The sequence below is a fragment of the Pelophylax lessonae genome (assembly GCF_965119305.1).
Source record: "Pelophylax lessonae genome assembly, chromosome: 11".
NCBI lineage: Eukaryota > Metazoa > Chordata > Amphibia > Anura > Ranidae > Pelophylax > Pelophylax lessonae.
Genome location: NC_138778.1, coordinates 183,868,205 through 183,990,100, shown reverse-complemented (window position 1 = coordinate 183,990,100; position 121,896 = coordinate 183,868,205). Strand labels below are relative to the sequence as shown.

Here is a 121,896-nt window from a genome sequence, read left to right as displayed (position 1 = left end):
CTTGCGCAGATCGCGCCATTGATCCTTAACAGCGCGCTGAAAATCAGCATTGCAGGGAAAAACCTGCGGCGTCCTGCGTTTCCTCTGCGTCCCATAAGCCGCCAAGGCAGCGGGGGGACACACTTCGTCCTGCAAACGCAGCGTCTGCTTAATGGAAGCAATCAACTCATCCATGATTGCAAGCTCTTCAGGCGAGCCAGGGGGAGAATTATCAACCCCCTCAACTTCAGCCTCTACCTCAGACCCCACTAGATCAAGAGAGGAGCGGGACCCCGATAGGGGGGTCCCTGCCAGAACAGCCCCATCACCTTCACCCTCAGAATCAGAGGACAGAGCAACTCTGGGCCGTTTAGTAGATTGAGCAGCCACCAGCATTTGCACCTGGGCAGCAAGGACAGCCACAATAGTGGCTAAATCCCCCCCTGGGGGGGAAACAGCGGTCCCCTGGCTTTCCACCAATACTGTGGGAAACTTGCCCTCCTGAGAATCCATTGCCCCTGTAATGCCAGACAACCAAGGGTTAACTGCCCCCTTTTAGCAAGCGCGGCAAGCGCAGCCCACCGCACCACACTCAGGCACAATGAGACCCCCACAGGGAATATACACACTGAATACAGGCAATGGATAGCAAGGATAGAAGGATAAAACCTGAGGAGACCCCGCTGCTGCTGCCGCCTCGATCGGTGTTCCAGGAGAGAGGAAGTGATGCTGCCAGGGCGCTCTATGCAAGCCTATGGAGGCTACAAGAAAATGGCCGCCGTGCATGTAAACCATGCGGCCGGAGCGGGCGCCGGTAAAATGGCGTCGTTTGGCGCCGAAAACGCCGCTCCACAGTGCATAAAAACACACACATTTTCATCCCAATATATGGATACATGTTAGATCGCCGCAGCGATCGCTGTATATGCCCAAACATGCCAATAAAAAACATGCCCCACAGCACACAGCTTCCCACACTGCCCAGCCTGACACACACAGTGTCATACAGCTCCCCCCCCCCCTTGCAGCCCACAGCATGCAGCCGAGAGATAGGGAGACAAGCAGTGTGATTAAAGGCAGGTTACACAGTCCCAGACTGAGACCCCCCCCAGACAGACAGGTCCCCACATAAATACACTTACCTCACATGGCGTGGGGAACCCGCACAGGCGAACAAGCCGCTGCACATGAGGCAGGGAGAGTCGCAATTCAAGACGCACACAATGGCGGTTAAGAAACCGCACAGCGTCCGGTGAGGTAGCCACCTCACCAATCATCCCTGCACCGAACAGGGATGGGTCGTTCACTGTGCCAGGAGCGTTACCTGGCTGAACGCTCGATGGCAGACTGGGAAGCCACTGACCCACGACCCGCGATCAGCCCGAGACCCAGTCCGCATGATCCTCTTCGTCCGAAGAACTAACTAATGCTGACAAAAATAACAGCTAAGTAAAGGTAGAGAGAAAACTCAAACAAAATATTAAAAAGAAGAAAGAGTCTGGGACAAAAAGTCCCAGCACAGAGAGAGCCAGCCACTCCTGACAAGCTAGACATTAAAACTGAGATATGGTTGCAGGAAGTAGGAGGGTATTGACTGAGGGGACCACCCCTTGAGGGTGGGATATGTTAAAGCTTTATTGTTAACATATTCTGTTGCCTAGCTACTCCTTCGGAGCAAAGTCTAATACCCCATATGTGACGAATATGAAGAGGCGGCGACTGTCGGAGGACGTAAGAGAAATATAGTTTGCTCTGTCTGCTTATCACGGGAGCCCGCTTGTTAGTTTTGCCTATTGCATGTGTCCATGTGTGATTCATCTGGTCTGAGGGAGTGTCCTCAATGTGTCCAATAGAGAGGCCTGTTGGACAGTGGAGGAAACCCAGCCAGTGACACAGGCTTTTGTAGCTGTCCCAGTGGGTTGGCACAGACCGTGGTGGATCCTGGGATAGGCTATAAAAGTCAAGGGCACATGTGGCAGGGCATCTATGGGCGGGAAGCCAAGTCCCAGAAGGGGGGTATGGCTGTTTCTCCTTCTGCAGATGTGAAAGGTGGTCACAGGTGTGGCTGAAGCCAGAGGTCCAGTGGATGCTGACAAGTGGAGTTTGGAGGCAACGGTTACTCTGGAAAAACAGTGTCCGTGAGTACAGAGGAACTTGCCCAGGGGTCTGCCAGGAAGGGACCACTCCAGCAGCTAGGGTCAGCGGACGGGTGTCAGCACACAGGCATTGAGAGAAAGGGGGTGCCAGTTTCAGAACCCTGAAGAGAATACTTACACAGGAACATTTACAGTACCTTCATTTAGTGGCACAGTAAAGCAGCGGCCTTGCCGCATTCTACAGTAAGCTGTCCCTCAGATTGTGAATGAGTAATAGATGGAGTATCCCACTCATCCCTTCTCCTATCCAAGTTCTCAATAAAACCGTAAAAACCAACATCCCCTGGATTGATTATTGACTGAGCCAAGAACTTTTAATGCGGTTATCTGCTGTTCGTTGCTAAGGGTAACCCAGGGGAATCCAGAAGGTGAAATTCTCAGCAGTCCTCTAGGGGGGCAGTGCTACCATAATAATAAGAGTTAGGGACCAATATGAATGTACAATATATTTGTAAAGTGCTAAGTAAATTGTCAGCGTTATACCAATACCAGTAAAAATAATACTCTATCAATACCTGAACGTGCATAAAAAAAAAGGACCCTTTTTATATCACTTTAACCAATTTGCCTCTCTGGACATACTACACATGTGAAGGGTCTGAAGGTCTAAAGCTCACAGCTGCAGAATCTGCCATAAGCTTGTTAGAGTTTTGTTCAGCTGGCAACTGGCTGTAATGTAAAAGTGATCCAGCGGCAGCGACACCGCGTTTGCAGTGTGATGCAATATAGATTTGATAAACAGTTGTGCATATACCGTGCAACATAAAAAGTTGCAACTACCATCTTTTTATCCTATAGGACCTCTGCATTCAGAAAATATATACTGTATATATTTAATATAATGTTCTGGTGGGTGTTAAGTAAATTTTATAGCCAAGAATGCAGAAAATGAAAAAAATGCTCTAGAGGGGAACTGGTTAAAGTTAGCCCCAGTTCACACTTATGCGATGCGGGAAGGCTGCGAATCCGCAGCCTGTTCCCGCATCGCAAACGCACCCCCGGCAGTTCACACTGCCATATGCGATACGCTGGGGGTGTCAATGTAATCTTAACGACACCCCCAGTTTGATCGCATATCGCAGTGAGATCTTGCAGTTCGCACAGAATCGGATCGCACAAGTGTGAACCGCTGTGCGATCCGATCCTGATGCGGCTGCCAAAAAGGGTCCTGTGCGAATTTAGCAATACAAAGTGTATGGCTAAACTCGCACCGCACAGCCGATCGCATGTAATCAAGGAGCAGTGCGCTCCGACATTACATGCGAACGCCGCAGCCGCAGTAATGTGAACCGAGGCTTAAACTCTAAAAAAAACAAATAAAGGAACACATAAAATAAAGGGAGCGGTTTTACCAGCCAAAGAAATTCTACTTCTCTTCATCCCATTCTGATATTCACACAGCTCTGCTGCTCGACACAGCCTCGTGTCTGACAGGGCAGGAGACCTGATTTTTTTTCTTTTTCCTGCTACAGTTATTATACAGGATTTATATAGCACCAAAAGTTTGCACAGCACTTTACAATATAAAGGAGAGTACAATTACAATACAGAAGGAAAAGGAGGGCACTTCTTATGGAGCTTACAATTTAAAGGGAGGGGGAAATGGTACAAAAAGGTAACAGCTTCAGGGGATGATCTGATGGAGGAGACTCAAGTACAGTTTTTAGGTGGAGGTGGGGTAGGACTCCCTGAATAAATGAGTTTTCAAGGATGGCCTAAAGGCAGATAGAGTAGGAGCTGACTGGACATACTGGGGTAGGTAGTTCCAAAGGATGAGAGAGGTTTTCGAAAAAAAGTCCTGGAGGCCGTCTTTTGTCCAGTGCTGTCGTGTTGGTTGAAAAGTGCTCAAGACTGCACCCGAATTTTGTCGGCCAACAACAACCAACTTCAGAAGTGATGTCATGTGATGGTTAACTTTCCGTGTGTTTTTTCTTCTCTGAGCATGCCCAGTCTTGCTCATCTGGCTTTTGTCGGCCGAAATCTGTACTGACTGACGAACAATCGGCCGTTCTGGTGTTGGCCTACAAAAATTTTATAGCATGCAGACCAGATTTTGTTCGGCCGAAAAGTCGCAGTCGGTTGTCGGAAGCATCATACTAACAAGCCGACAATCGGCCGATTGGACGTTGGCCGAATATTTATGGCCGACAATCGGTACGTGTGTACGGGGCTTTAGGATGTCAGTTCAGTAACATTTGCAGGTCTTGTCCATCTCCCAGTCTATGACTGGACAGTGAGAGGAGAAGCTGCATGCCGATGTGCTAATCTCTAATGTCAAAGAAACCCATTAGATGCTATGTCAGGTACGATTTGTACATCAGATGTCGTACCTTGTGAAAGGCTCCTTTCACATTGATCAGTTTTTGGAGCAACATGTCCTTTTTTACCATGTTTTTTTCAAGGCAATGTGAAAGCAGCATGGGTCTCCGGAACTTTGCAAATTTGTCACAAGGGTTGCAGATACACAAGACTTTTATACAGAATAATAATTGAGGAAGCCTGATTTGTATCCAATTGTGAGGCTAAATTATATTGCTAATTTTCTGAAATTTCTGTAAAACAACAATACTTGAAAAAATAAATAACATAACATTTTATATAGTTTTTTTTTTTTTTTACAGCACAGAAATGATTTAACATAAATCAGCCAAATTCTCTAAACCTATAAAAAAATGTCCACTTATTCTCCATCTGCCAAGGTATCTTCATAGAAGCTGAGATTTGCTAGCATCTCCTCATCATCTTCGTCTCCCAAATCCTCTGGTGCCCAGGTAAAATCATTGACCTGTTAGGGAAATACAGCAGTTTATAATTTAAATCTGACACAAATGTACAATGTAGGAGTTTTACATCATGTTTTACTTTAACAGTGTTTTTGTTTTTCCTTTTGTGAAAAAACATAGCGAATCAATACTAAAACTAAAGTATAACATAGTCCACAAATGCTCACTCACCCACTGTATTTGAATTTCCCAACAACCCCCCCCCCCCCCCCAAAAAAAAGAAGAAGAGATTGCGTATAGATATATCTTTGCATTTAGAACAAAAAAAGTTCAAGTTAAAAGTAAAAGATAAACATCATGTGACAATCCCCTCTGAAAAACATATATCATCAAATATATAAATGAATAAATGAAATATAATTGAACCTCATATGTGAAAGTTAATAAATTATATATACAGCTGCAAGAAAAAGTATGTGAACCCTTTGGAATGACATGGATTTCTGCACAAATTGGTCATAAAATGTGATCTAATCATCATCTAAGTCACAACAATAGACAATCACAGTCTACTTAAACTAATAACACACAAAGAATGAAATGTTGCCATGTTTTTACTGAACACACCATGTAAACATTCACAGTACAGGTGGAAAAAGTATGTGAACCCTTGGATTTAATAACTGGTTGAACCTCCTTTGGCAGCAATAACTTCAACCAAATGTTTCCTGTAGTTGCAGATCAGACATGCACAACGGTCAGGAGTAATTCTTGACCATTCCTCTTTACAGAACTGTTTCAGTTCAGCAATATTCTTGGGATATCTGGTGTGAATCGCTTTCTTGAGGTCATGCCACAGCATCTCAATCGGGTTGAGGTCAGGACTCTGACTGGGCCACTTCAGAAGGCGTATTTTCTTGTGTTTAAGCCATTCTGTTGTTGATTTACTTCTATGCTTTGGGTCATTGTCCTGTTGCAACACCCATCTTCTTTTGAGCTTCAGCTGGTAGACCGATGGCCTTAAGTTCTCCTGCAAAATGTTTTGATAAACTTGGAAATTCATTTTTCCTTTGATGATAGCAATCTGTCCAGGCCTTGACGCAGCAAAGCAACCCCAAACCATGATGCCCCCACCACAATACTTCACAGTTGGGATGAGGTTTTGATGTTGGTGTGCTGTGCCTCTTTTTTTCCCACACATAGTGTTGTGTGTTTCTTCCAAACAACTCAACTTTGGTTTCATCTGTCCACAGAATATTTTGCCAGTACTGCTGTGGAACATCCAGGTGCTCTTGTGCAAACTGTAAACGTGCAGCAATGTTTTGTTTGGACAGCAGTGGCTTCCTCTGTGGTATCCTCCCATGAAATCCATTCTTGTTTAGTGTTTTACGTATTGTAGATTCGCTAACAGGGATGTTAGCATTTGCCAGTGACTTTTGTAAGTCTTTAGCTGACACTCTGGGATTCTTCTTCACTTCATTGAGCAGTCTGTGCTGTGCTCTTGCAGTCATCTTTACAGGACGGCCACTCCTAGGGAGAGTAGCAGCAGTGCTGAACTTTCTCCATTTATAGACAATTTGTCTTACCGTGGACTGATGAACAGCAAGGCTTTCGGAGATACTTTTATAACCCTTTCCAGCTTTATGCAAATCAACAATTCTTAATCATAGGTCTTCTGAGAGCTCTTTTGTGCGAGGCATCATTCACATCAGGCAATGCTTCTTGTGAAAAGCAAACCCAGAACTGGTGTGTGTTTTATTATAGGGCAGGGCAGCTGTAACCAACACCTCCAATCTCATCTCATTGAATGGACTCCAGTTGGCTGACATCTCACTCCAATTGGCTCTTAGAGATGTCATTAGTCTAGGGGTTCACATACTTTTTCCATCTGCACTGTGAATGTTTACATGGTGTGTTCAATAAAAACATGGCAACATTTCATTCTTTGTGTGTTATTTGTTTAAGCAGACTGTGATTGTCTATTGTTGTGACTTAGATGATGATCAGATCACATTTTATGACCAATTTGTGCAGAAAGCCATATCATTCCAAAGGGTTCACATACTTTTTCTTGCAGCTGTATATGTAAAAAGCGTTTAAATATAATATATATGAAAAACACAATGGTGCGAATAAAAAATATTATATTTTAAAATATTGTCCATGCTTCCAAGATGCAGAAATAATTCCATTCAGCAGTGCTCATATATTATATAGAACCTTAGCAATCCGTGAACTGTGATTTCTAAAATGGTTATCCAAGGTGTCAACTCCACTCTTGTGACCCCCCTCAAAGTGAGTTCTCACTTTAAGGAGTATGACCTCGCAGCTAAGCTTGGTCAATAGAAAGCATCAACAGATCCCTGCAGATGAAGGGTGGATGGTCTCCTCCGGTGTGCTGGCTCTTAGCCTAATTAGATGGGCTCAACGGATATGTCAGGTGCATGAAGCGCACCAGACTATCTAAGGGGGATGTGTTAGATCGATACAGTGACAGAGAAACCCGATGGTTTGCTCACTGTTTGTATTTGGCAATCCTCTCACTGCCGAACAGCCTGTTTCACCGACGTGGACTTGGCCCCTCCCCTACGTGTGATGACACAGTGACTACGTGTCTTCCTCAGGGGGATGTGATTGGTCGGTAAATTGGCCGGCTTTTAAATAGATGGATAAGCGCGCCATAACTGAGGTGATTAGCGGGCGCCTACAATTTGTTTAATGTTGCCTGGGGAATCTGATGTTTGTGTATATATCTATAAGCACAGCCACGTCGGTAATATATGCAAACCAGTAAGGAACCTGAGCTACTCGTCTTACAACATGATAGATTAACAGAGAGATACATATTAACAAAAAGATAACAAAAAGATAAAAGGCTTATTCTTTAACTATATTGCTGAACTTACATGGAATAGCAAAAACTAAATGGAATGAAGTTCAGATATTTATACAAAATATATATTAAAATGTAATGTAACAAAAAAACGTTATAAAACCTATGTAAAAATATCAGTACCATAAGATGAATGGAGTGCCCTCCATTTATATGATAATTTGATAATTAAATATTATACCTAGAATACGGTGCCAGTAATATAAAAATGTGTATATTTAATAGATTCTATCTATATCCCTATGGATTATCAAAGGGTTAAAACCTGAATAAATTACTAAACATGACAGAGACAAAGAAACACCTTATTAAATATACTCACGTTACTATAAAACCTAATATAAAAGTGTGGGCCTATTTAGAACAAAAAAGTTAGTTTTTGGCAATTTCCATCTGCAATGCCTACCTAGCAAAGGCTTAAAGGAAATTATATATATATATATATATATATATATATATATATATATATATACACACACACACACACACACACACACACCACTGATTTTAGACCCAACATAAAATCAACCACCAAAATTTGTATTGATAAAGTTGCACGCTTATTGCATTTCTGTCTGTTGTACCTGAATGAGCCCCTTCAACTCTTCTTCTGTAAGGCAATCTACAGCATCATCTTCATCAGGAACATACTCCACAGCAACTTTCCCATTCTCTACAAGTCAAGTACAAAGATTTGCGTTGATACAAATTTCTGTTCTAGATTAAGGGGGCAAAACTGACCAACAAGTCTAAAAAGAGTTGAGTTCAAGGTGTGACTGTGTAGGATTTAGAATCTGGCCAAAAAGTAACTATGTTGTTACAATAATACAGATGACAGTGGGCACACATTCGTATATATTGTAAGAATTTAAATTCCTACCTGCTTCTACTCTAGATGCTAACATTGTTCAATAAATAGGAGAATGTGGGCATTAGCCAATGGTCTGCATCATGCTGTTGCAGAGCTTACTGATCAGTACTGTCCATCCATAACCTTAGTCTTAGATTTCTGAGTGAACTTATCCTTCATAAATAAAGGTTATCAGCGGTGCAGTCAGTGCAAAGGTGAAGGGATCTTTCACACGGGAAGAATAAGAAATACAATTAACCAGTCTTACCAAAAACTAACAATAAAATCTTCTTAAAAGCATTAGAAAGAGCTTTTTGAAAAGCAAATTTCTGAACTTTTCCATTCTTAGAAAGTAATTCGACTGGGTCTAAAAAATAACACAAAAAGGGAAAAAAAAAATGTTTATTTCATCAAATGTACTATACTAGCTAGGTGTCAAAAACTAACATTACCTGAAGTGCAACTCTTACTATAACATGGCAAAGGTTCACATTTTTGTGGATTAAGTGATTAGCGAACTTCAAATCTCTTTACAGGAAGCCTAATAACTATATAGCAATACCCAATTCAAGTAATTTAAATTGGACCTAAACTCTAATTTTATTTTAAGTTTGATCGACCAGCTGTGTGCCAGGAAGGCAGGCTAGGAGCATAATCACCCTGCAAAAGTAGGTCACCACTTCTGGATCATGTGACCTGCAACACCTCTGCATTGGGGGTGCAGACACTGTTGCTTAGGGTCACAAAACAAATCCAGAGAACCACAAAGTCTGATATTTATATTTTACACTTTTTTTATTGGTCCCCATTGTAACTGACTAATCTATTAACTTGTCAATATACACAACATAAATTGTGCATGCAGTCAAAGAACTGCCTATTTTTCACAAAAAAACATCAATGATCACTGGCAAGAGATTTTTCAGTATAATATAAAGAGGCCTATTAATATTTTCACAAAACTTTCACCTAGGATTCACACTTTTTTTTCCAATTGAACCAAGTTAAGAAAAATGCATGGGAAAAAAAAAAAAAAAACAGTGTATGTGGTGTGCCCACAGTTAACAGTTAGGCTTAAGATACGTGGAAAATAATAATAAATAAATTAGGACCTGTGTTGCCACATGGTGACCCCCTCACCGGCATGCCAATAGTGAGCACTTCTGCTCATAAAGCCAATGTTTTTTCTTTTTCATAATATGTTTTATTACAACATAGCATTCATAAAATGTATTTTTTAAAATAGCATGATAAACTAATTATTATTATTTTTATATTACAAAGAAAGCTACGTGCTTGAATTTGATTCATTTTCAGACCTTCAAGAACTATTCAAGAAATAGACCCATCATTCTCCTCTTTGCTTCATGACTTATAGAGCCACTGACCTGAAACAAGTAGGTAGATCAGGAGTTCTGACCTCAGCAGCTGCATACTTGTTTTGGATCAGCGACTTACTATGATGGAGAGAGGAGGAGGGTAGCTCTTTCAAGCAATGACAGCTGCCACACTTTCATTGGTTCAGAGATTTTTTTCTTAAGTTATGTTAGACAGAACAGAAATAGAAAAGAATAGAATAAAACGTATTAAGCCAGGTTTACTGTATTTGAAAACATTGCGATCTGTGTGTGATTCGTTTATCGAATATCAGCTGTCCAGGAAATGGGAGTTGAGAACTACTAAGATAGAATAGAAGTCTAAAGATTGGTGCTCTATCTCCATTCACAGAGAAGTACCGTTCTGCTTCTCAAAAGCTTCCTCAGCCACACCGACTCCCCTGCTGCGAATTTTATTGTCGTGAATGATCACCTCGACTACACACAGGTATCTTAACTTTGCCTGTTCCTTGGGACTCCCTTCCTCATCTGCATCATCATCCAGGCCAGAGATATTCTGAAGCTGAGAGAAAAAACAAGGACTGAATTTGTCACATGATTGTGTTAAAAACTTAGATCAGATATTGAGGCTCTGTTTACACATAGAAATTTTGAATCCTGGGTAAAATAGCTGTGATTCCAAAATGCGCTGTTAAATGTCAAATCGCACCTCCGCATGTTCAGGTGCCATTCATTTCTTTATTTAAAGATGTGACACAGATACAATACAAAGACAACTTTGCATAGCATATAAACGGTAATAAGCACAATCAATACTCTGCGTTCCATTGCAATATACTAAGGCAAATACAAAATGCAATAAGAAAATTGGAACAATCTCATGTAAGTGAAGGGAACCCAACAATCAGGTTGTGCAGAAGGAAAACTTGTTTGAGGGGTGATATCCTCCAATTTCCAGGAGGATCTTCTATGTCACTAATGAAAGTCTAACACAGGGTAAATATATGGGTCTGTGCACATCACTTTATAGTTTAAAAAAAGAAGTGGAGCAGAAACAGATAGGAGGCAAAGGCGAGGAGGGGTGGCGGGTATGTGAGGGAAGTACTAAAGTACTAGGGTAAGGAAAAATGGGGGAGGGGGACAGGGAGCCAAGATCAACAGCACCATACAAGCAATAGAAACCCCCAGCGATGTATCCTAATCATGTGTATTTGAGAAACTCGTCCGAGAAGCAGAAAAGGTCCCAATCTGGACTTTTGTTTCTCTGACGTATCCCATAAAGCAGGGGTCAGATCTTCCATTTGCTCAATGTCCTTCACTCTTCTGAGCCATTGGCACAGACTGTTGTTTTCATAGGGGTGGGATACTGGCCCGTGCAGCATTAAAGAGCTGTTCGAGGAGAGATTTAAGAGAACATTTCCTTGATAAAGGCTTACCCAGTCTCACTGACCCATCTTTTCTTTCGCAAGCCCCAGAGATTTCTGAGGGTCTCTCGGTTTTTAAGATCCTCCGGTGGGATAACTACGGAGAACTTGCTCTCTGGATGGGCTCCTCTCACATTAGAAAGCTGGAGGGTTTATCAACTATCGCACTTTCTTGGCTCGTTGCCCAAACCAGCCCTTTTTGCCCGAAAGCTCCACTCTTTTGAGGAACTTTGCTTGGGTGAGGGATCGATCAAGAGGTCCTTATCAACCTCTTAAATATCTCTGCTGGATATCCATGCCATGGAGGACCCTCATTCTTGGAAAAATGGGAGAGAGATTTGCAAGTCACCTTCACCGAACCCCAAAATAACACATTTTTTTTCGCGCTGAAATCCTCTCTATGTAGTAAATATCAGGAGACCACATATAAAATAGTGACGCGTTGGCTAAACTATTTCCTCAACAAACTGATCACTGCTGGCGCTGTGGCCTACACTTGGGCACCCTCTTACATATTTTCTGGGAATGCCCTTAGCTCAACCTTTTGGCAACTGGTGCTCAAGCTCATGCAGAAATTCGCAGATGTCCCCTTACAAGATAACCCAGCCGCAGTCCTAGGTGTCATTCATTTTAATGGCACCTAAAAATGTGCTGCCATTCTGCTGTGATTGTCACACGATGGGGACATGAATCGATCCCGCCTGCGATTCAAAGTGCTTATGTGGTTCTATAGGCTGAAGGTTTTTTTTGCCTTCATGCATTCTTTGCATGAAGGTTAAAAGAAAAAAACTTTAGTGTGCAGCTCCACCCTCAGCCTTTCCATTATTTATCGGAGCCCCATCTCGATCCAGTGATGAGCACAAAAGCATCGGCTCTCCCCCTTCCCATTGGCTGAGACGCAGCAGCAAGATCCATTGTGCTGTCAATCACAGTCAGTGAGAAGGGAACTGGGGGCGGGGCCCAGCCACGCTCTGAGTGTCTTGTAAGCACACAGAGGTGACTCGGGAGCAAACACGCACGAGTGCCCCCAGAGCAAGCATCTAGCTATGGGGGCACTTAGCAAGGGGGAGGGCCAGAAACGCTGGTGAGGGACCACAGCAGAGGTGGATCTGGGCTGCTCTGTGCAAAACCTTTACACAGAGCAGGTAATTATTGCATGTTTGTTATCTAGAAAAAAAATAAAAACTGAACCATTAGTAACACACTTTAATACATTTTTTGTCAAGCTATTTCATTCTTGTAGCATTAAAAAATTTATTTGCTTTTGGAAGCATTTATAGGTCAAAATGTTAAAAGTACTAAAATATATGTACAGTGCATCCGGAAAGTATTCACAGTGCTTCACTTTTTCCACATTTTGTTATCTTACAGCCTTATTCCAAAATGGATTAAATTCATTATTTTCCTCATAATTCTACAAATAATATCCCATAATGACAACGTGAAAGAAGTTTGTTTGAAATCTTTGCAAATTTATTAAAAATAAAAAAAACGAAAAAAAATCCCATGTACATAAGTATTCACAGTCTTTGATCAATACTTTGTTGAAGCACCTTTGGCACGAATTACAGCCTCAAGTCTTTTTGAGTATGATGCTAGAAGCTTGGCACACCTATTTTTGGACAGTTTATCCCATTCTTCTTTGCAGGACCTCTCGAGCTCCATCAGGTTGGATGGGGAGCATTGATGCACAGCCATTTTCAGATCTCTCCAGAGATGCTTAATTGGGTTTTGGTCTGGGCTCTGGATGGGCCACTCAAGGACATTCATAGAGTTGTCACGTAGCCACTCCTTTGTTATCTTGGCTGTGTACTTAGGGTCATTGTCCTGTTGGAAGATGAACCTTCGCCCCAGTCCAAGGTTCAGAGCGCTCTGTAGCAGATTTTCATCAAGGATGTCTCTGTACTTTGCTGCATTTATCATTCCCTCGATCTTGACTAGTCTCCTAGTTCCGGTCGCTGAAAATCACCCCAAAGCATGATGCTGCTACCACCATGCTTTACTGTAGGGGTAGTATTGGCCAGGTGATGAGGGGTACCTAGTTTTCTCCAGACATGAGGTTTGCCATTCAGGCCAAAGGGTTCAGTCTTTGTTTCATCAGACCAGAGAATTTTGTTTCTCATGGCGTGAGAGTCCTTCAGGTGCCTTTTGGCAAACTCCAGACAGGCTGTCCTGTGCGGTTTACTGAGGAGTGGCTTCCGTCTGGCCACTCTACCATACAGGCCTGATTGGTGGGGTGCTGCAGAGATGGTGGTTCATCTGGAAGGTTCTGCTCTCTCCACAGAGAAATGCTGGATCTCTGTCAAAGTGACCATCCTGTTATTGGTAACCTCCCTGACTAAAGCACGTCTCTTCCGATCGCTTAGTTTGGCCAGGCAGCCCGCTCTAGAAAGAGTTCTAGTGGTTCCAAACCTCCATTTACGGATGATGAAGGCCACTGTGTTCATTGGGACCTTCAATGCTGCAGAAATGTTTCTGTACCCTTCCCCCAAATCTGGACCTCTGAGACAGGATAGTATGGAGACACAAACAATTCCTTGGGCTCCATGGTTTGGTTTGTGCTCTGACATGCACGGTTAACTGTGGGACCTTATATAGACAGGTGTGTGCTTTTTTAAATGTCCAATCAACTGAGTTCACAACAAGTGGACTCCAATCAAGGCTTAGAAACGTCTCAAGGATGATCAGTGGAAACAGGATGCACCTGAGCTCAATTTTGAGAGTTATGGCAAAGGCTGTGAATACTTACGTACATGTGATTTTTTTTTTCTTTTTATTAAATTTGCAAAGATTTCAAATAAAGTTTTTTTTTACGTTGTCATTATGGGGTATGGCTTGTAGAATTTTGAGGAAAATAATGAATTTAATTCATTTTGGAATAAGGCTGTAACATGACAAAATATGGGAAAAGTGAAACGACGTGAATACTTTCCGGATGCACTGTATATTTATAAAAACAACAGTAAAGAAAAATGCCAGTAACTCACTGCAATCACTCTTTGGCTCCAACCATTGAACCCCAAGTAATAGTTAGCCAGCTCTTGGCATTTGTAGCCATAAAGCTCCAGTGATTTGAACTGCAGACTTCGCTTTTTATTGCACATCTGCACCTGTAAAATAGAAGAAAACATACTCATGTGTTTGCTATGGAAACAGGGAGGTCAGCAGACCATAGCAATATGCAAAAACCTGTAAACTTTTGTGACCCAAGGTCATAAATATCTACTGTACATATCCAAAATACATTTAGCAGTGTTCACTTGCATTGGTAAACTTGAGACTTGCCTACATAAATCAATTTATATTGTTTTTATAGACATAAGATTTTTATATGGTGCAATGAATTAGCCCCGGTTAACATTAGTGCGAACACGGAGATCGCATGTAATTCGGAGCGCACTGCTCCTAAATAACATGCGATCTCATGTGCGGTGCAAATTTCAGCCATACACTTTGTATGGCTGAATTCGCACCGCATCCGCACTAAACTCGCACATGAGGCTTTTTTTTATCCGCAGCAGAATTGGATCGCATAGTGGTTCACACTAGTGCGATCCGATTCTGTGCGAACTTGCAGATCGCACTGCGATATGCGATCGCAACTGGGGGTGTCATTAACTTTTAATTGACACCCCCTGCGTATCGCATATGGAAGTTGTGAACTGCCAGAGGTGCAGATGCGATGCGGGATCACGCTGCATATTCGCAGCGTTCCCGCATCGCACTAATGTGAACCGGCACTTAAAGTGGAACTATAGTCAAAACTTTATTTTTCATTTTGGATAGAGCAAGGGAGGGTTATAACCCCTGGCAGATTGTTTTTGGCATCCATGTCCCATGAGATTTCCATTTCACTTCCTGTCCCATAGCCAAACAGGAAGGGGGAGGAAATCCCTGCAAATTAAGAGAATTCCTTGGGGACCCCCAGGTCGCCAAACTAGTGTCCCCATTGGAAGATTTCCTCTCTCTTACTTTTCTGGGGACAACCCAAAATTTTGGATTTTATTTTACTTTCACCCTTAATGATAATGGTAAACAGGACAAAATAGAGAGGGTGAATCTCCTTAACGGGGACACAGTGATAAAAGCTTACAGGGGTTTCTCTCCACTCTATCCAAAGCTAAAAAAAGTTTTGCCTTTAGTTACACTTTAAGTTGACCAATATCTAAAGGGCCGTTGATATCAGAACTCCAGTCAAAAAGAAGTATAAAATGTATAGCCCATGTATAGCCGTCAATGAATAGAGAAAATGGGATTTTTGTCTTACCATAAAATCCATTTCTCTGATGTTCATTGACGGACACAGCTCCTGATCTTCTTAACCATTGGGTCATACTGCCCCCTACAGGGGTAGGACACTAGGCAGGAAAAAGCTTGAATATGCCTATGGGCAGTCCCAGGGGGGTATACACCCACTCTCCGCTATAGGCACTAAGTTTTGTTACAAGCAGTGTCAGAAGAAATCAAACTCCACAGGGGGGGTGGGCGCTGTGTCCGTCAATGAACATTAGAGAAATAGATTTCATGGTAAGACAAAAATCCCATTTACGCTATCGTTCATTGACGGACACAGCTCCTGATCTTAACCATCGGGACGCCCAAAGCAGTGTTAAACATTAAGGGTGGAAACAGCAGAAAAAAATTCCACAAGGCTAAACCATAGCCAACCAGGTAACATGGAGCTCAACCAAGAACAACTGGACCTCAACTGAAAAAAAAAAAAAAAACAATACACCCTCAAAGAGGACCAGGTCCTCTAAACAGCAGCCTGCAAAACCTTGTGGCCAAAAGAAACATCCGCAGATGCCAACACATCCACTATATAAAATTTTGTAAAGGTGTGCACTAACGACCAGGTGGCCGCTTTGCAAACCTGCATCACTGACGCCGGAAGACAGAAGGCCCAGGAGGCACAAAGCGCCCTAATAGAGTGTGCCATAACAGGGAAAGGAGGAACCTTACCCTTAATTGAATAGGCTTGAAGCACAGTCTCTCTGATCCATCTGTAAATGGTCGCAGCAGAAACGGACAACCCCTTTCGAGGTCAATCCATGAGCACAAATAGGGAGTCTGACTTCCTAAGAGACTCCGTAGCTGCCAGGTACACCAGGCAATTGCCCGAACCACATCCAAGAAATGCAAGGAAATTTCCTTAGGATGTTTCGGCCTGGGACACAGGGAAGGCAACAATGTCTTCATTCAAATGAAAATCAGAGACAACCTTTGGAAGGAACGACGGATAAGGGAGAAGAACCACCTTATTTATCTCTGTGAACCACCAAGTAAGAAAAACGACAAGACAACGCCGCCAGCTCCGACACCCTGCACGCAGAAGTGATTGCCACCAAAAGGCCACCTTCTAGGATAACGTAAGAAGGTGAACCTCCCTATGATTTTCAAAAGGAGGTTTCTAAAGGACTGAAAGCCCCAAATTTAGGTCCCAAGGAGGCAATGTTGACTGCACCGGAGGAGCCAAGTGTCTAACTCCCTGGATAAAAAAAAGTACACACCAAGGAAAGTGTGGCCAATGGTCGTTGAAAGAAGACCGCCAAGGCCAAGACCTGGCACTTGATAGTACTCAGGGCCAGGCACTGTTCAACCCCCCCGTTGGAGGAAGGTCAAGATCCAAGCCACGGAAAAGGAGCAAGGATAAACCCCAAGAGACTCACCCAACGCAATGTACGACTTCCATGTACAATGGTAGACCTTCCTAGAAGTAGATTTTCTAGCTTTTAACAGCGTAAGAATTACTGAATCAGAAAAAAAAAACCTATCCTTCAGCACCTGGCTTTCAACGGCCAAGCCGTTAAAGCCAGCAACTGTAAAGTAGGATGGAAGATTGGCCCTTGGGACAGCAGATCTTCCCTGAGAGGAAGTCTCCAAGGAACATCGGCGACAAGCCATACCAGATCGGCGTACCAAGGCCAGCGAGGCCAGTCTGGAGCCACTAAGATGACCGGAATCCCTTCTGCCTCAATCCTGCCCGGATGTCTTGGCAGAAGCTTGAGAGGGGGAAAGGCATAAATCCGATGATACTGACCCCCCGGGGCCACCAGCGCATCTGTGGCGTCTGCCAGAGGGTCCCGAGACTGTGCCACAGACCTCGTAACCTTCCTGTTGAGACAAGAGGCTAACAGGTTTGCCTCGGGAGTATGGCACGGGAGGCACGACTGATGAAACACCTTCGGATGAAGTAACCATTTGCCCTGGTCCAACGCCTGTCGATTGAGGTAATCCGCCTGCCAATTTCCACCCCTGGAATGTGTACAGCAGAGATGGCTGGAACAAAACGTTCTGCCCCCCCCCTTAGAATGCCGGCTACTTCCTGAGCCACGAGGTCACTTCTTGTGCCTCCTTAGTGATTGACATAGGCCACAGCCGTGGCATTGTCCAATTGAATTCGCACCGGACACCCCTGAAGACGATCCGTCCAATGATCCAGACAAAGTCTGATCGCCAGGGCTGTAGTACATTGATTGGCAGTCTGGGCTTACACTGCTGTGCATTTTGCACTCGTGCCATTCATTCCTTATAGGACCCCAGCACACCCTGCAATGGGCATGTATTGGAGCTCACTGCAACGCAGAGTAACGCACCATGCACTGCAGTACACTATTACAAAAAATAAGACATGTGCACCTGTCTCGATGCCTTAGACATCTGTTTCAAATGACCTGGACTGCCTTAGTGCAACACACTTCAACTTGAGATGTCAATGCGGTACTGCAGATGTGTGAACCCAGCTTTAGAAACCATGAACACTAGGAGCAGAAAAAGCAGCACAAAAAATGCTCATAACGGCTCATATTGCACGAGTTTATGTGCATTTGCTTTTACAAGCATTTTTCCTCCAAAAACATTCCCCTCTACCCATTTGTCAATGCAAACTTGAAAACTCAAAACGCACCTTAATCCTGCATTTAGGAGCCTTAAGAATTTTTTCTGTCAGAAAAGCTCCTTTCAAAAACGCAATCCAGAAGGAGTTTTTTTCTTCTGCCTCCAAACATTTACCTGAACCACTTGTGGACCACAATATGTATATATATATATATATACACATTAAAAAAATGGGGTATATATTGTGTTTTTTTTTTAATTAAAGTGTATTTTTTCCCAAAAAGTGCGTTTGAAAAACCGCTGCGCCAATACCGTGTGACAAAAAAACGATCGCCATTTTAATCCCCAGGGTCTCTGCTGAAAAAAAAAATATATATATATTGGTTGGGGGGTTATAAGTAATTTTCTAGCAAAAAAATACTTTTTTAATATATGCCAGAAAATTAGGGCTCAATAGATTTTTTTGAGACAGTTTTCTTCTAGTGGTGTTCACCACTGGGTTTTTATTTTCTACTAAATACATGAAAAATGGAAAAAAAAAAAAACGTAATTTCTGTTCAAATTTTGCAAATAAGTAATTTTTTCATGTCACCATGGCGACTTGAAAATGCAGGCTGGCGCCTGGGCTGTTGTCACCCCCAGTGGCAACTATGGTGGGGGGAGGGGGGAAGGGGGAACAGCCACGTGGCCAACAAGTGTCACGCGTGTTTTCTGATGCCAGGGGTGGGGCAGTGCTGTGAGGGCAGGTTAAAGGAGAGGGGCAGGGCGGGACTGCGAAGGGTGGGTTAGGGCACATATGAGGCTATAGGGTAGTAGGAGGGGCAGAGGAGGAGCTCAGATGACAGGGGCAGAGCTCCTGGCAGGAAGTGTGCCCTTTGAGGCTCTCTCCTCCCTCTTGCTGGGTGCAGGTGGGCTCCAGTTCTCCCCCTGGACAGGCTTTAACTGCAGCTTCGTGTCAGGTGTGGACAGCCCAAGAGCCCGCTACCCCTGGACAGCGGGTGTGGCCACCTATTAGTGCCTATCAATGCTGCCCCATGAGTGCAGCCCCATCAGTGCAGCCTTATTATTGCCCATCAGTGCCACTTCATCAGTGCAGCCTCATGAATGCACATTAGTGAAGAAAAATTACTTATTTGCAAAATTTTATAACAGAAATTAAGTTTTTTTTTTCCTTTTTTCATGTATTTAGTAGAAAATAAAAACCCAGTGGTGAATACCACTAGAAGAAAACTATCTGTCTCAAAAAAATGTTATATGAGTTCATTGTTGCATTTCTGCACAATCATTCAAAGTGCAACAACACTGAAAGGAAAAAATTGGCCTTGGCAGGAAGGGGGTGAAAGTAACCAGCAGGCAAACAGGCAAAAGGTTAAAAAAAAAAAAAAAAAAAACACCTTGCTCCTAACTTAGCTGGCTCTTATATTCAGAGCAAATTTGTCAAGCCCTGGACTAAAAGTACTAATGTGCATGGACACATAAGAGGAGATTGAGCTGCAACTAAAATGCAAAACTCCTGTAAAAAGAGCATTTCTTTTAAACCCAGGACCATTAAAGTGATATTAAAGGCTTGGTTTAAAAGAAAAAAAAATGTCATACTTACCTGCACCATGCAGTGGTTTTGCATACAGCAGCCCCGATCCTCCTCTTCTCAGGTCCCCCGCTGGCCCTCCTTCCAGCCAAGTGCCCTCAGAGCAAGCAGCTTCCTGTGGGGGCACCCAAGCAGGCTCGCTCCTGAGCCTCTGCTCTAGATGTCCATTCACACACAGAGCCACGACTATGCTTCACCTCCCACCCTCATTGGCTCACTGGCTGTGCTTGACAGCAGTAGGAGCCAATAGCTCCCGTTGCTGCCTCAGCTACTGAGGAGGGAGAGTCCCCAGAGAGCAGAGGCTCTCGTAAAAACATCTCTGGATCGAAATGGAGTACAGGTGCATTAGGAGGGCTGCTGCACAGAGAACGTTTTTAACCTTCATGCATTTTGGTAAAAAACCTTGAGCCTTTACAACCACTTTAATGATGCATTAATTTGTAACTTTTATACCTGCCTAAAAGGTCAGCTTTATTATGAGACTAACTATATATATATATATATATATATATATATATATATATATATATATATATATACACACACACACACACACACAGATATGAATGTATGACCCACCTAAGGTCGAACTATAAGTAGACTTAGCCACACACACATGCATTGCCAAACCTGTACATTTGACACTGTTGCCAAACTTTCACACCAAAAAGAAAAATCTTCTCAAAGACTACACATTCAAACACTTAGGCCCCTTTCACACTGTCCGGCCGTCGAACGGACTCCGTTTATCTCAGCGGGGGATTGATCCGCCGATCCTCCGCCAAGCAGGAGGATGACAGCTGTGTCTCCGCACTATGTGACACAGCTGTCAGTTCCCTATGCATCTCTATGCGGGAATCGGATGGGAAGGGACCGACGGTCCGTTCCCATCCGATCCGCTGGACGGATGGAAAATAGGGTTTCCACCTGTCCAGATCTGACGGATCGGATGTCAGCGGACATGTCTCCGCTGACATCCGATGCCCCATAGGGATGCATGAGGGGACCGTTCAGATCTGCCAAAAAAATGGACAGGCAGATCAGAACGGTCCGCCTGTGTGAAAGGGGCCTTATTCATCTTGCAACCAGATTGTTAATTTGATGATCAGGTGATCAGAAGGGTCTCAACAACTGGCAAATCTAAATCAATTTAGCATGGCATATAATCAGATTGGGTACAAACACAATTAAAAATCAGACAAAAAAATGAAATTCACATACGCATAGCACATAATTTTCTCAGTAGGGGACTACCATGATCTTCAATAAATTTATCAAATATTTACCTTTAGAGGAGTGTCCTGAAACAAAGACTTCCTGTCACACGCTACTTGAGCTTTCTTGGCACTCTGTGATGAGAAATATCGAACAACTGCATAATAACCAGGGTCAGCAACACCAGCGTTTGGGAAAAGCTTCAGAGAGTACAGAGGTCCAAACTGAGAAAACACCTTTGTCAAGGAGCACTGCAGATGGATAGATAGATGAGAACACATCACAGCCATAACAGGAATTTATAGGATAAAAAAATACAAAAACAGTATTTCATGCATACTTGACAACCGTAAAAGATGCCCTTTAAATGACTTCCCTTTCCTCCTCAAGATCTTATACTCCCCTGTCTAAGGCCTGGAGACCTATGCTGTCTTGTTTACCAGAACTGTTGTGGAGATTCTCCTGGTCTGTCCCAACGTTTTCTGTGTACGACTACCAATCCCACACATTGCTATGGAAAGACCGTTTATCTAGGGGTTGCATATTAGTCAGCCTCAATGAATGAGAATTAGTCCACACATATGTAGAACATTTTGAAACAGCAGGAGAGTTTCTAGCAGCAGCTCTGGTGTTCCCTTTGGGCCAAAGTTAACTGACAAGGATCATGGACAAGGGGGAGGCTGGGGAGGGGTTAAAGGTAATTTAAGACACTTGCACAAACGTATGGTTATGCCATGAAACCTGTTTGATTGGCTATTAGTCAAGGCTCCCAATGATTGATGCCGACTACTGTGGATTGATTCCAATGCTAGGTACTTCCTTGGGATACTTTAGTAAACTGGATTGGACAACATTGTTCGTCTTGGCAACAGCCTGATTTGTAAGGTAGAGACTATGGTCTTTATTCCAAAATATAACCATCTATATAGATTTCTTTGCAGACTCTGATTTGTTTTTTAGTTTACACAGACTTCTAGGCCAAATGTGGACAAAGAGTAAACATTAACTGGTTTTTATTATACCAAAATGTACATTGTTGCATACACAGACTGCACAAAAATAATGGGCTAGGCATAGAAAACATTGTACAAGAATCATATTGTTACATAGTACTGTAGTTCGATTTTGAAAGTAGTAGAGATGTGAGAACCAGCAGATGCAAGTACAATAGGTACAGATAAGTAAATCCCTAAGCTTGGAGCATACAATTTGGGAATAATTGGACAGAGGAAAAGGAAACAAGTTTTCCCCCAGCACATTTTTGGGTGCATGAATGAAACCCCACAGTGCAAAAGCACCATACGATTTCATTGCAGCTGTGAGATTGAGAAGGTGCAGGGACCTTTTTCCTGGGCTTCATGCGGGTACAGCAGCCCATTCAAATGAAAAGGATGCTGTGCATGCGCAAACGTTACACACAGGAAGTAGCTAGATGTGAAAACAGATGCGTTTTTTTTTTCTCAGAATAATACTCACCTAGGTGAATGCATCATCGGTCCCGATGCTGCCTCTGTCCCCCGCTGGCTCTAAGACTGAGAACTGATCGATCAAACAAAGTAGATCGCTTGGTTCTTAGGGCTTCCTAAGCAGAGAGCTGGTGACTGTCGTTTGCTGCTGTCTGCTCTGCCACCCCTGCTCACTGGTGTGCTCAGGTTTGGAGGGGGCGGGAACGGCAGGCTCAGGCTCTCAGCGACTCACTGAACGACCGAGCCGCGTGCCTGTCCAGGCATGTGGACAGACTCCAACCCCATTGTCGCGACCTTTCCCCAGCCAGGGCTGGCTTTGTGACTTTAGCCCCAATCACTGCTGAAAACGGGTCACAGGAATGCAGAACAAACTGTGACCCACAAGAGAAGTACAGCCAGATGAGCTTTGGATGTGCTTCTCCCTTAACCCAGCCTCAAAGTGCCAGCCACATGCTGCATGGAGGTATCCAATGAGTCCTGGGAGTGATATTTAGTATGGAAACTGGAAGAGGAAAAAGGAAGCTTGATTTTCCATTGCTTGAAATGTGTAAAATAAACTCCAAATTCAGGATTATTGGGGATGCTGAAAAAAGAAAGGAGGGAGGAAAGAAAAGAGAGAAAGAAAAAAAGGAGGGAGGGTTGAAAAAGGAGAGAAGAGAAGGGACATATGGCCAGGGGTCGGGGTGAGGGTAAAGAGGGGGACCGTGGAAGCCATCCACAGGAGTCTGTAGGCAGATGACAGAACAGGGAGACCATCCCTTCGGTTAAAGCTGCAGGAGACGTGGTGCATTGAGAAAGGGGAGTTTTCAAGCCAAGGTTACCAGATTGAGAAAAATGTATTGTGGCTATCCTCCAAGATGGCACTCAGATTTTCATTGACAAGTGTCCCATTCAATTTGTGATTTAACCTCCTCAAAGTTAGGGGACAGAGAATTTCATGTGTGAGCAAATGTTCATTAGGTTGCTGTAAATGTCTAATAAGGTATGTAGACTAGAGCGTCCGGCAACATCCAGGATTGGGTTATGAAGAAGAGCCTCCCATGGGTCTTTGCAAAGATTCACCTATAGGACTGGGTTAATCATCAAGTAGACTCTAATCCAGTGTTTCTCAACCTTTTTTCCGTTAGGCATCCTTTAAAATTATGGACAATCTCGAGGACCCCCATTCTAAAATGTAAAATACTATTCGAATAGGTTTTACATAATACAGCAACATTCACACATGTAGAACACCCAACGTTAGAGGTGATTTTTTCTTCCAAAGTAAATACACGATCTCCTACTCAAAGCAGACAGAAGAAAACTTCCTTTTGGATCTCACATTTGGACAATGATAACGATTTCTTAGGGTGCTAGAGATCCCAAGTGCTGAAAAACTCCCAGAGCTATTATTACATCCTGCCTAGTTGCTAGGATGTTGCCAAGAGCCTCCCAACTCTAAAGCCTCGTACACACGATCAGATTATCGAACGATCTTTCGTTTGTTTTTTGTTGCATGCTAACCTCATATGGAAAGTGAAGAGGTTATTTTCATACAAAAATTCCCATACAACAGAATTCAACTTCAGAAGTCATGTGTTGAATTGTTTTGTATGTGTTCTTTCGTTTCTGAGCATGCCTAGTCTTGCTCTTAAGAAAACTATACTAATTAAAACGAAAATCGGACGTTGTGTTGACATACGATAAAAATGTTATAGCCTGCACATCCAGTTTTTGTCGTCGGAAAATTCAGAATCTGCTGTCCAAAGCACTGTACTAACAATCCGAAAATCGTCAGACGAAATTTTACTTCCGATTTTCATATCGCGTGTACGGGCCTTAACTGTTCACCTCCAACATCAGAGGAGTGAGCTCTATCTCTGACTCAAATCTCCTCAGCATTTCAGAGATTGCTCCTGTGATGATGATGTAGCCGCTGGGAGATTCTTAGCAACATCCAAGCAACAAGGCAGGACAGGAGGAGGATATCTCTGGGAGTTTTCCCAGTCAGGCTTCAGGAGGTAGATAAAAGGCCTGTACCTGAAGCATAGGCATTATTCACATTTGGTCAAAGCTGCAGTTAGACTTTGATCTACAGGTGCCCCTTAACCCTTTCCCTGCCAGGTCCATACGTCATATGGATCTGACAGCGGAGGGTTTCACACACACAATCTGCTGACTGCAGCCACTGGGACTATATGTAAAACTGACAGGCAGACTCCTGCCAGCCAGGTGAAAGAATTTGGGTGGCTGTGCTGCCGCCGGATTGCTTACACACACACACACTCACTCCTAGTATCAGCACGTACAGTGGGTACGGAAAGTATTCAGACCCCCTTAAATTTTTCACTCTTTGTTATATTGCAGCCATTTGCTAAAATCATTTAGGTTCATTCTTCTTCCTCATGAATGTACACATAGCACCCCATACTGACAGAAAAACACAGAATTGTTGACATTGTTACAGATTTATTAAAAAAGAAAAACTGAAATATCACATGGTCCTAAGTATTCAGACCCTTTGCTGTGACACTCATATATTTAACTCAGGTGCTTTCCATTTCTTCTGATCATCCTTGAGATGGTTCTACACCTTCATTTGAGTCCAGCTGTGTTTGATTATACTGATTGGACTTGATTAGGAAAGCCACACACCCGTCTATATAAGACCTTCCAGATCACAATGCATGTCAGAGCAAATGAGAATCATGAGGTCAAAGGAACTGCCTGAAGAGCTCAGAGACAGAATTGTGGCAAGGCACCGATCTGGCCAAGGTTACAAAAAGATTTCTGCTGCACTTAAGGTTCCTAAGAGCACAGTGGCCTCCATAATCCTCAAATGGAAGACGTTTGGGACGACCAGAACCCTTCCTAGAGCTGGCCGTCCGGCCAAACTGAGCTATCGGGGGAGAAGAGCCTTGGTGAGAGAGGTAAAGAAGAACCCAAAGATCACTGTGGCTGAGCTCCAGAGATGCAGTCAGGAGATGGGAGAAAGTTGTAGAAAGTCAACCATCACTGCAGCCCTCCACTAGTCGGGGCTTTATGGCAGAGTGGCCCGACGGAAGCCTCTCCTCAGTGTAAGACACATGAAAGCCCGCATGGAGTTTGCTAAAAAACACCTGAAGGACTCCAAGATGGTGAGAAATAAGATTCTCTGGTCTGATGAGACCAAAATAGAACTTTTTGGCCTTAATTCTAAGCGGTATGTGTGGAGAAAACCAGGCACTGCTCATCACCTGTCCAATACAGTCTCAACAGTGGTGGCAGGCATGGTGGTGGCAGCATCATGCTGTGGGGGTGTTTTTCAGCTGCAGGGACAGGACGACTGGTTGCAATCGAGGGAAAGATGAATGCGGCCAAGTACAGGGATATCCTGGACAAAAACCTTCTCCAGAGTGCTCTGGACCTCAGACTGGGCCGAAGGTTTACCTTCCAACAAGACAATGACCCTAAGCACACAGCTAAAATAACGAAGGAGTGGCTTCACAACAACTCCGTGACTGTTCTTGAATGGCCCAGCCAGAGCCCTGACTTAAACCCAATTGAGCATCTCTGGAGAGACCTAAAAATGGCTGTCCACCAACGTTTACCATCCAACCTGACAGAACTGGAGAGGATCTGCAAGGAGGAATGGCAGAGGATCCCCAAATCCAGGTGTGAAAGACTTGTTGCATCTTTCCCCAAAAGACTCCTGGCTGTATTAGATCAAAAGGGGGCTTCTACTAAATACTGAGCAAAGGGTCTGAATACTTAGGACCATGTGATATTTCAGTTTTTCTTTTTTAATAAATCTGCAACAATGTCAACAATTCTGTGTTTTTCTGTCAGTATGGGGTGCTATGTGTACATTCATGAGGAAGAAGAATGAACTTAAATGATTTTAGCAAATGGCTGCAATATAACAAAGAGTGAAAAATTTAAGGGGGTCCGTACCCACTGTATGTATTCCAGACTTCGCTTGCCCATTCTTGGGCCCGGGACCGACACAGCGGTTGCTGGTGGTAAGGGAGACACACATATATGCTCTCCTACCCTTCTTGCTGTGACCCAGAAACCGATGTCTATGACGTCACGTCCGGGTCAGCCTTTCACTAGCTTAGCCGGGAAGCAATGTTCTGCAACGCGCTCTGCATTGCATCAGTGAAGCACAGGTGAGACATGCAGGGTGTTTTAGGGTCAACGTTTGATCATTTTCCCATGGCCCGCTGGGGGGGGGGGGGGGGGGGGACGTCAATGCAGAGTGACCAGCGTGCCCCCAATCAATGCAGAGTGCCACAGCGTGCCCCCAATCAATGCAGAGTGCCACAGCGTGCCCCCAATCAATGCAGAGTGCCAGAGCATGCCCCCAATCAATGCAGAGTGCCAGAGCGTGCCCCCAATCAAAGCAGAGTGCCAGAGCATGCCCCCAATCAATGCAGAGTGCCACAACGTGCCCCCAATCAATGCAGAGTGCCACAGAGTGCCCCCAATCAATGCAGAGTGCCACAGTGTGCCCCCATCAATGCAGAGAGACCAGCGTGCCCCCAATCAATGCACAGTGACCAGCGTGCCCCCAATCAATGCACAGTGACCAGCGTGCCCCCAATCAATGCACAGTGACCAGCGTGCCCCCAATCAATGCACAGTGACCAGCGTGCCCCCAATCAATGCACAGTGACCAGTGCACTTACCTGATTTGCAGCGGCGGCTTCTCCTCAGTCTCCCCGCGTCTCCCCGCGTCTCCTCGAGTCCTCCCTCCTCCTCCTTGGCCAATGGCATGGGTTCGCCTTTCGGCCAATCGGGAAATGGGTCTCGGACCCGCTTCCTGATTGGCCAGGAGGAGGATCCGTGTGACAATAGTGAATATTCATTCGCTATTGTCACACAAATGGGTGGGCTCAGGGCGCACTGACTGCGCCCCGGGTCCACATTTTTCTGAATTTTTTTTTTCTAAAATGGAAATAATGTAATGTTCTTTGGGCGGACCGGTACCGGTCCGCGGCCTGGGGATCACTGACATAGGGGACTTTTTGCCCTATGATGAAAAAAAAAAAAAAGGTTTTTGCAAAAAAACTAAAGTTACACCCAAGCACATAAAATTCCGAGTCCCCTAACCACACATGTACACACATGTGAACAAAAACGCATGCGTCAGGGGCGCCTTAGTGTGAAAGCGTTGATTGCGATACGGTACATATTACCGCGCACACTGGAATAAGAGCAATAATTCTAGCACCAGACCTCCTCCGTAACACTAAACTGATGACCTATAGGAGGGCTTTGGAAGCGTTGCCTTTAGAAAACATAGGGTACTGAAGTTTGAAGCAATTTCAAGAGTGCACACAAATGTAAGGTTTGACATGCTAGGTATCTATTTACTTGGTGCAACCTCATCTTTTATATTTTACCAAAAAAGGGGGTCATTTATCGCGTTTGTTTTTTTCTACAATTGACTTTTTTTTTTTTACCTTTGCAGTAATATCGTGTGACATAAAAATTGGAACTACCACCATTTTCTTTTCTAGGGTGTGCATACAGAAAATATATCGCGTTTGGAGGGTTTTGTGTAATCCTTAGGCCTAAAATTATTTTTTTAAACATGTGTGCAAAAAACACAAAAATGGCTCTGACAGGGAAAGGGTTAAAGGGCTGGCATTAATTTGTAATGGCACCTCAAACGTGGTGTGGTTTTGCCGTGCGGTAAACGGAATTGAGTGAATTTTGACGCCCAAAAAAGGGACAGGAGCATCTTTTGGGCGACAAGCTACACGAGAAAAAAAAAATCTTATTGCGTTTGAGGTGTTAGTAAAAATGAATAGCACACAAACTCGCATGGCGCGATTTGCCACAATTTCAGTGAGATTTGGAAATATTGCGGCGATTCTGCTCAAAATCCCAGATCACCAGATGTGGCCCAAGAATTTACTGATTTTTATCCTACAGGATTTCATTGACAAAACAATCCTGAGGAAAATGTTTCTAAAAACCTTGCGAAAACGCACATAAAAATATTCTTCACTGCCAGTATCGCAAAACATGCATATATTCGCACGTAAATGACTGCATTCTAATGTAAAATGTTTTTGTTTTACTGCTCTGTATCCACTTGACCTCCGGAAGATGCACCCCCGTGTACCCCCTCTTCTTGATCAGGCCATTGTTTTGCAATACGGCACTGAGTTACTTTAACTGACCTGATGAATGGCTCCCGCTGTGTCCAATCACAGTGGGGAGAGGTTTGCCAAAGGCGCATGTGCGCGCCCCAAACCCAGAAGTGCAGGATCACGTACAGGTATATGATCCTGCACAGAGGAGCAGTATATGTACAGTATACGGTTGGCAAGTGGGTATATTCACCACTCCATTACTCATCTCTACACAACTGTGTGTACGGTTCCATTGACAGCAATGGATCTATATCCAGATCCACACCTCCCATCTATTTGAGATGGGAACGAGGGATACCTATTAGCAAAAGTATGGAGGCACAGGACGCATCCCCTGCAAGGAGAAATATACAAAAACAGATTAAACCCACAAGTACTTTTTTTTTTTTTTTTACCGCTACTGTTCTTTTACTGACTTTTGAAATTTGCAAATGAAGCAATTTAGAAATTGGATGAAAGGTTTGGCACTGGGAAACACTGAAAGATAAAAATGGTGCATACAATTATATAGACCAGACCAAAATGAGGGACAAGTGGAGGAAAGAGGGACTTGGTTCCAAATCAGGGACAGTTGGCAGCTATGCAGATTGGTAAAAAAAAAAAAAAAATGTGGCGTTTTTTTTTTACTCCCAAGGCCTTACATTATGGCCCAGTGACGGCGAACCTTGGCACCCCAGATGTTTTGGAACTACATTTCCCATGATGTTCAACTACACTTCAGAGTTAATGAGCATCATGGGAAATGTAGTTCCAAAACATCTGGGGTGCCAAGGTTTGCCGTCACTCCACTAGGCCAATGCTATTGCGGATCCAGGAATGCCTGTAAATCGCATGCACTCCCTGACTCGCAGATAAAGGGCTCGTCTTTAGCAACACACGTGGGAGGGCCATTAACCACTTACCGACTGCCCGCTGCAGTTGTACGTCGGTACTTTGAGCAGATAGCTGCCATAACCCCGATATTTTTTAAAACGGCGGGCGAACGGCTTTCAGGTAAGGGTGGTCCCAGCGGCGGATTTGCCACAGGATCACCCTTACGGTGCGGCGGAAGAGGTGCCCCCCTCCCGCTGCATCCCGGTAGTTTTCCCCGCTTATCGGACCCGCCGGCAGCGGGGAAAACGATCCGGTCCTCTCTCCACACAGGCAGGATGTCGAGTGAGGGCAAGATGGCCCTCACTCGACTCTATGGTCTTGGAGGACCGGAGCTACGTCAAACATCGATGCCTAGCATATGGCTTAAAGAGACAATTTTTTTTAAACCCTTTTTTTTTTTTTTTTTAGTGTCCCTGTGGTGAGATCTGAGGACTTTTTGGCCCCAGATCTCACAATAAAGAGGACCTGTCATGGCTATTTCTATTACAAGGAATGTTTATATTCCTTGTAATAGGAATAAAAATGATCAAATTTTTATTTATTTTTTTTAAACTGTAAAAATATAAAATAATAAATAAAATAGGGGAAAAAAAATGAAAGCGCCGTCCCCGTTAGCTCGCACACAGAAGCGAACGCATACGCAAGTCCCGCCCACATATGTAAACGGTGTTCAAACCACACATGTGAGGTATCGCCGGGATCGTTAGAGTGAGAGCAATAATTCCAGCCCTGGACCTCCTCTGTAACTCTAAACTGGTAACCTGTAGATATTTTTAAAGTGTCGCCTATGGGATTTTCAAGTACCAAAGTTTGTCGCCATTCCGCGAGCATGCGCAATTTTGAAGCATGACATGTTAGGTATCTATTTACTCGGCGTAACATTATCTTTCACATTATGGAAAGAAATTGGGCTAACTTCACTGTTTTCTTATTTTTTAATTTAAAAAAAAGTTAATTTTTTTCCAAAAGAATTGCGTTTGGAAGACTGCTGCGCAAATACGGTTTGATAAAAAAATATTGCAACAATTTTATTCTATAGGGTCTCTGAAAAAAAAAAAAAAAATCTAATGTTTGGGGGTTCCAAGTAGTTTTCTAGCAAAAAAAAAAAAAAAATCAGATTTTAGCTTGTAAACACCAAGTGTCAAAAATAGGCCTGGTGGTTAAGTGGTTAATTGCGAACGGCACCCCCATGCATCGGAAAACATGATTCGAGTTAATGAAACCTCATGGTGCCAAATTCCGTGGGGCCCCTTCTAAGGCCCCTTTCACACTTGTGCAGCCTAATGCCTCGTTTCCACTGAGTGGTACGGTTCGGTTCGGTATGGTTCAGTTCAGTACGGTTCGGTTCAGTACGGTATGGTACGGTTCAGTACGGTACGGTTCAGTTCAGTGCGGCACGATTCAGTATGGTATGGTACAATTCAGTACGGTACGGTTCAGTGCGGTACGGTTCAGTTCAGTACGGTACAATTCAGTATGGTACGGTTCGGTACAGTACGATTCAATTCAGTACGGTACGGTTCAGTTCAGTACGATTCAGTACGGTGCGGTTTGGTACGATTCAGTGCGGTACGGTTCAGTGCGGTACGGTACAATTCAGTATGGTACGGTTCGGTACGGTTCAGTTCAGTACGGTTCAGTACGGTACAATTCAGTATGGTGCGGTTCAGTTCAGTACGGTTCGGTTCAGTTCAGTACGGTACAATTCAGTACGGTGCGGTTCAGTTCAGTACGATTCAGTACGGTGCGGTTTGGTACGGTACGATTCAGTACGGTACGGTTCAGTTCAGTACGGTACGGTTCAGTTCAGTACGGTTCAGTTCAGTACGGTACGGTTCAGTACGGTACGATTCAGTACGGTTCGGAACGGTACACCTTGCGTTTCCACTGCCAATAGTACCCTTTCATGATAGGCGTGGTGTAGCAGGAAAGCTGTGATAGACGATTCTCTGTCAACCAATCAAAGTTCTGCAGAGTGTAGCTCCACCCTGTTGGTACGGTACTAATGTGCTTGGTACCCCAACGAAAGGCTCCCATAAAAGTGGTACGGTTCGGAATTAGGGTACCATTCATAATGGAAACGGCATAAATAGCGTACCGTACCGTACCAGAAAGCTCAGTGGAAACGAGCCATAAAACTCACACCATTTTGCCGCGATTGTGACTGGACTTGAGGCAATGCCGGTGTAGTCTTGAGGGCTATGGACCTCAAAACGCGTCAGTCACACCAAAGTGGTGCAGGGAAACTCTGAAGTCGCACAGATATGAACAGTACTCATAGGAAATCATGAAATAGGACTTGTCATGCGGCTCTGCAGTCCCAAGTCGCAGGAGAAGGTCGCACAAGGGTGAAAGGGGCCTTAGGAAAGGCTCTGGGACTTGTACCCGGTACAGCGGACTGTGGGGAGGAGCACGGCACTGTGCGGGTGACACAAACACTGAACCATGCCCACCATAGTATGGGGGGGGCTGCTCACCACAGATAACAATGGCCTGGCAGTGTGCAGTTTCTGCTATGAGGACACAGGTGTAGGGTGTGTATGACTGGGAGGCTCTCTATGTATACAAGGTAGAGCTCCTTCACATGAACGCGCATACACACTCAGCGCGCGCTTCCTTCCTCCCCCGGGAACGCGCATACACACTCAGCGCGCGCTTTCTTCCTCCCTGCGGGAACGCGCATACATAGCTACAATCTAGCCGGAGTCGGCTACGTGACCGAAAGCCGCCAAAACCCCCCCCCCGCCGTGACTCACATAGATCTCCCCCTCGGAGAGCCGGGCTGTAATGTTCCACACAAACACCACTTTATTACTCTCTGCGGGGACGGTGAAGCTCAAAACTTCCGGATCCATTTCTCCATCACACACGTACGGACCGCCAAAACCCTGGCACCGCCCCCACTTTCCTTCTTTAGCCAATGAAAGCGCGCGAGGCTGGGTCAGGTGACACCCAGGACGGGCTGGCAGAGCGCTGCGTGATGCGGGGGCGGGGTTATAGAAGTGAATCAGAATGGGAGGTGAATTAAAGGGAGCTTGTGTCATATGAGTTGATGGGAGGCTGCCATAGTCAACACTGCATGTGAGAATGCTAAATTCCTGGCTGTCAGGCTTCATTTCTGTTTCAGCTGCTGACCCAGAACTGGTATAGAGACCAGGAATTCTGACTCTTGCTTGTTGACCGCTCTATAGCAGCTTTACTACTACAGGGTGGTGTCTGTGCGCAGGATCATGTATATACAGTACAGTATCTCACAAAAGTGAGTACACCCCTAGACATTAATGGCTGTGTGTTGTTATTTTGAGGGGACAGCAAATTTACACTGTTATACAAGCTGTACACTCACTACTTTACATTGTAGCAAAGTGTAATTTCTTCAGTGTTGTCACATGAAAAGATATAATAAAATATTTACAAAAATGTGAGGGGTGTACTCTGTACTGTGTGTGTATATACATATATATATATATATATACACAGTGCCTTGCGAAAGTATTCAGCCCCCTTGAACTTTTCAACCTTTTGCCACATTTCAGGCTTCAAACATAAAGATATAAAACTGTAATTTAAGTGGGACACAATCATGAAGTGGAACAAAATTTATTGGATATTTCAAACTTTTTTAACAAATAAAAAACTGAAAAATTGGGCGTGCAAAATTATTCAGCCCCCTTAAGTTAATACTTTGTAGCGCCACCTTTTGCTGCGATTACAGCTGTAAGTCGCTTGGGGTATGTCTCTATCAGTTTTGTACATCGAGAGACTGAAATTTTTCCCCATTCCTCCTTGCAAAACAGCTCGAGCTCAGTGAGGTTGGATGGAGAGCGTTTGTGAACAGCAGTTTTCAGTTCTTTCCACAGATTCTCGATTGGATTCAGGTCTGGACTTTGACTTGGCCATTCTAACACCTGGATATGTTTATTTGTGAATCATTCCATTGTAGATTTTGCTTTATGTTTTGGATCATTGTCTTGTTGGAAGACAAATCTCCGTCCCAGTCTCAGGTCTTTTGCAGACTCCATCAGGTTTTCTTCCATAATGGTCCTGTATTTGGCTCCATCCATCTTCCCATCAATTTTAACCATCTTCCCTGTCCCTGCTGAAGAAAAGCAGGCCCAAACCACGATGCTGCCACCACCATGTTTGACAATGGGGATGGTGTGTTCAGGGTGATGAGCTGTGTTGCTTTTACTCCAAACATAACGTTTTGCATTGTTGCCAAAAAGTTTGATTTTGGTTTCATCTGACCAGAGCACCTTCTTCCACATGTTTGGTGTGTCTCCCAGGTGGCTTGTGGCAAACTTTAAACGACACTTTTTATGGATATCTTTGAGAAATGGCTTTCTTCTTGCCACTCTTCCATAAAGGCCAGATTTGTGCAGTATACGACTGATTGTTGTCCTATGGACAGAGTCTCCCACCTCAGCTGTAGATCTCTGCAGTTCATCCAGAGTGATTATGGGCCTCTTGGCTGCATCTCTGATCAGTCTTCTCCTTGTATGAGCTGAAAGTTTAGAGGGACGGCCAGGTCTTCGTAGATTTGCAGTGGTCTGATACTCCTTCCATTTCAATATTATCGCTTTCACAGTGCTCCTTGGGATGTTTAAAGCTTGGGAAATCTTTTTGTATCCAGATCCGGCTTTAAACTTCTCCACAACAGTATCTCGGACCTGCCTGGTGTGTTCCTTGTTCTTCATGATGCTCTCTGCGCTTTAAACGGACCTCTGAGTCTATCACAATGCAGGTGCATTTATACAGAGACTTGATTACACACAGGTGGATTCTATTTATCATCATTAGTCATTTAGGTCAACATTGGATCATTCAGAGATCCTCACTGAACTTCTGGAGAGAGTTTGCTGCACTGAAAGTAGAGGGGCTGAATAATTTTGCACGCCCAATTTTTCTGTTTTTTATTTGTTAACAAAGTTTGAAATATCCAATAAATTTCGTTCCACTTCATGATTATGTCCCACTTGTTGATTCTTCACAAAAAATTACAGTTTTATATCTTTATGTTTGAAGCCTAAAATTTGGCAAAAGGTTGAAAAGTTCAAGGGGACTGAATAGTTTCGCAAGGCACTGTATATATATATATATATATATATATATATATATATATGATCCCGCACTTCCGGGCACACATATGCACTGCCAGCAGCTCCCTCCCACTGTGATTGTGCACAGCGGGAGTCAATCAGCGGGTACAGTGGACTCACTATCCACCACCACCCTCTGAACGTTTGTTACACGGGTAGAACAGCAGTCTATGTAAACAAAACAGATTGCCATTCTGGCAGTACAGAAGACATGGATCCTGTGCTCCTGTAAAGCAGGAACACCAATCCATGCCTTCCACTAATCAAAGCACCTCCCTCACAGTGCACAAACACTTACTAGGCACACATTTAACCCTTTGGTCGCCCCTACCGTTAACCCCTTCCCAGCCAGTCTCATTAGTACAGTGACAGTGCATATTTTTAGCACACTGATCACTGTATTGGTGTCACTGGGCTGCAGGAAACACAGCAAATCCTCTGCGTTTCCCACACCACTTTGAATTTGCACACTGTTCATGCGAACCGCAGGGGGTGTCAATGTTAAATTAACGACACCCCAAAATAGTTCGCAAAACGTAGTGTGATTTACAGAATCGGATCGCATTGGTGTGAACACCCATGCAATGAAATTCCAGTAATGAAAAAAATTCATTTTTATGTGCGAATTTGGTGCGATTTGAGCTATACAAATGAGTGGCTCAAATCACACCGCACAGGCATCACATGAGATTTGAATAGGAAGGCAGTGCGATTCCTATCTGACTCACATGCAGTGTCCCACGCCGCATTACCTGTATATGTGACCCCAGCCTAAAAAAGATTGCTTATAACACTGTTATCCTGAACGCTAATACCTTCCCCAGAGTAGTACAGTGTCACTATGGCGACACTACACTGCTCTGGTCACAGTATTTTAAAGTAAACTAATTAAATAAAGAGGAAAAAAGTTTTTAAAAATTGAAAAAAAAAGATTTTATGTTTTCAACATACTGTTACTAGTCAGTGTCCCTCTGCCGAGATTTGATCCATCTATGGCCGGCTTAAGTCAAGAGTGGTTGATCTGCATTTCTGTAACTTAGATGGGGCTCAGAACACGTTTTATGGCAAATTACTGGAGAAAACCAGTTAAATCCAAGGGGTTCACATACTTTTTCTTGACACTGTATGCAACAGCAAAGAGGGTGGGCTTTAATGCCCACAAACCACACATATGCATCCAAAGCTCTCTGTGCTGAGAGCACACTCCCAACACAATGACCAAGCTGTAGAGAAATCACTTTCAACCCCTTCCTCAGCACTTCTAGCCATAGCCATCTTGAGTATGGGCAGATGATTCATGTAGCCTTTACTTCCTGGAATCCTGCCCTTAGCCCAGGCAAGCAAGCGGGAGGGTGTGCTTAGACGAGAAAACCCCTACTCCCCTCCTGAAGACTCCTGGGATGTATGACATCATTTTGGCCTAGGCCAGAAACCAGGAAGCAAATTAAGAAATGTAAAAAAGTTTAAACCAAGTAAATTTGATATACCTTCCTATCAATTTACTAATGCTAGTAGCATAAAAATAGTAAATGCTGATTGAAAGTGAAGTTCAGTTTTTAAGTGACTTCACCATGTAGGGCAAAGCAACATCTCCAACCACCTTTCTTTTCACTCTCCTGTCGCTCCATTCCACTGCTGTGAATGAACGTCCTGTGTAACCTAAGAGTTGCACCTCATCTGATCAATTTATTACTAGCTACAATATGGGATGCAGCGGTTTATTCTGGAGCATTGTTTTCAATTGGATGGGCTGCCAACACACCAGAAAAGACAAAAAAACAGTCACTAGTTTTACTTTAAAGCAAACCTGTGTCTTCATTACCAATTTTTGCAAATTATCAGCAATCTCTAACAGTCTCTTCAAACACATCAGTAGACTCTGATACTGGCCATACAGTATACGAAAAATCGGCCAAAATTCGGTCATTTGGACAGTTCTTTCGTTTTTCGACCAGTTAATGGGCACTAATCAGTTGTGACATTTTTGAGCTGAAAAAACGAAGTACAAGTTTGGAAATTTTCTGCCAAACGAACGATAAATTTAAAGGTTAATGTGTTTCTCGTCCAAACTGTTTGCACTAGGTATATGTGACAAAGTAACAAAAAACTGATTTATTTATGTTTATTGAACGATTTATCGGTCATTACATGATGGTACGATCGTTTGCTCTCACATGCGAGTGTTCGTTTTTCGAAAATGGGTTTGAATGATTATTCGTATAGTGTCTGGCCAGCATAACACTACCTTTCTCAACCAGGGTTCTGCAGGATGCTAGGGTTCCTCAACAAGTTAAATATTCTTATAGTGCAGCGCAACCAAAAATCACCATAAAAAGTCATAGAAAAAAAATATATAATAAGAAATTGTGTGTCTTCAATCAAAGTCCTTTTAAATCAACAATTTATAAATCTACCCCCCCCCCCCCCAAAAAAAAATTGGATTTTTGACTTACCGTAAAATCAATTTCTCTGAGGTTCATTGACTGACACAGCTCCTGATTCTTCTTAACAATTGGGTTATACTGCCCCCTACAGGAGTAGGACACTAGGCAGAAAAAAGCTTGACTACGCCTATGGGCAGTCCCAGGGGGGTATACACCCACTCTCAGCTATAGGCACTCAGTTTTGTTACAAGCAGTGTCAGAAGAAAGCCAACTCCACAGAGGGGTGGGTGCTGTGTCCGTCAATGAACATCAGAGAAATGGATTTTACGGTAAGTCAAAAATCCCATTTTCTCTTTCATTCATTGATGGATACAGCTCCTGATTCTTCTTAACCATCGGGACATCCCAAAGCAGTGTTAAACATAAGGGGTGGGAAAAACATCAGAAAAAAATTCCCACGGCTAACCATAGCCAATCAGGTAATATAGAGCTCTACCATAAAAAACTGGAGCTCACTTGAAAAACAATACACTCTCAAAGAGGACCAGGACCAGGTCCTCTAAACAGCAGCCTGCAAAACCTTGCCGCCAAAAGAAGCATCTGCAGATGGCAACACATCCACTTTATATAAACTTTGTAAAAGTGTGCACCGAGGATCAGGTGGCCGCCTTGCAACCTGCATCACTGACGCCTGATGACGGAAAGCCCAGGAGGCACTAGGCGCCCTAATAGAGTGTGCCTTGACAGCGAAAGGAGGAACCTGACCCTTGATGGAATAGGCCTGAACCACCGTCTGTCTGATCCATCTAGAAATGGTCAAAGAGGAAGCGGACAACCATTTGTGAGGTTCGTCCATGAGCACAATAGAAAGTCTGACTTCCTAAAAGACTCAGTAGCTGTCAAGTACACCCTAATTGCCCAGACCACATCAAAGGTATGCAAGGCAATTTCCTTTGGGTGTTTTGCCCTGGGACACAGGGAAGACAACAGAATGTCTTCAGTCAAATGAAAGTCAAAGACCACCTTAGGAAGGAATGATGGACAGGAGCGAAGCACCACCTTATCCTTGTGAATGACCATAGGGTGAATGACAGGATAACGCCGCCAGTGCCAACACCCTACGCGCAGAGGTGAAAGCTACCAAAAAAAATTCCAGGGCAGCAACGGAGCCTGCGCTGAAGGAACCAAATGTTGGACACCCTGAAGAAAGTTACACACCAGAAAGTGTGTGGCCAAAGGTCGTGAAAAAAAAACGCCAAAGCCGATACCTGGCCCTTGATGGTACTCAAGGCCAATTGCTGTTCAAACCCCCATTGAAGGAATGTTAAGATCTGATCCATAGAGAAGGAGCAAGGATGAACCCCAAGATACTCACACCATGCAATATACGTCTTCCACGTACAACAGTAGATCTTCCTAGAAGTAGATTTCCTAGCTTTCTACAGCGTATGTATCATCGACTCACACAAACCTCTATCCTTCAGCACCTGGCAATCAACAACCAAGCTGTCAAAGCCAGCGACTGTAAAACAGGATGGAAGATCGGTCCTTGCGACAGCAGATCCTCTCTGAGAGGAAGTCCCCAAGGAGGCCAGTCTGGAGCCACCAGAATAACTGGAATCCTTTCTGCCTCGATCCCGCACCGGAGTTGTGCCAGGAGTTTGAGAGGACTGGAAAGGATTGGCTGCCTACCTTAGAATTCCGGCTACTTACCGAGCCACCAGGACAATTCTTGTGCCCTGTTGGTGACTGACACAGACCACGGCCGTGGCCTTGTCCGAATGAATTCGTACCGGACACCCCTGAAGACGAATTGTTCAATGAGTCAGACAAGTCTGATCGCTCAGAGTTCTAGTACATTAATCGGCAGTCTGGACTCTGCCAGAGTCCAGACCCCATGAGCACATCAGTGCTAAGGACGCCTCCCCATCCGGTCAGACTGGCATCTGTGGCAACAACCGTCCAGTACAGGGGGGAGAATGATTTTCCCTGTAGAAGTGCTGAAGAACGAAGCCACCTCTAGAGACTGTGGATCCTTGTCCCATTTCACCAGAATCTCTTTTGCAGAGATCTTGTGTGGAACTGTGCAAAAAGCCCGGAGGGGTGACCATCTGCTGAAAAACAGAAGTTGAATTGTCTTCTGTAATGTCTGGAGTTCTTCCAGAGGAAGAAACACTCTGGCTGAGCCCGAGTCCAGAGTCAGACCCAGATAATCCTGGTTTTGAGGACAGAACCAAAGCAGACTTCTGTGGGTTCAGAATCCAATCGAACTCCCTCAGAGTTTGCAGAGTAATCTCCAGATGTCCATCAGAGCGGTCGGAGTCTCTGCTTGCAGAAGAAGATCGCCCAGGTACTCCAGTACCGCTATCCCCCGATGACTCAAACAATGCCAGCACCGGGCCAACACTTTGTGGAGACCCGAGGAACGGAGGAGAGACCAAAGGTCAACGCCACAAACAAATACTGCTCCTCGCCATGGAGAAAGCGCTGGTGACCGGCATATAAAAGAATGTGCGGGTAGGCGTCCTTGATGTCGATAGAAGCGAGAAAAAAACCGTCTGATGTAGGGATGCCACTACATGGACTTCATGCGGGACTTCTGTAACCACACAAAGCAGTATAGCACCATGAGGTCCAGAATTGAACGTACCTTGCCTTCCTTCCTGGGAACTGGAAAGAGGTTTGAGTAAAAACCCCTAAAAAAGTTCCCGAAGTCAGGAGCGGAACAATCACCCCTTAATGTAACAAGTCTTGCACTACCCCAAAGAGACCCTGTAAGCGATCTGTTGACAAGTACAGGTTTTAAGGGAAGAACCTTCTCAGAGGATAAGACCAAACTCGATCTTGTAGCCTGACCGAATACCTTCATGGACCCACTCGTCCTGTACCAGGGAGGTCCATGGATCCTGAAACCAGCAAAGACATCCCCCCACCCCAGATACAGATGAGGGCATCCCTTCATGCAGAGGCAGCCTTGTCCGCAGGTCTGAAAGAGTCTGCACGTGGCTTGCCAGACCAGGTCTTCTTGGAACCTCCGGTGGAGGCCCTGACTTTTGCTCTCCTACCTGAGGGACGAAAAACCCTCTCATGAGCCGAGGAGAATGGCCCACGTCTACAACAGGGCTCCTTGCCCTTGGTAGCCGGCGGAAGAAAAGTACACCCCACTGTAAGACCCTTAACAATGTCATCCAAGGAAGCCTCAAACAGGCCATCCCCTAAAAGGGGAAGATCAGATAAGGCCGTCTTAGAAGTCTGGTCAGCATTTCAGACAAATAATACGCAGAAGGACCACTGCTGATACAGACAACCTAGAAATCAAAGGAGCCACATCCAAATAATCATCACAGATAAACTGTAGCCCCTGGATCAACTGATCCGCCAGCTCTGCAAGACAGGAAGCTGTTTCCCCACCAGGTCCCAGCGTAAAAGTTTAGCCCACTTGGTCAGAGTTTGCAACACCAGGGCAATAGTAAATACCGGCCTAAGTGCCGAACCAGCCACAGCGAACATATGGCTAGCCAGAGCCTCCGCCCTCCTATCAGCTAGATCTGTAAAGGCCATGGACTCCTCAGCCGGAATGAAGGTAGCTTTATTCAACCTGTAAACCGATGAGTCTGCTATAGGTGGGACCATCCACCTTTTAAGCAGTTAATCCTCATAAGGATACAGCAAGGCAAAAACGCTTTGGACAACACCACTGTTTTTAAATATGTATATGCATTAACCCTTAATAAGACTCTATCTCAAAAGCGGACGATCTCTCTATCGCTCCACTACATAATTGTAAACACCTACTACTAAATACCCTATTGCACTTTTATATATCCAACTTTATGAGACCCACTCTATCGCAAAAAAACTGGTGCTAATATCTTACTACTCCTATCTAAAATAAGACCATTCCCTATATCTATACTGTGGAAGATGCAACTATGTTATTTGTAGTGTGGTTGAATCACTAGGAGTGTACAGCAGCAATTTTATATAATTAATGAATATATTGAAATACTGACACAGTATTTGGATAGTGAAAGGTAGCGCTGATTGTATCTCACATACTCACATCCTGTTTGCTATCTGTAAGGACAGCATTCTTCCCACTGAGAACCAATTTTAAGAGCATTCTTCCCACTGACCACCAAGGTAAGGGCATTCTTCCCACTGACCACCAAAGTAAGGGCATTCTTCCCACTGACTACCAACGTCAGGAGAATTCTTCCCACTAACAACCAGTATAAGCAGTTTTCTTCCCACTGGCCACCAATGTAAGTAGCACTTGTTCTACTGACCCCCAATGTAAGAGACACTATTTCTACTAACCCTCAATGTAAGGGACATTCTTTCCAGTGATCACCAATGTAAGGACTGTCATTCCTAATGACCACCAATGTAAGGAGCATTCTTCCCAATGACCACAAATGTCAGGAGAAGTCTTCCCACTAACAACCAGTATAAGCAGTATTCTTCTCGTTGGCCACCAATTTCAGGAGCACTTTTTCCACTGACCCCCAATGTAAGGGACGTTCTACTGACCACCAATGTAAGCAACATTATTCCCATTGATCACCAATGTAAGGAATGTCCTTCCTAATGACCACCAATGTAAAGAGCATTCTTCCCACTGAGCACCAATGTAAGGAGCATTTGTATCATGTTTTTTTTTTTTAAGATATATTTATTTAATTTTTAAGCAAGAAATGTGCAAAAAGAGGAGAAAAAAAAAAAGAAAATAAAACACCAGACTGTTACAGAAAAAAACCCAAATTTACAAAAATTGGATTTTTGTACTTACCGTAAAAAAGCAATTACTCTGAGTTCATCGACAGACACATCGCTCCATAAATCATAACTAGTTGGTTAAATTGCCTCCTCCAGGAGCAGGTCTAGGCAGAACAAAAAACAACACTTTGCTCTAGGTAACCAGTTTAGTAGTAAGCAGTATTAGAAGTATCAGAACTCCATATAGGGGTGGGTGCTGTGTCCGTCCATGAACTAAGAGTTCATCGACAGACACATCGCTCTAGGTCATAGGTCGGCAATCTGCGGCTCCGTTGCCACATGCGGCTCTTTTGAACCTTTGCTGCGGCTCCGGGGCCGATGCTAGCGAGGGGAGGAGGCGCACTGTGTGCCCCGACACTCCCCACTGTGGCGCTGTACTGGCTGTGACGTCGCGTGGGGGGCGGTGCGTGCATTATTCACGCACTGTCCCTACGTCACCTTCCCGCCCGCTGTCAGAGAGGAGGGCAGCGGCGAGCATGCAGGTCTAGTCGAGGAGGAAGAAGACATCCGTCCAGACTCCCGTCAGCAGCAGCATGCCAGGCACCAGTGTGAGGTAAGTGAAGAGATGCCTCGGGGGGGGGGGGGGGGGGGCACACACTGCATTGAAGGGGGCACGCACGCACGCTGGTCTCTGCATTGAAAGGGGCATGTATGCTGGTCACTACATTGAAAGGGGCATGTATGCTGGTCACTACATTAAAAGGGGCATGTATGCTGGTCACTACATTGTAAGGGGCATGTATGCTGGTCACTACATTGTAAGGGGCATGTATGCTGGTCACTACATTGAAAGGGGGCATATATGCAGTGTTATATTTGTTTTAAATGTCGCAATGGTTTTGCGGCACCCAGTTTTTTTTCCCCTTCGGAAACGGGTCCAAGTGGCTCTTTTTGTCTTAAAGGTTGCAGACCCCTGCTCTAGGTAACCAGTTTAGTAGTAAGCAGTATTAGAAGTATCAGAACTCCATAGAGGGGTGGGTGCTGTGTCTGTCCATTAACTCAGAGAAATGGATTTTACGGTAAGTACAAAAATCCCTTTTTCTCTATCTTTCATTGACGGACACAGCTCTACATAAATCAACTAGTGGGATGTCCAAAAGCAGTGCCAAAAGGAATATGAGGGGTGGGGAAAATAACCCAAGGCTAAACATAAGAGCCCTTAACCAGGACACAGGAGCCTTAACCGGGTCACAGGAGCCAAGTCTGAAAAATAAAGGTTTAAAGAAAAGACATCCCCCACAAAAGCGAACAGCCCCTCTTAAACAGCAGCTTGCAAATCTTTGCGGCCAAAAGAAGCATCCGCAGATGCCAAAGTATCTACCTTATGGAATTTTGTAAAGGTATGCACGGACGACCAAGTGGCTGCCTTGCAAACTTTCGATATTGAAGCCTGATGATGGGAGGCCCAAGAAGCACTCAGCGCCCAAGTATAATGCGCCCTGAAAGGGAGAGATGGAACCTGATCTTTAATGGAATAGGCCTGAGTCACCGTCTGTCTGATCCATCTGGAGATCTTAGCCGAAGAAGCAGCCAGCCCTTTTCTTGGTCCATCCGTAACCAAAAAAAGCAAGTCTGACTCCAAAAAGACTTAGTAGCTGCCAGATACACCCGAATCGCATGAACCACATCCAAGGTAAAGAAGGCAAATTCAGTGGGATGAGCCGGCTTGGGACACAAGGAAGGCAACACAATGTCCTCATTCAAATGGAAGTCAGAGACAACTTTGGGCAGGAATGATGGACAGGGACGAAGAACCACTTTATCCCTATGGACCACTAAATAGGGACTGCGACAGGATAATGCCACCAATTCCGATACCCTGTGGGCCCGAGGTAATAGCCACCAAGAATGTCACCTTCTGTGATAACGTAGGCAAGGGAATCCCCCGAATATTCTCAAAAGGAGATTTCTGGAGAACGGAAAGTACTAAATTTAAATCCCATGGTGGCAAAAGAGTCAGTACAGGTGGAGACAGATGTCGAACCCCGAATGAAGGTACGAACTAAAGAGTGCTTAGCTATGGGTCGCTAGAAAAAGAGTGCCAGGGCAGACACCTGGCCCTTGATGGTACTCAAGGCAAACTTCTGATCAACACCCTGTTGAAGAAAGGTTAAGATCCGAGCCATAGAAAAGGATTGAGGATGAGCGCCAATCGACTCACACCAAGAAATGTATGCTTTCCACGTATGATGGTATATCTTGCTGGAAGAGGACTTTCTCGTCTTCACCATAGTAGGAATCACTGATCCAGACAGACCTCTATCCCCCAGTACCTGGCTTTCAATAGCTAAGCTATTAAAACAAGCGACTGTAAAGCAGGATGGTAGATCAGCCCTTGGGACAACTAGTCTTCTCTGAGAGGAAGCCCCCAAGGGACGTTTACAGCCACCACGATGATTCCTCGCAGGAACTGCGGAAGAAGTTGTAGCCGAGGATGATACTGGCCTTACCATGGCCCGTGGACGCCTGCGGCGTCTGTCAGGGGACCCCGTGACCTCGTCATGAACTTTGGTATCCTCCTGTGGAGCCAAACCTGCTTAAGGAGCTGTATGTAAGACTGTGCAAACAGAACTGTCTTGAAGGTAGATACCACCAGACTCAGAACCTGTATACAAAATGGGAACGAGAACTATCTGTGTGACAGCAGCCAGTGAATCATGGCCTGTGGTTCCTGAAGTTTGTCTAGAGGAAGGACCACCCTGCTCAAAAATAGAATCAGGCCTAAGAAAAATCAATTCCCTGGGCAGGGATAGGGGGGACCTTAGGTAGTTCAGACATCACCTGAACCTTTGCAGAAATTATATCCGCACAATGAGATGGAAAATATTTAGCTGTATAATCCTGTCTCTAGATGAAATGACTGATTTTTGATACATTTCACTAAATTCAGTTCAATCTACTTCCGTGGATGATATATCCAGGGAAGTCCATTTCACCTGCGCAGCATTAAAGGTAACGCCACTTTTGTTGAGAAAAAACATTCTTCTGTACATTGTAAGGATTTTAACAAATTTTGTTTCAGATTCCTACCTTTTGTTATTCAGAATAAATGATTGTTTGTTCCCCTGTGCTGAGTGGTTTAAATGGCAGTGGTTTCATAATTATCTATTAGCTGTGGCAGCTGCAGGGCTCGAATGAGGGAAGCTGCTGGGCCTGCATCCCTTTAGACCTGTTCCTATTGGAAGTATCTCACCAAAAATGAAATTTTTATTGCAGGGGATGCCAGAAATCTGACTTGTATCTTAGGCAGGCTTTTGGGAAAACCGGTGAGCCAATCACACAAGCAGGAAATTATGTTTTTGGGGTATGGTCAGTACACATTTTGTGTACAGAACACTTCCAGGTTGCCAAATTACAACAGCTGCAGATTGAAAAGGAAAGGTCATTTTTAAAAACATTCAATAACAATATTATTTGTGTCGCAATTGTATACACTATATTGTTTTTTTCTTTATTTGCTAATTTTTTCCCCCACAAAAGTGGAGTTACCCATTAAATCTATGGTTAGAATCCATTATAAGAGCAGAGTAGTACATAGAGATAAGTTTAGTAGGATCAGGTCATCTTAACATTTTCTCTAAAGGTGGGACTTGAAGAGGGTTTGCTAGGGACCCAAACTGTGCACATATAAGCATGGCAAAGTTGACAGTAATAAAGTATGTAGTAAGGGGGTAAGTTGAAATCCATTCATAATTGGTGGAATGACTTAAAGCCTTGTGCTGTGTACAGGTGACAAATATTTAAACCCTGTAGAGGACCATCTTTGGGGGTCTGGTAGGGAATACAGTTCAGTAAGAGTGGGATTAAACCATAGGGGGTTGTTAGGAGATGCCGACCATGACTCTATAGAAATGTGGGTCATTTGAAGAGTGAAGTACATAGCATTGATGTGCCGGGGGGGGGGGGGGGCTAAGTACACAACATCTGCAAATGAAGAGTCTCAATGGAAGAGGCCATAGCCGCCTCCGTGGTAGTACAGGTGTTAGCGAAGAAGGGGTGTAGCCAATCATGAATGTGTACCAGCTGAGAAGCCAAATAGTACAAATAGAAGTTAAGGAACGCCAATCTCACTAGTTGAGTTGGGAGTCCTAAAATCTCAAGCACCATTATAGGGGGGTGGCGCTGCCACAAAAATGCCATGCAAATAGTTTAAAAATTGATTTAGATATTTTACATGGAGAATAAGCCAAAACATACAATTTAGGGAGATATATCATTTTAAGAGCATTCTTATAATCAATGGCCACCATTGTAAGGTGCATTCTTAACACTGACCAGCGGAGTAATGGGGCCCTTCTCCCAAATACCACCAATGTAAAGGGGTCCTTCTCCCAAAGCCTGCCAGTCTAAGGAAGCCTGGTACTACTGACCATCTATATAAAAGGGAGTTCTATGGAGGGAGCAAGTCTTGTATGACCAACTGTTTACGCCAATAAGCCATGAACTGTAGACATAATTATTAGCAGGGGGTTCCTGAGACTTGAAAGCTATTTCAAGAGTTCAACTACCTATGATCAGTCAGTTCTCTTCTCTAACATGGCTGTCTCCATTACATTTGGAAGCAACAAGACTAGGTTCTGAGTAGTGTGGTGGGAAAAAAAACGCTATGACTTTAGGCCACGTGTACTGCCTGCCACGTGTAAAAAAAAAAAAAAAAAAATCTATGGGTTTTGCTGACCTGCATTTGACTTCCTTTCTAAATGCCCATCAAATGCAAGAGAACACCACCCATTGAATCCCTGGTGCCCAACCTATTGCCCGGGGGCTGCATGGGACCCTTTCCCAGCTTTTGTGCGGCCCTTGGGGCCCCGACAGACACTTATCTGTGCTTCTCTATTGCCCTGTTATAGCTGTAGGACTGTCTTCTGAAGCATGTCCCCATTCTCCAACAACTCCTATGGTATGTTCCCAGTTTCTAACAGTCTTCTGCAGCATATCTACAGTCTCTGACCATCTCTTGTATCCCTCAGTTTTTGATCATCTCTTGTATCCTTTCCAATGTGTCTAACCATCTCTTGTATCATGTCCGCAGTCTCTGACCATATTTTGTATTGTGTCCATAGACTGTGACTATCTTTTGTGTCATGTCTGCGTAGTCTCTAACAATCTCTTGTATCATGACCATAGTCTTTGATTATATCCATTTGTGGGTCTGTCTCTGACACTAAATATTCACTCAATTTTATGTGCGACCCTTTGGTGAGGTTGGGGGCCGCACTCGAGGCTTCTATATCAAGAAAGATGACCCCCACTATGTTATATGAGGATGTTCCCTTTAACTACTGTATATATACAAAAGATAAAATATGTCAAGCAATTGCCCTGTTTTAACTGTAGGACTGTGATTTAGGGTGACGCCGACTTTGTGGCACCGCACCGATCCCAAAAGTAGTTACTGCACTACTTTTAGTAACTTTAGGGGCCATTTCAATAGAAATCTGTGCTTGAAAGTGCACGTTATGTCTTTAAAGCCCCCCCCCCCCAAATTGGACTGAAATGCGGCTTTGAAATTTCAAAGCTGCGTTCAGTGAACAAGGGCTTAGTGTAATTTCGGTCTACTGTTTTGTTAATCTGCTATCAGAAGGAATCACTTCGGACAAAGTTACCCGACATCAAGAGAAAAATGGCTCACTTCGCCTCACTTATCTCTTGTGTGAAGAGGGAGAGGCATGACAGAATTTTCATATTGTAATGTAGACACTCTTTATTAATTCTCCTGGTAATAGGTCACTTCCCTATTAAAAAGCCTGCCCGTTTACAATTTTTTTGTTACTGTAAGAGCTCATGCACATGGATAGTTAACTCTATACAGTGTAAAATCTCAGCAAGGGAGGAAGAGGTGCAATGTACACCCCCTGCCAGAAGCCTGTCAAAATCAACAGGTTAAAATACATGGCGGCCGGTTTTGGCCCACATGTGTTCAGGGACATATGTTTGGAACGCTGGAATTCCACACTTGGTGCATACAGCCTTTAACACAAGCACCACTATCAAATATTTGGACAGGCTGCGGACAGCTGGCTTCACCAATACCGCTTTTCGGTCTCAAAAATCCTGAGATTTTACAGCGTACATAATTAATGGTTCATATGATGAGCTCTAAAGCTCTGCAGTATGTTAACACTTTAAATTAGAATTTACAGGTGTAGCCAGTGACATGCTGACTTGGTGGTAAGTCAGTGAAGTAGGATTATCTGAAAGAAGGGGATGAAAAATCCATTGAACTTGGAGAGGATAAGAAAAAAAAAAAAAACAAACTGGAATCGCCAGATATTTATCCTTTACATGAGACAGGGGAGCTTGATTGATGAAGCTGCAAACTTATGTTGTGCCACTTTCTTTCCCCTACTCTCCGCATGGTATGTTAACTTTTTCCTTTCCCATTTACACCTGAGATTATTCCCTTTTGCCCTGCTTTTTGCCTTAATCACACTTTTTGCCCCTTTTTTGGATTGGCTTTTACTAGGTTGGATCGCTTTTAGAGCTTGTGTCCAAGGCATCCGTTTGAGATGCTTCCAAGATATGAATTGATGGGTGCATTTGACCTGCTTCAGACAGGTTTTTTTTTTTTTTTTACATTTCCATAGACTTGTGTGGGAATACAAAACCCATTTGAAGCAAACCGAAGCCCATCAACATGAGCACTTACTCCTCTCCCACTCCGTTAGTCCTGAGGTTGTACCAATTTCACCTCTATCTAGAGCCATAAGTTAGGCCATTTTGGCCTCTATCGCTTGTCCCTATTAGCACTTAGGTAGTGCTACTTCTGTGGTGGCCATTGGTGCTCACACTGACCAACCATAACATTATGATCATTGACAGGTAAAATGAATAACCTGTATTAACTTGTTAGTGTCACTTGAAAGTGATATATTAGGTAGCAAGTGAACATGTCCCTGAAGTTGATGTGTTGAAAAAAATAGGCAAGTGTAAGCATTGAGCGACTGACAAGGGCCAAACTAATGGGCAGACAACTGGGTCAGAGCAGCTCCAAAAAGTGCAGCTGTGGGATGTTCCCAGTCCGCAGTGGTCTGGACCGACCAAACATTGTCCAAGGAAGGAAAATTGGCAAACTAGCGAAGGTCAAGAGCAGGCAAAGCTCTTTGATGCACAGGGGGGAGCGAAAGTTGGCGTGGGTATTCTGATCCAATAGAAGGTTTATCTCAGATTTCTTAAAAAAAGTTAATGCTGGTTCCAATAAAAAGGTGTCGGAACACAGTGCATCGCAGTTTGTTGTGTATAGGGGGGCTGCATAGCTGCAGACCGGTCAGGGCGTCCATGTTAACTCATGGCCACAGCCAAAAACACTTAAAATGGCAAGTAAAAAGATTTTATGTTGGGTGGGACTTCAGGCACCAAGTTTATAACAAAATAGTATTACCATTAGTAGGGATGTAAAAAGGAAAAAACGCCCATGGGACTTTAAATGAGGTGGGTACCGTAGGCCATAAATACTGCATTTTATTTTGTCATACAATACACAGTAGACAGGATCCTATACCCCGTGGAACGCACGCCGGCAGCGTTCCCGGAAGTGGGTACATTCGATGTTACTACTGTGGTTATCCAACGCCGTTTTACCTTATGCTTTTGTGAGTAGTTTTAATTTCTGATAATATAATAAATATTTTGGGGGCTTCACTATTTCTGGCTCCTTTCCCTTCCTTTCTGAGTGCCTGACCGAGAGGGGACTGTAACTAAAGGCTGGAGGTTTGCTGGCCCATCCATCCCTATGGGCTGTATTTGGGAAAACCACTGCTCATTTGAGGCTTGATTATCTTTAAAGTCTGGTGAGTGGATCCCCAAAAGGGTCTTTTGAAGAACCTGTCACCGTGTGGAGCACTTCTAGCACTTTTTGTCCAGCATTTTATTGAAATTTGAGTGGACTATCTTTGGACTGCACTTTATTTAGCACTTTTGCACTATTAGCACTGCAAATCATTTTTGATATTATTGCACCTTCATATGTATAATTTTTTTTACCACTATAGTAATTGGATGATTTTGTATTATTCCTTTATCATTATTGGATGATTGTATTATTTATTCACATTCCTGGTAGCGCTTGTTTTTATAACATCCCATTCTGGAAAAAAAATTGTTGTCTACATAGAAGTCTTCAACACCTAATTGTCTACATATAAGTCTTCAACACCCACTTCTATTTCTGGTCATGGCCAGGCAGCAAGTATTTTCAGAACAAACTTTTACCTATTTTATTTCATTTTTTTTTCTGTTAGGCGTATTATAAGTAATTGTCCAACGCAGGGAATGATCTAAATGAAAAAAAAAAAAATGAGGATTGGTGTACAAATAATGGAAAACACAAACTGCTTCAATACAGAACTTTTTTTTAATATAGAGCATTTCAGACAAATTACAACATGGTTAGAAAACAAACAAAAAAAGAAAAGTAACTCAATATAGGTCCAATTGTACATCACGTATTTCACTTTCATATGAGTTTTATACAAGAAAAAAAAAAAAAAAAGTTTTGCTTTAAAGCTCAAATGCTCTTTATGCATGAAGATATGAAAACTGTCTCATGTACAGACTCAAGTATATATATTTTTTTGTATTTTAATTTATAAGAGCTACATCCCCATTCCCCAGTGAAAACAGTTCTAGAGATTCAAACCATGGTTTAAAATAATAAAACCCTTGTTTAAAACAGTGATAACCACACTGCTGCAAAAGCAAAATATGTAATAAGTTAACTGGCTCCCAGCAACTAAAGGAAGGTCTGTTTGTGGGATATTAAGGGATGACAATTTAATAATCATTATTAAAGGTCGAGGTCTGACAGGTCCATCTAGATTTTCTTTAGGAGCCACACTGTCCTAAAATGAAGCTAAACTCTGATTGAGGTGTTTAAAATAAATCCGTGCTTTGCAATGAAGAGCAAAGTACCAGGTATGCCTAAACTCTTCCTTCCCCAGTAGCACATACTCGCCTTTCCCTCCCTGCCTGCTCCACTCACCAGCAGGAAGAGGAGAGGAAAAAAGGAGCCCAGTGTAAGCTCCAAGTCCCTCTAGTCAGAACTTACATGGGGCCAAGAACTGCCATCGCATGGCCAATCACCAGGGCTGTCACACCAAAGAAATGTGAGAAGCAAAACGCTCCTCCATAACCAGAAGTATCAGGTACTGTTGGAGAAGTGAAGGAGCCCTGTGTATGTTTTGAGCTGCTCTAGTCAGAGTTCACCAAGGGCTGAGTACTACCTACCCACCCAAAAAGTGACAGAGCTTGGCCAATCACCAGTGCCATCATAGAAAGGGAATTTAAACAGGGCACATACTTCTAAATACCCAGGACAATCATGTATTTTCTTTGCACCAACTGGGGTAGTGAAGGGAATGTGTGCATGCACTGCTGGAGAGGGGAGCATTATAGTGGAAGTTTAGGCTTGTCCTATGGTTAAACCTGCTCCCACCCTCATTCTAAATACATTGTGAAAGGAAGAGGTGTATACTTATCCATTCTGAAGGTGCTCCGGTCTGGTTACATGATCGTCTCCCAGCAGTGGCTTCAGAGGAGAAGAGGGACAGCAGACAATGAATGCTCATAGTAAATTCTATGGGTGTCATCACCACACAGGCATTTCAGCCGTTGTCATCGACAACTCCCCTCAAGCCGGCCGCTGGAGAGATCATGACTGGACGTGAGAGCTCTCAGAATAAAGCAAATAAGCATCTTCCTTCTACAGAGTAGCTAGAATAAGAGTTAGAATGCGGGTGGGAGCAAGTTTAAGCTTTGTTAGGAATAGCCTGGACTTCCATTTTAAAACCTGTTGCTTGGTTAAGGGTGTGCTTAAAGGAATGCATACTAGTCTAAAATATTACCATGCTTCAAACCTAGTGCAGGGCAGCAGTTACCCTATGAAATTATCTGTCTGTTCACAATCATGAGTTATGAGCATATCCTCTTACTCTGCTTTCCTCAAACTTCCATGGTCAACTGGACCAAAATGTCAATTTATCTAACCGCAGCCACTAATGACTATAGGTCCCAGGCCACTGATGTATTTAGACAACCTACTGTACTGTAAGCATTTCTGTATCTCAAAAAGGCACCATGAAAAAAAAAAAAAAAGACCAAGAAGCAGCAGAACTGCACATAAACTAAAAGACACACATCAAACAAAAATAAATGATTACACCAAGGATTATTTAGATTAACTTCAATCCCTGACTCAGCACTGATTTCAGTACACTGCGGCTACAGGGAGGCTTTCACAAAGCAAACACCTGTGTGTTTAGGCTCTGAAGGGGACTGTCATTCTCTGACTCATCTGCCACACCACATCCATTGACTGAATATTAAAGTATACCTGCCCTGGAAACTAGAATGTGACACAGTTAGGAACAGCTGCTTCCATCACAGCCTAATCAACTGGGTGTTCTGCTTCCCGACACACCTCTTTAAAGAAAACACCAAAAGCACCCATCAACTTTCACCTTTGTGTTGCTGGTGATCAGACCTTGTTACACAGGGTACAGAGAGCTGCAAAAAGATAGGAATTTATTAACTGTTTACAGCCTGCAGTTGAGTCTTTCCACACAAAAACACTGGACTACACCCCCCTCCCACTTTTGGGAATTGAAATCACTATTACCCTGATTAAATAGATTTAAATTTTTGTTTCCAACAAAGCCATTTCATTTTAATACTTCAGTGAACTGTCAAAAGATTTACAAAATTATATATTTATATATTTAATGAATTCGCCTACATTCGTAATACACCCAGACTATGCAGTGTTTAATGTCCTTGAGACCTGAGCGCTTTGTACAGCAGGACACACCAAGGTCCACAAGCACAGCTAATGGACTTGGCCCCAGGCCACGCGTTTTGCCAGTTTGAACCAAAATTACCTGCAGTGTCTGCAAACTAGACCGCCTTCTGTAAGAAGTGTTCCCTTTTACCTGTACACCCCTCCCACTGTTTTATTATTACATGACCAAACATCTGATGAGAAAAGACAAAGGGGGGCCGGGGAACGTAATACATGAGTTGGGTTTAATATATGGATGAAGTTAGTAAATTAGAATAAGTATGGTTACAGTACAGACTTCCTTCCAGGTATGGAATAAGCCATACCAAAATAATATATGCTTCAGAGTGGGAGCAGACATCTCAAAGGCCTCTGTAAGCCAGACTGGCGATGTCACATGCATGTATGAGGGGGGCACATTCTACGCAGATATCTGCCAATAAATTAAAATTGCAATGGCTGCAACAGGTGTGCATGTAAATGCAGTGCTGAAAATAGGTCGAGGTATTCAGGGAAGGAAAAAAAAATGATAGATATTGAACCTGCGGTGCATGTAATCTCACAGGGAACTGTTCGTTGGTTTGTCTATTACTCAAGCATCCCCTCTGCATGTCATATGACTCCAGTGTGGCTTTTTACAGTTCACAGATATACAGCAGAATTAATCACTAGACCCGATCAAAAGGTGGCCACATATTAAAGCTGAAATCTTGGCTGAACAAATATTAAATTACAATAGACGTGTGCATTTGTACTTGAATTGTGATGTGCTTTGTGTACTTCCTTGAAATCTGTGCAGTAATCCAGCATGAAACAACTCCTGGACTTTCCCTCTCTGCAGGAGTTTCCTGTATTGCAGACCAGTCACTGCCGCTCTCTCTCCTTGTGCAGGGTGACTTGTCTTGTATCCACCCCCTGCTGTAGTTTTCTGCAGGCATCCTGTAGTGAGTGGGCCTTCTGGGCCCCTCCCACAGCGCCACTCTCTGCACAGGTAATGTGCATAACAGGGATGAAGTCACAGCTGCTTTTATAAGGTAAATAGGTATGCAAAAGCATTTGGTGCTCACAAAGTGGATTTAAACTCTTTGAGAAATATATCTGAGCGAAAAATTTTTTTGCCGAGGTCAGCTTTATTGTGCATGGAAATTCAGAACACATAAAAATGCAGCTCTGTCCAGGCAATATTAAACTAAAACATGTGAACACCACAGTCTAATTAGACAATCATGGTAACAGTTTTCAAATCACATGCTTATATGAATCCATCTAATTTTACCTGCAGTACATATACCAGTCCAGGGAGTGCAAATAAGTTATGGAATCGAATTAATGACTACATATGTTTCAATATACATTATACCCAATCCACAGTTATGCCAACACATGCTATTAAGCCCCTTTTGCTTAAAATTAGACCCAGAGCCCCTGCTGATTAGCAATACAAAGTAGAACATTCATAGCTACTGTCCTTTCGTTTTACTTGCAGGTGTCCTATTATGAGAAACTACAATGATTTATATTCACGAAGTAACCCTAAACGCCTACTATCTTATTTCTGCATGCAGTATTATCTTATGAACTACCGTCACTGTTTAGCTACTAGACAACACGTTTTAAATGGCAAGGTAGGGCATATATGGATAACTTTCATTTTTGAATCAGATTAAAAAGGTCTAATTCCAATACAAATTTCCCATTATGGGAAAGTACACTAGAAGGCCTCACTTCTGGGAGGGTCTGAACCAACTGTCTGTATCCCCCCCCCCCCCCCCAAATCCTTACTTCATACCAATAATGCATGAGGTCCAAAGTTCTTTCTAAGGCCAGAAACTTAACGTTTTAAAGAACTCCACAAGGTTCCATTATGGGAAGGAGGATGAAGCGAGTTTAGTTTAAAGCGTACTAACCACTGCTTCCCTGATGCATAGATCAGCAGCTTCAAAATTTAAATCAGAAACACATTCTAATGTAATCTTACTCTACTAGACCCAAAGATGCTAGACTTTTTTTTCCCATCTGACTCAATGCAAGTGAACATCTATAGATCAGTAAACACAGACTTATGTGCATCCATATTGGATCTTTCTGGAGTTCTTTAAACAGTTTTATTACAATGATAACGGCGACTTGGCCCACACCAGTATATGATGTTGCCCAGTAGCCCATTTACAGTCACTACTTATTGAGTGGTTGGAGAATGGAGTTAGGGGTAAGCTGTACACAGGCTGTTGGAAGTGGTGGGTAGTGTTGTGTTCAGAAGGGGTTAATACTGCGAAGCACGTATAAGGCACAGTGTGAGATTGCTGCTCCCACTCGCACAGGCGTGCACACACACATTTATAAACACGGATGTGCGTAGAAATGACATGCCTGCCTGCGAGGCAGCAGAGGCGCTGGCCAGCTCTGCCAAGATGTTGAACAGGATGGGAGTTGGGTGGAAGAGGGGCGGAGAGAGGGTAAGGTTTCACTGTAAAAGGGATCAGTTCTTGTTCTTCAGCTGGTTGGACAGCCAGTCCAAGCCTTCGTACAGACCATCACCGCTGGTCGCGCAGGTTGCCTGAATGTACCAATTCCTCTGACGCAGGGAATGCAGGCCCAATTTGTCTGTGATTTCTGCAGCATTCATTGCATTTGGGAGATCCTAGATTAAACAAAAAAGCATGTCAAATATATGCAGTACATCCAAGCTATTGATTTCATTTGCTCCCAAGAAAACTCATGATATATCATAAGTAAAATTTTATTTACACAAAATACAGGATCGGATCATGCCTGACTGATACATCTTACTCTGAGGTAAAGTCATGCAGTGCAGACTATAAGTAGAATCACCTAAAGCAGTGCAGCTGCCTTCACTACTGTGGCTACTGTGACTCTACTAATGTATTTCAGGCAGCAAATCATTAGACATTGCTGGAGACCACAGCAGAAAGAAAGTAAAAACAAAAAGTTATGAACATACAAGACATACACTGCTATCCATAAGTACTGACTTCAGTGGTCTGTAGAGAGAAGTAAAGATATAAAGTGGAACAATACTCACCTAAGCTCCAGCGATGCGGCATCCTCAATCTCCCCGCCCAGCCACTGACATCTTCAGGTGTCCGGCTTCCAGGTCCCGATTACTGGCCGCTGTCATTGCTTGGGCGGGGTTGACATTCAGGATTCATGGGAGTTAATTCAGATTCAGCACTTCCAAATTTGTAAAGCGAGCTGTGCGCGTGCGGCTCATTGTACAAGGGCGGAGAGGCAGGTAAGTAGTTTTATTGCAGAAAAGACAAAGCATGGGTCTTCTGCTAAAAATTCCTGCCTGTGAGCCTATTTTAACAGCTTGCCGACCAGCCGCTGTACTTATTTCGCGGGACAGAGCCAACCTGCCACAGTAGGACATGCCTGTACGTTGTTTCACGGGACCGCTAGTGGGGGCCCACACCGATTGGCCACAGGGGGAACCAATCAGCGGGTCTGGCAGCCGCGATGTCTGCCGGGCACCTGCGATCGCTCCCTGTGGAGACAGAACGGCGGTCTGCCGTTGTAAACACATCAGACTGCTGTTCTGTCAGTAATGAACACAGGTCTCTGTGCTCATTCAGCAAGCTCATCCTCCCACACAGTTAGAAAGCGCCCCCCCAGGGACACATTTAAACCTTTGATCGCCTCTGGTGTTAACCCCTTCCCTGCCAGTTGTCAGTTAAAGTAACGCAGTGCCATTTTGCAAAAAATGGCCTGGTCATTAAGAGGGTAAAACCTTCCGGTCCAAAAAATGGTTAAAAGGCAAGCCTAAAGTTCCACAGTGATTCCGGAGGTCAAAAGGGAAACATTTCTGCAAATAACCTGGCTATAGACTGAAAGAGAAAAGCCACTCAGTTCAGACACTGGAAGATAAAGGGACCTCAATCACATGACATTTCTATGCAGACATAATATAACACTATAAGAATGAATAAGGATTAAACTTACCTGCTTGTTTGCAAACACTAGAAGTACAGCGTCCCGCAACTCATCTTCTGCCAACATCCTTGTTAACTCCTCCCTGGCTTCATTAACTCTCTCTCGGTCATTGCTATCAACCACAAAGATGAGACCTGCATAGAAGAAATAAGAATTAACAATGACTTCTTACTAACCAAGCTCAAAACACCATTTGTAAACTAACACGACAAGGAATTCTGTCTCCATTGGGCCTATATCCCACTAACAATCCTGTAGCTGGCGCCAACACACCAGTGACAGAATCATTAAAAAAGCAAAAATAATACTTGCTGTTTATATAACATATCTCCCTCAATAGAGAATCTGCTTTGGTAACAGGTGACCCGTCACTATTAGGTTGCTGCCAGCAATAGGATGGCTAATGTAACATAGGCACTAGCATTTTAAATTCGTTACACAGCTGTTATCAGGTAACCTAGTCTACATTCATTAAAGCAGACCATAAATTTCATAAGTTGCAAGTCCAAGATTACCAGAAGGCTGCACCAATCTTGCCATTAGTGCGGTGTGCTCATTGAAAAGTATCCTTTTAGGGCACCGTGGGCATTTATTGGACCCGTTCGCCACAGAAGCAGAGAAAGCACAGTATTTGTATACATCTACAAGTACAAAATACTTAAGGGCCCGTTCACATCAAAGTGCGGTGCAGGAAACCAGGGTTGATGCGCTTTTTCCATGCCGCACTCAAGACGCACTGGGCATGCAATCTGCAGAGGGTGTCAATGTACTTCAAAACGACACCCCCAAAGCAGATTTTAAATGCAGTGCATCTGCCTGCACCAGATCGCATGGTACTGCAGTACTATCCAATCTGGTTGTAGTTTGCTGTTAAAATAATCCATGCACTACTTTTGGCTGAATGGGATGAAAAACGGAGCAGAGTAAATTGAGCTCCGAGTGTCCGTTCACTACGGAATCTCACGGGAACACCCTTTGCATTCCTGTGCCATGCAATTTTCAGCCCATACATTCAAATGAGTCGAAATCGCAGTAAAAGTCATACATGCACTACTTTTATAAACATGTGACTATTTGATTGAATGTTACTGCGGTACCATGTGATCAGGGGCAAGCAAATGCATTATTGTTAGGAATATACAGACAGCCTCAGTAGATTGCATGCCCAGTAGGTGAATTTTCAAACATTTGGGATTCTGCAATTAAATCCCAACACAGATGTATGGACATTACGGACTTCTCATTGTTGTGGCCTTACCAGGGAAAGAAAAACGTTTTGCGGCTGGCGGTCAAAACTTTCCTATCCTGAAGGAACTTCAGAGTTCAGAAGAGGGAGGTTGAAGTTCCCCTAACCTTAGCAGCTTTTATAACTCTGGTAAAAGCCTACGTGCACACTGACACACAGGCTTTTATGGAGTTCAGTTTAGGAGCTTTCGCAAAACAAAAAAAAGACTTCTGCCTTTACAACCACTTTAAAGGGATTGCGTAGCACAGGTTAAAAGCTGAACTCCGGGCAAACCTATTGGGGGAGATTTACCAAATCTGGTGCAGCTCTGCATAGTAACCAATCAGCTTCCAGGTTTTATTGTCAAAGCTTAATTGAACAAGCTGAAGTTAGAAGCCGATTAGTTACTATGCCCAACCACATCAGATTGTAAAGCCCCGTACACATGCACAGATCGTCGTCATACAAATGTTCGTCTTTTCTCCCCGGGATGTCGGTGTCTGTTGAAAAGTGCAAGGACAGCACAAGAATTTTGTCCGCAGACTTCAGCTGACTGCAGAAGTGATGTCATGTAATGGTTAACTTTCCCTGTGTTTTTTATTTTCTGAGCATGCCCAGTCTTGCAAATCTGCAGTCTGTCGGCTGATTTCTGTACTGACAGGCGAACAATCGTCCGTTCTGGTGTCTGCAGACAAAAATTTTCATGTTTGCAAGAAAGACTCTTGTCCGCGGATTGTGTGCAGACATCTGTCGGAGGCACCATACTAACACGCGTACAATCGGCAGATCTTTCGTCCGCCGACGTTTGTATGACGACGATTGTGCGTGTGTACGGGGCTTTAGGCATTCAATGCTACTGATTAACCAATTGAACTCCGTAAGATTTACCCCCTTCATGACCATGCCATTTTTTGCGATACGGCACTGCATTACTTTATTTCTTCAGTTTTTGTTCATTTATATTTTTTACTAGTAATGGCAGCGATCAGCAACTTATAAATATAGAAAAACTGGGATATTGAGGCAGATATTCGGACACTTTTTGAGGACCAGTGACACTAATAGAGTGATAAGTGTTCGAAAATATATGCTGTCACTGTACTGACACTGGCTGGGAAGGGGTTAACATCAGGGGCGATCAAAGGGTTAACTGCCTAGCCAGTGTTTTACTATACTGTTTGAGGTGCTTTTACTAGAGGGAGAGTTGGAATTTATTCCCTGCTGCGCAGAGACACAAATTTCATCCCCTCCCTCCTGTCAGAAAGGCGATCTGCCTTGTTTACATTGGCAGATCGCAATTCTGGCTCTCTGCCCAACGATCGGCAAGTGCCGGCGGACATTGGGTACCATGGACCCGCTGACCAGCTTCAACAGAAGTGAGCCGCAGGTGGCAGGCGTGTGTCCCCCCCCCCCTGCCCAGAAGTGTCGGATTACGTATATATACACACATGATCCGGTGCACAGGTGCTGCCCTGTAGCAGTAAAACTGATTGGGTCACCAAAACGTAGGGGCAAGGGGCAGAAGTGTTCCATACATAACTGCACAATGGAAAACAAGCGAGCACAGACAAATCAGCAGCTGAATTATCTCCACTGTAAGATATATCATTAACAAAAATAATTGTCTCATACTGTTGCTCTGGTTGAAGCTGGCTTTAAATTGACTGACATTATATATATATATATATATAGACAGGGCACATACACTGAAGACAAATCTAGTTAAGGTTTGTGGAAGGGATCTAGGGCACCTGGAGGATCTCTGCTAAAGGATAGGAAAATCAATGCAGATCTAAGCCTGGTGGGATTTAACCCAGTACTACCCCAAAGATACTCACCCTGAGTGTTCTGGAAATAGTGACGCCACAGAGGCCGGATTTTGTCCTGACCGCCAACATCCCAGACAGTAAAGCTGATGTTCTTGTATTCTACGGTCTCAACATTAAAACCTGAAAAGTACCAAAAGTCATATCAGAACGAATAATTGTTTTAGACAGGTCAGTAAATTCCAAAAATGATAGATCACATGGCTTACCTATGGTGGGAATAGTGGTCACTATCTCACCCAACTTCAGCTTATACAGGATGGTGGTCTTTCCGGCAGCATCCAAGCCCACCATGAGTATTCTCATTTCTTTCTTGCCAAAGAGGCCTTTAAACAGACTTGCAAACATGTTCCCCATTGTAGTGTCTTTTTATCTGATAAAAAAAAAAAAAAAAAAGGAGCAGGTAAGAGAATGGAAATGGATGCAAAATGTAATACAGCTTCATATGAAAGCTCAATCCACAGTCATTCCAGACCACGAGGGAATCCCTTGATATTGCTGTGTATACACACACACGATATATGAATGTATGTTGCATATTAAAGCGGTTGTATCCTCAAAGAAAAAAAAAAACCTGCAGGACAAAGGCAGAATAAGCTAGTATGCATCGCATAGCTTAGAACGAAGCCCGGACACGGTCGCCCGGACATTGCTAAGGCAGCTGACATCTTCCCTCTGCGTCACTGGCGCTGTGAGTGGCCGGAGCCGCAATGACGTCACTCCCGCGCAGTTCAGTTTCCAGCAGGGAGCCTGGTGTCAGCAGCTGCATACAGGTCAAATAGCTCCTAAACCGTGCAGATTTAGGAGATATTAATTTTACCTACAGGTTAGGTGTCATAGGCTTACCTGTAGGTAAAAAGTTAAAAGCAGAGTATACAACCGTTTTAATGCCAGATCATAAAAAAAGGCCTATAAGACAAGAGCAGCATGAATAATCATAAAAAAAAAAAAAAAAAAAAACTTTCGAGGGTTTACAACTTCTTTAACCGGTTGCCGACTGCGCACAGTATATTTACTGCGGCAGTCGGCCCCGGCCAGGCAGAGTGACGTAGGTCTACGTCGCTCGCCTGTCACTCCTTCTAGAGCCAATAGCGGGCGGGCGCGCGACCGCCTCGGCTCGTTCGCGGAGGAGTGCGGGAGTGTGACTGGCGGACCCGATGTCCGCCGGTCACACTATGATCGCCGGTACAGCGGGAGAAAGACAGAGCGGCTTATGTAAACAAGCCGCCTGTCAGTTCTCCCTGTGTAAAAGTGAAGATCAGACAGTTCTACTATGTAGAACTGTTGATCTTTGTTTTTACACTAGTAGACCTGTCCCTGCACAGTTAGAATCACGCCCCTAGGACACACTTAACCCCTCCCTGTCCAATACTGTTAACCCCTTCCCTGCCAGTGTAATTTTTGCAGTAACAGTGCATATATATATATAGCACTGATTACTGCAGTAATGTCACTGGTACCCCCAAAAGTGTCAAAAATCTCAGTCAAGGGTCCGATCTGTCTGCCGCAATGTCGCAGTACCGCAAAAAAAAAAAATCATAGATCGCCACCATTACTCGTTTAAAAAAAAAACACCAAAAATGACAAAAATCTTTCCCTTTGTTAGTAAACGCGATAACTTTTGCGCAAACCAATCAAAATACGCTTTTTGCAATTTTTTTTTACCAAACATAGGTAGCGTAAAACAAATTGGCCGAAAATGTTAAAAAATTTTGATTTTTACATTTTTTTTGGGGGAATTTCATATAAAAAAAAGTGAAAAATATTGTTGTTTTTGCAAAAATTACGCTCTTTTTTTGTTTATACCGCGTGATCAAAAAAAAAAAACGCACAGGTGATCAAATACCACCAAAAGAAAGCTCTATTTGTGGGAAAAATAGGACGTGAAATTCGTTTAGGTACAGTGTCGCACGACCGCGCAATTGTCCGTTAAAGTCACGCAGTAAAAAAAAAAAAAAAAAAAAAAAAAAAAAAAAAAAAAAAAAAAAAAAAAATCGCAAAAAAACCCCTGGTCTTTTAGCAGGAAAATCCTCCGGTGGTAAAGTGGTTAAAGGAGAAGTAGAGTAGAGAGCCAGTGACAGTCACAAGCTCTCCGATCAGGGAGCCCTGAGAACTGGGCGATCAGCAGTGTTCAATCGTTGGTTCTCTGTGTTACACCTGGCAGGAGACAGATGCAGTGTTTCCTGTGTGCCCTTGGTACAGATCGGCATTTTTTCAGTTCAGGAAACCGCCGATCTCTGAACAAGTGTGAATGAGCCCCAAGCTGTTTATGGACTCCCTTTGGCAAGTCCACCAAGTCATAATGATAACAAGTCTCCATGCAATGCATTATTTTCCTTGTTATATAGATATAAGCCCTTTATGAAGTAATGATTGTAAAAATTGTGATTACAAAGAAAACAAGATCCTCTTATGGCACCAAGCACAATAAAACCCCATCCTATGCTTCCTTTATTTTGGTCAGTGAACAAATGTCCTTTTACTGTCCATTACAACAGAGGAAGATTTCGTGTAAGAAGGAAAGGAACGGTTGTCATGGCAACTTCAGACATTTGACAGTCAGCGCACCAATGTACTGTGCTAACAGGAACAAGGGGGTGGGTGTAACAAAGCTTGTATGCAGAAGAGAAGCTACATAGCTAGAGCGTAATGTTACATCAGCACAAAGGGTCAGGGACAGGGAGGGTGGATAGAATGTGTACATCTCTGCACCAAGATATATGGCGTGCTAAATAAAAGGGACAGTAAATAAAAATGGGTCACAATATCTAAATGGCTGTCGCAGAGTCACAGGAACACCAACCAGCTACAGAGAAAAAGATCTCCTACAAGCACAAGGCAAGAAATACTCCACATAGAAACGAAAAAAAATTGGAGATCTTCTGCTTGTTTAGGACCCCCCAGCATACAAACATGGAGGGATTCTCCTAACCGCACATGTCGGGGCAGACAGATGAAAATACAGGTTCCAACTGCACCGCCCCGTTGGCCAAATCAGGTTTTGCGACAAAGCCATTAAAAGTAACCGAACATTATTTCTGGATATGCGACTCAAACTGAGCGTTCTAATTTTCGATCTCATTTTTGACTTGCTTTGCTCAGCTTTGTTTTGTGTTTTATTTTAAATTTTCAAAAATTTTTTTATTTAATGGCTGGTTGCAACTGTGTTATTGTGCCTTGTGTGCAGGGAGTTCAGCATAATGTTCGCAATATGCAAAGTCAAAGAACTGAAAAAAACAAAAAAAACAAAACGAAATCCCATTAAAAAGCAAAATTCTATCCCCCCCCCTTTTTTTTTTATTATGTTTAAATTGTGGAAAACTAACCAAATCATATCAGAAGCAGACAGGTTCCGTGGTTATCTGAAGCCCTCTTCTCTTCATTTCTGGGATTCAGTGCAGCTGGGTACCCAGCATGCACCTCCCGATCTTGCGCCTGCGCAGTAATGCCACTGAGCAGCGCTCTCTTCCTGACAGGTTGCCTAAAGATGGATACACACTACAACTTTTGTTGGTAGATTTCCATTAGATTTACCTTCAACTACGGTGTGCAAGGGCCTGCCTGATTGTATACAAATTGAAAGTGTTTAGGTCTGACCTCATATGGTCTTGGTAAGTCTAAAGGGGGGGGGGGGGTGCGGGGGAATCTAAAGAAAAAATTGTATAGTGCTTCAAGGTTCGATGTGTTGTTCGTTCAGAGATGGTATTCTGCATACCCTGATTGTAACAAGTGGTTATTAGAGTTACTGTTCCCCATCTCCGTGCTCCGCCCCGCCTCCTCTCAGTGAGCGCGAACTGAAAGCATTACATCCCGTAGCGCTCACTGAGAGGAGGCGGGGCAGAGAACGGACTCAAAGCAATACATCTCTGAGTACAGCTGGTGCCGGTGCAAGATTTCGTCACTAGGCAATTCACAAGGGCTGCTGGGATACACAACGTATTTGCCTATAGGCGGCCGGACTCGGTAGTGCGGATGAATAAAGAAGAAAAAAAAGGTATTTCCTTGCAGAAAATAATAGTTTACATTGGTAAAAGCATTTTTAAAGGGGATTACATACATCTAAACTTATTAAAATGGGTGGAACTCCACTTTAAATCCCCTTTCGTCCTCATTCTGATGCTCAAAATGAACTTCAGCAAGTGGTCTTCACCACATCTAGATGCCTAAATACATTGAGTTGCTGCCATGTAATTGGATGATTAGCAATTTGTGTTACCAAGCAATTGAACAGGTGTACCCAATAACGTGGCCGGTGGGTGTTTCGCTAAAAAAGAATCATCCAGTCCCAAAGTCTTCAAGGGACTCCTCATGTATCCCTACACAGATCTTCACTCTGCTTCCTCACTTGCACTATAATATACATTGTTCTATCAAACAGTGCCAAACAGAAAATACTGAACCCGATACCATGTACTTAGCAATTATTGATGATTCATACAGAGCAAAGAATGCAATGTAGGCGGATGTCTATCACAAACCTCTCATACTGTCACAATTCAGTGTGTGCTGGCAGAACAACAAAAACCCACATATGTGGGTACAGCACCTCCCAGTGACACACAGCCTAATCCCTCATACGGTGGATTATTACACAAAATTACCTTTATAAGATTACGTGCCACCACAACTTTTCTTTCTGATGCCATTTCCTATTCCTGGAATAGGTCTATATGCCGGGAAAATATTTCCAACAGTGATCAAAATTAGGGCTGCACGATATTTGGGAAAAAAATAAATAAATCACATTGCGATATTTCTCCCCCCCCCCCCCCCCCCCAACGATATATATTGCAATATTTCTACCCGCCTCTTCCTGGTGTACATGGTACAGTCCTCTCCCCTCCGTATTTGGTACCTTCTTGGCGGCCTCGGCCCACGTGCGCTCCCTCAGCCTCTTCTGTTTGTCCCTCATGATCGGGCAGTGAAGTCGGTTCTCCCGGAGGGAGGGGGAATCTCTCTGGCTGGGGGCAGACGGAAAGGTGGGAAGTTGGAGGTAACGCTGGGAGTTGTAGTCCTCTCCACCAGGCAGCTCCTTCGCACCGGAAGCGCACTCCCCACGCACCAGTCCCCACAATACACTTCCGCCCCACAGCACAGCGAACCAATCACGTCGTGAGTAGCAGCACAGCGAACAAATCAGGTGTGCAGGCACGCGTGATTGGTTCGCTGTGCCGCTGCTCAGTCAGGAGAACTAGCTGCAGGGCTGCCTTACATGTTCGGCGATGTGACTATCGCCCACGCTCGCAGCACGATAGTCGATATCACATCGACTATCGTTCAGCCCTAATCAAAATGTACAGTATGTATTCAGAAAAATTCTAGGTGCCTTTCCAGAATCCTTTACACTCTTTAGATGGATACACTCTATACAACTTTTGTTGGTAGATTTCCTTTAGATTTACCTTCAACTATGTAGTGTAAGGGCCTGCCTGATTGCATACAAATTGAAAGTGTTTAGGTTTGACCTCATATTATATGGGCTTTGGTAAGTCAAAGGGCCCTTTCACACTTGGAGTCCGTCAGATGGACTCCGTTTTTCTCAGCGGGGGATCAATCCGCAGGTCCCCTGCTGAGCTGGAGGATGACCGCTTTTCTGTGTGCGGAGACACAGCTGTCAGTTCCCCATGCATCTCTATGGAACCGTCTGTCCGTTCTCATCCGATCCGATGGAAAATAGGGTTTCCATCCGTCCAGATTTGACGGATCGGACATGTCTCCACTGATATCCGATGCCCCATAGAGATGCATGGGGGGACCGTTCAGATCCGCCAAAAAAACGGACAGGCGGATCTGAACGGTCCATCTGTGTGAAAGGGGCCTAAAGGAAAAAAAATCTAAAGAAAATTGTATAGTGTGTATCCAGCCTTACTAGGAACCTGAGCTAAATACATCCATCTTATGTTGGGGGTTGGCCTACAAAGCCCTCATACTGCACAGGGGATAGCAGTTGGTGGAACCTAGTCCATAAAAGCAGGAATCCGCTACAAACTCAGCCAGAAGTTCAAAGCTCACCATCTTCCCGGGCCATTCACAAGGCGTGCATGCGCAATAGGGAACCAGCTGTGAAGTCACAAGGCTTCACTGCTGGGTTCCCTTAACCAAGATTGCAGCGGCAGAACCTGGGTGGAGTGACAACTAAAAAAATTGGCTCGGGTGAAGACACCACTGGATTTCTGGACAGGCAAGTCTCTATTGCGCCTGTCTGCAGCTACAGTATAATGATATAGCGATCCCAGGTCTATCCACTGATTTCTTATTTGCTTCAATTGGCCAACTGAACCAAATGGGAAATCAGTGGATAGATCTGGGATCTCTAGATCATACCAGAATTGTACCAGTGGAATGTCGTGGCATATATCTGAGAGATGTTTATATTGATCAGGCACATATTATACTGCCATCCATCTGGTGAGTGTGAAGTTTGGAAGGAGGTGGATAACAGCACGCATTGGATGGGTGTATCACCGTAGGAGCAACTTCACACACTTAGCACAGAATAAATTAAAGGGACAATTTTAAAGCTTAATATTTTTAATATACACAATTTTATTTCATCACAACTTGTTGGTGAACAGTGTTGGAACGGGGTTATTGTATAACTTATTTGTGGATTTTTATTTGGTACAAGATTTTCACAGACCGGTTAGAGCAGCTACTATAAAATTCTGTTCATTTGTACACGCTCCTTAAAAAGGAGTCATTTTGGCAGCAGCAAACCACACACTGGTTATCAACTATAGGTTTAGCCTGCACCAGTGACACACATACACAAATAATGTGCTAGTATGCATTGCATACTAGCACATGTGACACTTGCCTCCAAACTAAACCCTCATCGCCCCTACCCATCTCCATCCTTCCGGGTCTGCGGACTCTGGCTGTGCCATTGGCCAGAGCCACATGATGTCACTCCCACACATGCGTGCGGGAGCCGCCGGTCACGGCACTGGGCTCTCAAGAAACGGCACGGGTGGTCGTTCCTTCAGAGCGCATATGCACGGACGACGTCATTGGCTGCATGCAAAGTAAATATCTCCTAAACGCTGCAAGTATAGGAGATATTCGCAGTACCTGTAGGTAGGCCTCGTTATAGACTTACCTATAGGTACAAACAGTACAGGGAGGTTTACAACCACTTTAATACAGTGCAGTGCTACTGACCTTAATCATATCTACATACAGTGATATTTACAATTAGTTATATCTTTAACATACAACATGTAAAATAGAATAGAACAAAAAAAAAAAAAAAAAAAAAGTTTCAGTATGTGTGATCAACCACAACCACTAGTCAACTATGTATTCTTAACTCAAGGATGCAGCTAAAAATGTTTTTTTTAAAAAACGATACAATTACATTTATATTACCTTTAACGACTTGCAGACAAATGACGCAGCAATATGCCATACCCCGGTATGGTTTCTATTTAGCCGACGATTCTCTAACCAACAGCAGTGGTCCCAGCAGCAGATTCACAGCTGGATCACCTTTAGAAGCAGTGGGAGGTGTCCCCCCCTCACCGTTTTCCGGTGGTCAACGAGCATACCTGGCGGATCATGAAGCCTGAGAAACAATCCAACGGTTGCGGCGGAAAGAATGTCTATGGTCTAGATCAGGGTTTCTCAACCAGGGTTCCTCCAGAGGTTGCTAGGAGCTCCTTGAGCAATGGGCAGTTTGAGACTCAGATAAGTTCCCCCTGATACCATTCATCTTTTATAGCCATCTGTCAGAAGGTAATTCTTCTCAGTGCCCACAAGCGTAAGGAGCATTCATCCCACTGACCTTCACACTAATGTATCATGGGTTGTAAATATAGTCATATTTAGCAGGGGTTCCCCAAAACCTGAAAATTATTTCAAGGGTTCCTCTGTGTTGAAAAGGTTGAGAAAGGCTGCTCTACATCGACTGGAGAGACGTAATTTCCGGTTCAATGTAAACAAGGCTTTCTTTTTTTAATCTAATGTTTTACATTGTAGAGGAGAGATGTGGGCTCTTATTTTAACCCCAGATCTCTTCATAAAGAGGACCTGTCACTGCCCATTTCTATTCTTGTGATAGGGAATAAAAGCCATTTAAAAAAAAAAAAAAAATGTGTAAAAATAAAAATGTAAAAACTAAAAATATATTTTTATTAAAGTACCCCCATCCCCTTGTGCAGCGGTGAACGCAATAGGAGATCTAGTGCTCACGTCCACATATGTAAACGGTGTTCAAACCACACCAACCATTGTCGTGAACATCCAAGCGAGAGCAATAATTCTAGCACTACATCTCCTATTTTTAAAGTATCGCCTATGAAGATTTTCAAGTATCTTAGTTCGCTGCCATTCAACAAACGTGCGCAATTTTAAAGCATGACATGTTGGGTATCCATTTACTCAGCATAACCTCTTTCATATATTTTACAAAACAGTTGGGTTGTATACTGGTGTTTTTTTTCCCCAAAAATTTAAGTGTATCCCCCCCCCCCCCAAAGCGTGCAAATGCTGGCATTTTATTCTCTAGGGTCTCCACTAAAAAAAAAAAAAAAAAAAATTATTGTTTGGGGGACTCCATGAAGTTTTCTAACAAAAAAACAAAAGCAGATTTTTACATATGAGAGAAGGGTCAGAAATGGCCCAGGTGGCAAATGGTTAAGTAGCGGATGTATACTGATTATTTTCAAGGAATATCATTTAGGGTCAGCCTAAAAATCTACAGCAAATATATATATATATATATATATATATATATATATATATATATATATACACACACACACACACACACACATATACATACACACTGCACGATTCTGGCCAAAATGAGAATCACGATTTTTTTTTGCTTGGAATAAAGATCACAATTCTCTCACGGTTCTCTGTGTAACATCTTTTACATTATAAAAAAAAATTGGGATAACTTTACGGTTTTGTTTTATTTTTTTATTCATTAAAGTGTATTAATTGCGTTTGAAAGACTGCTGCGCAAATACAGTGTACAACAATCACCATTTTATTCTGCAGGGTCTCTGCTAAAAAAAAAAAATATATATAAATGTTTGGGGGTTCTAACTACTTTTCTAGGAAAAATAAACTGATTTAACTTGCAAGCAACAAGTGTAGGAAAAAGGTTTAGTCTTTAAGAGGTTAAAACTTTCTTCCTCCGGCAGAGGGAAAGAGAAGATACAATGTAATCATTTGTGTTTACAGTTCAGTGGGAGACTAAGGCTGCATTCACATGTCAGCGTTTGGATCGCGGGCAGAACCGCCGCGGTTCCGCCCGCGATCCGGAGATTATTGCAAATCGCGGGACGCCTAGCGTTGCCCGTTGATTTGCAATAGCCCCCCAAATGCCGAGCGATGTTGCCGCGATTTCCGCCTGCTGAATCGCGGCAACATCGCGCAAACAAAATCGCGGGACTCAATACGCTCCAAAGAAGCTCTTGTACTTCTTTGGAGCGTATTGCGTCCCGCGATTTTGTTTGCGCGATGTTGCCGCGATTCGGCAGGCGGAAATCGCGGCAACATCGCTCGGCATTCGGGGGGCTATTGCAAATCAACGGGCAACGCTAGGCGTCCCGCGATTTGCAATAAATCTCCGGACCGCGGGCGGAACCGCGGCGGTTCTGCCCGCGATCCATACGCTCACATGTGAACGGAGCTAAGGCTCCGTTCACATGTAGGCGTTTTTGGAGAGTTTTTCTGCTCTAGGATCAGCTCTCAAAACGCCCAACAAGACAAATCCTATTCATTTCAATGGCCCCTGTTCACATCTGAGCGTTTTGACGCTGTATACAAAACGCCCAACGCTCAAAAAAGTACATGAGCTTCTTTTTGGGCAGATTACAGGCGTTTTCCATTGATCTCTATTCAATCTAAAAACGCCTGCACAAAAAAAAAAATCGCTGTAAAAAAATCGCCGCAAAAACGCTACGCTCAGGTGTGAATGTAGCCTAATGCGGATAGGCTTTTTTTTTTTTGACAGCTGCTCCCTCCTCACAGCAATGTAAAGAATCGAGCAAGTGTCATGTTAAGATCGGTTAAGATCGTCAGGGGGAGTGAATCGCGATCTCGATTCTGTTACGATTAATCGTGTAGCTCTAAATTATATATATATATATATATATATATATATATATATATATATATATATATATATATATATATATATATATATATATATATATATATATATATATATATATATACACACTTTTTTTTTTTTTAAGGGAAAAAGCCATGTCACCAAGGACCTAAAGTATCACGCCTGACCACCCTTGCAATCACACACCTTATCCCTTCCCTGCTCCTAGGACAGGCCAGAACCCAAAGGCAGAAGTTACTACGGCAAAAGGGAAAGGAACGGTTTAGTCAGGCCTTTCATACATGAGGCATTAAAGTTCCTCATTTGTCTGGTAAGGATGCAGACATTACAGCTAGGAACGTAATAGCAGCAGCATTTCCTGAGCGGCATTTCCTGGAATGTCCTGCACATGACTAACTGCCAGGGAGCACATGACACTGACATCAGCTGTGCAAACACGTAGAGTTCACTGGACACCATAGAGCTGCATGGCTTCCAGCTACCAATCCGGTACAACGTTCTAATTAGTGGTGGGCTGCAGTCCCCTTTCATTCTGCTTCATCAATTTGGAAAAAAAGCAGCCAAGGAGGCGTACACGACTCTAGCTGGAAAGGTTCCCTGATGTCATACAGGAGCAAAAAAATGCTGGCACTGATTATATCACCCTGGGTGCAGCTCTCAGACCTACCCAACAAGTCTCCAGTGAAACCATTTCAGATCTGAACCAAGAAAGACTTTTGTGCTGCAACAGAAGCTGCCAAGATTTACTCAAATAACACTGGGATGTATTGGTGAAGGTTAACTCACATTGTGCAAGAAGCTAGAAACAGACATCTATGAATAGGCCATCAGATATACAGAATTACCTTCATCTGGAAAGTTTGGGCTCTGTTCTAAAGTAAACACCTGGCTGGCCCATAATGTCGAGCAAAGCATCAGGTTCCTTCAATCCACCCACTCTTATACACACCTTTAATGAACTTGCTGAAGTGAAAATAAAAGCCCTGTATAAGCATAAAGTGGTTCTGAGCCTCTTTCTTCATAAAAGAAGAAATTGTTTTGCGTAGAACAGCCCTGATCCTCTTCTGGGGTCCCAGGTTGGTGCTCCAGGTCCCTCCTCTTCACTGGGTGCCCCCAGGGAAAGCTGCACCCTACGTGCTCGCTCCCGAGTCCTGCTGCTGCGTCCATTGACAGACAGCAGAACTCAGCTCCGCCCCCTTCACAGGGTTTCACTGACAATTATCCAATTTGTCCAATGAGAAGAGAGACTGCGATGGAAGCTGCTGCGCTCATGCACATCGCTGGATCAGATAGGTTCACCTGCCCTGTATTCATTAGAATGCATGTGCTTCTACTATGAAGGCTCTCATAAATTTACAAGAGTTAGCATTGCACACAATAATGGGATGCCTTGAAGCAGCTTACGTGTGTATTTGCAAATGTGTGCGAACGAAAACCAGTTTTAAAGCAAACTGTTGGACAGGATAATTTGGTTGGTTGAACACTGGCTGGCAAATTGAGCCGGGTAGGTTTTTTGGTTTGCTTTAACAGAATCACTTTTTTTAACCCCTTTTTGGAACTTACCCTCCCCCTACTTCCATATTACTTGCCTAGACAAGGATGATGTAGCCCCTACTGCTAGTGTTGCCACCTCATCCTTTTAAACCAGGACACATTAATTACACAGGTTCTGTGGCTGATTTAAGGTGGTAATTAAACTCACTTAGGGCCTTATGTGCATTATATTAGCCTCAGAACCTGTGTAATTAATAGGTGTCCTGGATTAAAGGGATGAGGTGGTAACCCTACCTACTGCCCACTGGCTCCAGATTCCTCGGACATGAATGTCCAAGAAGTCTTCAGAGCACTGGAAGCATATGTGCACCCACATTACATATTGCCATAGTATCAGCAAACAAAATGATTCCCTGCTAGAGTGCTGGGTGGAAATACACAGGTTGTTGCAGTGCATTATCACAGGAGTCATGAGCACAAAGATTCAGAAACTTAAAAGAATACACTGCCCTAAGGGAAGATGGCGACAAGGCAGTCGGAAAGTCAAATAATTTAGCTTCCATATATATGTATTTCATTTGTGTATTAAGCCATTCACCTGGAGTACAGCTTAAAAATTGCTGCTTTTGAACCAGTCTGCTAATAGAACTGAGTTGGGTCTCAGACGTTCCTTCCTGTTTCCAGTCATCAGAAAGTTCTAAAAGTATATAATTTTCATTAATTTATACCTTCCTATTTATCCTTTTCCTTCCTGCTCTAGAAATTGGGTAGAAAAATGTGAAGCAGCCATGGTCTATTGGTTTGCCTAACATAGGCCTGCATCTTCTTCCTGTAACCCAATACCAGCCTACTGATGCGTTTAGTCTGATTTCCAATCCAGGATCACACACTCGGCCATCAGTAGACGTTTTCTGTGAGCCATTCTATGTTCAGCACCATAAGATATAGTGGAAGACAGGGGGGCTGCCTGAAGCTAAACTGGAACCACTCTTTGCAGAATGTTCTAGGTCATGGGTGTCCAACCTTTTGGCCTCTCTGGGCCACATTGAGTATAGAGAAATTTCCTCGGGCCACATATAAAATATATACTATAGTTAAGGCATGTAATAAAATGCCGCCGCGCTCCCCGCACTAAATTAACACAACTAGAGGATGATCAAATGAAATGTAATCAGTATATGGAGGTTTACTTCTTCTGAGAGATCATAAAGGAACACTAACCACCATCATCACTTCAGTAATTTGAAGTGGTCATGGTGAGTCAAACACTGCACATGCTCGTCTCCCCCCCTCCCCTCCCCTCAGCCTACCGTTAGTTGGAAGCTGCTGTGGCCGTGCCCCCAACCCGACTTCCTTCCTCCCCAGCAACAAAAGTTTGTCAAGGGGCAGTGGTTCTGGGCCGCAGGTTGGACATGCCTGTTCTAGGTAATCAGCCATGTGATCTACGGACCAGTGAAGGTTACCTAAACATGAGTGCCGCTGTAGGAACCTTGCAGCCAAAACTTGCATCCACAAAAGATAGGACATCCACTTGGTATAAAAGTGTGGAAAAGTACACAGCTGGGTTACAGAGACCTTTTCTCGAAAAGCCTACAGATCTGACGGAATGGGCACATGCAAGCACAAGAGAAGATATGTCCTTGAAAGTATAAAGCTCTAACAATCAGATTTCTTATCCAACTCATGATGGTGAACTTAGAAGCGAAGAGTGACTTCCCCAACAAACGTGGAGGAGGTCCATCAACTTGGGATGCTAGAAAAAACCAGAGGACTCGGGAGTGTAGTAGGGTTACAAGTGAAGTGCCTAAGGGGCATGTCCTCAAAAGCTTGCCAGGTGTCCAATCATCTGAAAGTATAAGCCTACAACCCAGGACTATGAATACTTTGTGTCCTGTACCACAGTGTTTCAGTCGCGGCACCCTTTAAAATTCTGCATAATCTTGAGGCACCCCATTCTAAAATGTAAAAAAAAAAAAAAAAAAAAAAAAAAAAAAAAAAAAAAAAACACACACATTATTTATTTATATATATATATATTTATATATATATATATATATATATATATATATATATATATATATAAAAATTACATATAGCAACATCCATACCACATGGGCCATCCAACCTTAGAAGTGATTTATTCCTCCACTATTGCAAACTGGTACTGACTAGTATTCTAGCATTTCTTTTCTCCCTTAGTTTCTCTTCTTCTACTTGCTAAAGTGACCACAATGCTGATGGCGAGGGGAAGAGGAGGAGTAAACAAGGATTCTATGCAAGCACCGGTTATTCTCCTTATCAACCAGTGGTGTCATCGGTTGCCAGTGGCTGCCTTGACCTGCATGGTGCTCAGGATTGTAATGTAAAACCCCCTTTCAAATTTGTCACAATTTTTAGGCATTTTGCCAAGGCACCCCTGAAGAACCCAGGAGGCACCATGATTGAAAAAGGCTGCTGTAGCATACGATTAGGATATACAGTACGCATACATGTACATGAAGTGAAGCAAACTGTCATCTAACAGTTAATGCTGGTAAAGTATTCCTTTCTAAGAATAATAGAAACGAGGACATTCATCACAGGCTGATCAATATGTGCTAAACGGTCATTACTCATTAACCAACATGCAACAATCACTCAACTTAGTCTAGAAGTTCACCAAATTCCTAAGGCCAAAACTGCAGATTTATTAACAGTTCAGTCATTTAAACACCCCATTCAATCACTGTGCTGCAAAGATGACAGATATGAGCAAGAGGCCATCCAAGCAGCAGTGTGAATAAAACTCACCTGTGTAGCTGAGGCCCACAAACACCGACAGCATGAAATCAGATGAAGTAGGGTCAAAGCTCTGAACTAAGTGCACTCCTGTGACCTAGATTTAGCCAACGGTGGTTAAAGTTCGCTGTCAGCTGACGTCACTCAGCCGGTTCAGACTCTGAAGGAATCCCAACTTCCATGTCAGGATCCACCCAGAACCCTGCCTGGCAGCTGGCTCAGCCTCTCAGCGCATCAGACCAATGCTGCATCCACCTAGGGGAGTATGTAGGTTTCATATTTGAAAACATGCACTTCCCTTTTTAAGAAAAGCTGCATTGAGAAAGATGGATGAATGGCCACTGGCCACTTTCCAAACGGCCACTGGCCACTTTCCGAACTTGCTAGCTGCTTTGTGGTCTATGGATTCAATATTTTAGGAGTCACTGGCCTACACCGAGCATGCAAAGTGAAGGTCAAGCTCCTAATCGTTCCCATCATACACAGAATTTTCAGAAGCCATTTGGGCCAGAATGGCAAAACTAGTCAACTAACATTTCCAAAGTAAGAAGTTAACCTACAGCAGTCTTCAATTTTCTCTCTTTGTAGTCTAAAGAAAGCTGAAAATGTTGCCAACTGATTCAGAAAAAAAAAGAGTCAGCTAGACGGCCCCTTGTGTAACAGCACCCGGGCCTGGCCAGGCACCAAGCAAAACAATATGGAAGGGCAGCGGAGGTACCACTTGTTCCCCCAGACCTGCTTACACCGGATTTTTAAACCGCTGGCAGTGAGGATTAAGGTTGCAAGCAGAAGCCCTAAGGGCTTTGTTCACATATGGGCCGACACAGGTAAGGCATAAGCAACCTATGGGCCCATACCCGACACAGGTAAGGCATAAGCAACCTATGAGTCCATCATACCCGACACAGGTAAGGCATAAGCAACCTATGGATCCATCATACCCGACACAGGTAAGGCATAAGCAACCTATGGGTCCATCATACCCGACACAGGTAAGGCATAAGCAACCTAGGAGTCCATCATACCCAACACAGGTAAGGAATAAACAACCTATGAGTCCATACCCCCCCACACAGGTAAGGTAAAGGCACCAATGGGTCCATACCCCCCCACACAGGTAAGGTAAAGGCACCAATGGGTCCATACCCCACCCAGGTAAGGTAAAGGCACCAATGGGTCCATACCCTAAACAGGTAAAATATAGGCACTTATGGGTCCATACACGACACAGGTAAGGTATAAACATCTATGTATCCATAACCTTATTAAACGTGCTTACAGAGCAAAGTGGCATGACTAATATTGTAAAGGAAAGACAATAACTCCTGGTACTTGTATGTACATTTCACAGATTTGTACCTTTGTTACTGAAGAGACTTTGCACAATTCTTTCTCAAACTGCCAGCAAAGCAGGAAGGACTGACTTCATGGTCACCACAACACAAATAGCCCCGCATTGCTTTAGTAGTAGACATATGATAGTATCAGACCAAAAACGAAACTCTTATCACAGGGGATACCTGAAATTATACTTCACGCTCTGTGCAGACTAAAAAGCAGCAGTAAGCAGAACATGGAAAATTACTTGGGGTATTTTGTACACAAATATGGTACAGAGTTCCCCCTCAGTGTTGCTATAGCAACAGGGAAGCAACATTTAAATAGATGGCCTTAATACAAAAGCATAGCGGGTTGCAATTGCCCCATACTTTTTAAACCGTGTCATTAGCAAAAGTGACATGTCCCTTCTTCCTAAAAAGACTTCTACATTCAATCTCAGATATGCACACAAAAAAAGCACAGAGCTTCTGATTTGGCTGATATACTGTGCAGTGTAGAGGAAAGTATCGTCCTCTACAGTCAGGTTGAGCACCAGGAAACCCAAAATCTTGCCTTAGAATAAAAACATTGGGCCTAATGACCACGACTGTATGCAGAAAGAATGGATCTCATCTCCCACTGCAATTCATTTCTGCTTCATTTTTCTTCAGTGATGACCAGTGACCCCCCTTTCATAATGCAAGTACTGCCTTAGCACAACTACATGATGTGCGGTACAAATAGGCAAACCACTTACCTCAGGACCCTACAAGTTTAGCGCCATTACCAATGAAAGGAAAAACCTGCATGGAGTAGGAGAACCGCGAGCATGTGACCTGTTAAAGTCATGTGGCCATGGGACACTATAGAACTCAGCGGGACACTGCAGGCTCCACATAGCAACCTTTACTTTATGAATGGGATGTAAAGAGCGGGTGGAAGTGTGCAGTATATGGAGGCTCAGTAACCGTTCTCCCTTCAATACCTTCCATCACAAGTGCTTTATGTAGGGCATACCAGGGTAACCTTCAGGAAACTTCAATCAGCAATTGAATGCAAGGACAGCAAAATGGTTAATAGCCCATTCAGACTGGCGCGACACGACTTTGTGGGGCGACCTGTGCTGTGCACCGCGACTTCGGCACAACTTGCACGGACTTCATATAATTGAAGTCAATGCAAGTCGCCTCCAGGTCGCCCCAAAGTAGTACAGGACCCTTTTTCTAAGTTGGAGCGACTTGTGTCGCTCCTATTAGAACGGGTCCAGTACTACTCAATGGCGAGCGAACGACTCGAAAGTGTGAATGGACTCTTAAGGTAACCTTTCTGGGCAGCATTTATTACTTCTTTTACAGTTTACCCTTTGGTGGTAGGTTGTCTTATTTCATCAGATCAAAAAAGCAAGGGGATTTCCAGTCACTACTTAACAATCAGCCAGCGACCAATCGAATTAACCTGTCCCACATATGCGTTAAAAACAGGGGTTTAGTTGCAAATGCATGCATAAGCTGCAGGCCACTGCAGGGTGCCTTTCCGAGGCCTGCAGCTTACGCATGTATTTACAAATGTGTGCACACAAACCCGTTTTTAACGCCTTCTGTTAGACAGGTTATTTTGGTTGGTTGCTGGCTGGTTGGCAAGTAGTGACTGGAAATCCCTTTGCTTTTTTGATCCGCGTTTGCCCTTCCAGTGCTCCTTCCTATCAAGACCAGTTATAGGTGGGGGAGGTGACCACTTTGTGTATTGTCTTATTGCATCAGCTTGACAATTGGAAGACAGATTAAAAGTCCCTCAAAGCACCTTCATGTACTAATTCTTGGTTCGTCCATTCCAATGCTATTCATTTATCATGTTTAAAATTACCATTCTTGTTTTTTTGTCATTCTAATGTGTGTCATTTATACCCCCTCACCATAGCACTGACGGAGAGATTTTCAGTCCCCCGAATTGCGTTGGCTATATTTGGCTTTCTTGCTGTTGCCAGTTTAATTATTAAAGACAGTGGACTCTAAAGACATTGTTCTGACACTTTTATTGAGCCGATTACATATAAAATTCACAATTCGGATGACTCCACTTCAAAAGGTTTAACCATTCTGTGGAGAGTCACCAAACCCAAGTCATCAGACTCCCGTAATGACCGTGTTCACCTTCTAAAAACGTGTGTCCAGCGGCTCACACTACATAGCTGTCCATGACAGGAAACCTAGAAGATTGTACAGCAATTGCACTGTGTAATCTGGTTGGCTCTAGTAAGGAGAATCTAGGAACACAGTTACATGAGGAACTTGTTTTCCCGGGATGCGTTTCCAGTTTATGTAAGCTCAATAACATATGCAATGACAATAGAGTTGATAAGGAGGCGTTGGACCCTATACTCTCCCCACGTAGACAGTCCCTCCTCTATACTAGTAACCATTATCATAAAGATAAAGTAAGGGGAAATTCATCATTTTAGATTTAGAAGAGGGAAATCCTCCAAGGAGGGACAAAGGTCCAAGTGACAACCAAGACCTAATACACACAGATGCCACTGAGCACCTGTCAAATTGCAGTAGGCATTTCCATGCCTGAGAGAGAGAACTGTAGGGTACAGCCGGTGTAACGTGAGGATTACCTACCCCGTGAGAAAAACCTACCCTCGTCACTTCCTGCCAGGAACAGCTGAGCAGCGCAGGAGTGCGCATGCTCACAGCACCGGATACCTAATGGAAGAGCTAAGGATCAGACTAGTGCGCATGCGCACTAGTAGGAAACGATCACGGTGTCCGTGAAAAAAAACCTACCCACGCGGGGGTTACATTAAAACAGTTGTGCTGCAATATGAGTCATCTCCGCTCCTGTCCCTGTCACTACCCTGATCTTGCCTAGTAAATATAAAAGCGGCTCTGGGCTCCATGATTTATGTTTTCATACACCCGCCGCCGCTTTAATATTTACTAGCCGAGATCAGGGAAGTGACAGGGACAGGAGCGGAGATGATTCATAGTGCATCACAGCTGTTTTAATGTAACCGCTCGTGTTACACTGCCGTGAACCGGAAGTGACGAGGGTAGGTTTTTCTCACGGGTAGGTAATTCTCACGGAACACCGGCCCTAGTAATGAATGGTTGCACCCACGCGGTCATTGTGTAAACTTTTGCATTTGTGAAAGTCCCTAAATTAGGCTTTTTTGCATCCAGGGATTTACACACTACAAGAGAATAACCACCCATCACCACGAATCTGGAGAGATTTTCCCCCCACTTCCTGTTACACCTTTAAACCTGGAATAAGGGAAAATCTTCCCAGCAGGACACTGCTTGAGATGATTGCTGCACTGCGACAGTCAATTGAGTAATGTCCGTGATAATTTGCACTAACATGCAATTTTATTAGGATAAGCTTTCGGGGTATGTCCCCTTCATCAAGATCCAATCTATACTGCTTGATCTTGATGAAGAGGACATACCCCGAAAGCTTATCCTAAAAAATTGTATGCTAGTGCAAATAAAAAAAGTATCACGGACAGGACTCAGCAGGACACTGTCAAAATATTCTAGCAGGAGTTTTAACCTTTTACGCCAAAAAAAAAAAAACAACATTTAAATGCACAAACCGGAACACGGAACAATTCCTGGTGAAGGACACAGGCTATTCTTTAAGCCTATAAATCCAACAAGACTACAAGGTCTCCAGGTACCGAACTGCATTTCCAAACCCCTGAAACAGTCCTACTAATTCCTGGATACTACAAACTGTCTTGGTTCCCTGCTCAGTCATAATACAATTTCCTTTTCAAATACACAGTATATAGTATATAGGACAGAGGAGTCAGCACCCATTTCCTCATCAGGTGGACACCTGGCACCCCAATGATCAACCCTAACTTCTGCACCGTTACACCTCAGATCAATCCCAGGTCCCACGCTTTACCCCTCGGGCCCACGAACCGCCTCCAGGCCCGGGCCCACGAACCGCCTCCAGGCCCACGAACCGCCTCCAGGCCCACGAACCGCCTCCAGGCCCACGCCCACGAACCGCCTCCAGGCCCACGCCCACGAACCGCCTCCAGGCCCCCGGCCCACGAACCGCCTCCAGGCCCCCGGCCCACGAACCGCCTCCAGGCCCCCGGCCCACAAACCGCCTCCAGGCCCCCGGCCCACAAACCGCCTCCAGGCCCCCGGCCCACAAACCGCCTCCAGGCCCCCGGCCCACAAACCGCCTCCAGGCCCCCGGCCCACAAACCGCCTCCAGGCCCCCGGCCCACAAACCGCCTCCAGGCCCCCGGCCCACAAACCGCCTCCAGGCCCCCGGCCCACAAACCGCCTCCAGGCCCCCGGCCCACAAACCGCCTCCAGGCCCCCGGCCCACAAACCGCCTCCAGGCCCCCGGCCCACAAACCGCCTCCAGGCCCCCGGCCCACAAACCGCCTCCAGGCCCCCGGCCCACAAACCGCCTCCAGGCCCCCGGCCCACAAACCGCCTCCAGGCCCCCGGCCCACAAACCGCCTCCAGGCCCCCGGCCCACAAACCGCCTCCAGGCCCCCGGCCCACAAACCGCCTCCAGGCCCCCGGCCCACAAACCGCCTCCAGGCCCCCGGCCCACAAACCGCCTCCAGGCCCCCGGCCCACAAACCGCCTCCAGGCCCCCGGCCCACAAACCGCCTCCAGGCCCCCGGCCCACAAACCGCCTCCAGGCCCCCGGCCCACAAACCGCCTCCAGGCCCCCGGCCCACAAACCGCCTCCAGGCCCCCGGCCCACAAACCGCCTCCAGGCCCCCGGCCCACAAACCGCCTCCAGGCCCCCGGCCCACAAACCGCCTCCAGGCCCCCGGCCCACAAACCGCCTCCAGGCCCCCGGCCCACAAACCGCCTCCAGGCCCCCGGCCCACAAACCGCCTCCAGGCCCCCGGCCCACAAACCGCCTCCAGGCCCCCGGCCCACAAACCGCCTCCAGGCCCCCGGCCCACAAACCGCCTCCAGGCCCCCGGCCCACAAACCGCCTCCAGGCCCCCGGCCCACAAACCGCCTCCAGGCCCCCGGCCCACAAACCGCCTCCAGGCCCCCGGCCCACAAACCGCCTCCAGGCCCCCGGCCCACAAACCGCCTCCAGGCCCCCGGCCCACAAACCGCCTCCAGGCCCCCGGCCCACAAACCGCCTCCAGGCCCCCGGCCCACAAACCGCCTCCAGGCCCCCGGCCCACATACCGCCTCCAGGCCCCCGGCCCACAAACCGCCTCCAGGCCCCCGGCCCACAAACCGCCTCCAGGCCCCCGGCCCACAAACCGCCTCCAGGCCCCGGCCAACGAACCGCCTCCAGGCCCCGGCCAACGAACCGCCTCCAGGCCCCGGGATGGGCGCCACTCCTTCACACCTCGGACCAGGCCTGGCACCTTCAGACCTCCCTTAATTCCTACACCAGCACAATCGGGGGGGGGGGGGGGATTGGTTCATTCGATCAGACTGTATCAATAGGAGGATAAAGAGGAATTTCTGACATCGGGAGCCAGAAGGGTGGCCTGCCCAGGTACAGGTAGCAGAACATCAGACGGCCTCTCTGAAATATCCTGCAGATGGCGGGGGTCTGGGGGGCTCAGGAAAGGCCCACCTAGTAATCTGCCAATTAAAGCAAGGGCCCCCCGAGGATCCCCGGGCAGTCCAGGTTAACCCCGCCTTTATGCCACATGACCACCATCCGAGTTACACCGAAGACAACCTGGTTTGCCCGCCCCCCTAGGTGTGCCCCCGCCCCCCTAGGTGTGCCCCCGCCTCACTACCTGCGCCTTAGGTAACCAAGTCCCATAAATCCAATGTAACATCCACACAATACAATGTACAGCAGAACTCACCCCCATACATACAAACACTGGTCACCTGCTGAGAAGGAGTCTCATGGAAGGATTACACAGACAGAGGCCCAGGTGACATCGCCGGACTCAGACCAGCGACCCTCCCACCATAATTAAAGGATGTTCCCTGCGCCCTCTGACCTCCCCCGAACCCCCCCCTATAACAACCAATATTATCTACAATACAATCCTTTCCTATTGCACCGTCTCTTACCAACGTCTGCCCTTCACCAGCTTCCTTCTTCCGCCGCCTCTTCCCGGCTCCTCTGTCACACGAAATGGCGGCCGCGGCTCACGTCACCCAGAGAAGAGAGGCGAGGGACCGCCCTCCTGCGCACGCTCAGCCCCCAGCCAATCGCAGCCGCCGGTCTGCCACGATCAGTGGGCGTGCCTGGACGTACGAGCAACCCCACCGGCCAATGAGAAGACGTACCGTCATGCCGGTACAACAATGAGGAAGCGAACGGCAGCCATGTTGCTACTCTCACAGTTGTTTACGACAACCTCCCCTCAGCAGAAAACGCTTCGCCGTGAGCAGAGTCCCATCTGGATGCTGAAGGATGTTGCTCTCGGTTGCACGTACTTGGCTCATTCATTACACGCGACAATGTTAATGCGTCGCCAGAAGCCGTAAGGTGTTGCGCTATCTCCATGGTTACTGGGTGCAGCAAGAGGGCGGCCGTAGGATGACACCGAGGAGGTGCGGCGAGGCCAATCAAATGGCTGAATGTAAGGGTGGGAGACTCGGGGATACGAATAGAGTGCTGATTCGCCTGACAGACTATGTAGGCGGGGCTTAATACAGCGGAGTATATAAGGCGGCTCTATTCCGCTTTGCTATATATAGCATTAGACTCATGCGGTTGAGTAATACGTGGGATGGGTTGTGTGGAGGATTATAGTTCTTCAGGAAGATTTGTAGTGAACCCTGAAGGCCGTATGTGGTGAATGCTATAGGCCCCAACTGGTCTCCAATTTTCATCCAAATCATGCCTCCTTCACCTCCGTAACATTTGCTTTCATACGCCCCTTTGTAATATTCGCCTGTGTACACACCTTCTTAAAAAATTTGCCTGTGTACGCCCCTTTGTAACATTCGCGCGTACGCCCCTTCGTAATATTCGCCTGTGTACGCCCGTTCGTAACGTTCGCCTGTGTACGCCCGTTCGTAACGTTCGCCTGTGTACGCCACTTCGTAAAAAATTTGCCTGTGTACGCCCCTTTGTAACATTTGCCTGTGTACACCCCTTCAGAAGATTCGCCTGGGTACGCCCCTTTGTAACATTCGCCTGTGTATGCCCCTTGTAACATTCGCCTGTGTACGCCCCTTCGTCACATTGGCCTGTGTACGCCCCTTCGTAACTATGGCCTGTGTACGCCCCTTCGTAACATTGGCCTGTGTACGCCCCTTTGTTACATTCGCCTGTGTATGCCCCTACGTAACATTCACCTGTGTACGCCCCTTCGTAACATTGGCCTGTGTACGCCCCTTTGTTACATTGGCCTGTGTATGCCCTTTAGTGACATTCGCCTGTGTACGCCCCTTGGTTACATTCACCTGTGTAGGCCCCTTCATTACATTCACCTGTGTACGCCCCTTCGTAACCTTGGCCTGTGTACGCCCCTTCGTTACATTCACCTGTGTAGGCCCCTTCATTACATTCGCCTGTGTATGCCCCTTCGTTAATAATTTGCCTGTGTACGCCCCTTTGTAACATTCGCCTATGTACGCCCCTTTGTAACATTCGCCTGTGTACGCCCCTTCGTCACATTCGCCTGTGTACGCCCCTTCGTCAAATTCGCCTGTGTACACCCCTTCGTCACATTCGCCTGTGTACGCCCCTTCGTCACATTCGCCTGTGTACGCCCCTTTGTTACATTCGCCTGTGTACGCCCCTACGTAACATTCACCTGTGTACGCCCCTTCGTACTATTCACCTGTGTACGCCCTTTCGTAACATTGGCCTGTGTACGCCCCTTCGTAACCTTGGCCTGTGTACGCCCCTTCGTTACATTTACCTGTGTAGGCCCCTTCATTACATTCGCCTGTGTACGCCCCTTTGTAACATTCGCCTATGTACGCCCCTTCGTCACATTCGCCTGTGTACGCCCCTTCGTCACATTCGCCTGTGTACGCCCCTTCGTCAAATTCGCCTGTGTACACCCCTTCGTCACATTCGCCTGTGTACGCCCCTTTGTTACATTCGCCTGTGTACGCCCCTTTGTTACATTCGCCTGTGTACGCCCCTACGTAACATTCACCTGTGTACGCCCCTTCGTACTATTCACCTGTGTACGCCCCTTCGTAACATTGGCCTGTGTATGCCCTTTAGTGACATTTGCCTGTTTACACCCCTTCGTAACATTCACCTGTGTACGCTCCTTCATAACCATTTACACCGCCAAGTTAATAATTCACTCCTAGGTTATCTCTTGCCTCTTCTATGGCAATGCCCTCCTCACTGAACATCCTCGCCACAGACTTTACCCTTCAGTCAACTATTAATGCTGCATCCCACCCTCCGCTAATCCTTTCACTGGTCACCGATTGTCCAAGAAATACAATTCTAAATACTAACAAAGCCATCTAACAACTCTGCCCCCAGCTACATCACCAACCTTGTCTCAAAATATTTATCTCCTCCTCTCCTCTTCCTTTTTCCCTCAGGGTTCCCCAAGGTTCTGTCTGTGGACCTCTCTTTTTCTCTATCTAGACCTTCTCCTTGGTAGACATGTGCATGAGGAAAAAATGTGGGTTTTTTTTTGATTCGTTAATCTAGGTATTTAGTTTCTTGAAATTCGGTTGATTCGTTCAATTCATGTTTAGGATTCCTATTCAGAACTCGTTTAATGTCTTTTTCAAATTTTCTTCAAAATTACAGATTTTTTTCGATTCGAATCGATAACTCTTTGGGGTTTTTTTTTTCCGATTGTGGCAAAGTGAACAAACAAAAGAAAAATCTTCATCAAAGGATTACAATGACTCTTTAAGACCCTGTTCACACTGGGGCGACCTGTCAGGCGACCTGGTCGCCTGACAGGTCGCCGTAGGTCGCCTGCCATAGAGAAGCTGTGGACCCGTTCTAATAGGAGCGACACAAGTCGCTCTGACTTAGAAAAAGGGTCCGGAGCTTCTTTGGGGCGACCAGGAGCGACCTGCATTGACTTCAATGATATGAAGTCCGTGCCGGCTGCTCCGAGGTCGCGGTGCAAGCTGCGCACCGCGACCTGTGAGGTCGCTCCGGCAAGTCGGATCGCCCCAGTGTGAACAGGGTCTTAATCATCTTTGGCTTAACAATAACAGCATTATTTTGAATTGGTGGTCTAATAACACACACAGTCTTGATTTCAGAAATATGTTTACAATTTGAATTCAACTGGAATTCGATGTAAAATTTGATTCACAATTCGGACTAATTTTATTTAATTATTCTGAGCATTCGGTAAACTTCGTTTATACTGCAATTCGGATATATACGAATCTCTGAATAACGAAAAATGAGTCTGAATATTTATTCGGAACAAAACTAACTGCACATGTCTACTCCTTGGGTCAGATGATAGTCTCCCATGGCTTCCAATACCATTTCTATTTGGAAGACACCCAAATCTATCTTGCTATCTTTCAGATGACCCCATCAGCTCCAATTCCTGCGCCTTCACCCCTCAGATCATCCTCGACTTCCACACCTTCAACCCTCAGAGCAGCCCCGATTTCCACACCACAGGTCCACAATTTCCACACCTTCACAGGTCCACAATTTCCAAAGGTCATCCTCATTTTCCACACCTTCACACCTTGGAACAGCCCTAATTCCTGTGCTTTCACCCGTTAGATCAGCCCCAATTCCTGCACCTTCACCCCTCAGATCAGCCTCAATTACTGCGACTTCACCCTTCAAATCATACCCAATTGCTGCATCTTCAACCCTCAGCTCAGCCCAGATTCTTGCACCCTCAACCCTCAGATCAGCCCAAATTCCCATGCCTTCACCCCTCAGATCAGCCCCAATTCCTGCACTTTCACCCTTCAGATCAGCCCCAATTCCTGCACCTTCACCCTTCAGTTCATTCTCAATTTCTGCATCTTCAAACCTAAGATCAGCCCCAAAATTCTGAGCTTTTACCCCTCAGATCAGTCCCAATTCCCACACCTTCACCATTCATATCATCCCCAATTCCTGCCCCTTCACACCTCAAATAAACCCCAATTCACTCACCTTCACCCCCCAATTCAGCCCCAATTCCTGCACCTTCACCCCTCAGATCATCCCCAATTCCCACGCCTTTGCACCTCAGATCAGCCCCATTTCCCATGCCTTCACCCCTCAGATCATCCCCAATTCCCACGCCTTTGCACCTCAGATCAGCCTCAATTCCTGCGCCTTCACCATTTCACCCTTCAAATCATACCCAATTGCTGCATCTTCAACCCTCAGCTCAGCCCAGATTCTTGCACCTTCAACCCTCAGATCAGCCCCAATTCCCATGCCTTCACCCCTCCGATCAGGCCCAATTCCTGCGCTTTCACCCTTCAGATCATCCCCAATTCCTGCCCCTTCACACCTCAAATAAACCCCAATTCACTCACATTCAGCCCCAATTCCTGCACCTTCACCCCTCAGATCATCCCCAATTCCCACGCCTTTGCACCTCAGATCAGCCCCAATTCCCATGCCTTCACCCCTCAGATCATCCCCAATTTCCAGGCCTTTACCCCTCAGATCAGCACCAATTCCTGCACCTTCAACCCTCAGATTAGCCCCAATTCCCATGGCTTCACTCTTCAGATCATCCCCAATTCCCACGCCTTCACCCTTCAGGTCATTCTCAATTTCTTTCTCAACTTCAACCCTAAAATCAGCCCCAAATTCTGCGTTTTAACCCCTCAGATCAGCCCCAATTCCCACGCCTTTACACCTCAGATCATCCCCAATTTCCAGGCCTTCACCCCTCAGATCAGCCCCAATTCCAGCACCTTCAACCCTCAGATCAGCCCCAATTCCTGCAACTTCACTCCTTAGATCAGCCCCTTTCACCCCTCAGATCATCCCCAATTCCTACACCTTTACACCTCCGATTATCCCCAGTTCCCACACCTTCACCCCTCAGATCAGCCCCAATTTCCTCGCCTTCACCCCTCAAATCAGCCCCAGTTCCTGCACCTTCACCCCTCTGATCATCCCCAATTCCCGCGCCTTCACACTTCAGATCAGCCCTAATTTCTGCGCCTTCACCCCTCGGATCATCCCCAATTCCTGTGCCTTCACCCCTCAGATCAGCCCCAATTCTCGCCCCTTCACCCCTCAGATCATTCCCAATTCCCACAGAGTAAACAATACCCAGCAGAGTATATAAGGCTGGGTCAGTGTGGTAAATGTTACAGGCCCCAACTGGCCCGACCTCTTCTTCCGGCCTCAAGTTCAATCTTCATCCAAATCTTGCCACCTCTGCAACATTAACTTATATATGCCCCTTCTTAACAGTTGACACTGCCAAGAGACTAATTCGCTCCATGGTTATCTCTTGCCTTGACTATTGCAAGACCCTCCTCACTGGCCATCCTCTCCATAGACGATCCCCTTCAGTCTACCACTAAAGTTGCTTCCTGACACATCTACCTCACCAGTGTCTATCACCCCTCTTTGCCAATCCCTCTGAATATGTGGTCTGATTCAGTTCAAGGCCTAAGACAGAAATAGGAGTTGCTGTGACTTCTTTTTTTTAAATCCTACTGTACCAATCCCGCTTTTCTGTCCTTACAAGTGGTGGGAGTGCTCTATAAGACAGTCTGATCTCACCAGGCATCAAAATCGCACCTCACACCTTCCCAGGGAGAAAGTTCCCATCTTTGAGGCAAGGTCCTGTGCAATGAGCAGTCTCTCTGAGGTCTCACCCAATTGTGATCAGGTGTGACAGTGTTCTGTTCAGCCAGCAGTCCATTCTCTTTTAATCACCCCATCTCATTTAAGACTGTCCTCTCTCTTCTCAGCAGCCTGCCGCCCCTCCTCTCTTTGCTTTGTCCTTCCAGAATCGACCCAGGCAAGATGGTTGTCCCCTGCACTGGAGACACACACTATAGATGAGCATTACAAAGTGATATGCCCCTAAAGATGGCTTCTGCACATCTGCATTAATGAATATTCAGTTTAACATTGTTCACACTGCAGAAGGCTAATACATAGAAGCCTATCCTACCTCCTCCACCTAAGAACTAAATCTTAAGGCGTGGTTCACAGTGGATCACACAAGTTTGCGCACATGTGTTTTTGCGTGTCCCTGCACGTTCCATTTTTGACAGCTCATTAATTTCAAAGAAGGAATGCACAGAAAGTACAGCAGGCACAACTTTTACAACTTACGGTGCTCCAAACTACATGGTGCTATGGCACCATGCAATTTGGCAGCTGTAAACATGTTGCTTTTGCTAGATGCATTTGGGGTGCCATTAACAATTAATGGCACCCGCACTCGTCTAGCAAGGGCAGTGCGCTTATGTGCAGTGCGGGAAACGTGGGGTGAATGGGTCATAAAGCTACACTCACATGGCTGTACAATTCTGGCCATTGGTGAGAATCAGTAGATTCTTTGCGGCGGTACTAAACACTAGCTGCAATCGCTGTGTGCAAACAGCAGCAGTTGTCACGGAAAATGTCAAACTTGTATACCCTGTAGAATTCAGTGGCTGGCGCTGCCACTGTTTGCGCATAACTGGTCATCTGAGCAGTTACATATAAATAGAGCCTCTGACTGTCCCTGGACATAGTGTACGTTAAGCTTATTGGCCAGTTTACTTGCAGCTATTGTACATTGTCTTGCTGTGTTTAGCGGCCCTTGAACTTAGAAATGATTGGCCCTTGCCTACCTATGTGAGTGTAGCCTTATGTTCTCCATCAACTTATCCTTTGACAGTTAATAATAACATGGTTGGCATGTTTGCTGGCGTGCCCTCTGCATTATGACCACAGAGAGACATTTTATTTAGAGAGTAAATGAAAACGAAGACAAGATCCTGCTGTCCGTAACACCTTTTTGGGGACACCGAAAACCAAACTCACCATGGCAAAAGATGGCTGTGACTCCACAGGCGTAGCCATGTCACTTACCTAAAGCTGGCTATAAGACAGATCAAAATCTAGATCAGTGAGTGCTTGTCCCTGTTTACCAGAAGTCAAATGTTAGTGCCTGCAGCCACTGATAAATGTATTTTGACATTGCCAGGTTCTGCTGTCAGAATTCAATAGCTTGAGGGGGGGGGGGGGGGGGGGGCTTTAGTGTGGTAGAAGTGAGGGAAACTTTTTGTTTCAGATGAAGGTCTGCTTTAAAAGGTCTTATGCTAGATTTAGCCTTTAATTTGTTAGTCACTTCAGTAATGTCCATCTAATACTACTCTTCCCTCAGGTTGACATTTCTGCTGTCCAAGGGTGGCTTCATTGCTCCTCCCTAGATACAGTGAAGGAGTGAGTATAGCCACTCTAAGACTATATGAAGTGTGTTAGTGGGTTACTGGCCGGTAGTAATAGGCTTGATGTTCGAGTGGAACGTAAGTTTGACTCGAACATTGGGGCACTCAGCAGGAAGTTCACCCGCCGATGAGCGCCCCATAATGCACTGCCCAATTGCAGTGCATTAAGTGCTTGTGATTGGCCAAAGCATGCACCTGACGTGTATGCTTTGGCCAATCACAGCGCAATGTCCTGTCAGAGCCATGATTGGCCAAAGGCAGGGTGCCTTTAGCCAATCATGGCTCAGGGGCTAAGTCCATGCCTCACACTATATAAGGCTGCTTACATGGCAGCCGTGTGGAGTGTGTTAGGAGTGGAGATTAGGCAGGGTAGTTAGTGGATTGTGCTTTGATGTTTAATGCAGTCAGTGCAGGGTAGTGTAGAGCTGATTCTTGTGTAACACAGTGTTGTGAAGTCAGTGTAGTGTAGTGTTGTGCTGATTCTAACACAGTATACTGCAGTCAGTTTGGTGTGTAGTGCTGTGTAACACAGTGTAGTGGGGCCACTGAAGTATTGGCGTATATAACACGTCTGTGTCACCCCACTGATCCCATTTTTTTCATTATTTCTTTCTTTTCTTTCAATTTTTTTTTACAGCATCAGGTTCTGTTGCTGCAATATTGGTACTCCCTCTTCTGTGTCGCATGTACTATTACTTCTGCGTCAGCAGTGATTTTTTTTTATTTTGTGGCGCAGCAGCACTCATTTTATATAGGGCATAATTGTTGTCCCCCCTTTTGTGTTGTAGGTGCTATTCCTTCTGCGTCAGCAGTTTTTTTTTTTTTTTATTATTTTCGTGGCACAGCAGGACTAATAATATTTAGGGCATAATTGCTGTCCCCCCTTCTGCATCGCAAGTGCTATTCCTTATGCGTCAGCAGTGGGTTTTTTTATTTTTTTCGTGGCACAGCAGCACTAACAATATTTAGGGCATAATTGCTGTCCCCCCTTTTGCATCGCAGGTGCTATTCCTTCTGCATCAGCAGTTTTTTTTGTGGTGCAACAGCACTAATTTTATTTAGGGCATAATTACTGTCCCCCCTTTTGCGTTGTAGGTGCTATTTCTTCTTCATCAGCAGGGGTTTTCCTTTTTTTTTTGCTTTATTAAATTTTTCTTTATTAAAAAGGAAGTAAACCCTCATAAAAAAAAAAACCTGTAAAGACAAAGGCATAATGAACTAGTATGCATCGCTCAGTGTTTAAATGCTAGCTTGGCCAATTTGCTAGCACTACAACTGCTGCCTTTTCATCTGGTAGACTCTGCCCCTTTTGTGAATTTGCGGAATGTGCCTTACCCCAGTGGCAGGTTCCAAAAATAAATTTATTTTCATGTAAGGCCATTCTAGCTCTGTACTGTACCATCATGTGGAAGGCAATGTTTTGGCCTCATTGGACAGAGCGGTCAGCAGGAAGGTTCACATTACTGCTGACTGATGGTCCAGTAGGCATGGTCAGAGACGTTACATTTCCTTCACGGCGCTCTGGTTAACTCTGCTGGCAGCTAGGAAGAATGCAGGACAGGGTTCAGTGCTGCAGCTTGTTCCGCCACCACTCCTCCAAAAAGCTGGTGATGATTCTGCCACATCTGTCTGCTCCCCCCCCCCCTCTTCTTCCTCAATGGTCTCTTCTGCTGAATTGTCTTCTAGACCAGCAGTGCTCCCTAAACGATCAAGGGGCTATAAAGTCAGGCTAAAAGTGGTCATGCAGTGATTCAGTTGGTCTGTCTAGGGGACAGGAGCCACACTGGGGCAGAGATTCTGTCAGCTCTGCAGGGGCAGGTTCAGAGGTGGTTGATGCCACAGCAGCTTGAGCCAGGAATGGTTGTATGTGACAATGGGGATCATTACTGGTTGGCAACCTTTCTTGATCCACTTTACAAGGGTAAAGTTGCTTCGCTCATCCTGCCTTTGCAGATGGAGCAAGGGGTGAAACATCTTGAGGACGCCTTGAAGAAAAATTTGTGTAACACCTTTCTAGACACTGGGAGTTTACCAATTCCTGGACAATGTGTTTCTGAGGCTTCGTTCGGTCAAACCAGGAACGGTGGAGAAGGTGGCCAGCTGACTGATGCCTTTAAACAATTCTTTAGTCCTCAGCACCCAGGGCTAATAGGTTTAGGCAACATTCGGCAGCGTCTGCAGCATATGGTGCAGGATTATCTAAGGGCAAGAGCAGATTTGGAGACCTTTCCAACTGAGTATCCACTGGGTTACTGGGACTTGAGGATGGGACCACTGGCCAGAACTTGCTCAATATGCAATGGAGCTACTGGCGTGTCCTGCTTCCAGCATGCTTTCCGAACAGACATTATCTTTTTGTACATTTATCATTGTCTTTACATTTGTATAATAAAATAAACATTTTTAACATTAACCTTTGATATCATCAATTGTGCCTAAAAAGTCCCACCCCTAGGGGAATCTACATTGTTTAAATTCCGAACAGACATTCAGTGCTGTTGGAGGTTAAAAGAGTGCGTCTGTCCACAGACTCCATTGACTGGCTGTAAGATTCTGGTACCTCCGGTACCCTTAATCACCACTTTCTCTGTAATGCATCCCACCTTTCTCTTCAGGTGGTACGCATATACCTTTAAGAACGATGATGTCACTGCTGAGCGCCGCAGAGCGGCTATTTCAACCGCCGGCGGTCTCACTCACATTGTTCGTTCAACCGCATGGTTGGTTCGATCAAGCCATGCCTGAAGCAGCCATACCTGATGTTACTCGCTCATGTATCTCGCTACCTGGACTTGTTTCACTCACTGATCTTGTATCTCGCTACCCGATCACTCTTGGAATACTGCTTCTACTTATGGCTATCTCACCCTGCTTTCCTGCCTTGTTATCCACATGTTTTCAAGCCTGTCTCTCGATCAGAACCTCCAGCTATTCCCTTTACCTGGAGCAGACCGGAACCTCGCTACTGATCCCTGTATCTCGCTACCGGATCATTCCTTATCTACTGGACCTCTCTAAACTACTAACATTACAAGTGATAAGTACCCCGCAGGGGAACCCTCCATAACCTTATTGCACTATCTACCTATGCACATTAAGGACTGTTACTACCTATCCATACTATCCTATCATCTGCACTGTTACATAGATTGCTAGCTCTTGAGCCTACTACCATCTATCATCTGCACTGCTGCATAGATTTCTAGCTCTCCTGTCTACTACTATCTATCCTTGCACTGGGTTAGTCTATCCTGTATTTGTCATCTGCTGTCCTCACCACCTGTTAGCATACTCGATACTAACCTATCTGCATTCCTAAATACCATCTTGAACTCTCCTATACAAACCTATCAAGTGATTACCATCCTTGTCACTGTTCACACCTGTCCCTTCAGCACATCACCTTCATACTATCATATACATCCTATCACTCCAGGAACATCTCATTGAGTGTGTATATATCTGTATGTTGAAGCTGACAGGCCCACGGTGATGAGTCCTGGAGAGTTGGATCTGGTATTCAACACATCTCTACATGACTACTGAGTGGAGATTTTGCAGCTGCAAATCCAGCCTATACTAAAAACGCAGGAGCGTTACAGATTGAACGAACCCTAAAAATGGATTCAGCAGAATTACCCACTCAAGTGACACAATTAACACAACAAGTAAAAGCGTTAATACTTGCTCAGACTGACGTACAAGAAAAGAATCAGACTCTGACACAGCAGGTAACCCAGCTCTCACGGCTTACTGCTGTTCAGCCTCCTGAACCTAAAATAAACCCTCCTCTAGTGTTTACAGGTGATCGGAAAAAATTTAGTGAATTCAAAAACGCATGTCAATTGCTTTTTTTGTTAAAACCTCGTACATACCCCACTGATCAAATAAAAGTCTGTACCGTTATTTCATACTTGACGGGTGATCCACGGGCCTGGGCAGACTCTCTCTTTGAGAATAATGATCAGATTCTCAACACCTATTCCTTATTCCTAGCGGAACTCGCTAGTTTATACGATGATCCCAATAGGCAGAGTACTGCTGATATTCAGTTGAGGGCCTTAAAACAAGGAAGGAGACCTGTAGAAGACTTTGTATCTTCAAAAGATGGACCCTTGATTCAGGGTGGAATGACACATCTTTGCGAACTCAATTCAGACTCGGGTTATCAGAAGCTGTTAAAGACGAGCTCGCCCGAGCGGATTTACCTGCCACCTTGGAGGCCTTGATACAACTTAGTATCAACATCGACAGACGACTGCGAGAAAGAAGGGCTGAAAAGATGGGAATGCCATTGTCTAGTCCTTCTCAGATTTCGGCCGTTGACCCTACTCCCATGGATGTAGGAACCATACGCCCACCTTTAACGACTACTGAACGAGCTAGAAGAACATCCAGAAATCTCTGCATGTACTGCGCATCCTCGGATCATTTGATAAGCACCTGTCCCCTTGTCCGCAAAAAAGAGGGTGAGTGTTCACACGTCTTGCTGGGAGGATTAACGACTTCCTTTTCTAACCCCTATCTTTTTGTTCATTTAATATTACAGTGGGACCAAACTAGGATCACCACCAAGGTTATGGTCGACACTGGATCTTGTGGAAACTATATTGATACACGCTTTGTTACCTTAAATAAAATACCTATTATTTCAAAATCTAAGCCTGTTTCTGTTAGTTTCATTAATGGTATTCCACTGTCTTCTGGTCCAATCACCAACCAGACACAGGCACTCCTTGCCACTACCAACGAATCACATGTGGAGACCATCACCTTTGACATACTATCCTCACCCCATTTTCCTATTATTTTGGGACTTCCCTGGTTACACACACACCAACCAATCATAGATTGGAAAAAACGGACTTTGGTTTTCCCTTCTCACTATTGTGAGAATACGTGTAACCTCCCATCTTATGGGAAGATTCTGTCTGTGGTGTCAGATGAAATTGCACCACTATGCTATCAGGATCTGTCCGAAGTGTTCCTTGAGAAAAATGCTCAAGTGTTGCCTCCCCATAGGGATTACGATTGCACTATCGATCTACTCCCTAACAGCAAATTGCCTTTCGGTCATGTTTATCCCCTTTCACAGGATGAACTTTCTCATCTCAAGGAATACTTGGATGAGAATTTGACAAAAGGGTTCATTAGACCCTCTACTTCTTCCACTACTGCAGGACTTTTCTTTGTCCGCAATAAGGATTCCAGTCTCAGGCCTATTATCGATTATAGGCAATTAAACACGATTATGATAAAGGATCGCTATCCTTTGCCGCTCATCCCTGAACTTATTGAACAGGTGCGTGGGGCTACTTATTTCACCAAATTAGACCTGAAAGGGGCATACAACCTAATCCGAATCCGTGACGGGGATGAGTGGAAAACAGCATTCAGAACCAGATACGGACTATTCGAATACCTTGTGATGCCATTCGGGCTATGTAATGCTCCCGCAGCTTTCCAAAGATTCATAAACGACATCTTTAGAGACTTACTTGATGTCTGTGTTGTAGTATACCTAGACGATATACTTATTTATTCTCGATCTATGCCTGAACACATAAAACATGTAAGACTTGTGTTGTCCAGACTGCTCTCACACAGACTATATGTGAAATTAAAAAAATGTCTATTTCATAAAGAAGAAATATTATTTCTAGGATACTTCATATCCAAAACTGGAATTAAGATGGATATGAGTAAGATATCCTGTATTCTAGACTGGCCTATACCAACAACTCGTAAGGCCCTACAGCGATTCCTTGGATTCTCGAACTTCTATAGGAAGTTCATCAAGAACTTTTCCGCTATTGTGAGACCTCTCACACAACTGACAAGTATAAAAAAACCATTCAAATGGTCAGAAGAAGCAAATCAAGCTTTCTGCTTGTTAAAATCAAGCTTTACTTCTACTCCCATACTACGCCATCCAGACCCATCCCTCCAATATATTCTAGAGGTAGATGCGTCAAATATGGCAGTAGGAGCAGTTCTCTCCCAACGACCAACAAACACTTCATCACTCCACCCAGTTGCTTTCTTTTCAAAATCACTAAGCAGCCCAGAGGTGAATTACCCAGTGGGTGAAAAGGAGTTGCTTGCCATAAAACTGGCACTGGAGAATTGGCGACATCTGCTCGAAGGTACCCAGCTACCAATACTCATATATACAGATCATAAAAACCTTCAATACCTCCAGACTAACAAGACTCTCTCCCACCGGCAGGTACGATGGTCATTATTCTTTTTAAGATTTAATTTCCTAGTGACCTACACGCCTGCAGACAAAAATAAAAAAGCGGATGCGCTATCACGATTAACCGAAGATAACTGCGCCGAAATCCCTTCCATTCCCATAATACCCTATGAACGCATTATTGGTGTTGTCCGTTCCTTGAAGGAAGAGATTTTGCACAGTATAAGAATGGATTCACCTCCACCACAACTAAGTACTGATGCAGAAGGCTTCCTCTATTACAATGACAAACTCTACATACCCCCTACTATGCGCACCAAGATCTTGGAGTTATCGCATGATGTGCCCATGGCAGGACATATGGGTATAACGAAAACCTTTAATTTGCTCACCAGGCAGTTTTGGTGGCCTGATATGAAGACATCTGTACAAAAATTAGTTTCTTCATGTGACATCTGTGCAAGGTCCAAAATTGACACTACAAAACCATCTGGACTACTTTGTAGTCTACCAATACCCCAGGTTCCATGGGAAGTTGTGTCCTTAGATTTCATAGTAGAACTACCACCCTCTAAAGGATTTAATACCATCCTAGTGTCAGTGGACCACTTGACAAAGATGGCACATTTCATTGCTATCCGTAGACTACCTTCATCTAAACAAACAGCGGAACTACTGATGAAACATGTGTTTAAGTTGCATGGAATTCCAAAAACTCTTTTGTCCGACCGTGGTTCACAATTCATCTCTAAATTTTGGCAAGCACTTTGTCAAATTTTACGCATTGAACGAAAGCTCACTTCTCCCTACCATCCTCAGACCAACGGACAGATAGAACGAGTAAACCAGTGCATTGAGCAATATCTACGTTGCTACACATCATACTTGCAGGATGATTGGGTGGATCTCCTTCCTCTAGCAGAATTTGCTTACAACAACGCAACCCACAGTACTACGAAGCAAAGTCCGTTCTACTTGAACTATGGGTTTCATCCCACTCTTCTTCCACCACGCATCCTGCCATCGAGTAACCCAGTAGCCTCGGATTACCTTACCCAAATAAAAGACTCTTTGGGTTTACTCAATACCACTATATCACACGCTCACAGTCAACAAAAAAAGTACTACGACCTTCGTAGAAGACCTTCTCCTCAGTATGCTATTGGGGACCTTGTTTGGCTATCGACAAAGAATTTAAGATTAAAAATCCCTAGCAAGAAGCTTGGACCTTTATTTTTGGGACCCTTCCCAATTAAAAAACTTATCGGAAAAGCTGCAGTACAGCTCACCCTACCAGCAGATCTCAAGATCCATCCCATCTTCCATGTGTCGCTACTGAAGCCCCATGTTCCTAACCAAGGAATAAGGCCTACCATCTTGCCTCCACCTCCAATACAAGTTGAAGGCGGAGAAGAGTATGAGATCAAGGAAATTTTGGATTCTCGCATCCATAGAGGAAGACTCCAGTATCTCATAAGATGGAAGAACTATGGACCCCAAGACGACACCTGGCTAGATACCTCTGATATTCATGCGCCTAGACTTATACGGAACTTTCACTCGAAACACCCAGAGAAACCTGTCCTATAGGCCTTCCGGAGCCGGCCTTAAGGGGGGGGGGGGGGTACTCTAAGATTCCGGTACCTCCGGTACCCTTAATCACCACTTTCTCTGTAATGCGTCCCACCTTTCTCTTCAGGTGGTACGCATATACCTTTAAGAACGATGATGTCACTGCTGAGCGCCGCAGAGCGGCTATTTCAACCGCCGGCGGTCTCATTTACATTGTTCGTTCAACCGCATGGTTGGTTCGATCAAGCCATGCCTGAAGCAGCCATACCTGATGTTACTCGCTCATGTATCTCGCTACCTGGACTTGTTTCACTCACTGATCTTGTATCTCGCTACCCGATCACTCTTGGAATACTGCTTCTACTTATGGCTATCTCACCCTGCTTTCCTGCCTTGTTATCCACATGCTTTCAAGCCTGTCTCTCGATCGGAATCTCCAGCTATTCCCTTTACCTGGAGCAGACCGGAACCTCGCTACTGATCCCTGTATCTCGCTACCGGATCATTCCTTATCTACTGGACCTCTCTAAACTACTAACATTACAAGTGATAAGTACCCCGCAGGGGAACCCTCCATAACCTTATTGCACTATCTACCTATGCACATTAAGGACTGTTACTACCTATCCATACTATCCTATCATCTGCACTGTTACATAGATTGCTAGCTCTTGAGCCTACTACCATCTATCATCTGCACTGCTGCATAGATTGCTAGCTCTCCTGTCTACTACTATCTATCCTTGCACTGGGTTAGTCTATCCTGTATTTGTCATCTGCTGTCCTCACCACCTGTTAGCATACTCGATACTAACCTATCTGCATTCCTAAATACCATCTTGAACTCTCCTATACAAACCTATCAAGTGATTACCATCCTTGTCACTGTTCACACCTGTCCCTTCAGCACATCACCTTCATACTATCATATACATCCTATCACTCCAGGAACATCTCATTGAGTGTGTATATATCTGTATGTTGAAGCTGACAGGCCCACGGTGATGAGTCCTGGAGAGTTGGATCTGGTATTCAACACATCTCTACATGACTACTGAGTGGAGATTTTGCAGCTGCAAATCCAGCCTATACTAAAAACGCAGGAGCGTTACACTGGCTGACATTTATCAAAATTAATCAGTCCTGGATCAACAGCAGCTATCAAGCCCCTGATGCTGATGTAACTGATTGAATTTGCTAGGAATCTGGGATCCCTTGAAGACTGCCTATTCTGCCTATCCGTTTCCTGAATCTTGATTATGCTAGCTTCCAACAATGTTTTTGGTTTATGGCACCACCAACACTCACGGCACAATTTTCTGCACCTGTATCACAGGTGCATGTCATTTCAATTTTTGTTTTTAATTTTTAACAGCAGGGCCTGTTCCTACACCCAGCAACAGTAACTGTGAAGGGTTACAGTGTTCAGGCACCACCAACACCCAAGGCCAAATTTTACTTCACCTGTTTCACAGATAAATGATTGTAGATTGTAAGCTCTAACAAGCAGGGCCCTCTGATTCCTACTGTATTAAAGTGTATTGTATTTGTACTGTCTACCCTCAAGTTGCAAAGCACTGCGTAAACTGTCGGCGCTATATAAATCCTATATTATAAAAATAATAACAATAGTAATAAATGTAATTACAATTTTTGTTTCTAATTTTTAATAGCAGGGCCCATTCCTGCAGCCAGAAAGAGTAACTGTGAGGGGTTACATGTAATTTTATTTTTTGTTTCAAATTTTTAAAAGCAGGGCCTGTTCCTACACCCATCAAGAGTAACTGTGAGGGGTTACAGTATTCAGGCACCACCAACACCCAAGGCCCAATTTTTCTGCACCTGTATGACAAGTACATGTATTTCAATTTTTGTTTCTAAGTTTTAACAGCAGGCCGTTCCTGCCCCCAGCAAGAGTAACTGTGAGTGGTTACAGTGTTCAGGCACCACTAGGGATGGGTGAACGGTTTGGGCTGAGCATAAGTTCGGCCTAAACATCGCCCATTCAGGTACTCACCTAACACCTGAACTTTCTTGGCACTTAGTGGGATGTTCGCCCGCCGAGCGCACAGTCAATAGGTTTTTAAGGCTTTCCTACTGAGAGCTGAATTTAAAAAAAAGAAAATGTCAATTAAAAAAATTGGGGTAAAAACAGCTTGGGGGACCCTTTGCGTCTTGTATACTTTTAAGGGGAACCCCATGACAGAATTAAGAAAAAAGATGGCGTGGGGTCCCCCCAAAATCTATTCCCGGCCCTCCTGAACCATACCAGGCCGGTTGCCCTTAACATGGGGAGGATGCTTTGGGGTGCCCCCCAAAGGTCCTTGTCCCCATGTTGATGGGGGCAAGGGCCTCTTCCCGACAAACCTGGGCTGTGGTTTTGGAGGTCTGTGGGTGGGGGGCTTATCGGAATGTGGAAGCCCCCAGATTCCAGCCCCCCCCCCCCCCACTATGTGAATGGGTATCGGGTACATTGTACCCCTACCCATTCACCAAAAAAGTGTACAAAAAAAATAAACACACAAGACAGTTTTTGACAAGTCCTTTATTTAAAAATAAAAAATAATGTCTCCCGATGTAAATCCATCGTCAATCATGCCGGCCACCGACCCAAAAAAGGAAAAAAAAAAAAAAAGCTCCGCTCTCGTGCTTTCTGTGAATGCTTCCTGCGGACTTGCTATTCGCGGTTTGACAGTTCTTATATAGGGAATGGGCGAGGCCACACCGGTGCTGTCACCCGACATCATGACATCATGAGGGGCGGGACCACTCAGTGACTTCACTAGCGTTGCCCCGCCCATTCTCTATATTAGAATTGTCAAACCGCGGATAGGCAGTCCGCGGCAAGCGTTCACCGAGAGCCAAGCTTTTTTTTTTTCCTTTTTTGGGTCGGCGGCAGTGGCGTGATTGGCAATGGATTTACATCAGGGGACACTATTTTTTTATTTTTATTTTTGAATAAAGGACTTGTTAAAACTGTCTTATGTGTTTATTTTTTTGTTGTATACTTTTTGGGTGAATGGGTAGGAGTACAATGTACCCGATAACCATTCAAATGGGGGGGGGGGGCTGGGATCTGGGGGCCCTCTTGTTAAAGGGGGCTTCCAGATTCTGATAAGCCCCCCACTCGCAGACCCCCCCACCCCAAAGCACCCACCCCCCATGTTGAGGGCATGTGGCCTGGTATGGTTTAGGGGGGGGGGGGCGCTTGCTCGTCTCCTCCACTTTCCTGACCTGCCAGGCTGCATGCTCGGCTAAGGGTCTATTTTGGATTTTGGGGGGGACCCTACACTGTTTTCTTTTTTTGTTAATTTTGGCCCGAAGGGCCTGGTATTGACTGGGGGGTGCCTACACCATTTTTTTCAGTTTTTTTTTTTTTTTTATCTGTATTATCAGGAGCTGACAATACATTACAGCCGCAAGCAAGTTTAAATTAAATTTTTTCCTTTAGAAATTCAGTATTGCTGCAGAAGGCTACATACATCATACAGATGCGCCACTTTACAGGCACATTAAGGGGACCCCCCAGGCACGATATTTAAAGGAATTTTTCATTTTTATTGTTTCACTTTAGGCATCATTAAAATCACTGCTCTTATAAAAACGATTGTTTTAAAAAAAAATATTTGCATTGATACATGTCCCCCCAGGGCAGTACCCGGGTCCCCATACACTTTTTATGGCAATCATTTTCTTATAAGCTTTTAAAATGAGAACTTTTGATTTTTCATGTTCGTGTCCCATAGACTTTAATAGAGTTGGAATGTTTGCTAGAACTTTTCCCCTGTTTGAGATGTTCTGGTGCGAACCAAACAGGGGGGTGTCCGGCTCATCACTACTGGCTAGATCACCGCATTAAAATATAAGGAAAACAAAAGAAACAAATGCAGTTACCACATCTAAGGACTAGTATTTCACAATATATAAAAATAAATGTAAAGTGCCCCATTCACCTGTGCTTGTGCATAAATGTGAATGCTCCCACACGCATATTGTAAACGTTAATTGCACCACACGCGAGGTATCGCCGCAATTGTAAGAGCGAGAGCAATAATTCTAGCCCCAGGCCTCCTCTGTAACCTTAAACGGGTAACCTATAAAGGCTTTTAAATTGTCGCCTATGGAAATTGTTAGCTACCGTAGTTTGGCACCGTTCCCCAGGTGAGCGCAATTTTAAAGCATGACATGTTTAATATCTTTTTACTCAGCATAATATCTTTTATGTTTTACAAATAAATTGGGTATTATATTGTTTTTTTGTGCATTAAAACTCATGAAAGTATATTTTTTTTTAAAAAATGTGCATTTGAAAAACCGCTGTGCAAATACTGTGGGACATAAAAATATACAGCACCCACCATTTTATTCTCTAGGGCCTCTGCTTCAAAAAATGTATAATGTTTGGGGGTTCTAAGTAGTTTTCTACCAAAAAAAAATATGTTTTATACATGTAGGAGAGGAATGTCAGAATTGGCCCCGGCTGGAAGTGGTTAAATGTGCGTTTCTTCACTTGGCACATTGATGTTTACAAAGAAGAGCCCATGTCATAGAAAGGTGCCCTGTCTGCACAGTAAAACAGGGGGTATCTTAAAGTGACACACTACTTTTATCCTGGCACACTTTTTATGTAGAAATGGGGAGCAGCCCTCATGGTTGCTAATTTTTGCTTCACTGACAAACATTACCTATGAGGCCAGAGCTTCACCCTATCCCTGAACCTTTTACCTTCACCATGCTGTTGCCATTGCCCTGCCCTGCCATTGCCCTGCAATTGCCCTGCCTCCACTTGATCCCAATACTCACATTACACATTACACCATCCCTAGCCCCGAGTTGCCTTCCTGGCCACTCTTACTCAGGTAACTCATCTATATGGCAAGAAAAAATACAAAGCTCTCCCTATGAAGCAAACAACATTTACCTCCAACGACAGGGGCAGACCACAACCCTGTTACCTCACCAGTCTTATTTCCCCTTCCCTCTACCACTGTCAATGCCTCTGTATAGCACCACCATAATCAGTACTCCTTTGAACCTTTCCCTCCAGCAAGGGTGGCAAACCCAAATGCCACCATGACAAATAGAAGGAAAATCCGCCCGGCGGGGACACAGGAATTATATCTCTAACCGTAAAATAAAAATATGGCTTTAGATTTACTTTAAGGGGTGTATTTATAACAAAAAATCACTGAGCTATTAAAAGAGAAGTATGTATTTTTTTTCAGAATCATATTTACCTAGGTGGATGCATCATCGATTTGATGCTGCATCTGTCCCCCGCTGGCTCTAAGACTTAAACACCGCCGATCACTCTGCAGAGCAGAGAGCTGTTGGCTGTCAGTCACCGCTGTCTGCTCTGCCCCCCCCCCCCCCCACCCTCGGTCACTGGAGCGCTTGGCTGTAGAGGGGCGGGAGCGGCCAGTTCAGGCTCTTAGCAGCTTGCTAAAAGGCTGAACCCGGGTGCCGGTCCAGGCATGTGGACAGATCCCAACTCCATTGTCACGATCTTCCCCGAGCCTGGCCGGGTTTGTGATGTCAGCCAAAAGGGGACTTCAGAACGAACTGCACTCCTGTGATCCATAGGTAAAATACAGCCAAACGAGCTTTGGCTGTACTTCTACTTTAAATCTGTGAAACTGCATGTACTATTCTATGCGAATGGGGCCAAATCGAATATGGTTAGGGTAAAATATCTCCAGGTCAAATGTGTTATATATATATAATTTATTCAGAATAAAGTGAAACACTTATTTTCTATGATCATCAACTCCATCTAGTGGCCATAATGCAGGATTGTCCCCAAATCACTCTATTCCTCTGAATAAAGAATATCCACTCTGGAGAGAATATAGCCAAGTAATGTTAATTTTTGCCCCCATTCACATAATGTGCATTCATTTTCACAAGACTATTGGCTCTGCAAATTATTATAAATATCTCTCTGTGTGCATAGGTTAGTATAGAGTAGTGATAGGATTTTAGACAGATGCCACATCATGAATGGGTGGGGTGCAGGGATTAAGCAGCAAACATTTTTATTCTAATTTGTTTTAGGGACTGAACAGGTTTTTCACAAAGAAAAAAAATCAGACAATTCCAAGTCACACAATAGCTATACAATGTCAGCTGCTGCATAAAATAAAAATGGATATAAAATGGTATCTATAGCAACTGCGGAGAAAGGTACATTCCTTCCTTTAAAGCAAAAGAGATAAGATTTTATTTAGGAGATGTATAGTTACTGTATGGAAGCGTTCTCATTGCCCTTAGGAAACCGTTGCATTTCTGCCTTTGAGAATCTTCTGCAATTTAGTTGCTGCAAAAAAATAAAAATAAATAACAAGGCGATGTTCCTTTAGAACAATTTAAATGCAGAGGGCTCAGCGGACCTCATTTATGAATGTCAGAAAATAAATGTTTCATCTCAGATGCTGCATTTTATTTTTTCATATTACAAAGTGAAAATCTGATTAGTAGCAGGACAGAGCGCATGGGAACATTCTAACACAGATAGTCAGTAGTCAGCCATGTTCCAGCTGTCATTTTTATGCTGCAGGTGGAGAATATGGAAGATTTCCCTTTTCATGCTACAGGCGACATGTGGACCCCATTCACACTAACACATCGTCCGACAAAATGCATGCACTTGAGGCATGTTGCGTTGAGGCGGCTCAATCAAAATAAATGAGCTGTAATGCACCTCAAGACATGAAAACATGGGTCCTGCTGCAGTTTTTGCAGTGCACCACAATGCATGTGGATTGTGTTGCGGTGTGATATAACGCAGCAGCAGTGGCGTAGCGTGGGTTGTCAGCGCCCGGGGCAAGGTAAGCAATTTGCGCCCCCTACACAAATCTACTAGACCACTACACAGACCACTACACTGACCACTTCACAGACCTACCATATTCCTACACTGACCTACCTCATTACTATACCGACACCTACACAGACCTACCTGACCAGTACACAGACCTACCTGACCACTACACAGACCTACCTGACCACTACACAAACCCACCTGACCACTACACAGACACCTACACTGACCTATCTTATTCCTTCACTGACCTACCTTTTTCCTGCACTAACCAACCTGATCACTACACTGACCTACCTAATTTCTATACTGACACCTACACTGACCTACCTCACCACTACACAGACCTACCTGACCACTACACTGACCTGCCTGATCACTACACTGACCTACCTAATTACTATACTGACAATTACACAAACCTACCTGACCACTACACAGACCTACCTGACCACTAGACAAACCTACCTGACCACTACACAGACCTACCTGACCACTACACAGCCCTACCTGCCCCCCCTTCATTGACACCTTCACTGTGTAACGCTCATGCGTTTTTTGTTAGTGAATGGATTTGCAGCTGCAGAATTATTACACTCAGTAGTCATGTAGAGAATGTGTTGAGCAACATATCCAACTCTCAGGACTTCATCACTGTGTACAGCCTGTTATGCAAATATACATACACTCAATATGATGTTCCTGGAGTGATAGAATGTATATGATAGAATAGAGGTGAGAGACAGGCAATAGAATGGTGAGCACTTAGTAGTAGTATTCAGGAGAGTGGTAGGTGATGGTAGTATGCAGATAGGTTCTAGCAATCATGTATAGTAACAGGTGGTAGGGGACAGCAGATGAAGTATGCAAGAGAGAGTAACCTAGTGCAATGATAGGTGATGGTAGTCCTAAGAGCTAGCAATCTATGCAGATGATAGAAATAGCTTAGATAGTAATAGTCCCTTTAGTATGCAGTAGTAGATAGTGAAAGTTAGGTTTGAGGAAGGAATCCCCTGCGGGGTACTTATCACTAGATGGGTTAGTAGTAGCAAGGTCCAAGAGTAATGGAGTAATCCGGTAGCGAGATACTGGATCGGTAGCGAGGTTCCGGTCTTGTTCAGGCAAGGGGAATAGCTTGAAGCTCCGGCAGCATTGGACAAGACAAGGCAACATGCGGTTTGAACGAGCAATGAGTGAGAGAAAGCCGGCGATTGAAATAGCCGCTCATAGCGGCGCCCGGCGATGACGTCATTGCCCTTAAAGGTGTATGCGTTCCATTTGGATAGCAAGATGGGACGCAATATTAAGAGAGAAATGTGGAAATAAGGGTACCAGAGGTACCAGAACATTACACACTGACACCTACACTGACCCCCTTCATTGACACCTACACTGACCCCCCTACCCTGACCCCTCCTACACTGAACCCCCCCCTACACTGACCCCCCGACACTGACACCTACACGGACACCTATACTGACCCCCCTACACTGACACCTACACTGACCCCCCTACACTGACACCTACACTGACACCTACACTGATCCCCCTTCATTGACACCTACACTGACCCCCCTAAACTGACCCCTCCTACACTGACACCTACATTGACCCCCCTACACTGACCCCTCCTACACTGACCCCTTCTACACTGACCCCCCCTACACTGCCTCCCCTACACTGATCCCCCTTCATTGACACCTACACTGACCCCTCCTACACTGACACCTACACTGACCCCCCCACACTGACACCTACACTGACCCCTCCTACACTGACCCCCCCTACACTGACCCCCCCACACTAACACCTACACTGACCCCCTACACTGACTCCTACACTGACCCCCCTATACTTACCCCCCCACACTGACACCTACACTGACCCCCCTACACTGACACTTACCCCCCCCCACACTGACACCTACACTGACCCCCCCACACTAACGTCTACACTGACACCTACACTGACCCCCCCCCCACTGACCCCCCCCCTACACTGAACACCCCACACTGACACCTACACTGACCCCCCCACACTGACACCTACACTGACCCCCCCCACACTGACCCCCTACACTGACTCCCCCTACATCATCCTCTGTCCTACTGTGCAGGAGTCTCACTTACCTGTTCATGAGGCACCTTCGATTTAAAAATGGCGCCAGTCGGCGCCAACACGTCATTGCGCATGCGCCGCCGCCGCTCGGGAAAGCTCGTACGGCCTTTTCCGAGCGGCGGCGCATGCGCAGTGACATGTTGTCGCCGGGCGGTGCCATTTTTAAATTTAAGGCGCCGCAGGAGCACGTCGGGCTGGCCGGGGACAGTGACAGTGCGCCCCCCCCCCCAGATTTTGCGCCCGGTGCGGCTGCCTCCCCCAGCACCCCCCACGCTACGCCACTATGCAGCAGTGTTCTGAAGTTGTGTAGGGTTGCCATTTAAAATGAACAGTGTTGCAGCCTACTAAGATGTGCATGATGCAATGTAAAACAGCTGCTTTCTGGAGGAGTGCTGAGTGTCATTCAAAATGAATTTGAAGTAAATAGCAATGTAATGCAGCAATGCATGCATAGATCCTTAGACTTTTCCTTTTTGGCATTTTTTTTTAACCACTTCAATACAGGGCACTTTCACCCCCTTCCTGCCCAGGCCAATTTTCAGCTTTCAGCGCTGTCACACTTTGAATGATGTAATGCTGTACCCATATGAAATTTTTATCATTTTTTTTACACAAATAGAGCTTTCTTTTGGTGGTATATAATCACCACTGGGTTTTTTATTTTTTATTTAAAAAAAAAAGAAAAAAAAGACAGAACATTTTGAAAAAAAACGTTTTTTCTTAATTTCTGTCAGTAAATTTAGTAAATAAGGAATTTTTTCCTTTGCTGATGTGTGCTAATGAGGCGGCACTGATGGGCACTGACAGATGGCACTGATGGGCACTGACGAAAGGCACTGATGGACACTGACGGAAGGCACTTATGGGCATTGACAGATGACACTGATAGGCACAGATGGGCACTGACTGGCATTACTAAAGGGCACTGATTGAGGTCACTGTGGGCACTGATTGATTTCACTGATGGGAATTGATTGGGCACTATTTTGTTTTACTAGTGGGCATTGATTGGGCACTGTTTCCTGGACTTCCCTCTGTGGAGGAGCCGCTGATCGGTGTGAGGCTAGGAGAGCCGATGAACAGCATTATCGGCTCTCAAGAGCCCACAGACAGAACAAACTGGACAGGATGTACAAGCTCATTGGTGATCAGCCAGAGTGGGCTGGAAAGGGCACCCATACACAGTGGCTCTATGCATATGCAGCCAGAGCAGACTGGATGCAGTTCGCAAGCTCAGTGTCAGTCAGCCAGAGAAGAATGGATGGGTGGGCATGTCTCTATCGCTTGCAGCCATTGCAGGCTGGACAGGGCATGTAAGTGCATTGTAGCCTGGTATCATGGGACATGTAGTCCTGAGCAGGGGGTTAGGGGACTTTAAAGAAGTGCTGAGTGCATGCTTCTGGCCGAAAGTTTGGAAAAGCAGTGAACCCAAACCCGAATGCTATTGTGGTGATCATTCTTGTTGTGTTTCCGGACTTTTGTAATCAAATGCATTTATTGTTTGCTGCTCAGCTGCTCAGCTGCTCACCACCAATGTATTTAGCAATAACAATGTTAGGCTTTAGAACTACTTTAATTTCTACACTTTAAAATGGAACTGCAGTTATAAAAGTAAGTTAAAACTGAACTTGACCAGCACTTGTAAAAAAAAAAAAAAAAAAGCAGCTCTAGTGTAACACCAAACTGTCCCTTGCAGACTTTTGCCTCTGTCTGTTGCTGCTCTTCTGGGTTGATTAATGGCCTGCTGTATTAGACTGTATTGTAATTGTACTTTCCGGCCTTATGTTGTAATGTTCTTCGTAAACTGTTGGCGCTATATAAATCCTGTATAATAATGATTTACAAAAAAATTGTAATGATATTAAAAAGGGGAGTGCTTCATGCGACTAACTGCAGCCGAAATCTGGAATGTTATTATTTTTCTTTAACCACTAGATGGCAGTAATTTACAAATTATTAGCCAGGAAGAGATCCTATCTGGAAGGATGGTCACAGTGAGCACAAATCTTCCCATTAACAATGGCCGTGGAGATCATTTGTCCTTAAACAAATGACATGAGTAGCATGATCTGCCCCAAACTTTGCCATACCATGCAATGCTTTGGGTCTTACACAGAAGAGAGTGGAACTGGAACATACTGGCAGGGAGATACAGAAAAAACCTCCTTATTTGCATTTTGGTTCATTACTAGTAGATAGAGATGGGCATACCTGCCAACTGTCCCGTTTTTCCCGGGACAATCCCGGCAAATAGGAGCCTGTCCCGGGTATTTTACATTGTCCCTGTTAGGCTCCATGTACACGGGACGCTGGAAATGGTCGTTTAGGAGCAGTTGGGCGTTTTTTTCAGAAGCCCCTGAACCAATCTACATTTTATCTTATCTGTCCATGTACACAGGGTCGTTTACAGTCATTTGCAGGCAGTTGCGTTCAGGGACTGTTTTCAGAACGCAATTATTTGCGTTCGAACGTGTGTTTCCCGGCGTTTCAAACGCACAAACGCGTCCGAATGCGTCCGAACGCGTCTGAACGCGATGACCCGCGTTTAGCGTTCGCGTTTTTCCATTTTAAAGGGGAATAATTTTTTTGACCTCTAGGAACGCTTCTAAACGCAAACGCCCGCAAACGCCGCTAAACGCGGGTACAAACGCGACCGAACGGATGTTTCAAACGTCCTAAAAATTCCAGCATTCAAAGGGACTTTTAACAACGTCCCGTGTACATGGAGCCTTAATCAGGGACAATGTAAATCATTTAAAAAAAAAAAAAATTTTTTTTTGTGCCACACAGTGTCGCTCTCACCCCAGCTAGGAGTTGTAGTTCTGGCAGCAGGTTGTCTATCTCTCTGTGCCCGCTCACTCTTCCCGTCTGTTGCAAATTTAACGTGTCACCGAAGGCAGGGTGTCAGCATGGTGCACTTTCCAAAATCCGCCAGCAGGGGGAGGCAGAGCACCTTCCGACAAGCTGGAGGCCTCACACTCCATTAATTACTACTATCAATAATGTTTTTTTATAGATATAATTTATACACCTGTTAATTGATACATATATATAGTTTTCTAGCTCTAGATAAATGTGTGTACATATCCGTGTATGTGTATGTGTGTGCATATATATATATATATATTGCTCAAAAAAATGAAAACAGACCTCAATCCTCAATGGGAAAAATCTTATGCTGGATATCTATACTGGTATGGACTTGGTATGTGTTAGGATAATATGGACTGGGTAATGTGTTAGGATCTATACTGGTATGGACTATACTAGTATGGACTCTGTAATGTGTTAGGATGGTATGGACTGGGTAATGTGTTAGGATCTATACTGGTATGGACTGGGTAATGTGTTAGGATCTATACTGGTATGGACTGGGTAATGTGTTAGGATCTATACTGGTATGGACTGGGTAATGTGTTAGGATCTATACTGGTATGGACTGGGTAATGTGTTAGGAAGGAAAGGATGCTACATTGTTTTATGTAAATGAAAATTATCACCCTACAGAGGGCTGAATTCAAAGACAGGTGAATAAAGTGTGAAAAGTGCTCAGGTGTGACCATACAAAAAATGGAATATGTAAATCTAAATAAAGTATTAGGTGTAAATAAGTACAATAAAACCTAATTATACCAGATAGTATAATCATACTTATTTACACCTTGCACTTTATTTATATTTACATATTCCATTTTTTCTATGGTCACACCTGAGCACATTTCACACTTTAGAATTGCAGGGAATTGTGATGAGAATTTTAAACTTTAGGCAGAAGTAGTGCAGCTGAATGGGAGAATTATTCCAACTCTGCTACTTTGGCCTTAAGTTTTCAATTCCCTTTTCAATTTCCTGTAATTCTCTCTTTATGAAGTAGACCCTATAATCTGATAAGTAGGCGGAGATTAATTATGATGAGTGGGCGGGGCTTCAGGGAAGTGGGTGTGGTAAGTAATTGATGGCTGTGCTGCAAAGTGTCCCTGGAAATTTTTTTCAAATGTTGGCAACTATGGTACAGTCTGGGGGAAAGAAGGGAAAGGGGGAAAGGGAAGACTTGATTGAAACCTTTAAATACATCAAGTGGGTGATTAAGGTTCAGGAGGGCAGTTTTTTCAATATGAATCCAAAATCAAGAACAAATGGTAGTTGTTGCTTGGAATAAAATACCAGAAGTAGCGTGACAGTCCACACTAAAATGGCTTCAAACATACTTGGGACAAACATAGATCTATACTCAGACAAAAAAGTTAACGAAAAAAAAAAAAAATGGGCAGACTCGATGGGCTACTCTCTTTTTCTGCCTTCACTTTTCTATGCCCCCTACTGTATGCAGCAATGCGCCTTTCTGTATGCAGCACTGCACCACACTGTATGCAGCACTGCCCTTCTACTGTATGCAGCACTGCCCTTCTACTGTATGCAGCACTGCCCTTCTACTGTATGCAGCATTGCCCACTACAATATGCAGCACTGCCCCCTACTGTATGCAGCACTGCCCCCTACTGTATGCAATATTGCCTCCTACTGTATGCAGCACTGCACCTTACTGTATGCAGCACTGTCTCCTACTGTATGCAGCACTGTGCCTTACTGTATGCAGCACTGCTCTCAACTGTATGTAGCACTGCACCTTACTGTATGCAGCATTGCCTCTTACTGTATGCAGCACTGTGCCTTACTGTATGCAGCACTGCCCCCTACTGTATGTAGTATTGCCTCCTACTGTATGCAGCACTGCACCTTACTGTATGCAGCATTGCCTCCTACTGGATGCAGCACTGCCCCATACTGTATGCAGCACTGCCTCCTACTGTATGCAGCACTGCACCTTACAGTATGCAGCATTGCCCACTACAATATGCAGCACTGCCTCTTACTGTATGCAGCACTGCCCCCTACTGTATGTTGCACTGTGCCTTACTGTATGCAGCACTGCTCTCAACTGTATGCAGCACTGCACCTTACTAAATAGGGGTGATGAATTGTTGGTATAACTCCATAGTGCAGGTATACCATAACCCCTACTGCACCTTACTGTATGCAGCATTGCCTCTTACTGTATGCAGCACTGTGCCTTACTGTTTGCAGCACTGCCCCCTACTGTATGCAATATTGCCTCCTACTGTATGCAGCACTGCCTCCTACTGTATGCAGCACTGCCTCCTACTGTATGCAGCACTGCGTGATGTGTTCAGCAAGGGGATGGTGCCCCTCACTAAATTAGGGGAACTTGATGTTTTTGTGAAAGGTCCACTTTAAATTGAATGTGTATTATAGCCTGTTTATGTAACTAAATAGCTGGAGCTCAGATTACACGCACAGCTATAATACATGAGTACTGCTGCATTTCAGATTTTCAGCTGGAGAGAGACAATTTTTAAGCAATGTTTTATAACCTGAAATCTTCCTTTAAACAGATCAGTGAGCTGTAGCATTTACAATGACCTATTGTCTTTTCTGAGTACTATAACCTGACTGAAGCTAGGAAGTGACCAAGCCCCAGCCGGCCTTCATCATGACTGTCAAGGCATTAAGTGAAACTACCACAAAGTTTTAGACCTGTGAGAGAAGCCTCCGATAGAAGCTGCCATGCCTTGCTAGGTTTTATTTTTTTTGAGGGCTCTGAAGTCACATCTCAGGGCAAAGGATGGTAACTTCTATCTGAGGTTTCTCTCACAGGTCTATAGTAGGGATGGGCCGAACAACCCCCTGTTCGGTTTGCACCAGAACTTTCGAACATCGCAAAAGTTTGAAACTGAGTAACAAACCCCTGTGAAGTCTATGGGACCAGAACTGGAAAAATCAAAAGTGCCAATTTTGAAGGTTTATATGCAAGTAATCGGGCATACAATTGTTATGGGGGTTCGGGCAGTGGCGTAGCGTGGGGGGTGCTGCCGGTGCGGGCCGCCCCGGGCGCAATGTTCAGGGGGGCGCAGTCACGGCGGCTGTGCTGTCCCTGAAATCTCAGTTACGGACATCCTTTCATGGAGAAGATTCAGAGTCTATAGCTGCTCCGCCCCTTCACTGCCTTCTCAGCCTATGGGATCACAGTGTACACGCCCCCTTCCCCAGCGCGCCTTGTTTGATAATGGAGCAGGAGATGTGGACAGCTGGAGAAGAGAGGAGAGGACGGGCTGCAGCCTCATAGAAGAAGGTGAGCTCGGGAAGATAAACCAAATGTATTCTTGTCAGTACTTACCCTGCTGAGGAGGGGGAGGGGAGACGCTGTGTTTCCTCTTGCAGGGCTCCTCCTGTCTCTGAGGCTGATCGATAGATTTCATGTGAGGAGCAGTGCACTGCTTCTGGAGGAAGGACATGCCCTAATCTTCTCCCCCAATCTCTGCTACACCTCCCTACTCATTACCTGCCCACCCCCTCCTGTTCTACATTACCACATCCAATATCTGTGAGCTGCTGGAGCACTACAAGTACCAGCATGCCAGGAAATGGGGGCAGCAGCAGTGTGTTCAATCAGGCTGATATTTAGATATTGTGTGTATACTTTATATATACTGTGTATATACTGTGTGTATGTGTATGCTGTATATATACTGTGTGTATGTGTATACTGTGTGTATACTGTATATATACTGTGTGTATAGTGTATGTATACTGTGTGTATAGTGTATGTATACTGTGTGTATACTGTATATATACTGTGTGTATAGTGTATGTATACTGTGTGTATAGTGTATGTATACTGTGTGTATAGTGTATGTGTATACTGTGTGTATAGTGTATGTATACTGTGTGTATAGTGTATGTGTATACTGTATGTATACTGTGTGTATACTGTGTGTATACTGTGTGTATAGTGTATGTGTATACTGTATGTATACTGTATATATACTGTGTGTATAGTGTATGTATACTGTGTGTATAGTGTATGTATACTGTGTGTATAGTGTATGTATACTGTGTGTATAGTGTATGTATACTGTGTGTATAGTGTATGTGTATACTGTGTATAGTGTATGTATACTGTGTGTATAGTGTATGTGTATACTGTATGTATACTGTGTGTATACTGTGTGTATACTGTGTGTATACTGTGTGTATAGTGTATGTGTATACTGTATGTATACTGTGTGTATAGTGTGTGTATAGTGTATGTGTATACTGTGTGTATAGTGTGTGTATACTGTGTGTATAGTGTATGTGTATACTGTATGTATACTGTGTGTATACTGTGTGTATAGTGTATGTGTATACTGTATGTATACTGTGTGTATAGTGTATGTGTATACTGTATGTATACTGTGTGTATACTGTGTGTATAGTGTGTGTATAGTGTATGTGTATACTGTATGTATACTGTGTGTATACTGTGTGTATAGTGTATGTGTATTCTGTGTGTATACTGTGTGTATAGTGTGTGTATACTGTATGTATACTGTATGTATAGTGTGTGTATAGTGTGTGTATAGTGTATGTGTATACTGTATGTATACTGTATGTATACTGTGTGTATAGTGTATGTGTATACTGTATGTATACTGTATGTATAGTGTGTGTATAGTGTGTGTATACTGTGTGTGTGTATACTGTATGTATAGTGTGTGTATAGTGTGTGTGTATACTGTGTGTATAGTGTATGTGTATACTGTGTGTATACTGTGTGTATAGTGTATGTGTATACTGTATGTATACTGTGTGTATAGTGTATGTGTATACTGTATGTATACTGTGTGTATAGTGTATTGACTGCGGGTGACGTCAGACTCTCCTCCCTCCCTTCCGCATGCGTTACGTCCCTCGGGGCGGGACTTCCACAGGTGGGGGGGGGGCGCAAATTACATGCCTTGCCCCGGGCGCTGACAACCCACGCTACGCCACTGGGTTCGGGTACTGCCCTTGGGGACATCTATCAATGAAAAAAAAGTTTGTAAAGAACGTCATTGTTAAATGAGCAGTGTTTTATTGATGCCTAAAGTGAATGCATCAAAATGAGAAATAACAACAAAAATGAAAAATTCCTTTAAATATAATGCCTGGGGGGTCCTCTTAGTTAGTCTACCTGTAAAGTGGCGCATCTGTAATGTGTATAGAAGCTGCTGCAGAAATAATTGCATTTATAAAGCCAAAAAAATTATGACATTTTTCCTGCAAGCTTTCTTTATTTTGCAGGCAACGGCTTGAGAGATTTTTTGGATAAATTCTGGTGTCTCTCCCACAGACGTTGGATAGAAGTAACTCACAGAAATATACTGCGGTAAATGCGCAGTAACGCACAGAAATATACTACATTACACAGCATGTAACGCACAGAGATATACTACGTTAAACGTGCACTACACACAGAAATATACTGCTGTAAACATGCGATAACACATTGAAATATACTGCATTAAACAGCACGTAATGCACAGAAATATACTGTGTTAAATGGCATGTAACGCACAGAACATACTGCGCTAAGCGGCATGTAAGGCACTGAAATATACTGCGTTTAAATGGCACGAAACGCACTGAAATATACTGTGTTTAAATGGCATGTAACGCACAGAAATATACTGCGTTAAACGGCATGTAACGTACAGAAATATACAGCGCCAAACAGCACGTAATGCACTGAAATATACTGCATTAAACAGCACGTAACGCACAGAAATATACTGCGTTAAATGGCATGTAAGGTACAGAAATATACTGCGCCAAACAGCACGTAATGCACTGAAATATACTGCATTAAACAGCACGTAATGCACAATAGTATACTGCGTTAAACGTGCACTAATGCACAGAACTATACTGCGGTAAACGCCATGTAACGCACAGGAATATGCTGCGCTAAATGGCACGTAACGCACTGAAATATCAGAATATCAGACCAGTGACATCACTGAGAATAGAGCCTATTCATTCACTAGAGACCAGTGCATCACTGAGAATACAGCCTATCCATTCACTAGAAACCAGTGACATCACTGAGAATACAGCCTATCCATTCACTAGAGACCAGTGACATCACTGAGAATACAGCCTATCCATTCACTAGAGACCAGTGACATCACTTAGAATACAGCCTATCCATTCACTAGAGACCAGTGACATCACTGAGAATATATCCTATCCATTCACTAGAGACCAGTGACATCACTGAGAATACAGCCTATCCATTCACTAGAGACCGGTGATATCACTGAGAATACAGCCTATCCATTCACTAGAGACCAGTGACATCACTGAGAATACAGCCTATCCATTCACTAGAGACCGGTGACATCACTGACAATACAGCTCATCCATTCACTAGAGACCAGTGACATCACTGAGAATACAGCCTATTCATTCACTAGAGACCAGTGACATCACTGAGAATACAGCCTATCCATTCACTAGAGACCAGTGACATCACTGAGAATACAGCCTATCCATTCACTAGAGACCAGTGACATCACTGAGAATATATCCTATCCATTCACTAGAGACCAGTGACATCACTGAGAATACAGCCTATCCATTCACTAGAGACCGGTGATATCACTGAGAATATATCCTATCCATTCACTAGAGACCGGTGATATCACTGAGAATACAGCCTATCCATTCACTAGAGACTGCTGACAGCACTGAGAATGTAGTCTATCCTTTTATTAGAGATCACTGACATTGCTGAGCCCTTGGACTCTCCTGTGCTATAGTGGTTGAGTGGTGGGAAGGCTCCTTGATTCTTGTGTGAGTTAAGTTGACCCGTGTGTAGCACATAGTTGTGGAACCAAAATAAACTTGGCCAATGTCATTGGTCGATGTAGAGGTGGAGAAAACTGTATCCTTGGTCTCGGGTTCCCTGGTGATGGGTGGGTTGTCATAACTGGCTGCAAAGGCTTTGGTGCAGAGTGTGGATGATCCACAGGTGGTGCCCATGCTGAACCAGCGCACACCTGGGATTGATGTCACCCCCACTCAACCAGTCAAAACAGCAGAAGATCTGAACCCAGAAGACAGGTAAAGGATGTCAGCAGCTGACGAGCGTGCTCATGGACATCACATAATTGGAGTCGAGGTGAGCAGAGTCCCACTCTAAATAGCAGATATAAGGCTTGGTTTACACTGCCGTGACCCGAAAGTCACATGACTTATAGTGCCACTTTGCCAGGCAACTTGAAGTGACTTGAAGCAACTTCACGGAATACCTGGGTAATCTTCATGTATGTCAGAACCAAATCACATCAGTTAACATGAGGATCCGACTTAGAGGTGACTTCCATTAAAGTCTATGGCCACAAGTCGGATAGAAGTCGCCTTGAAGTAGTACAGGAACCTTTTCTGAAAGTCAGAGTGACTTCAGAAGTGCTAATTAAGACAGCTCTCATTGACTAAAATGGGATTTCACATGTCACGCGACTTGAAGTCTCACAAATTAGATCCCAAGTGGCGGCAGTATGAACCGAGCCTAAGTCAGAAAAGGATGAAAGAAAGCCTGGAAGCTGATTGGTCACTATAGACAAGAGGAAGTGATCTTGTTAGCACACTTAGCCTCCTATTGATTTCAATGGGGCTTCTGCCTGCATCTAGCCAGGAAGTCCCGCTGGATCTTCCGCATCTAATCACTAACATCCCTAATCCCAAACATGAATGGGGCCTTATGCCATAGGGTTTCATGCACATGTGCAGAAAAAATGCTGTTGTTAAAGAAGGCTGGTGTCTTTTTTTTTTTTTTATAAATTCCCCCACATTGATAAATGTTGCTGCCAATTCATATATCCAGGTAGATAAGTAGGATGAAGCCATGACTGGTCACCTCGGTGGACCTGACAACAGTTGTTGTACCCTTTGTATGCCCTGTAGTCACTTACTATCATATTAGTATGGTGCATAGTGCAGAAAATATACTGTATACATCAGAAAACTAAGGCTACATAATACACAGAGCGGTGGGCACAGGACTACATAATACACAGAGCGCTGGGCACAGGACTACATAATACACAGAGCGCTGGGCACAGGACTACATAATACACAGAGCGCTGGGCACAGGAGGGTGTTAGGCATAGAGTGCAGGGTTCATAGGCTTGCTATGCACAGAGGACACTTCTACCTCCACATCCATAGCTGCACCCTTCTCTCACAGATTATCTCAGCAGCCACCTGTTAGCCCTTCCCCCACAATAGCTAAACTCTCCATCTCTCCATGCAGCTGTATCAGCTGTGACCCCTGCTCCCCCACTGCCACACCTGTGTACAAACCGTACTCCCCCCATCCCCCCCCCATCTACTCATCTCCCATTCTCAGCCCTCCACACAGTCAATTTTAGGCTCTGCTTCTCTTCCACTGAACAGCAGCAGGAGCGGCAGTGGGGCGTCTGCATCTGAGCCACCAGGCTGTTTCTCAGCCAGCATGGAATGCCCTGTCTACATTAATCTGGCCCTGAATCCGGGGACAAAACCAGGGACAGACTTGGACCGGGGACAGTGTCCTCAATCCGGGGACTGTCCCCGGAAACCGGGGACGTCTGGTCACCCTATACTACGTGCCACCTACCAGTGCCTATCAGTGCCACTTATCAGTGATCATCAGTGCCCATCAGTGCCACCTATCAATTCCCTTCAGTTCTGCCTATCAGTGCCACCTTTCAGTGCAGCCTCATTAGTGCCACATATCAGTGCTGCCTAAAAGTGCCACCTACCAGTGCCCATCAGTGCCACCTATCAGTTTCCTTCAGTTCTGCCTATCAGTGCCACCTATCAGTGATCATCAGTGTCCATCAGTGCCACCTATAGGTGATCATCAGTGCCCATCAGTGCCACCTATCGGTTCCCTTCAGCTCTGCCTATCAGTGCCACCTACCAGTGTCCATCAGTGCCACCTATCAGTGATCATCAGTGCCCATCTGTGCCGCCTATAAGTGCAGCCACATCAGTGCCTCTTGATCAGTGCCTGCCAGTGCCACCTCATCAGTTCCCATCAGTGCAGCCTATCAATGCGGCGTCATTAGCACACATCAGTGAAGGAGAAAAATTGCCTGTTTGCAAAATTTTATGAAAACTATACAAACTGTTTTTTTTTTTGGTCTTTTTTTGTTTGTTAAGCAGAAAATAAAAACCCCAGTAGTGATTAAATGCCACCAAAAGAAAGCTGTATTTTTGTGAAAAAACAATGTTATATGGGTACAGTGTAGCATGACCGTGCAATTGTCATTCAAAGAGTGACAGCCCTCAAAGCTGAAAATTGGCCTGGGTAGGAAGGGGGTTTAGGTGCCCAGTAAGTAAGGGGTTAATAAAAGCTGCATAACATGACATTAGCGTTTTAAAGCTTATATGAGATCTATTTTAACAACTTGCCAACCGCAATACGTATATATCCGTTGTGATCTGCAAGTGGTTTACCAGGATTATAGCTGAAAATATCATCCATAACCCCAGTACCCGGCTTTCTCATGAAACCGCTCCAATCGGCTCATGAAACACTCGCCAGTGTTTCTCGGGCTTACGGTTTCCGCCAGTTCACCTGAGAAATGATCTGACGGTGCGGCCAGCAGCTCCCATAACCCATCAAAGAGTCAGTATTCTTTCATCCACTCTACAACCATGGAGGACCAGAGCGACATCATGACGTGACTTCCAGTTCAGGCTGGAAATACATTTTTTTTTTTTTAAAGCGAAAAAAAAACATTTTTTTGTTATCATTTGATTTTAACCACCTCCTTCCCAAGCCTATTCTGACACTTCACTCCTACATGTAAAAATCTACTTTTTTTTGCTAGAAAAATACTTAGAACCCCAAAACATTATATATTTTTTTTAACTAGAGACCCTATAGAATAAAATGGTGTGTGTTGCAATTTTTTATGTCACACCGTATGTCAAACGCAATTTTTTTGGAAAAAAAACAGTAAAGTTAGCCCAATTATTTACATACTGTGAAAGATAATGTTACGCCGAGTAAAAAGATACCTAACATGTCACACTTTAAAATTGTGCCTGCCCATTGAATGGTAGCAAACCACTGACCTTAAACTGACCTTAAAATTCTCCATAGGCAAAACTTTAAATTCCTTTACAGGTTACCAGTTTAGAGTTGCATGGGAGATTTGGTGCTAGAATTATTGCTGTCACTCTGACATTCGTGACAATACCCCACATGTGTGGTGCGATCACCATTTACATATGTGTCCGGGAGTAACGTATGACTTCGCATTTCTGTGTAAGCACGGTGGGACGGGGGCGCTTTATTCATTTTTTTATTATTTATTTTATTTAAAAAAATATATATATATTTTACACTTTTTTATTTATTTATTTATTTTTTGTAATAACTTCATTGCTATCACAAGGGATGAAAACATCTCCTGTGACAGCATGGGCTGTGACAGGTCCTCTTTATGGAGAGATTTGGGATCTATTAGACCCCAAATCTCTCCTCTGGCCCCCAATGCAGCCAATCAGACTGAGATCGGTCCGATCAGCTGCTTCTCCGGCCATTGGTGGACAGGTAAACAAAGGGGGCGGAACCAGGAAGTGATGAATACTCGTGGCTCCCGGTTTCAGGGTTACAGAGAGAGGGGAATGACGTCAGTTTCTCTCTCTCTGTACAGGACAGCCATCGCCGCCGGCCGCATCGCTCCCAGCCTCCGCGATGGGACTGGAGAGACGGGGCGGGGGAGAGGAGTGGGACCCCCTTCCGCCACCCCTAGAAGTGATCGAGGTTCAAGTGGCTAATTGGCCCCTCAGATCACTTCTACCTTGTAGAGAATTTGCTGGCTGAAAACAATGATACAGAGATGATGCCTGTAGGTGCACCCACCATCCCAGTATAAACCCGAGGACGTACGAGTACGTACATTTGGGGGAAGTGGTTAAAGGTAAAGAAGAGATTTGGGGTCTTTTTGAACCTAGAGCTCCCCAAAAAGAGGACCTGTCATCCTTATCCTTGTATTCTATTACAAGCGATATCTACATTCCTTGTAATAGGAATAAAAGTGACAAAAATGAAAGGGACAGTGTAAAATAAAGGATAAAATACATAAGGAAAAAAAATCCTTTAGTGCCCGGATCCCTCAGTACTCACGCGCAGAAGAGAATTCGAACCACACATGTGAGGTATCGCTGAGAACAATACATCGAGAACAATAAAAAAAGTGACCCGGAACATGCCATGCGCTATTTTGCCATGTTTGTCGCACATAGGGCAGCCACTTTGAAATCAGTAGACTGCTCTATGCTTGTTGGGTAAAAAAAAAAAAAAAGAAAAACGCTTGAAAAAATGGGTGTTTCCCATACAGGTGTATGTCAGAGGTGTGACTGGGGCCTTCATCATTTCACAAACTATGGAATGCTTTGAAGGCAGAAATGAGCAGTTAGCACACGTGCAAAAATGAAAATACATAAACAGTGAAGGGGTTAAAATGACCCTTAAAATGACTATCTGAGCACTCACCCCTCCCCCTCTCTGAAAGTTGCAGATGCTCGTGTCTGCAGACACTACACCCCCACTGAGCCCCATGTGTAATATGCTGCACCCTCTAACAGACTCCCCATCATCCCCCACATACAAGATAAAAGTTGAAATAGAACTAAAGACAATTTTTTTCCCATTTAGAATAGTGTGAGGGAGGGATATAACCTCTGTCAGGGTTACTTTGCCATCTGTGTCCCCATTGGGGAGATTTCCCTTCACTTCCTGTCCCATAGCCAAAACAGAAGTTAGAGAAATCCCCCAAAATGACATAATCCCAGGGTGTCACCAGAACTAGTGTCCCCATTGGAAGATTTCCCAGCTAATTCTGCTTCTAGTGACAACCCAAATATTGGAATTTTCTTTCACTTTGGGTGATAACGGTAAACATGAAACACAAATAGGGTGAATATCCCTAAAGGGGGCACACACAGCGATAAAAACCTAACAGGTGTTCTAATTCCTCTCCACTCCATGCAAAACTAAAAATAAAAACATTTTCCTTTATTTATATTTTAACATATGGGCAAGAAATGAAAAAAAAAAAAAAAAAAAAAACAGATTTGGCAGTGAAAGGGTTAATAAACGAAAAAGGGGGAAGGCATTGGTTTTACAGTTAAAGGTTTAAAAATAAATGAAATATATAGTTTGGTAGTGAAAGGGTTAAAAGCTGAAAGGGGAAAAATGGATTGGCATGTAAAGGGTTAAAATGGAAAATAATTGGTTTGTAAGAATGATCAAATAAAAGAGAAGCGGGAAAGAAATGAGAATATTTGATTTTGATTCTAGGGAGGATTTATAAGGCTCCATTCACTGTGTTATAGGAATACAGACCTTTATTTCAGCCATGGGACTGTAAGGGTTAAATCTCAATCAAAATAACTGTCACTTCCAGAAAAACATGTTATTACAGGAGCCGTATCCCTATTAGATCTGTATACTGAGCCTACAGGCTGAATTCACACAGCTCACAAACAAGGACGAGGCTCCTTTAAGAAAAATCGTCAGTTATTTTTTTTGCTGAGTCATCATGAAAAAAAAAAAAAAAAAAGGTCACATGACCAGACCTCAGAGCTCAGCCTATATAAGGAGCTGCTGCAGGGGAGAATGTTCTGTAGACAAGTGTTTGCTGACCAGTGAAGACCTGTCTACATCTCTGCTGATTCAGCTGAGATATTTCTTGCGATTTCATTGGATTTGATTTCATTTGAATTCAATTTCATTGTGATTTCATTGTTGTACGTTTAAAGCGTGTTTCATTATTCTTAATAATGAACCAATTTAAATGTAAACAGATTGTTTCTCTGAAAAACACCAAAGAGAAACCCACCATAGGAAGAGCAGCTATGGAAGGAGGGATCAGTGACCAGCCTGCAGATCCTCCAACCAAGAAGCCCTCCAAAATGAAGAAGGCTCGGGCTTTTGTGCGCGGCTGCTTCAGAGCCGTTGTTAGATCTATTGGTTCCGGCCGTAAAGCCAATAGACCTCACCGAAATACAGACACTGGGATTGGTAAGTATTGTGGATATTGATAGATACAAGATAACTGACACCCTTTTATTGGATCCTTCTTTCCTATTGATGACAGGTCACCCCCCCCCCCCCCCACCCATATGTATACATGTATAGGGATTGCCATGAACATTGCTGGCTTTTGTCTTGTAAACAGCAATCTGCAGATTTTTTAATCAAGAGAAACAAACTATAAATCTTGGAGCTTTCACCCCCCCCCCCCCCTCCCAACTCTCTCTCTTCACCTGTTAGCTGCCAACTGATTTTTTTTTTTTTTATAAACTGTCAGTGTGAAGGAGACCTGCATGGTACCAGGGATCTGCTAATCTCAGGTGCAATGCTTTACAGGCTCCTAAAACAAAAAAAAAGTAAATGTACATTTTTTTAACTGCTAAAAATTGCCATTTATTATTCTTAGCTAAAAGGTGAAGCAATCCTTTATGGTCGGCTCAGATTAAGTGTTAGCTCTCTATTTATTTTCAATGTACACAAAATCAGACACAATGGAAAGTTTTATTTTAATTTTTTAAATAATTATCATTTTTATTTTAAATAATTGTGATGAGTTTTATACAGTATCTCACAAAAGTAAGTACACCCCTCACATTTTTGTAAAAACTGTTATTCTATCTTTTCATGTGATGAAGAAATTACACTTTGCTACAATGTAAAGTAGTGAGTGTACAGCTTGTATAACAGTGTAAATTTGCTGTCCCCTTATATAACTCAACACACAGCCATTAATGTCTAAACCGCTGTCAACAAAAGTGAGTACACCCCCTAGGTGAAAATGTCCAAATTG

At 44.4% G+C, this 121,896-nt stretch overlaps 2 protein-coding genes across 4 annotated transcripts; both read right to left on the bottom strand.

Moving 5' to 3' along the window:
* Window positions 1-4,711: 4,711 nt before the first annotated feature.
* On the bottom strand, window positions 4,712-32,321 carry RDM1 (RAD52 motif containing 1; the record flags this gene model as incomplete). 3 transcript variants are annotated; one of them, XM_082271581.1, is made up of 7 exons in its annotated part: window positions 4,712-4,920; window positions 8,336-8,424; window positions 8,870-8,968; window positions 10,338-10,500; window positions 14,350-14,472; window positions 21,074-21,253; window positions 32,223-32,321. In XM_082271581.1, the coding sequence occupies 7 exons, from the start codon at window positions 32,319-32,321 to the stop codon at window positions 4,816-4,818; spliced, it is 858 nt and encodes a 285-aa protein (XP_082127707.1). In that variant the 3' UTR covers window positions 4,712-4,815. The 3 variants fall into 3 exon arrangements, with proteins under 3 accessions (XP_082127707.1, XP_082127708.1, XP_082127709.1); XM_082271582.1 differs by lacking the exon at window positions 8,870-8,968; XM_082271583.1 differs by lacking the exon at window positions 21,074-21,253.
* A 22,254-nt stretch (window positions 32,322-54,575) lies between these two features.
* On the bottom strand, window positions 54,576-81,376 carry LOC309566682 (ADP-ribosylation factor 1-like). Its single transcript, XM_082271938.1, has 5 exons — window positions 81,228-81,376; window positions 59,714-59,877; window positions 59,517-59,627; window positions 56,463-56,587; window positions 54,576-55,143 (listed from the first exon to the last, which is right to left on the bottom strand). The coding sequence occupies exons 2-5, from the start codon at window positions 59,859-59,861 to the stop codon at window positions 54,982-54,984; spliced, it is 546 nt and encodes a 181-aa protein (XP_082128064.1). The 5' UTR covers window positions 59,862-59,877; window positions 81,228-81,376; the 3' UTR covers window positions 54,576-54,981.
* Between the last annotated feature and the right edge of the window lie 40,520 nt (window positions 81,377-121,896).

Coding starts and splice junctions, on each gene's coding strand:
- LOC309566682 (XM_082271938.1), bottom strand. CDS start 59,861: ATGGGGAACATGTTTGCAAGTCTGTTTAAAGGCCTCTTTGGCAAGAAA. Junction 59,628..59,713: donor GACCACTATTCCCACCATAG/GTAAGCCATGTG, acceptor GGTACTTTTCAG/GTTTTAATGTTGAGACCGTA. Junction 55,144..56,462: donor TAGTGTTTGCAAACAAGCAG/GTAAGTTTAATC, acceptor TGTTTAATCTAG/GATCTCCCAAATGCAATGAA.